The following is a 141,756-nucleotide window of genomic DNA, read 5'->3' as shown; positions in this document are numbered from 1 at the left end:
CCTGCCTCTGTGATGTTAATAAGGGAGCATGGCTGGCAGTTGTTAGTGAGGCAAGACTCAATCTACAAAATTGAATTGTGTCTTGAGGCAATCTCTTGAGATATAAAAGGAAGAAGCAAGCAGAGAGACAGGGGGACCTCATACCACCAAGAAAGCAGCGCCAGGAGCAGAGCATGTCCTTTGAACCCAAGGTCTCTGCACAGAGAAGCTCCTAGTCTGGGGAAAGATTGATGCGAAGGCCAGCAGGAAGAGAAAGTCTTCCCCTGGAGCTGACGACACGAATTTGGACTTTTAGCCTACTTTACTGTGAAGAAATAAATTTCTCTTTGTTTAAGTCATCTACTTGTGGTATTTCTGTTACAGCAGCACTAGATGACTAAGACAGTCTCCCTGGCAGCTCTCTAGGGTAAGGGCTGTGGTTCCCATCCTCACTGACCGAGGGGTCAGTTGTTGGTCGTTCCATATGGACCCTGGTCCCCCGGAGCCTTGCCTGCTACTTCCGAGCAGGCCTGCTCTCTGGGGTGAGCATCAGCTCAGGGTCCTATCCTGGGTGAGAACCCAAGGTCCGAGGCTGGACCCCAGGGACTGGCAGAGCCATTTTCAACCCAAGAATTTAAGTTCCACAGCCCTGCCAAGCCCTGCCATCAGCAATCAGCAGCCTGCCGTTGCCACTGACCAGCCAGCTCCCTTCAGTCAGCCCAAGTGAAGCGAGCCATGTAATGATTCCCTGAGACTAATTACCGGAGTGGTCAAGTGATCACCACCAGAAAACCACTGCTCAAGCCATGCTGCTCTCTGCTGAGCTCAGCTGGCTTCTGCCATGTGTCCCCCCATACCTGCCCTACCTGTCTCTGTCTTGGCTCCTGCAAATCCCCAAGACACCCCTCTTCCCTAGGGTATGTTGTAAGGGAAAAAGTGCTAGGCTAGAAGGCAGACACCCTGGGGTCAAGCCCATTTTAAGCCACGGCTTCTCTGTGGGAATCTTCCATGGGACCTGCTCTGGGCCTTTACCTTTCTGGGCCTTGTTTCGTCATCTCTGCAAAATGGGGATGAAGGCCATCTACCTCCCTGGGTTTTGAGACTCCAAGGCGATGATGTTTGTAAACACTCTTTGCAAACTGTAAAACATAACAGAACTATGAGATATAATTGTTTTTCCTTAGTCACCAGCCATGGGCCAGGCACAGACCCCTCACCTCCCTTCTTCATCCATGAGCGCCACAAGCCCAGGGCCATGCCTCACTCATCCCCAGGGATTCTTCTCTGTCTCCACAGCCCTCTTTTCCCAATTCATAGGATAATAAGCTAATGGGCACAAAGTTCTCAATTTTATGTTATTGTGCCTTGTACTTTTAAACCTTTTCACACCTTCGACTTCTTATCTATTAAGAAGAGATCATGGGCACCAAGCAAGTGACCAAGGACCCTCAGCAAGGCAAGGGAAAACAGGCAGCAGCTCCTCAGGTTGATTCCACTGCTGATCCTATACTGACCATGCGGCTGAGACAAGCTCTCCAGGCCAAGTGTCCCTGGTGCGTGAGCTGTCCTGAAGACATACATGTTCACAGCATACCATCAAGAAACTTCGGTGTCCAGGGCCATCTCTCCTTAGCCTGCAGACAACACAGAGGTACTGGGATCTAGCTGGAAAGGATCTGGGTGTGGGGACAACCCAGGAGGGAGCAGGGAGGGAAGGTGGAGAAGGTGGTGCTGGGTGACAGTGGCAGGTTCTGAAGCCACAGAAACCATTCAGAGGCTGGGCATCAGAGGGCACGGAGGAGAGGAGAGGGAGGCAGGGCAGAACTCTGACCCTGGCTGTGCACCAAAACCAGCCAGGGGACTCAGCACAAATGTGCTTTGGTGAAGCTACGACTGGTAAGAGAATAAATGTGGTAGAGCTTTTTCCATAAAGCCCAAGTCAGTGCGCATGAGAGAAGGTGCGCAGTCAGGTCCCTGGGGCTGAATCTGGCTGTCCCATTACCAGGGTGTCAAACCTGGGCGGCAGATCCCTGACCGTAAAACAAGCACACCGTGCTGATTACCTCTCAGGTCCCGTCCAGATATGAAATCCTGGGACCTGGGAGCCAAACAACCTGTAGAAGTTGCTGGAACATTAAGCATTTAAAAGAGCTCCTTTCACTAGAAAAAACCACCCTCAAATCACTAACAGGCAAATGAGTTCAGTCTTACAGTGTTGTGACAGAAAGCCGATTGATTAGTGGTTTCCAGCGGCTGGGAGGAGGGCAGGGACAGCTGATGGGTGTGGGGTTTCTTTTGGGGTGATGAAAATGTTCCAGCATTAGACAGTGGCGGTGGTGCCACAACTTTGTGAATATACTAAACACAACGGAATTGTACACTATGAAAGGTGAAGTTTATGGTATGTGAATTATAACCTAATTTTTTTAATTGTATGAGAAAAGAAAAGCCTACAGAGATCAGTGAAGAAACCATAAACCCTTGTGTCCAGCGTGGCCCGTACAGTGCTTTGCTTGGCCAGGGCAGTGGAGTTTTCTTCAAGGCTTTTTTTTTAATCGAGGTGTAATTTTCATACAATAACATGTACCTGTTCAAAGTGTATGGTTCTCGGTGCTGACAGAGATGCATACCTTGTAACCACCACACAGCCACACAGAAAGTTCCAGAGATTCTCCCCAACCCAGGCAACCCCTGATCTGATTTCTATCTCCAGAGATGGCTATTTTTTAAATTTTTATTATAAAGTAATATTCATTTTTGTCTGTTCTGGAGATTCATCCATGTTGTTTCAGGTATCAGAAGATTGTTTCTTTTGTCTTTCTTTAATGTTCAACTACTCCTCATTTCTGGTTAAATAATATTTCAAAGGGCCCTGTGTAGCACAAATGTTTTGCACTCAGCTGGTAACCAAAAGACTGATGTTTTGAACCCACCCATTTTCACTGAGGAAGAAACAGGCCTGGCGATCTTCTTCCGTAAACATCACAGCCAAGAAAACTCTATGGAGCAGTTCTACTCTGCAACACACAAAATCAATAACAAATAATATTATTTCAATCACACAGATGCCCAGGGCATGAAAATTCAGAGCTCTCTATTCTACTGATCTTCCAAATATTGTGCCCTTAAAAAAATAAATAAAACAATTGTTGTCAAGTCGATTCAAGGTGACCCCATGTGTGTCAGAGTGGAACAGTGCTCCACAGAGTTTTGAATGGCTAGTTTTTTGGAAGTTGATTATCAGGCCTTTCTTTCAAGATGCCTCTGGGTGGACTCGAACCTCCAACCTTTTGGCTAGCAGCCCAGGGCAGGAGTTTTGAGCATACACCCTCCAATATGCTTATTTACATTTAAATCATACCCTTTTATATACGTATACTATTCTAATAAAATATTATGTACATTAGAAAGCATACACAAAATATAGGAATTTTTAAAGGAAGAAATAAAGATGAGATAAACACTATTTTTAAATAATATAATCATTTATATATGAAGTGTAATCGTTTTGACCCTCACAAAATATTATTACATAATTTTAAAGAAAACAACAAGATTAATATTAATAATATTTTTAATGAGAGGAATGTGGTGGGAAATGTTTCTAGTTTTTTACAGCATTGCTGAGGTATAAATAAAAAAAGCAACCAAACCAAATCCAGTGCCGTCGATTTGATTCCGACTCCTAGCAACCCTATAGGCCAGAATAGAACTGTCCCATAGAGTTTCCAAGGAGCGCCTGGCGGATTCGAACTGCTGACCCTTTGGTTAGCAGCCGTAGCACTTAACCATTACATCACCAGGGTTTCCATATATAAATGATTATATTATTTAAAGATAGTGTTTATCTCATCTTGATTTCTTCCTTTAAAAATTCCTATATTTTGTGTATGCTTTCTAACATACATAATATTTTATTAGAATAGTATACGTGTATAAAAGGGTATGATTTAAATGTAAATAAGCATATTGGAGGGTGTATGCTCAAAACTCCTGCCCTGGGCTGCTAGCCAAAAGGTTGGAGGTTCGAGGCCACCCAGAGGCATCTTGGAAGAAAGGCCTGATAATCAACTTCCAAAAAACTAGCCATTCAAAACTCTATGGAGCACTGTTCCACTCTGACACACATGGGGTCACCTTGAATCGACTTGACAACAATTGTTTTATTTATTTTTTTTAAGGGCACAATATTTGGAAGATCAGTAGAATAGAGAGCTTTGAATTTCCATGCCCTGGGCATCTGTGTGATTGAAATAATATTATTTGTTATTGATTTTCTTTTTGTTGTTCATTTGTGACTTAGGACACCCCGTGTGTTGCAGAGTAGAACTGCTTCGTAGAGTTTTCTTGGCTGTGATGTTTACGGAAGAAGATCGCCAGGTCTGTTTCTTCCTCAGTGAATATGGGTGGGTTCAAAGTACAATAAATTACATATACTTTAAGTGTATGAACTGATCAGTTTTGACATATGAATATACTCATAAAATTATCACCACAATCAAGAAAACATTTCGTGTGCCCAGAAAGTTTTTTCATGCCCCCTTGCAATCCATTTTTCCCTCTGCTGCCATCCCCAAGCAGCCTCTGATCTGCTTTTAATCACTGTAGATTAGTCTGTGTTTTCTAGAACTTAACGTTAAGTAGATTTTTTTGCCTTTCATGCGCCATTTAGAGATCTGCCCATGTTGTAAGGTGTAGCAGTAGTTCCTTCCTTTTTCTTACTGAGTAGTATTCCATTGTGTGGATACACCACAATTCGTTTACCCATTGACTTATTGGTGGACATTTGGGTTGTTTCCAGTTTGGAGCTATTATGAATAATGCTGCTGTAAACAGTCATGTGCAAGTCTTTCTCTGGACATGTGTTTTCATTCTACTCAATTAACAGCGAGACACATACACACACACACACACACACACACACACACACACAGAGGATATTTTTTTAATATGTATGCCTTTAACGGGGTCTTTAGTCCCCAGGATTCCCTCTGGTCCTCTATCCACCATCTTTGGAAGCCAGGTTGAGAAAAAGCAAGCATCCAGGCTTCACCCAAGAAGGGCTGGTTCCAAGACCAGGGGGACAGGTCAGGGCTGAGGGACTGGCATTTGTACCAGGACACCAAGATTCCCTATGCTGACCAAGGGCTTCTCTTCGTAGCTGTCTGCAGCCCAAGGGCCAGGAGGGAGCAGAGAGCAGAGCCAGGGCAGACACAGAACATTCTCCAAGCCTCACGGCCCTCCTGGAAAGGCTGGGGTGGGAGGTTTGTGAAAAAGGCTGGCATCATGCCCTCGGAAGGAACTTGACAAGCCCACCCAGGAGTAGAGAGGGGAAAGGAAGACAGGACCATCGACCCTCCCCATGTATTCCCCGAGGCCACCTGACAGGTTTGGGCAAGAGCCTTCTCTCCATACACTGCCTGCTGGCTGTGTGGTCTCCACCTGTCCTGTATGCTTACCCCTCTCCTGCCTCTCCCTGTGCTGCTTTCCCCCTGTTTTTATTAAGGTATAACTTATGTACAATAGCTGTTAGGATATTGCTGTGAATCTGTAAAATGTTAACAAGGACATCTTAATATGCTTTTTTGATGCCTGAAGGGCAGCTTAAACTCCCTCATTAACAAGAGCCTCAATTACCTGGCTGGGCTTACAGTCAAATGTGCGGTGCCTTCTCTAGACCCCCAACTTGATCCTTGCACATTAGCACTGGGTGATCTTGGGAGGAAAGAGATTTCTGCACAGAAGAGACAAAATCAGGGAAAATGCAGGTGGATCTTGCTTTACCTGGTAGCTTTGTACAAAGTAAAATGTGGTCAATTGGATCCTATTTTTCTTATTTACTTTCTTTATATACTTGCTGGGTTGTGTGGCCTGCATTCCTGATGGATCTGGCTCCTAAGGTCTCCAGTTTCTACTTCTCCATCATCTTTTTTAGTCATTCTGTTGGGTCTCGAGGGAAAAAAAAACCTGAGGCAGCCTCTTAGCATCCTGATATCAATCACTTTATCCTTAAAATCCTCTGGCTCATGACGCCTGGTCTATTGAAGGTAGAATACTGCACTCAAAGATGACTGGAGGTTCTTTCAGCTCTAAAATTTAGGATGGAGCTGTGAACAAACTCGTGAATATTTCAGAGAAGTTTTCTAGTGTTCTCTAGCAGCAGTTGTTGTTGGGAACCATGGAGTCAGTTCCAACTCATAGCGATCCTATAGCCTAATAAAGCCAAACCCACTGCCGTCGAGTCGATTCCAACTCATAGTGACCCTATAGGACAGAGTAGAACTGCCCCATAGGGTTTCCAAGGAGCACCTGGAGGATTTGAACTGCCGACCTCTTGGTTAGCAGCCATAGCACTTAACCACTATGCCACCAGGGTTTCCAGTGATCCTATAGAACAGAGTAAAACTGCTCTATAGGGTTTTCTAGGCTGCAATTTTTATGGGGAGCCCTAGTGGTGCAGCAATTAAGAGCTCAGCTGCTAACCGAAAGGTTGGCAGTTCAAATTCTCCAGCCTCTCCTTGGAAACCCTATGGGGTAGTTCTACTCTGTCCTATAGGGTCCCTATGAGTCAGAACTGACTTGATGGCAATGGGATTAATCTTTATGGAAGCAGATTGCCAGGTCCTTCTCCCACGGAGCTGCTAGATGGGTTTGAACTATCAACCTTTTGGTTGACAGGCAAAAGCTAAACCTGGAACCACTGCTCTATCCATCCTTCATTGATGCCTGCTGTGTGCCTACACCTGCTGGCCTGAGCCTACAGACATGCTGTGACGCAGTAGGGTTCCCAGCTGAGTGAAGCCCTCCCTAGGGATGGTTTGCTGAGAAGGGAGCACAGAAAAGGCCTCTTTTCAAGGGAAGGAAGGCCGATCTCCACCACTGAGCTGGGTGCAGGAAACCTGAGTGGTTGCCCAGCTCTGCTCATGACCATAGAGGCAGAACTCCTTTTCTCCCTGGGCCTTGCTCTTCCTTTCTGTGCAGTGGTGGGGGTGGGTGGGGTGCAGAGAGGCTCAACAGGTCTTCCCAGTGCCTTCATGCTGGGTCATGTGATAGGTTCCATATAGCAGCTGGGGAGGGGCTGCCAGGGACAGGCAGCCATGGCAAGCAGGTGCACGGCTCTTTGCAGTGACTGTCTTGTCTGCCATTCCTGGCAGAACATCAGCACCCAGAGGATTAAATAGGAGTGTGTAGTGCCCAACTTGTAGTTGGTGCTCATCAAATGTGAGTTCCCTTCTGTCCTGCTGGCTCCCTGAGGGTGTGACCTGCACCTGCCTGCATCAGTGGGCGCCTCTTTTGAAGCAGGACTATGAGCGTGACCCGCCAGGCTCCTGAAGAATGCTTGCCACTCCCAGCACCAAGGCCCACCTCTCAGTGGGGCAATGCAGTGGGCTCTCTGAATCAACTGTGGGTCTGGAGCAAAGGGACCTCCAAAGTCTCAGCCAGGCTTGAGACTCTGCCTAGTGGCTCAGGCAGCCCCACCTCTGCCCTTGACCAGAGAGTTAGGAGGCCTCCGGCCCTGGGGCTGCCTGGCAGAGGAATGAGGATGTGGGTGGAAAGACAGGGGGCTGGGCTGCACACCTGGCCACAGCTCTTTAGGAGTTCCGTGTGGCGGGATTAAAAGGAGCAACTGGAACCCTCATACATGACTGTTGGGAGTTTCTTGTAAAGTTAAACACATACTTACCCACTAACCCAGTTATTCCACTCTTAGGTATTCACCCAAGAGAAATAAAAACATATGTCCACACACAAAGACTTACACAAAAATTCATAGCAGCTTTACTGTAATAGCCCCAAAGTGGAAACAACCCAAATGTCCATCAACAGGACAACAGATAAACAAATTACGGTATATCCACTCAATAGACCATTACTCAGCAATTAAAAAGAATGAACAATTAATACACACATGGAATCTAAAAAACATGCTGAGCAAAAGAAGCCAGACACAAAAGAGAACATGCTGTGTGATTACATTTATGTGAAGCTCTAGAGCAGGCAAAACTAATCTAACTATAGAGAACCAAGTAGTGGTTCCTTCTGGGATGGGGAAATGACTGGGAATTTTCTGGGGTGATGAACCTTAGTCGGGCTCATGGATACAAGGGTGTCCATAAATGTAAAACTTATCAAGTGCATATTGATGATTGGTGCACTTTACTGAATATAAGCTATTGTTCATTAAGAAAAATAACCCTCCAGGGTGTGCTCGAAAATGAGGAGCCTCTTGGGAAAAGCAGCTGCACTGTAGTGCTCTTCTCATTCAGCCCACCCTGCGGGAGCCTGACCGGAAATTGATCAGGGACACCAAGTATTGGACCCCACTGGATGGAGAATGGAGCCACAAACATTAAAAAGCAATTCGCAGCATGGTGACTTTGGGGGCTTTTATCACAAGTATGCCACCCCTCTATATCAACTCGTAAATACACCTCCAGTTACTGAGTTTTGGTAGGTCACAGCCTGACTGGCCAAGTCACACCCTCAAGTGGGCTGGACCACCTGTCACAGCTGGATTCTGGACATCTCTGAGGTCCCAGAGTTGCCTCTTGAGGGTGGGGCATGAGATCCGCTGGAGCAGACCATGCCCCAGGCTCAGCCTAGTCCCTTCCTGAGGGACCGGTCTTGTGAAGGTGGAAGCCCAGGTTGACCTTAGCAGATCTTCGCGCCTGCAGCAAATACGGGTCACCTGGGCTCTACTTTTTCCTGTCCTGCTTCTCCTCAAGCTCAGCCTGTCCACTTCTCCCTCCCTCTAAGCACCAGCCCTGCCTCAGACTCCCCTCACCTGTTAACCTCTGGGCACCTGCTCTGAAGGAGAAACCACCCACAGAAAGCCCTCCCCCCACGTCCTATGCCAAGGCATGTTCATCCCCACGTGGAAACACACACGTGTGCATGCACACACACGTGATACATGCACACACACTGGGGAGATCCACAGCAACAGGCACAGATTTACAGACATGCCCAGGGGCCCACAGAGACCTACACAGACAAAAGCACATAAACAACTGGCACCATGGGAGTAGCCAACACTTATTGGACACCTACAAAACACTGGGCACTTAGTAATAAAAATGCTTATTGTCCACTTCAAATGAGTGCAGCACTGTGTTAAATGGCCTGGACAGGTGTGGATTCATTTCATCCTCACCACTACCCTATACTGTAGGCCATGTTCTGCCCACTTTACAGTAGACAAGATGGAGGCTTGGGTTAGACATTCAGCCAGTGCTAGACATTCTCCAGCATCTGGCTCTTACTCCCACCACACATAACCCCCTAAAGCGTTGTGGCCAGGAGGGCAGCCCAGCCCCCTGCCTTCCCACCCACATCCTCATTCCTCTGCCCAGTAGCTTCAGGGCCTGAGGCCTCTTGCCTCTCAGGTCAAGGGCAGAGGTGGGACTGCCCAGGCCAGGATCTACTCACCTGATACTGGGCAGGGTCTCAAGCCTGGCTGAGGAGTCAGGTCAAGCCAAGAACTGAAAGGCAAGGCCTTAACTCTCGTGGCTGCAGGCATGGCCTTCATGAGGCCTATCGGGGCTGCCATTGGTCCCTGTTATAGATTGAATTGTGTCCCCCAAAATGTGTGTCAACTTGGCTAGGCCATGATTCCCAGTATAGTGTGGTTATCCTCCATTTTGTGATCTGATGTACTTTTCCTATGTGTTATAAATCCTAACATCTAGGATGTTAATGGGAGCTCTGGTGGCGTAGTGGTTAAGAACTCGGCTACTAACCAAAAGCTCAGCAGTTCAAATCTACCAACCACTCCTTGGAAACCCTATGGGGAAGTTCTACCCTGTCCTATAGGGTAGCTATGAGTCAGAATCGATTTGACACGGCACTTAACAACAACAACAACAATGATGTTAATGAGACAGGATTAGAGGCTGTTATGTTAATGAGGAAGGCCACAATCTACAGGATTAGGTTGTATCTTGAGTCAATCTCTTTTGAGATATAAAAGAGAGAAGCAAGCAGAGAGGAGAGGGACCTTATACCACCAAGAAAGAAGAGCCAGGAGTGGAGCACGTCCTTTGGACCAGGGGTCCCGGTGCTGAGAAGATTGATGACAAGGACCTTTCCCCAGAACCAGCAAAGAGAGAAAGCCTTTCCTTGGAGCTGGCAGCCTGAATTTGAACTTCTAGCCTCCTAGACTGTGAGAGAATAATTTTCTGTTTGTTAAAGCCACCCACTTGTGGTATTTCTATTATAGCAGCATTGGATAACTAAGATAGTCCCCTTAATTGGTATACACTTCCCAGGTTTAGGAGCCATAGTGGTGCAGTGGTTAAGAGCTCGGCTGCTGACCAAAAGGCTGGCAGTTTGAATCCACCAGCTGCTCCTTGGAAAGCCTATGTGGCAGTTCTACTCTGTCCTGTAGGGTCACTACAAATCAGAATCGACTTGATGGTAACAATTTTTCTAGTCCCAGGTTTAGTACCACTCTGGCCCCAAATGGCCCTCCATGAGTAGTGGCTACGGCATGGCCCGTGGGCTCCTTGCACAGCTCCTCCAGCCAGGGGCAGAGGGTGGGCATCTGCATGGAGCATGCGCCCCAAGAATCTGTTCCTGGGCTTCACTGTTGGCCAGGTCTGGATAAGGCACAGAAGCCCCTGCCTGCGGGAGCACAGATGCAAAGAGGCAGCCAGGTTCCTGCCACAGCAGTTAGAGGTGCTATGGACGTGCACACACATGCTCACGTCAATAAGGTCCAGGAGAGTGTCTGTGTGTGTGATGATAGTCCGGGGGCGTAACCAGGGTATGGCAGGTACTGCACTGGCCCTGGGTGTGTGGTGCCACTAAGCAGTTTCTATTAACCCAGCATAACCAGAGGTCTATTAACCCAGTGTAACCAGCGGTCTATTAACCCAGTATAACCAGAGGTCTGTTAACCCAGTATAACCAGAGGTCTGTTAACCCAGTATAACCAGCGGTCTGTTAACCCAGTATAACCAGCGGCCTGTTAACCCAGTATAACCAGCGGTCTATTAACCCAGTATAACCAGCGGCCTGTTAACCCAGTATAACCAGAGGTCTGTTAACCCAGTATAACCAGCGGTCTGTTAACCCAGTATAACCAGCGGCCTGTTAACCCAGTATAACCAGAGGTCTGTTAACCCAGTATAACCAGAGGTCTGTTAACCCAGTATAACCAGCGATCTATTAGCCCAGTATAACCAGCGGCCTGTTAACCCAGTATAACCAGCGGTCTATTAACCCAGTATAACCAGCGGCCTGTTAACCCAGTATAACCAGAGGTCTGTTAACCCAGTATAACCAGAGGTCTGTTAACCCAGTATAACCAGCGATCTATTAGCCCAGTATAACCAGCGGCCTGTTAACCCAGTATAACCAGCGGTCTATTAACCCAGTATAACCAGCGGCCTGTTAACCCAGTATAACCAGAGGTCTGTTAACCCAGTATAACCAGAGGTCTGTTAACCCAGTATAACCAGCGGTCTATTAGCCCAGTATAACCAGCGGTCTGTTAACCCAGTATAACCAGTGGCCTGTTAACCCAGTATAACCAGCGGCCTGTTAACCCAGTATAACCAGCGGTCTATTAACCCAGTATAACCAGCGGCGTACCTATGGAAAATGACGCCTATAGCAACCACTGAAACTGTGCCCTTGTCCAAACATCTGACACCCCTCTGTCAGATAACTTTACTGTAATATCAACTCAAAAATACAAGTCAAGCTCATTCCTCTTTTAATTAACACATTACCATGCTTGAGGAAGGACGCTGGACTGTACCACCACGTACTCAGGGCCGGTGCCATACCCACTGTCATGACAAGTAGGAGGAGGGAGCACTGCGTGGTGGCTCAGAACACAGGCTGGAATCCTGCTACAGCCCTTGCTGTGGGACCTCAGGCAAATGACACCCTCTCTGGGCCTCAGTTTCCTCATCTGCAAAAGCAAGGTAATCCCAACAGCAACAACCCCACAGGGCTGTTGGGGCTCCTGGCTCATGGTCAGCCCTCAGCTCTCCGGAAATGTCTGCCCTGACTTGGACTCAGCACATAGGGTGCCATTAAGGTGAGCTCTTCCCTGCCTCAGTTTCCCCACTGAACATGGAGGAGGCTAGAGGGCCTACTCTTATGACTGCTTCTGTGCAGGAGCTGGGCACTATCCCTGTGGGCTCAGGCTCGGGCTCTAGAGACAAAAGCCTCAAGGTTCAGGGAGATCTTGTGGGACCCAAGACCCAGGCGGACTCACAAGTAGGTCCCAGCTTCTGCAGCACCCTGCTAGCAGCCATGAGGCCTTCACCTGCAACAGCAATGCATCCGGGTGCCTGCAACTCAGGGGCTCACCATCCCTTCGGAGGAAACATGCGGGAGGGCTCTGCCCTCTAGTGGCCAGCGGCAGTAGGCCTTTCCTTTCAGGGCTCTGGGCCTCAAGGGAGCCCATCGCTGACTACCTTCCCTGGTGCCTGCTGCACAGGAACGAGCCCACATCAAAGGGGCCAACTCTGAGGCTGCTCCAGGGAGCTGGCACCCAGGGAATCTGCCTCCCTGAGCACCTCTGAGCCCTGAAGACCCACTTCCAGATGTGAGCCCCCCATCCCAAGGTTCTGGATGGTCCTAGGCAGGGCCACAGGATCTGAGTCCAATAATAGGGAGGCACAGCTGTGTCCTGAATGAGCCCATTCATGGTCAACGTAAGCATGACAGAGAGCCAGGTCGGGGCACGGAGCACCTGAGCTCTGGGATGGGGGCGTGCCTCTGCCCAGGCTTGGGGGTGGGGCTCTCCACGTTCTCCCATTATAGCCTCTACCATTAGACTGTGCCAGAGCCCGTGGTGGGGACATTATCACAGGAGTGGGGAACCTGGTCGAGGGTTTGGCACAGAAGGTGCTTTGCCTCTGGACACCCCCATCTCTGCCCCAAGTAGAAGGAGGCAGACAACACGGGAGAAGAAGCGAAACTCCACCTCACTAGGAAGGGCCTCTGGACCTCTGTCACCAGAGAACTGATTCTGAGGAAAGCACAGTGTACCCAGAGTCAGGTAAGGCAAATCTTTCCATTATTAAGTCACAGGCTGAGGCTGGGACGAGGATCAGCACGGGCTCAGGAGCCCCTAGTTCCTCTGTGCCTCTCTTGACAGGCTGGCACTTCATCCCTGGGTCTGAAAACGTGTAAAGAGCTGTGGGTTCCGTAGTGAACAAGACGGATTGGCCCTGCCTGGGGGGAGGAGCTGGCCAGTGACAGCCATCTAGAGAGCAGGGCCCAGGCTCTCAGGCACATGATGCTCAGAGGGAGCCCGTTAAGCCCCACCCCAGCCCCACAGGAGGCCCTGGACCTCTGGGGAAGGGCCTGTCCCAGGAAGTCAGGTGTTTCTAGGCTCTGACAAGGACCTCAGAGCTCCAACCTCTTCTCTCCCATGCCCCTCCCCACTTCCTGGTCCCAATTAGCACTAATTGGACAAGCGGGAGAACCCATAGCCCGTGAAGCAAAAGCAGGCAGTTCTGAAGGATCCCAGGGAGGTAGCCCACAACACAGGCCAGTTGAGCCAGTGAGCCAGGTGAGGGATGGGCCTTGGGGTCCCAGTCTCTCTGAGGGGGATCAGGTGACAGTGGCACATCTGCCAGGGGCCCCCACGGACCCTCTGGAAGATGGGAGCTGCCCCTGGGGTCAGACCAGAAGCAGGCGGAGCCTGACAACACTGCTGTCTCAGCCAGCATTTGAGGCCTCCTCACGCCCCCACCTGACCTCTCATTTCCTCTATTCTCAGTCCTCACTCTTCATTCATTCCCATATGCATGGGGCTCCGTGGAGCCCTTCCTGGGGCCAGGCCCTAGAACCACGGAGATGAACATGTCAGACTCAGTTGGTTAGGAGGGGCCAGAGCCTTGTCCTGGGGGCCCAAGAATACATGAGCAGAGGCAGCCCAGGGTGAGGCAGGTCTTGAGCAGACCTCTCCCCTACCACCCATCCCACCCAGGCCTGGGCCCAGGTTGGCAGAGACCAAGTGAGGCAGCCCATCAGGCTGGCTCTAGGCAGGCAGGTGGTATGCTTGTGAACAGAAGGTACAGCCTGTCATCTTCTTCTTTGGTGTGGCTGTGGTTGGCAATCTCTAGGTGAGGCTGTCTTTCCCCTCGTCCTCAGGCTGGGCTCAAAGGGATACACCAGGCTGTGTCCTCACCCTTGACCAGGCCTGTGGGCAGAAGTTTTGCCAGGAGGACCTAGGATCAGGGGTCGGGAAGCAGCAGGCTCCATATCCGACCTGCTCTGAGATGGGGCTGGCCCTTGGGGACAAGGGGGAACTGGCCCTCAACAAGGGGCTGGCTCTGGGACATGAATTCTTGGGTAGCCTGGGCCCCAGGCCCCAGAGTCAGGGCTCCTTTGCAGTATACCACATACTCAGGCCCTCAGCCCTGAGCTGGGGTGGCAGGAAGAATGCCCCCACTTCCTGGGCCAGAGCAGGTGTCTCCAGCCAGCCTACCACTCCCCAGCACATCTCTACCAGGGAGGCGGAGCTCAGCTCTGCTCCTCTCCTTTTCCCACCTTGGAGACCAACCCAGTCCTGGGCAATTTGGTGTTGCCATGACAACCATATACTTTCTTCTTCCCTATTTAGCAGATTGAATCTGAGTTGCAGATTAAATCCTGGTGAGTTGTCTGTTTAGAAAGCATGCGGCCACTTGGAGAGATCTATGTATCTTCTGTCTCCCAAGTGCTCCTGATGCTACCCCTTGTCTCTCGTCAGCTGAGCTGGGAGAGAGAGGCCTGCACTCACTGCCTGGGCCCCTGAGTGGTTCGGGCCCAGTGGCAGGGCTCTAGACTTGCCTAGGAAGTCTTGTAGGAGCACATGGAAGATGATCCCACGTGTAGCCTCCCAGGTGAGCAGGACCCCTCACCTGGAAGGAGAAGCAGAAGCCATGAGCAGAGAAGCCTGCCTTTCTGTTTACTCGGAGGCCTTTTATTCCCAAGTCCTCCATTCAGTCGGGCTGGTAAATGGGATTTTCTGCGGGGAGGGCTGGAGCATCAGACTTTACTGACACCCAAATGAATTGCTTCTTGGGAAACAATTACCTGTGACAGAGTACACTCTTGGTGGCTGAGCCTGGTGCAGCCCAGGGAGCCGTGGAGCCTGGAGGGCCAGGGCCTGTTGCCCGTTTATTCTCCCCAAGGAAACCAAGCTCCACTGCTGCTCCAGAGTCTTCCTGGTCTCTGCAGCAGGAAAGACCGTCAGTTGAATGACCAAGTGAGAGGCTGCCATCATGTCACAGTGAATATTGACCATTGGCTGAGCGCCCAGCATTGTATGGAGGTCTTTTCAGATTTGGAATCCAAGTGAGAGGAGGGGTTCTGCATACTGGCCCCGGGGTCCCTTGTCCTGGGCTCCAAGCTGGCTGGTCATGGACTCAGGGTGTGTCCTAGGTGGCTCGTTTCCATCCTGGGCTCCCTGAGGCACACAGTCGGGGCTGAGAGGCAGTGACCTGCCTCTGATAGAGCAAGTGCCAGCTCTCAGGGCTCGCCCACAGCAGACCGCAGAAGGAGGCCAGATTCTTAGAGGTCTGTGTCAGGATATGCACTGAAACACAGTTTACAATACAGCAAAAAATTGGAAGCAACCTTAAATGGTATACCAGAATACGCAGAGGGCAGTGTGAGCAGGACAAGATGCGTGTGCTACACTCGCAGTGAAAAGTAGCCACAGAAAAGGATGTGGAGGCCAGTGTTGCTGCAAGGGTCTACAGAGCACTAAGGACCCCAGGATAATTTATAACTTACAATGTATAATTTAACATCAAGAAATGCGCGCACATAGTATCAGGAGATAAAATAGTACACAGACGTTTTAAAGTCCGTGATGGCTTTGGCTCTGCTCTAGCTCCCCTGCCTAAACATGGGCCAGGGCTCAGCCTCGACAGCACAGGCCACTTGCTCTCCAGCTCTCCACTCTGCACCAAAGAACTGCTGCACGGCAACCTCTCTTGACCCGCACAGTGGCTGTGGAGCAACACTGGGCAGGAGTTAGAGCCTTCTGAAGAAGAAAAGGTAAAGCCATTCCCAGGGTATCAGGAAGAGACGAAGGCAGGGTTAGGATCCGAATGTGACTCTGTGGCTCTCTGGCTCTGTTGATTGTCTGAATCAACAGTTGATTCTCAGGCCCAGCAGGTAGTGAAGTTGCAGGTAAAACATCATCTCCCAAGTGCAAAGGCAACCAGCCCTGGCAGAGTTGGTGGCAGGGCCCCCACAGAGGCTGATGGAAGCAAGGGAAGCCTGGAGCAGTGGGCTGTATGGATCAGAACCAGGCACACCCCAGACTATGGCTATTTGAGGAGCAGGAGGAAGAGGAGGAGGAAGGCCTGGTGGACCCCCACCACTCAGATATGATCCAGATGCCAAATGTCAACAGCCTCACACCTTCCCCATGGATCAGTGCCAGGCTCAGACATGTCTGGTGTCTCCCTGCTGTCCAGGACCATGGCCAGGGCACGTGTCCCTTCTTACAAAAACTCCACCTTGAAAGTAGCACTAAGACAGGGCCCTCCGGGGGTCCTAAGTTCTGGCTTTTCTCTTCCGCACAGCTGCCTCTGAAAGGAGACAGCCAGCTGGTCTGAACCTGGCATTCTTCATCCCAGTCCATGGGAGGAAAAAACAATAAACACAAACGGAATTCGCAGAGACTTAAGTCTGAGGGGTGACTGGAGAGACAATTTGTTGTCTTTTTTTAGGGTGAGGAGGAAAACTCGGTAAGGGCAGGGAGCAGCCTGTGATGCATAGGCTCCTGGCGAGGGCGCTGGCAAACCGGTAAGCGAGGCTGTGTGGGTCAGGAGTGCCCTCGTGGGCTGCTGTGGCCCAGGCCTGGGAGTGCCAAGGCCAGAGGAGCCTGGGAGACAGTCTGCCTGCAGTGGCCTGTGAGGGCTGCCTGGTAAGGGTGGGCAGAGGCAGGCCTTCCAACCCACTGTCTATGGCTACCCACCCACGTGGCAGGACCAACTCAGGCTTTACCATTTTCTTCAGAAGCTGCCAACAGCAGCTGGCACTGCCTGGACAAAGCCACATTCTCTTCCATCACCAGGACCCTTCTTTCTTTCTGCCTTAACCTAAGGCTGCTGGGAAATCTAAACAATCTAAATTGCTGAGGCAATTTCTGAAATTGCTGTAAATCGTTTAACAAGCATCTGAAGCATCCCTTCTCATCGGGGGAGGCACTCAGGCTGTGCCCAAAAGAGGCCATTTCCTGCAGCTCATGACCCTCCCCAGAGCTGTGGCTTTGCTTCCCAGGACCTGACCACTGGGGGTTTCCAAGATGAAGGAGGTCTTGGATCCACATCCAGATGCCTGGCTTGGCATAGTCTCCCTGCCGCTGTCCTCACCCTTCTGAGCTCCTCCAGGGCTGGGCTGAATGAAGCACAGCTTTGATGTTCCTCCTCACATGCAGCTCTGCCTTCAAGGCAAGAGGAAAGACATGTTTCCATTGAAGGAAAAACACATGCACACAGCTTCTGTGGATAGGGTTTAGGGAGGGAGGAGCATGTAGGGGGTGAAATGAATGTTCCCAGGGCCACAGCCCTCGTAAGAGATTTATAATTCCACTCACGGAGCAAACACTGGCTACCACCAGGCAGCCCCTGCTCAGTGCGTTAATTACATTCTCTGGTTTAATCCTTGCCACACCCTATGAGGCAAGTGCTATTATGCCCATTTTTGTTTACTTTCTGATAGTGTGTTTCCTTTATTTTCTTTTAATTGGCTGTTTGTACATTTTCTTTTTCTTTTTTACTGTGATTTAGATGAAAGTTTACATAGCAAATTAGTTTCTCATTAAACAGTTAATACACAAATTGTTTTGTGACCTTGGTTGCAAACCCCACAATGTGTCAACACTCTCCCCTTCTCTACCCTGGGTTCCCTGTTTCCATTCGTACAGTTTTCCTGTCCCTTCCCACTTTCTCATCTTTGCTTTAGGGCTGGTGTGCCCATTAATCTTGTATACGTAATTGAGCTATGAAGCATGTCCCTCATATGTGTTATTGTTGGCCCTATAAAAACCTGTTGCCGTCAAGTCGATTCCAACTCATAGTGACCCTATAGGACAGAGTGGAACTGCCCCATAGGGTTTCCAGGGAGCACCCGGTGGATTTGAACTGCCAACCTTGAGGTTATCAGCCATAGCACCTAACCACTATACCACCAGGGTTTCCTTACAGTGTTACTGAATATATAAATTAAGAGGAAGAGAAGCAAATGTGATAACACAAAACTGGTGAACCTAGCTAGGCAAAGGATATTTGGGCAATCATTAAACTATTATTTACACTTTTTTGTAGGTTTAAAAATTTTCAAAATAAAAAGTTGGAGGACAAATTTGCCTGTCCCACATCTGCCCTCTTATCATCTTTATTGGATCCTGCAAGGCAGGCTAGTGACAGATGAGGAAACTGAGGCATGGAGAGGAGGAAGTGGCTCTAGCAGGCCAAAAGTTGGCTGCCTTCCCACTCCTTGGTGTTGTCACCACCTGGTGTCAAGCAGATGGGGGCTCTGGGGTAAGAAAATTTTTTCAGATAAACAACAAAACAAGAACTCAAACACTCATTTTCTTGGCTTGAGAATGCAACGTTAATTTTTTTTTTTTTTTTGCCAGCTTTATTTCTTCCAAATATTTCTTATTCATGCTAATAACACCTGTGTGAAACAATTTCCTTAATTCTTTAAGATGGGATGAAGACTGAGGTGGGGGAAAGCTGTAGGGAAAAGTAAATCAAGGAAGATGGGGAATAGAGTTTAAAACAATCAAATTCTGTGGATTACAAACTTTTTTTTTTCTTTTAACAAGAACCCTTCTTTGTATCAAAATTTTATACCGATCTCCAAATCACACAGTGGTTAACAATGGTGCTGCTGCAGCTGAAGTCAGAGCAGGGGCTGAGAGTCCCCTCAGAGGATTCTCCTCAAGGTCACAATGTTAAAACGACAGATCCTCCCCCCACCCACCCACCCACCCACTGGTTTAAAATAGAGGAGAACTGAGTAGAGGATGAGAAATCAGGTAGATTGGGATCGATCCCAGCTCTGCCACTTTCTTCCTAGCTATGTGGCCCTGGGCAAATCAAGCCACTTTTTTGTGCCTCAGTTTCCTCACCTATAACATGTAAACAACAAATAGACAGGGGCTGTTGTGAAGATTTTGCAGCTATTACATGTGAAGTGAATCTTCAGAAAGTACCTGGCACAATACTCCCCAACTGCTGGGGTGAGGAAGGGTCTTGTTCAAGGTCACCCAGGAAGTTAGAAAAAGGATGCCACACTGGGGTACAGCTGATGGCATGTACCAATATATTGCATCACCTAGAAAACTAAACACAGGTGAAACAAAACCCTGCTCATGTACTTCAAAAGGAAGGTGTGGATGTGGGTGACTTCTCCAGTGACAGTACGGATGGAAGCAACCCTGCAGACATGCTGCTCTGGGGTTCTCCCAGCCAGAGCCTGGCTCTCGGGCCTGCGTTTGCAGGTCTGCTGCAGGAAGAGCAGAGGGTTGGCGAGGACGAGTCGCCGGTGTGCTTGGGCATCACGCCCGCCACCCCGCCGGGAGCCAGAGCTCCAGATGACTTCGCTCACGGTTACAAGGGGAAAAATGCAAGTAGCTCTGGCCCTTCCATAGCCCCCCACAGCCTGACATCTCACACCTGCAAGAACAACCTCTTGTCATTGGAGACATCCACTTAGGAATCTCAGAAAACATGCAGGGAAGAAAGGAAGCTCCAACTCCAGTTCAGAAACATAAAAATGACTATGTTAACAGCGTTTGCTCCTAAAATGATGGTGTTAATGCCCTAGAGGAAACAGACAAGAAAGCTATTTAAGCTCCATTCTCTAGTTCGGATGGGGCTGCATATGGAGGACCACACTCATGTTTTTCTTCTGAAAGGTTTGGTTCTCCTGGGTCTTCGTGGTTCTCCCTGTGTGGTCTGTGCCAGCTCAGATAAGGGCCAGACAACAGTGCCATCAAGACAGGGGAAGCTAGAGAGGATCAACGCTGGGGTTTTCAACATGCACCTATCGAAAGCACTGAGGCTTCTATGTCAGGTGACTTCCCTCCCTGAGTCGTCTCGTGATTCTCCTGGGAACACAAAGTCCTTCCGACAGGGGCCCTCTGACACCCTGTATGCCATTCACCCTGGTATCAGCTTTCGTGGTTTTCAAAAGCAAGCACACAAAGAAGACAGGAGTAGGTGAGCTGGGAACGAAACCAGTGCTGCCCACAGTGAGTCATGCTTTCGTTTCTGACTTCCCCCTTCTCTCCCGCCCGATGTGGCTGCGCTGCACACTATTTGTTCCACATAATTGGAAAGTGTGTCAGGATCTCCCAGACACGGACCAGAAACAAGCTGCTCGGTTGTTACCTCCAACATGACTAATGCAGTTGTGTCTTAATTAGTCACTGCTTTCTGACTTCACTGACAGCATCAGAGCCCTGCAGATGAGATTACAGGTGAGGAGCTGGTGGGAAGGAAGGGCCAGTAGTTGCCAATTTTTCAGGTCCCCTTCCTACTGAGCAAGGAGCCCTGGTGGCACAGTGGTTAAGCACTTTACTGCTAACCGAAAGGTTGGTGGCTCGAGCCCACCAGCCCCTCAGCGGGAGAAAGATGTGGTAGTCTGCTCCCATAAAGACTACAGCCTTGGAGACCCCATGGGGCAGTTCAACTGTGTCCTATAGGGTTGCTGTGAGTCGGAATCGACTCAATGGCAATGGGTCTGGCTTTTCCTACTAAGCACTGTGACCCCAGGTGGCTTTTGTCAAACACATTTTTCAGGCCAGGGCAATATTGTGACAGTAGAGTCAAGAGGGTTTAACTTTAGGACACATTTATTAGAGGGAAGGAGGAAATGAAACTAACACGTGGTGGTCTAGAATGTCCCTTCACAAGTCACTGTATGTCACAGCCCTCATGCAGCTACTCTATGCCTGAGGGGCCACCCTACCCAGCCCCCACCCTGCGACAGCTGACAGGGTCAGGGAGGCTCACCTGACTGGGGCAGCCCATCCATTGGCTCACTTATAAGCCAAGACCTACAGTAGTTGCCCTCTAAAGATGACCTGGGCCCATTCCATTTCTCCTTCAGGGGCTCCTTCAGGGACTTAGAACTCAGAACACAGCCTAAAGCTGAAAGTAGAGGGGTGGGGCTGGAGAGAAAAGGGGTAGTGAAAATGATTGTCCTGTCAACAGAGGAACCTGGGCCTCTACCCTGAGAGCAGCACCTGGCTCTGGGCCCTCCTCCTCGCACTACCCACCAGCCTGACCACTCCTTATCTGAGCCCCAGGAGAGATGAGAAGTCCCCAGCATGAAGGCCGGAGGAGCACAGAGATACCCAGGAGCTGCCCCACACCTGGCCCCTGCCAGCCTCAGAGGCACCTCTTTGTTCCTCCTAATACCCCTTCCTTCCTTCCCAAGCTCCCAAGGCCTTTGTTCGTTCAGCCTCACAAGCGTAGCATCAAGGGCCCTTCAACTCTTCAGAGACCTACAGAAATGACTGAGACAGAAACAAAATTTACTGGCTCCAAAATACAAACAGAAAGTTTCAAAAGTGGTGTTAAAATGTCTGTAAACAATAACATTATGTTAATTCTTGTATACTTATAGACTCGTTATGCTCAGTGTGGGACATGGGTGTATTGTTATATGTTTGACAAGCTGCAGGGTGGGGTTTCCAAAAGTGTGCCGAGCCTTCAGAGGTTGGGACAGAGTTATGGGGCACTGACTCTGCACAGGGCCTTTCAGATGAAAGGAAAGGCCTAACACCCTACATCTCATCTTCAGCACTTTGCATCGAGCCACACTGCCCAAGAAGGATGCAGAAGTCAACAGGCAAAGAATCAACTGCATTTTGGGACAGCGGCACCAGCAACTCCTGCTAATTCATCTGGAGGATAATTAAGAAGTATTTATAAAACTTCCTTCATTGGGTCCCTAATGGAGACTCAATTACATAAAGAGCCCACTAGTCCAATTTTGCTCTGATGCACCCAGACAATTCTGGTTAAAAATGAACGACACTGAATAGTGGGATTGATTATGCCAAGGTAATTGGGTATGAACTGATGATACGAATCTTTCCTCTCCCCAAATTCTTCAAATAAAGCATCATTTCTGCTATCCGTGAAGTTAATTAGCAAGTAAAATATTTACAATATTAAGGGCTAATTCACCCAGGTACAGTAAATAACAGTAAGACAATACTTTTTCATCTGCGTCTGATTGGCTTAGAAGTCTCATTTCCAAATTAAATATGAGTCTCAGTTCCCTTCAGGACACTCATGGAATATTCAGGATGTAGAAGCGCTGTTTCAGAGCAGTGTTCCTGTTCAGCCACTCTTTCCAGCTGGGATTTGCTGCCAGAAATTTCCAGGGAGCTTCCGACATGTCTTAGCTCCTCTTCTCCCCATACTGGATCCTCTCTGAAGGCTCCACAGGCCTCCTGGGTTCATTTGCTTTCTAGAATCCTGCCTCAAGGCCATCGAGAACCTTGCAAGGAGCATCCTGAGCCCATGGTCCCTCTCAGAGGCCTGGCTGTAATGGTGGGCCAGCTCCCAAAGGTTCTCAAGACTGAGCTCCTGGTCGGAGATCTCACCAACAAATCCCTCCAGCTGGGCACCCAGGCTTGCACCCTCCACGTCCTCTTCACTCTGCCATCAATGCTGGGTATTGCCCCTCCACCTCCAGCCTGGCCTCCCCAAGCAGTAGAGTTCTGTAAGTATGTGAAATGTTTCTCCACTCCTGTTCTTTCTCTTCTTGGGTTCCTGCCCCGCCATCAATCATGGCTTGTTTTCAGTCATGGCCCTTCCCAGACTGTTCACTTCCTATTTCCTCCATGTAACTGAATTCCATCCATCCCAGAGGCCACTTGGCAGTACTCAGAGCTCCCCAGCTTTTGGGCCTGTGCAGCCTCTCACCTGAGCCCCCACTTCAGGTCCTGGATGCTCCCGGCTCCCCTCTCTTTCTCAATATCAAAAGTTGCTCAGAAAAGACTCCCCAGTGTTTTTTTTTACATTGTGGTGTGAATGAGTCATGGAGTCCTTCTCTGGGGGTCTGAATTTCCAGGCTCCTCTCCACTTAGAGAAGAACAGCTTTTGATCCCACAGAAAGGAAATTTAAGCTGAGGAAGATGTAAGGATGGAAGGACTGCCCTGGACCCCCTAAACTCATGTTGCCTAGGCCAACCCTTGCCCTACCGGCCCCTGAAGCTAGTTCTGGCCTGTCAAAGAATGGTTGCTTACTAAATAAATGAGTAAGAGAGGAGCGGCTCAGACAGAAATGACAGGCAAGTACAAAAAGCAGTGGGAGACCCTCCTCAGGGGTGAAGGGGAAAGAGGGGAGTAAGATGCCAGGCCTTCCAATCTCACAAGCAGGAGGCTCCCTGCAGAGGTCAGAAACTGGCCTTCTCTTTCAAAGTCAGTAATCACATACTCAAGCGATCTGTTGTACTCAAACGGTTCTACACTCAAGCTATTCGCCCACCTTCCTTATAAATCTCAGGAGTTTTTTTTTTTTTTTTTTTTTTTTGAGGGAGGGGGTATAAAAGAAGAAAGATTCATACAAAAACATGAAGAAAATAATTTATTCATTTTAAAACCAGGGAATTGAACTGAAAGTAGCAACATGAAAAAGGAGAGGAAAAAGGAAATGCCTGGCTTAACTGAGGTAGTGAGAGGCAGAAGCATCAGCACCTCCAAAGCTGAGTTGCCATTCAGTGAGCACCAAAGAGTGCAGCATCTTCCCCTTACTGAGGGACCACTGGGCTGTCTCAGGTCACCAACACGGGTGCGGCCAGAGGAGCACGAAAGTCAGCAATGCTGTTATTCTCACCACCAAAGGCATCTTTGTTTCATCAAAGAACCTGTCTTAGAGATTGGTTTCCATGGGGAAGTAGCCCCATTAGACTTTAGGTGGTATTTGAAGACAAAGGTGTGATTTTCCCCCAAAATCTTCTTGGGTAAAGTGAGGCAGCCTGGCACACATGTATGCAAGCGTCCTGAGGTGACAGGTGAGCTCCGGGGGGTGGGTGCAGGAGCCACCGCAGAAGCGGTGGTCAGGTCCAGTGAAGTGAGCTTCAGGGTACGGCCTCTGAGAACTGTAAAGGGCTTGCTGCTAGAGTGCCACGGGCCCAGGAGGCAGACGTTAGTAATGGGAAAATACCTGCTCCCAGATAACACTCAGCCACGGGAAGCACTCTTCCTATAAGCAGGGAAGCAGGACACAGAAGGAGTCTTGGGCTGCTGTCCCAGCTGGCCAGCTTCCAAGGCTGCAGAGGAGCTGGCCTTGACTGCAGCAGCCCTGTGCTAACAGCAGTGCCAGGTGGACCACACAGCAGTGAGAAAATGAGGGCACGCTGTCAGCCGCAGAGTCTCCCTCCGTTGCACGGGACGTTGGTGGCTCTGCTTGCAAAGCAGCTAAGAAGGCAGGAATGCGGCCCTGCAAGGGCAGCTGTCTTCCGGGAGCAGAAAACGGACCTGGTGAGCATGTGCATGCCTGAGCCCTGACACTGCACAGGATGGCAGGGTGTGACAGTGCTTCTCTAACCTTGGCCATGTCATGGTCATGTGGGCTTGCCAAAAAGCTGATCCCAGAGCCCTGCCCACGGAGACGCCGACTCTGAGGTCTGGAGTGGTGCTGGGAACCTACATTTCTAAGCTGTAATTCAGGTGACTCTGAGGCAGGCAGCCTGAGGACCACGTTTTGAGTTTGGGGTCAAGTGGGTATGGGGTGGGTGGTAGATTTCCAGCGGTGGGGAGAGTGGTCAATAGCAGTAGAGGAGGGGCTCGTGAGGGCCAAGTGCCCACTTCTGTGCACTTAGGGAACAGAGCAGACATGGGAGGGACCAAGGGCTGCCACTGTGTGTGCCACCTACCCAGAGGCAATCAGTTTTTCTTGGCCCGCATGCCCCTGCCCTACAGAAGCATGACTGAGACCATGCTTTTGGAGGGTCTCTGTTATGGATTGGATTGTGTCCCCCAAAAATGTGTGTTAACTTGGCTAGGCCATGATTCCCAGTATTGTGTGATTGTCCACCATTTTGTCATCTGATGTGATTTTCTACGTGTTGTAAATCCTACCTATGACGTTAATGAGGCAGAATTAGAGGAAGTTATGTTAACGAGGCAGGACTCAATCTATAAGATTAGGTTGTGTCTTAAGCCAATCGCTTTTGAGATATAAAAGAAAGAAGCTAGCAGAGAGACATGGGGACCGCATACCACCAAGAAAGAAGCACCAGGAGCACAGGGCATCCTTTGGACCCTGGGTCCCTGCACTGAGAAGCTCCTCAACCAGGGGAAGATTGGTGACAAGGATCTTCCTCCAGAACCAACAGAGCTGGGACCCTGAATTTGGACTTCTAGCCTCCTAAACTGTGAGAGAATACATTTCTCTTTGTTAAAGCCATCCACTTGTGGTATTTGTGTTATAGCAGCACTAGGTGACTAAGACAGCCTCCAACTGCTCAGTGGTACCTGTTTTTCCCCCAGTTAGTTAGTCCAAAGCATCCTCCCTCTGAATAGATAAACAGACAAGCCCCAGTCTTGGTGCGCTGATGTGTCTAGATCCTTTGTCCCTCAGCCTGGGCTCTGGGCTACTGGATATCTAAATGAATGCATTTTAATAAAGCACAGCCTGGAACAAGTTACCCTTACTGGCCCAGATGAACAACCTGCTTTCTAGGTGTAAACACGGAGGGTACGGTGACACCGGGCCACTTGATTATTAACTACAGTATTAGCATCCAAGATATAGTTTGTGCACCTAACGCCAAAGGTTAATCACATTCAAAAGGAATTAACACATTAATAAAACAGAAGGACACTTTACTGCCCTGGAACAATGCTCAGTGAGCTCAACTGCAAGGTGCAGGGAGGTGAGACTTAGCCTGGGCTCACACCGCAGCCTGGAGGGCCAGGGAGGGGAGGCTTAGCCTGGGCTCACACCGCAGCCTGGAGGGCCAGGGAGGGGAGGCTTAGCCTGGGCTCACACCGCAGCCTGGAGGGCCAGGGAGGGGAGGCTTAGCCTGGGCTCACACCACAGCCTGGAGGGCCAGGGAGGGGAGGCTTAGCCTGGGCTCACACCGCAGCCTGAAGGGCCAGGGAGGGAAGGTTTAGCCTGGGCTCACACCACAGCCTAGACGGCCAGACCCCCAGGTCTGCCATGCTTGTCCTAGGGCTAGGATTCGATTGTATCAACGAATGCTGGAAGCAATAGGTCAGTGGGAGGCACCTGACTCAGTAATATTTGCTGTACAGAATTGACCTGGAGTATTTCATTCTGGTTAGAAAAGAAGATCCAACTATTCAACTTTAGTTGTCATCCGTGCAACTTCCATGTGAAAAGGTATGCCCAGTTGCAAAGCACCATTCCCTTCGGGGGACAAAATAACTCACTCTGGATCACAATATCCTTCAAAACCCCCCTCTTTTGGATGGCCGGTTCAGGGGTCTTCAGCCACTTTCACCCACCCTTCAATCTACAAAAGCTGAGGCCCTTGTGGGTAAGGCGCTGTGCTGGCCTGGGGACACAGCAGTGAACGCGCCAGGCTTGATTCTCGTGAGTTAACTCCGGGAAATGTGAGCTGCAAACTTCACCTTTTCATTTCTTGGATTTCTCACTGAGAAGCATTTTTCTATCTCTAAAAGCCCAGACCACAGCACTGACACGGGGGAAGCCACACTTCAGGGCCATGCTGCGTTCTTGCTCTGCGAAGAGCCTCAGGTCTCCTTCCTTCTTTTAAGTAATAGGATAAAGTATTCCACCAAGGGTAAAATGGCTACATCTTGTTTTCTGGGCCAGATGATTACTAACCATTAACATCTCAGACAGTTTGTTGGAGCCCATAGTTCCAAAAGTTAATCACACCCGAAAGGAATTAACTCGTTAATAAAAAAGAAAAATGTTGATAAAAAAGATTACTGTATCTTTAAAAGGGTCTTTTGTTCTTAATTTAAAAATAAGAATCCTCACTTGTGTGTAAGACTTCCAATGGATAGTACAGTTTTAGCCAGTGGTTCCCTTGGATATCTCACTTGGCTTGGGTTGGTCTCACTCCTCTGCAGACCCCTCAGCAGGGCTCTTCTGTGCAGATAACCTGTTCTGCCCAAAAAGGTGCCCCACAACTGGTCCAGGCACCATAGGCATCCACGTATCCTCGACATCACATTGTTTTGTCGGTGGGTCTAGACACACCTAACTGAGTCCTAAGAAAGTGGATCAGCTTGGTCTCCGTGAAGAATGCCATCCCAAGAGTCACTCCCAAACAGAAGGCCCCCACAGCAATGTGTGCCAGCCTGGCTGGCCAGCCCTGCTCACAGCAGAGGAACACCTGAGGGAGGAAACCATTGTCATTGCCATGGTCTCGGGCTGTGCCCTGGCTCTTCCATCCATACCTCCCTTCACTGGGGCAGGTCAGGGAAGGCAGAGGCCCTACCATTCCAGCTTCCAATTCAGATAAAAGACATAATTACTGCATACTGGGAGCCTACTTTTTTCCGACTGGTAGCACTGTCTTGTCACAGTCTATCGTTAAGACGCTGCCCCAGAGGCTAGGGGAAGGGCGTGGAGGAGGCAAACAGTTGGTTCAGGCAGAGCAGGAAGGGGAAGCCTAGAGGCAGGGACAGTGGAGAGACTACGAATGCATGTGATATGAAGGCTGCAGGGGGTCTCACCTCTGAAACACCAGTAATGCCACCACTGAGGGCAAATGCACCAAGGAGGACTGGCGACAGGTACAGGCCAGCCAGAGGCCTGTAGGGGCTGTCTCGGTAATAGCGGTGGATGAAGCAGAGGCTCTTTGTGATCCGAATGCCCATGTTAAGGCAGTTGGCCAAGATGAAGCCCACATTACCACACCAACAGGTCAGGAGATAGGAGAACACCAGGAAAGAGGATGACAGAGCCAGCATTGTGAAATTGTACCTGGGGAGAGAGAGACAAGGACAGTGGGTACGTGGTCCCAAGGCAGCATTGCCACAAAAAAAATTTATTTAAGTGGCTGTGAACGTGAACTCACAGAAAAGAACCTCAGCTATACATATTACATGAAAATGTCACTGTCCTGGGAATTTAAGCCATAGAATCGTAAACTTTTTGAAGTCATCCCCACCCAAATCCAAGTAAAGTGGCAACAATGAATAAAACTGATAGCTAATTCATGCTGATCCGAGCAAGGACAAATTCCAACAGTACAGCCTCTTTGATGAGGCTATCTGGGAGGAACTGATCATGATGAGGCCAGCTGCTTTCCACCACAAGAGGGCTCTGCAGCTGCCGAGCGTCCCAGAACTTTAGAGGTATAATCCACCTCAGGAAAAGACGGGGATTTGAAAGGTGCAATTAAAATACCATTTTCTCAATCACTGCAAAATTATTAATCAGTGACAATAATGACTATTTTATAAGGTTTGGTTAACGTAACCAGTAAATTATTTATGAATGCTTATTTCTCCATGCCCCAAGAAGATACTAGACTTAAAATCAGGCTTATCAAAGGATGGCTGGATGGTCAAGGGTGTCCCCTGCAGCAACAACACAACCATCTTGCAGTGGAAGCTGGTTAAATACCACCGGGCACAGCCACACCGTGCAGCCTCTACAGCCCTGAAAGAAGGGTGCTGGTCTCTTAAGTGCCAAAATGAGAAGACTGCATGCATCCTCCAGTCAACATCTATAAGTCCAACTTCATGTTGGGCACTCAATGGCCAAGAAATTGGACAAAGAAGCTGTCTATCTTGAGCCTTTGCACCATTGTACCCCCTGCATGGCAAACTCTGCCTCCATCTTTTCATGGCGGACTCCTCTTGATCATCCAGGCCTCAGCTTAAATGCCATCTCCTCAGTGGAGCCTGCCCAGGTTACCCAATATAAAAGGGCCCCTACTCTCACCACATAGCCCTGTTTCAGTTTTCTGCACACCATGTTAAATTTCTTATTTATTCACTTGCTCACTATCTGCTTCCCCCACTAGAACATCCGCCCTCCAGGAGAGCAGGGATCTAATCTGTCTTGTTCACTGCTGTCTTCCCAGAGCTCAAAACAATGCCTGATGATGGGGGGGGGGGGCGGTACCCAGAACCCATTGCTGTGGAGTCAATTCTGACTCATAGTGACCCTTTAGGACAGAACAGAACTGCCACATAGGGTTTCCAAGGAGCGCCTGGTAGATTTGAACTGCAGATCTTGGCTAGCAGCTGTAGCTCGCCATAGCTCTTAACCACTGTGCCACTAGATGTTCAAAAAATATTTGTTGAGTGAACAAAAGAAAATAGGATGTCCTTAACAAAACAAAAAAAAAATTCAATAGGGTATAATGAAAATTCCACCAATCATATTCTAAAAATACTACGAGGTTATTAAAAAAAAAAGAAACAGCTTGTAACTAAGGAAGTTCTAACATTTCACATCCAGTCAATGCACTGTTTTTATTTAGAAAAAACACTGGTTAACCGGAATTTGGTTTAGTAAAAGTCCATCTTTTTATCAATGTTTTATTGTTAATTCAGATCTGAAATGTCCAGTGTGAAATCATCTTCATCAATCATAACATTTAACTAAGCTACCCAATTCTACAATGAAAGCCCTTACTAGAGTTTAATGTCTGGTTAAACTCACATAGACAAAAAACCACCAGGGCCTGTAACGAGCTCAGGGGCTCCATGTGCTCCAAGCAGAGCCAGGCGCTTGGGGCCCAGACAGAACTAGGGCTGCTATGTTTAAGACATGTCTGAAGACTGTACTTAGAGTCCCGTTTTAATCTTAGGGGAAGTGATTACCCCAGATGAGAACTGCATTAGAAGGTGTTCTGTCTTTTCTCTATGCTGACTAATGCCCTGAAAATAATTTTTCCAGATGTTTATATGCTGTCAAAATTCCACTACAACTGACTTAAAAGGTTGTTTCCTTTGGTTCAATGTCACAGAAGAGGAAAGAAAGCAACTAGCCATTGTCTATACTCCCCTGTGGTTCGGTGGTAAAATACATTTTTTAAACATTTTAAATGGGCTTGTTGTTGACCTTCTCCCTCAAAGCTAATGCTAAGTTATTGTAACAAAATTTCTTTTAAAGAGATAGACTCCTAGTCCTTAGCAAGTTTTACATTGTATTAAAAATCATTCAATATTAGACACAGCTTTCAAATAAAAAATTTTTCTTCTCAGAGTTAAGTAGGCCTTTTCATCCATTGAAAAAAAGAATGGACTTATAGACATTCTGTAGCTATAAATTTATCTATTGGAAGTAAAAAAAAAAAAAAAAAATCTAGACTACTATCTTAAAACTACAGGTTGCAACCTAGTAGTAGGTTAGGAAATCAATCTAGTGAGTCATATTGGAAAAGATGAAGTAAAACAGAATAAAAACCATCAGCGTATCCTGCGCTGGGTAATCACTGCTTTGTGAAACCTTTTGCTGTTTCAGTTACATACACCTAAGTGTTAACAGGTCACAGTGCTCCATGTATTTTTTGCTGTGAAAGCTGGTTTGGGCCAGCAGTTCCCAAAGCCCTAGCTATCATCAGAATCCCCAGGAGCTCTGCAATAAAACAGATGCCCTGGCCCGAGCCCCCTAAAACTCTAACTCAGTTGGTCTGGGAGGAGCTTCCTAGGGGCATCTGATCAGTCTGGGCTGGAACTTGCTGGTCTAGACTCTAGTTCTCAACCAGTGTGAGGCAAAGTCCCCAAGCTTCTCCGTGAGCCAGCTCCAGATGGGAAGCAAATAGATGCTGCTCTAAGAGGAAGGGCTCCCCAGCTCTTTGAGCCACCTTTCCCTGTCCTACTCCACCACTGGGCCTCAAATGGTCTCAACAGCACTCGAGGCATTACAGAGGCAGTATGAAAACCCTCAGGGACCCAGGGCTCAAAGGGCCGCTAGCTCATCACCTTCACCCACCCTCTTACACTCTTCTCTGTCTTCCTCTCTTCTTTTCCCCTATCAGTTCTATCCTTCTCCTTAACCTCATCCTAGAGAGAGTCTCTCTCACAGTGATTACTGCCTGGCTACTTTTTGGCATTTGGAACAAGCAGCAGACGATCCTAGGTGTGGGACAGAGGCTCTTAGCAAGGACTTCACATCTGAGTCACTGAGGAGCTTTTAAAGCATATACATGTGTGCAGGGGGTCCCTGCTGATTCCACAGGAGTGGTGGCAGAGACAGCAGTGGAGGTAGGGTGGGCACGAATCTGTATTTCTAACAAGCTCCATGAGGGATTTTGACTCATAGCCAGGGTTAAGGACCACTGGCTGAGGGTCTCGGGCAGGGTCCTGACCCAGTCAATGGATGGGAAAAAAAGGTGGCAAGATGTGTACGTGGATTTGGGTCTTTTTCTGAGGAGAGGGGTCACAGAAGCCCTGGGATTCCCAAGGACGTACAAATGGGTTGAGGGCCACTCTTGGGGGGAACCGGGCAAGGAGCTGGAAGAAATCAAGCTTGTCTAGCGACTGACTCTGCACCCCTTCAGGGCTGATATTTCTCCCCCACAAAGTGAGACTAAGAGTACTTGTTGCCTTCCAGTTGCACTGTGGGGGCATGAACTGAAGCACGCCTGTGCAGTGGAGATCCCGGGGGAGGGCACCATGCTAGGGGCCTAAAGTTTACCTCTAAAAGGGTAATCTAAAAGGGTCATCTATAAAAGCACACTCAGGATAAACAGAAAAAAGATCAGCAAGTTGTTTCATTTTGCCTGAAGGCCATAATTAAGGGTGTACCTTGTAGGATACGCACCTGTCGACCTCCTTTTTGCTCATGGCAGCAAATGTGAAACATTCGGTCACTCCATTGATGGCAAGCAGAAGGACATAGAGACAATAGGAACGCAGCAAAACAGGACCTAAAAGGAAACAATCCACCAAGACTCCAGAGCCCAAACAGAGGTCCATATGCACCCTCAGCTCTGCTGGGTGCTCAGAGAACACCAGAACCCTGTCATCAGCCCTGCTGGTATCATCAGTGGACAAACCGCACACTCGAGCCTATGGCCCTCATTATCTACACAGTGCCCCAGCATTCCATGACACTGACTAAAATAAAGAGCTAGAGCAAAAGGAAAATTATGAATAAATGTACAGATCTCTTGCTTAACAACTAAAAGCTTATCTGGCCATTGACAAAAATCTTCTTGCTTTTTAACCAGCATAAAGAGGGCTGCTAGATTGAACATTCAAAGCCTTTAATGGTTGTGTGTGTTAAGAGAACCTTGGTTGAACAGCTCCTCAAGAAAAGACCTTGAGGAAAAGCCCAGGCCAGCAGGAAACTACTGAGACACCAACATCCACAAATTTGCAATCAGAACCAGAGCCCATAATGTTATTTTCTTCCCTTAAAAAGACGTGATGCCATTCTACAGCTAATAAACAAGCTTTGCAAAAGTCTACTAACAAAAGAACAAGGGCCTTCAAAATAGGATTGATCCTCTTTATTAAGAGGGCCATTATCAAGAGTTAATATCTCTAATAAAACAAACGCACACTCAAACTATGATGCAGAAACTCCACTCCAAGGTATATATTCAACAGAAATGAACATACATGTTCACGAAAACACCTGTACAAAAACATTCATAGCAGCTTTATTCAGAATAGCCAAAACTGCCCGTCAACAGGAGAAAGGATAAACATGCTGTCATGGACTGAATTGTGTTCCCCAAAAGTATGTGTCAACTTGGTTAGGCCATTATTCCCAGTACTGTGTGACTGTCCACCGTTTTGTCATTTGGTGAGACTTCCCTATGTGTTGTAAATCCTATCACTACGATGTAATAAGATAGATTAGCGGCAGTTATATCGATGAGATCTACAAGATTAGATAGTGTCTTAAGCCAGCCTCTTTTGAGAGAAGCGAGCAGAGAGACATGGGGACCTCACACCACCGAGAAAGCAGCACTGGGAGCAGAGCGCATCCTTTGGACCTGAGGTTCCTGTGTGGAGAAGCTCCTCGACCAGGGGGAGATTGAGGACAAGGACTTTCCTCCAGACCTGAGAGACAGAGAAAGCCTTCCCCTGGAGCTGATGCCCTGGATTTGGACTTGTTGTTTCCTAGACCGTGAGAGAATAAATTTCTCTTTGTTAAAGCCATCCACGTGCGGTATTTTCTGTTACAGCAGCGCTCGATGACTAAGACACATGCTATGGTCCATCCAAACCAAAAAAAAAAAAAAATACTCCTTAGCAATAAAAGGGAAAAAAACGACTGATCTGTGGATGAGAGAAAGCAGCCAAACAAAAATGTGTATTATATGCTGTATGATTTCATTTATATGAAAAAAATTTTTTAAACCAAAGCTAATATATGGTGATAAAAATTAGAATTGTGATTGCCTCTGATTTGCCACTCACAGGGTTGGGCTGAGTCACGGGGTGTATAATTGTCAAAACTCATCAGACTAAATTATACCTTAATTAAAAAAAAACAAAACCGGGTAATGTTTCAATCTGTGGTACATGGGGCCGCTGTGAGTTGGCGTAGACTCTACGGCACCAACAACAGCAACAACAAAGAAAAAACTCAACCACTATACAAAGGGGGGTTGAGGTTCCAGACTCAGAATCTAGGACTCCTCACTCATGATTTATGAAGGCTGTTTAATATGAAAGATTCCTGTGCTGTGGGGAATCCAAATAGTTTTATGGCAGTCACAAAATCACAAAATGAATACTAACAGAGCAGTCCTGATGCATAGCAGAAAGTGTTTTCCATGGCCTTCTCTTGGACTCCACAGTTTAGTTTCTGGGCTGCTGCAGAAAGCAGCCTGGCCCCCACCCCCATGAGGGAAGATTCCAGTACCGGAGGCGGGACCAGGCTCTGCCCCTGGAAGGCTCTGGGCTGTAGTCAGTGCGCTCCCTGCCTCTCTTTATCCTCCGCTCTGCGGCAGCGGCGGAGAATGGGGTCTTCTCCCATCTGCACATCCTACCGGTAACTGAGAGCTAATGGCATGTGTGGGTCCATCCACAGGTGGCCAGGGAGCTGCTTTTGAGCATGGAGAACAAACTCTTGCATGAAACAGTGGTTCGAGTAGAATGGTTTTGAGTCAATTTTGGGGAAAGAAGTTGAAACTGGGGAATTTAAGGATGGGCCCTTAAACCATGGATTGAATTGAGGGGATAGAGAAGAATAAAAGCTTTTGAAAAATAAAGTAAAGGGGTAAGAGAAAAGCACCTAAAAGATACATGTGAGAAATCTTAGGGAAGTTTCGTGAATGTTTACATTTTTATTAAAGATGGAAAAGCTAAGTGCAACAAAGGTCTTTCACTTACCAAGCCCCTAGTTGTATATAATCCTAATCCCAAACAATGCAAAGCAAACCCATACCCCTATACAAAAGCTTGTCCACACTACGTTCAAGACCACAGCTTGGAAATGGTCAGCACAGAGGACAAGGAATCTAAGAGGATTATACAAGTCACAGGCAAGTCCACTTCAAGAGGACAAAGTCATACATGCACTTGGGGAAACTGAGGACAGCAGTGTTGTAAGTTCCACTTTCAAAACTAAGGTGGTGGAGCTGAGCCCCAGAAAGCTGTCAGTATTTTCTGATTAAGCCAGGAAGACTTGCTGGAGAAAGTCAAGTTTTACAGAGTATCCAAGTGATCGAAAAAAGATTGGGGTTTGGGGGTGGCAGTGCTAATACTTTCTGGCACAGGAAAGGCACGCAGATACACAGCACCAGTCCAAAATGTCAGTAGTGGGGCAAGGAGATGAGGGGCTGTGCGGAGACCAGGGAAGGAAAGCCAGCAGGCACCGTAAGAGAGGCACTGACCCGATCAAGAAGCACCACGGGACTTACAGAAAGCCAGAAATCTGGACAAAACGAGAAGCAGCCACAATGAGAAGACAAATGCTAAACAACCCTGCTGGGGTGGACGGTGACAGTGATGGGATTCTGGGTCAGGCAAGAGATGAGAACAGTCCTGTGGACCCTGAAGTGACACATCAAGCGTACACTCTTTTAAGACACTGAGAAACCAGAATCATTCTCAAGTTTCTGCTCTTTCTCTAAAGATAAGACTGGGAGAGCATCTTTTTGAGTCCAAAATTATTAACTCCTCTGACATTAAACCATTAGGGACAGAACATATTACCTTAAAAAAAAAATTTTTTTTAGAACTCAACAAACATTGGCTCTTCTAATGGATAAATTTATTATCAATACTCAAAACCGGCACCAGCAGTTCATGTACATAGAAGGACTACACAATTGGTTTGTTTATATCTCATCTATGATTAATTACTCCACCAGGTGAACATTATAATGATGGGACAGCCCTCTCCCCACATAATGTCCTGCGATTATGTTACATTAAAGCTTACTCCTTGGTGATTGCCTTTCTAGAGGGGCAGAGTTGCTGTGAAATAGTTGAGTCCCTAATCTCTGAACATAAATTTAGTAATGGCTTCCTAATGAGGCCTTCTTCCAGTTGCCTGATTCAAATGTACTTCGCACAGCAAGCCCCAGGGAGCTGCAAACCATCACTGGTTTCACAGCAGGTGTTTCTCTAAACTTAATGACCTTTACTTTATTGCAGAAACTTGGCCCTTCTCCCCTAATACCAAAAGTTTGGGTCCCATTACAATGGAGATAAAACATGTCAATGAACTTGTAAAATGACATTTGACAGAACCCTTTACATTGACATAGAGCAGCAGAAAAGTCATCAGGGTTCTTGTTCTAGTGACCTGAGGAGTTAAAAAGATTTCTGCTGAACCCAAGATGAAACACTGCAAACGGACTGCCAGCCTATGGCCCACTGCAACTTCAAATTGATGACGTCCCCAAAGCCTAGATTCTGGGTAGGGAGGTAAAGCAGTTGCTGTGGTCTGGGCATCAGGCGCTCTCAAAGTTAGACACATTCAATACTTTCCTCCTTCAAAACCAAGAGTCACTAGATTAAACGTACCATTTTATTTGCCGAGATCAATTTTATTCTCTGCAAATGGCTCTGGGTTATTCTTCAGAAGCTTTTATGCAAAAGGCCGTGAGATTTATGTGGCATTTACTGTCTTCAGATGTGTTTAGTACCAAGCAGAGACTCATTAGAGCCTGCTCTCTGCCTTCTTCCCTCACCTCAGAGGGAGTGCAGGGAAATGCTTGGCAAAACAAATCTTAGACCTAAGAAAAAAGCCAGTGGTGGGGTGGAGCCATGACAACTTCTCCAAGTGGTTGGGGAAGTGTACAGCCTGGTGCCAAGACCCTGATTGCACCCTGAGCACAGGTCTGACCTTGTGTGAGGGGAACAGTTCCACAGCTCCAGCCATCAGGCCATTTTCTCTCCACTGACATAGATCTCAACGGGTGTGTGCAGAAGTTGTGAAATTTCACAAGACTCTTCCATTTCTATTTGGAAATTAGAACAAATTCATCAAAATTCTTGTGCATACCTGATCCTGAGCTAAGCATGGCCCCTCCATAGATGTCCAAAGCCAGCTGAGAATAGGCAAAGCCAAACACGGTGATGGTCAGGCCGGCCAGAAGGGCCAGCTTGAGCAGGGACTCCAAAACGATGGCAGCCACAGCAAGGTCTTCCTGGGCCGGGGAAGAGGGAAGGAAGTTGCATGAATCATGAGCTAAAAGAAAACCCCCTCTCCCTTCACTGTTCTGCAGATCACTCTTTCAACTGTGAGGGGCACCACTGGATTTCTGAAGCCTGTTGTTTTTACATCTATCAGCAAATGAAAGAAAAGACGGTGTGTGGATCCTTGCGTAGTGAGGGGGAGGTTTGGTTTTTAATTCATTTAGGATAAATTATTTCAAATGTTGCTTAGGAAACACTCACTTTTCCCTGATATTTATTCTTCACTGGCCAGCAGGTTTCAATCTATGTTAGCTGGCTCTGTCAGAGTGTCTACTGACAAACGTCTCAACACTCTGGTCCTACTATCAATCCACTCTTAGGAAAATATTTCTAAATCAGACTGAGGGCCAGACTAGCTTGATATTGTGCATAAGCTAAACTTTGCAAAATGTCTTCCAAGACATTAAGAGGCCGACCTAGCTTGCTTTTAATTCAAAGATGTCAGACATTTTCAATGGTTTTTGAAAAAATGACTTTTCTACAACCAAACACTTGTGGATTAAAATCTCTCCCTCCGTGTTAACCAACCAGAGCATGTAGATTCACACAGTCAGAATGCGGCCCTGGGCTCTCAAGAGCCCTGGAGATGCTTAAACAATCGGTGTGACGAGTGAAACCATGTGACCACATCCTTTCCTCTCATGCCCTAGGTTAGCCTTTCTCCAACCTCTGCAACCTAGGATTCTTGAGAAGCTGAGGATGCAGGGAGGCAACTTTATTATTGCACCTAAGAATAGGCCATGGAAGGGTTGGCACTACACAGGGGACAGCCGGAGAACCACACTGCCTAAGGGAGAAGTTCTGAGGACTGCACAAGAATAAGGTCACAAAGAGGGACAAAGAGGTGAGAAGAAAGGACCAGCTGGGGAAAGAAAGAGAAGGTCATGGAAGAAGTGAGCTCAGGGTCCTGCTACCATTTAAAATATGACCGAAGAAAGAAATCTAGAAGAAAATTTTAGCTCAAACAGAAGGGAAACAGGCTCCCCAACATTTCTGTTTGTTTACCTCATAGTCAGAGGGAGAATTCAACCGAGAGGCAAGGACATGAGAACAAAGACTACCTGCTTCTGAAGCGCGGCGCCCTTTTCCCTCTCCAGCACCTTAGCAAAGAATACATAAAAACTCTCCTCTATTGGCTGGAATATCAACCTGGCCACAAGGGAGCCAAGATTATTCACTATATCATATACACCTATGAAGCAAAAAGGAAGAGACAACAATCATACTGATTTTTCTAATTTAGTTTTCACAGCATTGTTAAAATTTTATTTTCTGACTAAATTTTTTAATTAAACTTTTTAAGATAATTGTAGATTCATACGCAGTTGTAAGAAAATAGAGCAAACCCGTGTACCGTGTGTCTGGTTTCCCCAAATGGTAACTTCTTGCAAAACCACAGTACAATAACACACCCAGGACGCTGACGTTGATCCAGTCAAGACACAGAACAGTGCTGTCATCATAAGACTCCACAGTACACGTCATGTAACTCGTTAATGTAAAGTTGATTTTTTTCTATTTTTATTTCTACTACTTTAGGGTTTCTTAAAAAATAAAGAGAAAAAATGTCTGTCTCGAGCATTACGCTCTTTTAAGATCTATGTGGGATCAAATTGACAACAGCAACTCAAAAGATAAGACAGGAACCTTAGGGGGCAGTGAGCTTATGTTAATGGCGGAGGAACAACTCAGGAAAGGATGAGAATGGTTACACAACTCGAAGAATGTAATCAATGTTGCTGAATTGTACATGTAGAAATCGTTGAATTGGTGTATGTTTTGTTGTGTATATTCTCAACAACAAAAACAAAGTAAATAAAATTTTTAAAAAATATCGAGGGAAACTTATCTAGCTACATCTTCCTTTGTGGTAAGATCCTAGCATCTTCCACCCCTCAACGTGGGCACCAGCACTCTGCAGGAAGTAGTGGAGAAGGCAGGGGGTCTCAACAGAGAACCTGCCACCCAAGTCACATTAGAGGGGATGGTCAGTACACTGTATATATTTACAAAGACCTACGATTCACAATTTTCAGGAACTGAGAGGTTCGTTTTCATTAAATATGTCAAACTACAGAGAAAAGTGTCAGGGAGTATCTATTAATTGTATTCACCTTTAATTAAACTACTACAGAATTTCAACTTACCCTGATCTCCAAAATTTAACACATTCAAAAATGTCATCACGTATCGCTCTCCTAGAAATGGAAAAGCACAATAGTCATTCAAATGCCTGTTCATTTCTTGTTTCCTTTTTCTCTTACCATCCATCAACTTTTTCAGTTGACAAATATTCTTAAAGGAAAAAACCCGAAATATTCCTTGTCTCAAAGCTGATTTCCAATACTCTCAAAAGTTTTAAGGAAGGCCAGATAATCTGAGTGTCAATTCTGTGATACAAAAGGTCCTTGATCCTGTGCACATGCTCATGAGAAAGGTCTTCCTGGGGTGCCAAGATCTCTGTAGAGGCTGCCAAAGCTCTGGAGCTCAAGTTCATGATTCAGGTCTAAGGCAGTCTAAATGCCTTCAAGGTGGAGACACCAGCCCAGAGCCCCACCCCTGCGGGCTTCTGTGAATTACCGTTTTCCTATTATCCATGAGTGAAAAGCACTGGCCACCACTACAGAGATGGAGCCCGTGACGTTACCAGGTAAATTCTCACCTCCTAGTGACTTGGTCAGTCATTTCAGTGGAAGGAAAGCACGGACAGACTAGACGCAGTGCTAATCTCCTCTGAACTCTCTCCTCAGTCCTTGCCTCTGGAGGCCTTCCCAGGCGCGGCCCACAATACTGCGCTAGCCCCCATCTGTATCTGTGTCTGGTCTTCCACTGCTCTGATCCAGCCTCACTGCTAACAGATTCATCCTTGGCAAATACAGATCTAATTAAGTTAGCCCTGATTAAGCCACATCTTTAAATGACCCAACTCTTAGTGTTTGCAAAAAGCTCATGCTCCTTAATTCTGCATTTGAGGAGCCCTGGTGGCACAGTGGTTAAGAGGTAGGCTGCTAACCAAAAGGCCGGCAATTTGAATCCACCAGCCACTCCTTGGAAACCCTTTGGGGCAATTCTACTCTGTCATGTAGGGTTTCTGTGAGTTGGAATTGACTTGACAGCAACGGGTTTTGATGGTGAATGCAGGAGCCCTGGTGGCACAGTCCTGGCGGTGAAGTGGTTAAGCACTTGGCTACCAACCAAAAGATTGGTGGTTCGAATCCACTAGTGGCTCCGAGGGAGAAAGATATGGCAGTCTGCTCCGGTAAAGATTACAGCCTTAGTAATGCTATGGGGCAGCTCTACTCTGTCCTATACGGTCACTAGGAGTTGGAACTGACGTTTTGGTTTAGGTGTTTTTTTGGGTGGCAAATGGTTAAGCACATGGCTGCTTAACCGAAAGGTAGCAGTTCAAACCCACCCAGTGACTTCATGGGAGAAAGACCTGATAATCTGTTTCCATAAAGATTATCGCCAAGAAAACCCTATAGGGCAGTTCTACTCTGTCACATAGGGTTGCTATGAGTCAGAATCGACGCAACAGCACCCAACAACAATACAAACTGACCCCAAGCTATCTTTCTGGGCCCTTCACCAATCTGGCCCCCACCTCCCACCATCGTATTGTCACCCTCCCCTGCACCCTACCAGATTTAGTCCCTCCAATGGCTCTGAGTCAGGCTGGGCTGGTAATCCGGTAATGCCCTGGGGCCTAGGCTCTTGTCATTCTCATCACCTAGCATGGCTTTTCTGTAGGGACCTCCCTGTCTTCTGGCATTATAGCCTATCTTTCCCATATTCTATAAGCTTCTGGAAGCAAGAGGGCACTCAAGGGATGCCTAGTGACTGGGTTCAGTTTCTGAGTACAGCCCTCATGGCCCTGTATCAGAGTTAACCACACATAAATGTCTGCGTCTCTGGGGAGAGAGTGAGCTCTGGGAGGCCAGGGCCCAGTACTCACTCATCTCTGGATTCTCAGCTCCTGGCACACTGTGTTCAGTAAATGCAGGCCAGAAGGTAACTGCATACACATTTTTGCTACGACGAAGAATGATTTCAACTTTTTTAAAGATTAAGAAAAAGAACCCAGAGTCCTCTGGTCAGGCCAACTTATTTCATAGCTGGGGAGATGGAGGACCTGAGAGACTGACTAGCACCAGGCCCTCAACGTCCTTCTGCCACGTAGGAGGCCAGCCAGGGTGGTCCCAAGTGTGGAGCCTGCAGCACATTCAGGCCTAGCTCTGAGGTAGTAGGGGCTACCTTGAACCTGCTGCTACACATGTGTCTAGCAGCCACAGTCCAGACAACCAATGGAGGGCCATTGCTTGGACTGGATCCATTTCATCAAACTCATTAAAGCTGCTCTGAAAACTTTGGGAGGAAAAAAAGAAGTGCATGTAAGCAACCATCCTTCCAAAACTTCCCCCACTGATCTGCACTTTCTAACAACAATGTGAACTACCACAACACACAACTTCACTAGTTACCTCCTGTTGTCTCTTTTCTCTTTCTCAACAGATACTTGCTGAATACCTAGTACGTACGAGGCCCTGGCAGCGTGCTGGGGAGACGGTGGTGAATGGCATGTTCTCTGTTTCCAAGGAGCTTACAGTTAGGGCGCCCTCACTCAGCCATCCCAGGGCGACAGGCCCTCACTCCCCCCAGACGGTGGTGAATGGCATGTTCTCTGTTTCCAAGGAGCTTACAGTTAGGGCGCCCTCACTCAGCCATCCCAGGGCGACAGGCCCTCACTCCCCTCAGACGGTGGTGAATGGCATGTTCTCTGTTTCCAAGGAGCTTACAGTTAGGGCGCCCTCACTCAGCCATCCCAGGGCGACAGGCCCTCACTCCCCTCAGACGGTGGTGAATGGCATGTTCTCTGTTTTCAAGGAGCTTACAGTTAGGGCGCCCTCACTCAGCCATCCCAGGGCGACAGGCCCTCACTCCCCTCAGACGGTGGTGAATGGCATGTTCTCTGTTTCCAAGGAGCTTACAGTTAGGGCGCCCTCACTCAGCCATCCCAGGGCGACAGGCCCTCACTCCCCTCAGACGGCGGTGAATGGCATGTTCTCTGTTTTCAAGGAGCTTACAGTTAGGGCGCCCTCACTCAGCCATCCCAGGGCGACAGGCCCTCACTCCCCTCAGACGGTGGTGAATGGCATGTTCTCTGTTTTCAAGGAGCTTACAGTTAGGGCGCCCTCACTCAGCCATCCCAGGGCGACAGGCCCTCACTCCCCTCAGACGGTGGTGAATGGCATGTTCTCTGTTTTCAAGGAGCTTACAGTTAGGGCGCCCTCACTCAGCCATCCCAGGGCGACAGGCCCTCACTCCCCTCAGACGGTGGTGAATGGCATGTTCTCTGTTTTCAAGGAGCTTACAGTTAGGGCGCCCTCACTCAGCCATCCCAGGGCGACAGGCCCTCACTCCCCTCAGACGGTGGTGAATGGCATGTTCTCTGTTTTCAAGGAGCTTACAGTTAGGGCGCCCTCACTCAGCCATCCCAGGGCGACAGGCCCTCACTCCCCTCAGACGGTGGTGAATGGCATGTTCTCTGTTTCCAAGGAGCTTACAGTTAGGGCGCCCTCACTCAGCCATCCCAGGGCGACAGGCCCTCACTCCCCTCAGACGGCGGTGAATGGCATGTTCTCTGTTTCCAAGGAGCTTACAGTTAGGGCGCCCTCACTCTGCCATCCCAGGGCGACAGGCCCTCACTCCCCTCAGACGGTGGTGAATGGCATGTTCTCTGTTTCCAAGGAGCTTACAGTTAGGGCGCCCTCATTCAGCCATCCCAGGGCGACAGGCCCTCACTCCCCTCAGACGGTGGTGAATGGCATGTTCTCTGTTTCCGAGGAGCTTACAGTTAGGGCGCCCTCACTCAGCCATCCCAGGGCGACAGGCCCTCACTCCCCTCAGACGGTGGTGAATGGCATGTTCTCTGTTTCCAAGGAGCTTACAGTTAGGGCGCCCCCACTCAGCCATCCCAAGGCCACAGGCCCTCACTCCCCTCAGACGGTGGTGAATGGCATGTTCTCTGTTTCCAAGGAGCTTACAGTTAGGGCGCCCTCACTCAGCCATCCCAAGGCCACAGGCCCTCACTCCCCTCAGACGGTGGTGAATGGCATGTTCTCTGTTTCCAAGGAGCTTACAGTTAGGGCGCCCCCACTCAGCCATCCCAAGGCCACAGGCCCTCACTCCCCTCAGAAGGCTTCTGAACAGTTTCACTTTTGTAGCAGCAACTTTTGGGGCTCAAGTTGGAAACATACACTTTCGAAGCTCAGAGAGCCCTCAGATACCTCCTGGTCTAGTCCCTTAGCCTGCAGCTGGCAAAGTGAGGAATGGGGAAGTTACTTCCCTTTGGAGGCATAATTAACAAAAAATATCTAAAGAGGAGGGAAAAGAAAAATATTAAAAGAGTAATACCAATAGCTGTATTAGAATGCTAGGATTATAGATTATTTTTTCTATTTTCTAGAAATTTTGTAAATGGGGTTACATTACTTTTATAATTAAAGTATAATTTTTAAAATATTTTTTAAAATCTGTTCAGTAATAGATATGTAGATGCACCAAAAAAAAAAAAAAAAAAAAACCCCGTTGCCGCTGAGTAGGTTCCGACTCAGAATGATCCTACAGGACAGAGTAGAACTGCCCCAGAGGATTTCCAAGCAGTGGCTGGTGGATTCAAACTGCCGACCTTTTAGTTACAGCCAAGCTCTTAACCATTACACCATCAAGGCTCCATGTAGATGTACAGACATAAGACATTTGTATATATAGAGAAACTACTACCGTCAGCAATTTACAGCTACCTTAAACCTCATTCACTGAGCTGAAGCTGGATATAAATAAACCAATACACATACATACAAAACTACAAGTACTTTCAGCTCCTCATTGGCTCTTTGCACCAAGAGCTCTGTCACAACACCAAACTATCATAATGGCTGAATCTCATTGTTTAGAAATATAAAATGATAAAAATGTGGTTCTTAAAAAAATTGAAAAAAAGAAGATAATGTATAAAAAGCTATGACAGGACAATGAATCATGGATAGTTTTCCCTATTTTTCAAATTTCCTGTAATTAGATATAAAAAATAAAACCTGTTGCTGTCGAGTCGATTCTGACTCATAGCAACCCTATAGGACAGAGTAGAACTGCCCCGTAGGGTTTCCAACGAGCAGCTGGTGGATTTGAACTGCCAACCTTTTGATTAGCAGCCAAGCTCTTAACAACTGCACCACCAGGGCTCCAACTGGATATAATACTTAAATAATAAATGTATTAAAATGATATAACATGGGCCTTTGGAGTGAGACTTGGATTCAGATTAAGCTGATACTTATTACTGTAAGACTTAAAGAAGTTATATGACCTCACTGATGTTCAGTTTCCTCATCCATAATAAATTGGGGCTACATCTTTCTTACAAGGCTGTGGAGAGAAAAGTAAACATAAGTAAAACATACAACTAACTAAATGCTAGTTTCCCTCCCCTTACTTCATTTCTGAGGTCCCTCTGCCCAGGGGGTCTAGACTGCAGGTAGTCTGATCCAGGTAATCAGCAGGCCTGTGAAATCCCCTCATTTATACCATGGTTTCCTGACTGCTCAGAGAAATCCTGCCCTTCTACTTACCTTCTGTCAAAATCTGTTTCAAGAAAGACTGTTTGAAAAAACTCCAAGTCAATCTGGCCTCTTTCCAATTCACAAAAGCCTACAAGCGAAAACAGAACAAATCAGCCAACGGAAAAAAACATCTCAGGCATTTCAAGCCCAGGAGGACAACGCTACAGAGAGGTAAACTCATTTTGGCCCCTAAATCCCAACTTGGACACATCGCACTAATGCTTCATTCAGTGCTAAGCATAGAGAAGTCATCCAACAAATACTGGAAAAGAACTTACATGGCATTATTTACATTGCATTGCTAAACAGGAAGACAAAGTTTTTACGTGTGCGAGCCTCCTTGTCCTGAGACCCCTAAAGAAGAACTGCTGCTGTTATGTATGGATCAAATTGTGTCCCCCCCAAAACTGTGTCAACTGGGCTAGGCCATGATTCCTAGGATTGTGTGATTGTCCACCATTTTGTCCATCTGATGTGATTTTCCTACGTGTTATAAATCCTACTTCTATGATGTTAATGGAAACCCTGGTGGTGTAGTGGTTAAGTGCTATTACTGCTAACCATAAAGGTAGGCAGTTCAAATCCACCAGGCACTCCATGGAAACACTATGGGGCAGTTCTACTCTGTCCTATAGGGTTGCTATGAATTGGAATAGGCTGGACTGCAACAGGTTTGTTTTTTATGATGTTAATGAGGCAGGGTTAGTGGCAATTATGTTAATGAGGCAAGACTCAATCTACAAGATTAGGTTGTATCTTGAGTCAACTCTTTCGAGATATAAAAGAGAGAGGCAAGCAGAGAGACATGGGGACCTCATACTACCAAGAAACAAGAGGCAGGAGAATAGCATGCCCTTTGAACTCGGGGTCCCTGAGCTGAGAAGTTCTCAACCAGGCAAGATTGATGACAAGGACCTTCTCCCAGAGCCAACAGAGAGAGAAAGCCTTCCGCTGGAGCTGGCACCCTGAATTCGGACTTCCAGCCTCCTAGACTGTGAGAGAATAAATTTCTCTTTGTTAAAGCCATCCACTTGTGGTACTTCTGTTGTAGCAGCACTAGATGACTAAGACAGCTGCTGTTCCCTCAACTTCTTTCAGGTGTGCCTCCTCTATCAGGTAGGCATCCTGGATCCCAGAGGGTTCAGTCTAGGTATTAGGTTCTTAATCCCAGGGCACCTGCATTTTCAAAAGTTCTAATTAACCTGAAGTGATGACTTTTGAATAGTGGGATTTCAGGGAGCTCTTTGGTACATGAGGGTCTTTCAGGAACCTTTCAAACTGAATCACAAAGGTCAAGTCCACCCCACCTCTCTTGTAGGGTTAGCTATATAAGTTGGCCTACTAGCAGGCCTGGAACCTATTCCAATCACATGGGACCCCACTCTTGGCCTAAAGCCCATCTACGTAGAGCAATGCTATCTAATAGAAATATAAAGCAGGCCACATTTTAACTTTTCTAGTAGCCACATCGAATAGTAAAAAGAAATAGGTGGTATTAATTTTCATATACTTTATTTAACCCAAAATATTATCGTTTCAATATGTAATCAATGTAAAAAAAATTAGAGATATTTTACATTCTTTTTTCATACTAAGTCTTTGAAATCCAGTGTCTTTTGCACTTACAGAATGTCTCAATTCGGATCAGCCATATTTCAAATACTATCCAGCCACATATAGCAACCACTTAGGACAAGGCAAGTCCAGAGTACCCAAAAGAAAAGGTCATCTGCAGCCTCCTGAGTCTCCTGACCCCTTGGTTTCTGAAACTTTTTTCAGATATTGGGAAGACAGGACTGAATTCTCCCAAACTACGCTGCCTTCAGGATATCACTGAACGTGAAGTAGCCAGGGGTCCAGGAGTAAATCTTCCCCAATGAAAGGGAAATCAGGACACAAGATGTAAACAGGCCACAGCGCCTTTCTCCAGAACAAAGAGCATCAGATGGCTTAGCACCACCAGGGGGCACTGTGGACCATGTCATCCTATGACGCCGATTCCGCCCACGGTTGTGAATGGGTTTGGGAAGATGACTGAGCTCTTTAAAGAAAAGTCTTTTAGGAGAGAAAAATCACAACAGGGAAAGCTCCTACCTAGGTACTCATTTCTCCTAGTGCCTTCAATCTAAACAGGCCCATGGTCAGAAAGAATAGCCACACCACTTATATCTCCAAAATGCTCATTAAAGACATGGAGGCAGGAAGTCACATCTGAGATTGGGTTTCTTCTCAGAGGCAACTGCTAAGCGGAAGAAAAAAGGAAGCACATTTTGGGGGCTTTTACCACTCCGCCCAGAGGCAATTTGTCACTTGGGATGGTCAAATGAGGTTTATTTTACAAGAACCAAACTGGTAGGTACTGCTGAGCCAGTCTAAGCAGCTGTGACTTTCTCCAGAATCCCCTGAACAATGTGCCATTTCACTACTCCACTGTACATGGGGAAACTGAAGCTTGGAGGGAGAAAAGTGACAGGGAGTAACTCCAGGGAAGGTCTGGAATAAGATTTGAGAAGCTTGCCCTGTGTTAACCTGAGTCATTTCCACTTCCCAAACTCTTCTGACTCAGGATGACTCTATCAGTGACATCCTTACCACACTGACCCAGAGTTACCGGGGGCTGGGGCCATGGTCCTGTTCCCTTGCCCTGCATCACCTCTACCAACCCACACAGCACTCCTTCCTCTCCCTCTTGCTCCACCTACCCCAGCTGTTCTGGAGCGATCGATTATGTCCCAGCTATATCTGCCCCCCTATTTCCACCCACTCGCCCACTCCTTATCACTTCTCATCTGTATAACTGCTAGAGCCTCCTGATGAGCTTCCTCACATCTTATCTGTTCTCTAAACTATCCTTCTCACTACAGCATTTGGACTCCGGAGTCAGAAAGAATTTGGCTCAAATTGCAGCTCCATGACTTATTAGTGCTAAGACCAGGGGCAAGACACTTAACTTCACTAAGCCTTGATTTCCTCATCTGCAAAATGAGAAAAGGCGGCCCAATTTAAGAAGCTGAGGATTGAATAAGTGAAAAGGAGACACTCAATAAATCTGTAATAGATGTTAAGTTCCTTAACATAGGCAATTAGACACTGGCCCTGTTCAAAAACCCTTCATCAAACTGCCTCCTTTGCCATGAGCCAGGAAGAACTGAATGGCGCCTGGCTACCATTACTGAACATTTTGATTAAAGATTCTGTAGAAAAATCGTGATCAAAAGGGTGAAAATGCAGAACAGAATTTCAAATTCTAATAGACTCCAGACTTTTTGGAACCATAAAGGATGAACTTCCCAAACTATTGCCCTGAGATAATCTTTAAACCTTAAACCAAAAATATCACCTGAAGCCTTCTTAAAACCAAACATTAGTTTAGCTTAACTAGTAAAAAATGTCTGCCTTGAGCATTATGCTCTTTTAAGAACTATCTATACGAGATCAAAGTGACAATCCTAGCAACCCAAAAGACTAGATAGGAACCTTCTTAAAAAAAAAAATTTTTTTTTTTTTGGAACCTTCTGTAAATCTATGTTAATGGGGAAGAAACAATTCAGAAAAGGAGAGTGAGAATGATTGCATAACTCAAAGAATGTAATCAACGTTACTGAATTGTACATGTAGAAACAGTTGAATTGGTGTATGTTTTGCTGTGTACATTCTCTATAAAAACAAAATAAAAAGAGGAAAACAACAACAACAGAAAACCTCCACTGCCCCTGATTGAAGTCTAAACCCTTTGGCACAGCACTGAGGCCACCACTACCTGGCCCCAGGCCAGAATGGTAGGTTTACTTCTCTCCACAACCACCTTCTGCTTCCTCTCCCTTTCCCAACTGTCCAGCCAACCTAAGTACCCAGTCATCTCTGCATGCCCTGATTCAAAATAATAGGCCATGGGCAAACTTCCTTCCTTTCTGCAGCCACAAGTGTCCATTCCCACCACCCATACACATATCACCTCTGCCCACCTGTGAATCGAGGTCAGCTCAAAAGCAGCTTCCTCCGTGAAGCCTTCCTGGATGCTCCCAGTTGAAATTCATCAGTCCTTCCCTGGTGCTTCTATTTTGATAACATACTCTGCTTTGCACTAAAGTTAGTTGAGTGCACACCTTATCTCCCCACCACAATGCAAGTGCTGAGGGCAAGGACCCCACCAGGGTCATGTGTGACTTCACTTGCTGTACCTAGTACACTCAGTAATGCTTTATACATGTTTACTGTATTAAATGCCTCCGTTTTACCTAAAGATTAACAAATTTCTCATATTAAGTCATTCATAAGTATCAAAGAATGGAAAAGGCAGCATCTACATGAAGTATCATTAATTTATTTTAAAGCTAAGCTAAATACACCCACTCCTCACTTATTGACATGGTTAGGTTCCAAAGACCAGGTCATTATGTGAATATCGGCATTGTGTCAAAACGGGGAATTTTTTTTTCTGTTTTCAGACCATCCATTTGTCCGAACTTTTCTATTTAGAAAATGTGACCATAGAAATAATAACAGCTAAGATTTACTGATGTTTTTATCACTGTGAAGAGGCCAGCTATAGATTATTCCTCTGCAGAGAAGGAGGCTTGGAGAAGACAAAGCTGGATAAAGTCGGGCTGCGCCTTGCTGGGTCAAAACTTCCCTCGTGGAGCCTCCAGGGCTTCACTTCCACCCCTGAAAGTCCTGCGGTCACGATCCCAGAGCCTGCATTCATGGCCCGGCAAGTCACCAAGGCTTGAGGGTTCCTGTGAGGATACTGGGAGCCTGGTGGTATACCCAGCCCCACCAAGGCAGAGGTTTCAGGCACAGTTCAGCTCACTTTGGGATGTCACTAAACTCGGAAGCTTTCTTCCAAACACCCTCTCCGATGCTTCTTTCTTTCCTCCCTTCCCACCCCACAGCAGTTTTGAGGTGCAGGGCCTTGGGTCACATAGGAACTGGGAACCCAGAACAGGCACCTGCTGGCTCTGTGCTGCCTGCGCGTCTGCCCGGAGGCTGTGGCCACAGAGGAGGCTGGCCCTACGTGCGGTATCCCAGCAGGCAGGATAGAGTGGAGGGCATGGGGCAGTGTGGTCAGCTTCCCAGAGGCCACCTGGAGACCCTCCTCAAGGGAGGGGACACTCCACAGTTGCCGCCGCCATGCCCACTGCCTTGATAATGCAAAAAATAGTCAGTGGAATTTTCACTATTGTCTTAAATGCGAAATGTCAGATACCGAGATAGTGGGTAAGTGAAGAGCAGATTTGAGTATCTTTAAAGAAGATGGAATTCTACAAGAATAGGAAGTAAAATCTCACAATTTGGTCAAATTGATTTTCCTTGTAACTGCTTGACGAGTTTCGTGTGAGGGAGCTCCCAGTGCAGAAAGCTCCTCCAGGGAGTCAACACAGGCACGTTGTCAGTGGTGAAGTCACACGCTGCATCCAGATTTCATCTTTGTATCGTTCCTCTTTTTAAAAAAGAAACCTGAATAATGAATTGTTCTATCCAGAACCTCCCAATCTTTAAGTAAACCAGTAACTACCATGGGCAATAAGTTAATTTCTTTTGGGAGACCATACAGTGTGAAGGCTAAATACACAGATTAAATTTAGTCAGAAGTGGGTCCAAGTCCACAGAAAGCAGTTAGAGAGATTGGGTCCAAAATCAGCTGTGTGATTTTGGATTAGTCATATAACTCTTCAGAATCCATTTTCTCATCTGCACAATGGGGTCAAGAGGATTTACCTCATGGGGTTACTGTGAAGATTAAACGCAAAAATCCATGTGAGGCGCTTGGCATGGTGCTCGGCACAGAATACGCATTCACTCAGTGGCAGTTATTACAAATGGCTTTTTGTCAAAGTTCAAATACTTTGACGGAGCTCCTGAAGTCTTCAGGGGCCTTTGCAGGTTGTGTAGACCAGCATGCTCACTTTAAAGATAAGGAACTTGAGGTCTATAGAGAGTCCTGCAGGCTTTAGATCCACACCTGCTGCCTCTCAAGCCCACAGGAAGCTCCCTGGGGCGCAGGAATCACCTCTCCTACTACATGTCTGTACCTCAGGCAGCACCAAGCATGGTCTGTCTCACTGTCCGTCAGCAGGAATGGTGCCACTGTGTATGATACATATGCACAGCCTTTTCATGACCAAGGCTTCTGTCCTGGCAGGATGGCATGGGTACTTTCAGGGTAGACCGCCAGACTAAACGGTGAGCACTCACACCAACACCGTCAGCGTTTGCCTTGATAGGATGTCCTAGTGGGGCTACCCCTGCTCTCAGGGCAGCAGCATGGTGGTGGTGGTGACGGTATCAGCTACACTTATGGACACTGTATGCCAGGCCACGGTGTTCAGTGCCTTACATGCCCCATCTCATAACAACCCTAGGACAGAAGTGTTATCATTCTTCCCATTTGACAGATAAAGAAACCGAAACTCAGAGTTAAGAGCCCATCACAAGGTTTAATAAACACTTGACTCTTTTCATTATCCCTTCTCTCTTTGCTTGTGTTAACAGTTCAAATGCTCCATTTCAAAATACTGCTAGGGTATAGGGACTGCCCAGTGTGCAAAGTTGGTCAGGCTTGGTACAAGTGAGTACTGGGGAGCACTCCGGGGAGGAGGGACTTTTCTGCTCTCTCAGACCTGCTCTGTGGGCAGGTGACAGAAGCTCCGAGCAAGAGAAGTGATACCAAGTCCTAACCACCTAAGCCTGCAGAATGAGGCACAGCGGTATCCAAAAACTGTCATGTTGATTTAGGTTAAAGGTAAGAGCTAGGCTGATAGGAGAGGAGAATTCTTATCTAACAAATGAGAACGTATTTGGCTTTGTTATACAACATCTGGTTTTTCTTGAAAAGTTGTATAACAGGATTCTGGAAATTCTGAGAATGAAGGTCCAAATATTTTACTACTTTTTCAAGTAATCATAAAAGAGAAATAGGAAGTCCCGTCAAATGCTTTAGCTCAACTAAGTATGCCACATTCAGCAAGCAAAGAAGTATGGGAGGAAGGGAAAGCGGGTCAGACTGAAATGGAGCAGTTCACAAGGCACCTGAGCAGAGGCAGTGTGCTAGAGAAGCTCATGTGTACCTCCAGGCCCGTGTACAGTAGGAAATACAAATACATGGACTGAGAGGTAAGGAGCTGAGAAGAAAAAGATGGAGCTTTACTTCCACACCTCAGCGGTGCAGACAGGAAAGGGGATCGCCTGAAAGATGCTCTGACAAGTAGGCAAAGGAACTATGTAGGGGTCATCCCTGGCTTCTCAGCACTCTAGACTGTGCTAGAAGTCAGTTCAGGGGAAAGGCAATGGACACAGCAGAATAGAGAGAGTGGAACACAGTGGTCAGAGCCTGTGCTGCTGGGATTCGAACTACTCCAGGCTTCCATCCTCACCTTAGACAAGTTATTTAATCACTAAGCCTTAGTTCCTCAACACTAAAATGGAAATGATGACAGTGTCAGCCACATAGAGTTGTTATAAGTATTAAATAAGACATGTAAAGTACTCAGCATAGGGTCTACCACAGTAGTTCTCAACTGGGGGCAGTTTTGCCCCCCGACCAGGGGACATTTGGCAACAACTGCAGACGTTTTTGGTTGTTACAACTGGAGGTGGGGGTGCTACCAGCATCTAGTGGGTAGAGATCAGAGATGTCCCGAAACATCCTAAGGTATAGGACAGTCCCCATAACAATGAATCATTCATCCCAAAATGTCACTAGTGTGAAGACTGAGAAAACCTGGCCTAGTACATAGCCAGTACTCAATAAATGTGAGCTAGAATAAAATTATCTTTATTATTATAGGAACAAACGAGTCATAGTTTCTTTCCCTCAAGGATAATTAGCATCTCTGATTAAGATGATAAAATACAAAACACGTTACTTACTCCACTTCCTGTAATACTGGGCAACAGATCTGTCATTCTGGAGATAGGAAGAGTTTGTTGCTTGGTGGATTCTGAGGAACCCAGTAATTTCATGAAATAAATAACATAGCAGAGCACCAGAACTGTGGTATAGAAAAGCTAAAAAAAGAAAATAATGGATTTAAATTAAACTGTTTTGAATATAGGTATAATGAAGACATGCCTACAAACTTGACTTCAAAGGCCAATCAAGAAATAGAGCTGTTTTAACAGCACCTTCTACTGAGCAACGCCTTACCCTGTTGGAAAACTGCACTATGCACTGGGACCCACCTCCACTGCAGCACCTCGTGGAAAATGTTGCAAGTGCCTCACCTAACTGGGAGGACAGCAGTTCTTCTGGCAGGCAGACCAGAGCTGCCATGCCAGACACCTACCAGCTCAACAGCCGCCGCAATGTCAGGAACATTCTCAAAAGATTGCTATTTAGCCAAAGGATATGTCCTCCCACCTAGCAGCAGCACCCTGTGAGAATCTATGTGTCCCCAGTGTGCTCATATCCAGGAACTTGCTGTCATTTCGGACCGGAAACCTGTGACATTTATGATTACAAAGCAGAATTGAGCTCCTGCCTCTCTCCTCCCCTCCAAAGCCATGTGGGCAGGGCGAGAGTTACTACAGGACAGGGGAGGGAAGGGTACAGTAACAAGAGGGCCCCGCCCCTCCCTCCACCCATCCGGGAGAAAAGGATGGCTTCTGGCCAGGAGCAGCTGCCCCGGCTTTATTTGCAGGTTGGGCAAGAGCTTCTTTGCAAGCTTGCTTCTCCGCTCTTGCCCTCCAGAGAAGAGCAGCGCACACTAGCTCAAGAAGGAACGGGCCCTCCAGGCCCCACTTTCTCCCTGGGAACACTGAGGCTGCGCTTGTCACAGCATAACAAGGACAAGGCGTCTCAGCATAGCAGGCTTGGGTGCCTTAGCTCTCCACTCCATCCATGCCTGAGGACGGAGCCCACCACTCATGATCCTTCCTTGGGCCTCTAGCCCCTTAAGACACACACTGCCAGATGCCAGCATCCTCTGTGAGAACGGGCCCTTTTCTCCAGCCCCCTTCCCCACCTCTCCATTTCCTGCTGACCAGAGCCTTTGGGAGATAGTAAAAACCTATGGGTAGCTGGTGAGGAGTGAGCTTCTTGGGTCAGGTGGACACTTGAGACTATGTTGGCATCTCTTGCCTGGAGGGGTGATGAGATGTTAGAGGGGGTTAGAAGCTGGTGAAATGGACATGAGGAGAGAGAGTGGAGGAAGGGAGCAGGCTTTCTTCATTAGGGGGAGAGCAATTGGGAGTATGTAGCAAGGTGTATATAAGTTTTTGTGTGAGAGACTGACTTGATTTGTAAACTTTCACTTAAAGCACAATAAAAATTAAAAAAAAAAAAAAAAAAAACCTATGGGTAGTCTTAATGTAGAGTGTCCTAACTATATGAGCCCCCACCTTTTTTTATTGAGGAAAAATTCATATAACATTCACCACTTTAAAGTATACAACTCAGGGACTTCTAGTACATTCCCAATGTTGCGCAACAATAACCACTATCTAGTTGCAGAATATTTTCATCACCCAAAATGAAACCCATTAGTCGTCACTCCTTATTACCCACCTCCCTCAGCCCTAAATCTGCTTCTTCCCTCCATGGACTTGACTATTCCGGACACTTCATATAAATGGGATCATACAATATATGGCCTTTTGTGTCTGGTTCTTTCACTTAGCATAATGTTTTCAAGGTTCATCCAAGTTGTAGCACATTTCAGTACTTCATTCCTTTTATGGCTGAATAATATTCCATTGTGTGGATATATCACATTTTGTTTAGCTATCTCTTAGTTGATGAACATTTAGGTTGTTTCCACTTTTGGCTATTGTGAATGCTGCTTCAGTGAACGTTGGCATACACTTATCTATTTGAATCCCTGCCTCCTTTTGCGTACATACCTAATGAAAACAAACAAATAAACCCGTTGCCATTGAGTCTGTTCGGACTCATGGTGACCCTAATTATCTAATGGTAATTCTATGTTTAACTTTTTGAGGAACAACCAAATTGCTTTCCATAGCAGCTGCACCATTTTACAATCACACCAACAATGGACCAGGGTTCCAATTTCTCCACATCCTTGCCAGTATTTGTTATTTTCCACTTAAAAACTCTAGCCCATCAATGTTATTAAGTTGTACATGTAGAAACTGTTGAATTGGTGTACATTTTGTTGTGTATATTCTCCACAACAAAATTAATAAAATTTAGAAAAAAAACCAAATTCTAGCCATTCCTGTGCGTGTGAAGTTCTATCTCACTGTGGATGTGATTTGCCTTTGTCTGGTGACTAATGATGCTGAGCATCTTTTCATGTGCTTATTGGCCACTTGTGCATCTTCTGTGAAGAAATGTCTATTCAAGTCCTTTGCCCGTTTTTTAATTGGGCTGTTTGTCTTTTTGTTATTGAGTCCTAAGTGTTCTTTATATATTCTGGATTGACCCTTTTATTTGGCATATGATATCATGGTTTAAGTGGTGGCAAAGGGCTCTTTTAAGGAGAGACCTGGTGGCAGGCAGAACAAAGGGGAATCCCAGGGCCCTGGGCAGGGTTCACGTGCTGCCATGAGGTGCTGTTGGTTCTTTAACCTCTCATGTGAACACTGACAGAGAATTTACCAGAGAAGAGCTCTCAAAAGTTTTATGACAAGAGAGCAAATAAATTCAGAATTGGCCTTGCTGACCTAGCCAGAAAGTCATAATGCGAGTGCCTTTCCCAAGAAGGGTCAAACAATAACCGGGAGACTCCGTGGCCCTCCTATCCTATCAGGGAGAGCACAGCAGAAATAATGACCGATGCTGAGAACTGCAGCTCCAGCACCAATGAAACATGGCAAAAGTAATCACAGACACCGTCTCTAAAACTTGTGGCTGTTAAAAATGGCTTTTAGGAGGCAGTTCTCATTCTTATTTTATAAATTTTAAATCTAGCTCTTCTGTGTTTCATAAAAATATTTGTAGTTCTTGCCTACAACATGGGAAAGAATTTCACATAAATCACTACTAAGGATCTCAATTTGTCTTCCTACACATTAACAAAAATTACAAATTTCTTTGTACTATAAGATGTTCTAGTAACTATCTGATCTTAGGTTTCATTTTTTTTTTTAAATAGCACTGGTACTACAATTATATTTTTATCATCTGAATAGAACTAAAAAATGATGAGATGGAAATTAAGCCAAATTGCTGAAACTGAAAACGTACCTGCTATGATTAGGTTCATGTCCTCTGAAATTCTGAGATTACAATCTAAGTTTAAAACAAGCTTGGCAAATTTTCCTCCTGTTCAGCAAACAACTGATTGAAACATAGGGAAAATAACACACATTCAATTTGATTCCCACGCCACCCTCTTGCTGCCTTTTTTCTTCTCCTTAAGACTGCCAGGAGACCCTGGTGGCTATGGCTGCTAACTAAGAGGTCGGCAGTTCAAATCCTCCAGGCGCTCCTTGGAAACTCTATGGGGCAGTGCTACTCTGTCCTATAGGGTCACTATGAGTCAGAAATCGACTCGACAGCAGTGGGTTTGGGTTTGGTTTTGGTTTTGGTAAGACTGTCGAACAATCAAAGATCAGTTTGATATGGGCTTGCCCAAAGAGTGTCTAAGAGGAGTTTTAGATGTTTGACAAAAGAGGCCAAGTGTGTGGTCATCACCAGGCCCCTGGGAACTCAGTGTTGACATTAGGATGGAAGTGGCAGGCAAAGAAGCAGTCCTAGGCCAGCCTTCTAGTGCTTCCAGCCTTTCCCACATGCATGAAAACTGTGACTGTAAACCACGAAGAAGCAGAAACAAAAAGAAAACACCGGACAGAGAAACAAAGACCTTACAAAAAGTTAAAGGCCATGACTCTTACCTGGGCCAAAGAGAAAATGTATAGTCCCCAGTGAGGCAAGCACAGCACGAGGCAGGCTGTCAGGACACTCTTGAGGATTACTGACAGGCTCTCAGCGATCACCTACAAAGACATGAGGAAGGGTTCACTTTACAAACATTATTAACAAATAAAAATGCAACAATTTTAAAATTAGATTTTAAACAGAAAATCTACCATAGTGGCTACACTGGGGATCAGGGTGGGGCATATGGGTGGGCATGATTTATTAGCAATATTCTCTTCTTGGGTTGGGTGGTAGGTTCATGAATCTTCTGTATTATCATGGTTTAAGATGTACACATTACTTATATTGTTATGGATTGGGCTGTGTCCCTGAAAAACTCTGTTGTAAATCCTAACACCTATACATGTGGACATAATCCCATTTGGGAAGAGGATTTTCTTTGTTTTGTTAATGAGGCTGTATCAGTGTAGGGTATGTCTTAAGCCAATCACTTTTGAGATATAAAGGAGCATTTTAAGCACAGACACAAGCAAGGACAAACTGGGAGGACTGATGCAGCTTGGAGCTTGCCAAGGAACCAAGATACAAAAGCTGAAAACAGGCAAGGACCTCCCCCTAGAGCCAAAAGACAGGGAAAGCCTTCCCATAGAGCTGAGGCCCTGAATTCAGACTTCCAGCCTCCTAACTGTGAGAAAAGGAGATCTGCTGGCCCAATGGTTAAGCACTTGGCTGCTAGGTTGGTGGTTTGAACCCACCAGCCACCCTGTGGGAGAGAAGGCCTGGTGATCTATGTGCTCCTGTAAAGACGTCTGCCTAGGAAACCCTACTCTGTCCTATAGGGTCGCTATGAGTTGGAACTGACTGGACAGCAAACAACAACCGTGAGAAAATAAATTTCTTTTTGTTAAAGCCACCCACTTGTGGTATTTCAGTTATAGCAGTACTAGATAATTAAGACATACTCTTTTGTAGGTATCAAATACTATATTTTAAAAGATGAAGAGAAAAGCTAATATTCATATCCAAGGAGGGTCACTAGAAAAATCTCAAAAACTTCTATTGTCTTCCTAAATTCTTATCTAAACTAATTAATGTCAAGTCGATTCCAACTCATAGTGACCCTCTAGGACAGAGCAGAACTGCAATGTAGGGTTTCCAAGGAACAGATGGTAGATTCGAACTGCCGACCTTTTGGTTAACAGCTGAGCTCTTACCCACTACACCACCAGGGCTTCACTAATAGTATGTAGCAGAGGTAAGCTTTAGCCCAGCCCATCTGACAAACTTCAATTAAATGAACTGAACTGGTCATGTTACCTTTTTTGAAATATTTTTTTAGATGTAAGTCTGGAGAAATCATTCTCTTGTATAAAAGCATTTTTAAAAAACCACTTCCTTACTCTTCATGTTTCCCATTCACAGAAGAAGGTACACAGACCTTGAGCTTGACAAACATATGTGCTTGTGCCAAGACCCAGAAGGGCTCTCCCAGAAGTTCCACCACTGCAGAGAGACCAAACAGCACCACTCCAGTTCCATAATGGGGGACGACATTAGGATCAGGCACTTCAAGCAGCTGTAACCAGACCCAGCCCAGGAACAGGGACCAAAACACACCCAGCGGGACTCTGGAAGAAGGAAAAGAAAAGTTTTTAATCTGCTAAATTTAAAATACACATTAGAATAATAACACTGAACAGAAAAGGAATATAAAACCTGTTGCTGTCGAGTCGATTGCGGTTCATAGCAATCCTACAGGACAGAGTAGAACTGCCCCATAGGGTTTCCAAGGAGAGGCTGGCAGATTCGAACTGCCAACCTTTCGGTTAGCAGCTGTAGCTCTTAACCACTAGGCATAATAAAAATAAAAATAGCTACCGTTTATTAAGGTACTCCTACTGTGTGCAGGTACTGTGATTCACTATCTCACTGACATCTTACAATGATCCTCTGTCATTGTCCCCATTTGTAAGATGAGGAAACAGAGGTTGATGGGCACTGGATAATTTAGCCAAGTTCATGTCAAGGGCAGAAACGGGACCCAATCCCAATCCGTCTAACTGAAAAGCCTATACTTCCATCCACTGTGTTATACTGGCTCGATGAGCAAAACTCCCAGGGAAAAATTCCTGGTGCCTGTGCTTAGAATGACTAACAGACAGTATACAGCTGGCTTGCACCCCAAACGACCACAGTCCAGTGCACAATATCCTTTCACATGTGCACCAAAAAGACATGAAACAGAACTAGGCGGTGGCAGTCATTCCTCTAATAAACGAACGTCTGCCAGCCCTTAGGACAGTCATTTCCATGATGTAACAAGGGGTTATGCAAGGGCAGCAGAAGCAACCTCAAGTGCCAGCCCTCCCTGCAGGGATCTAACTGCAGAAGAGCCATGGCATTTTTCAGTTGACGTACTTGGTCTCCAAGAAAATTCTTCTTTTTTTTTTTTATTGCGCTTTAACAGAAAGTTTACATATCAAGTTAGTCTCACAAACAAAAATTTATATACACCTTGCTATGTACTCCCAATTGCTCGCTCCCTAAGGAGACAGCATACTCCTTCTCTCCACCCTGTATTCCCCGTGTCCATTCAGCCAGCTTCTGTCCCCCGCTGCCTTCTCATCTCCCCTCCAGACAGGAGCTGCCCACATAGTCTCATGTGTCCACTTGAGCCAAGAAGCTCACTCCTCAGCAGTATCATTTTCTATCTTATAGTCCAGTCCAATGCCTGTCTGAAGAGTTGGCTTTGGGAATGGTTCCTGTCTTGGGCCAACAGGTCTGGGGACAGTGACCTCCAGGATCCCTCTAGTCTCAGACCATTAAGTCTGGTCTTTTTACAAGAATTTGAGGTCTGCATCCCACTGCTCTCCTGTTCCATCAGGGATTCTCTGTTGTGTTCTGTCAGGGCAGTCATCGGTTGTAGCCAGGTACCATCTAGTTCTTCTGGTCTCAAGCTGATGTAGTCTCTGATTTATGTGGCCCTTTCTGTGTCTTGGGCTCATAATTACCTTGTATCTTTGGTGTTCTTCATTCTCAGGTGGCATGAGACCAATTGATGCATCTTAGATGGCTACTTGCTAGCGTTTAAGACCTCAGACTCAACACACCAAAGTGGGATGCAGAATGTTTTCTTAATAGATTTTATTATGCCAACTGACCTAGATGTCTGCTGAAACCATGGTCCCCAGACCCCTGCCCTCCAAGAAAATTCTAAAAGGCTCAAAACTGAAATCAACCTAACAAAAGTGAAGACATAATGAAACTCCTACAAGGTTTTCAGAAAATACTAAGTGATTGTTAAAAGCTCAGAAGATACTATAGGAGGAAAAGATTGAGAATAAAAAAATAAAGCACTGGCCAAGTGGGACCCAGAGTTGGGATCAGGAACAGCAGAAACAACCTCCAAAAAGGGTAAAACAGGGCTAGAAACCTGGTCCAGAAATCCCAACCCTGGAGCCTCCTCTCTGCTCCTGGCCTCCAGAGATAAAACAATCCAAGAAGCTCCTTCAACACAGACATTTTCCTCTTCCTGTCACAAGCCTAGCTCCTCAAATCCATTGGAAAACTGAATCTGGAAAAAACTCAGCTTTCAGCAAGTGTTATGTTTAACTTACAGTTCCCTTTGTGAAGCTCTCTCCTGCCAAAGCACAACTCACGTGAGCCACAGGAGGTTGGAGGTCTGGCTCCAGTCTCGCTGGGCGCCTCCACTCAGACATGCTTTGCGGAATGCCTCTCTGGCCAGGAAGATGGTGGTGGAGTAAAGCAGTGTTAGCCTGAAAAGGAAATACAAAAGTCAAGAAGGTCTCTAGATTTTCCTTGAAAGAGCTTCTGGGATTTTGTCAGCATCAGTAAGGAGAAAAAGTCTTGGTTACAACCCACTGGTGGCAATGTGGAGAGCAGTGGACGCCTGTGGGACTCCCTGTTACGGACTGAATTGTGTTCCCCAAATATATGTGTTGTAAAGCCTAACCTCTACGCCTCTGGCTAGAATCTCATTTGGGAATGGGTTGTCCTTGTTATGTTAATGAGGTAGGATTGGTGTAGGGTGTCTATTGAGTATATCTCTTTTGAGATATAAAAGAGATTAAAAGAAGCAAGTGGGCAAGCAAAGATGGGAGAAGAAAGATGCCAAGCTACAGGAAGACTGCCCAGGAGCAGAAGCTCAGAAGAGACAAGGACCTTCCTCCAGAGCCAAGAGAGAGGAATCCTTCCCCTAGAGCTCCCACCTTGAATCCTGACTTCTAGCCTCCTAAACTGTGAGAAAATAAACTTCTGTATGTTAAAGCCATCCACTTGTGGTATTTCTGTTATAGCATCAGTAGCTTACTAAGAAAATTGGTGACAAGGACGTATGGGGAAGAGGTATGTGGACAGACCTCTCTGAATGGGCCAAAGAAGTAAAGGTATTTATGTCTCATATGTGAACAGGATGACACATTCTGTGGAAACAAGTTATCCTCTTTCCCTATCCACTACTGTCATTGCCCAATGGGCTTATGAACAAAGTGGCCATGATGGCAGGGATGGAGGTTATGCACAGGCTCAGCAACATGGATTTCCACTCACCAAGGCTGACTTGGCTACAGCCACTGCTGAGTGCCCAGTCTGCCAGCAGCAGAGACCAACATTGAGTCCCTGATATGGTACCAGTCCTTGAGGTGATCAGCCAGGACCTGGTGGCACGTTGATTACATAGGACCGTTTACCAGAAGAGTGGGGTGCTGTTCTAACAGATACCTAAAATGTGGAAACGGTTTTGTAATTGGGTAATGGGTGGAGGCTGGAAGAGTTTTAAGGTGCCAAAGAATAAAAGCCTAGATTGTCCTGAAGAGACTGTTGGTAGAATTATGGACATCAAACGCAATTCTGGTAAGGGTTCAGAAGGAAGTGAAGACCTATAGAGAAAGCCTCTTATTATCTTAGAGAACATATATGGCACCAGCAACAGAACGTTGCTAGAAATGTGGATGTTAAATGTGCTTCTAGTGAGGCTTTAAAAGAAAATGATGAGCATTGGAGAAAGAGCGATGCTTTTTTACACAGTGGCAAAGAACTTGTCTGAACTATGTTCAAATGTTCAGTGGAAGGCAGCACATGTAAGTGATGAACTTAGATATCTGGCTAAGGAGATTTCTAAGCAAGGTCTTAGTGTCCGTGTAGTTTCTCCTTGCTGCTTATAGTGAAATGCGAAAGGAAAGACAAGGACTTGAAAATGAACCGGGCAAAATTAAAACAAAACTTAAAGATTTGGGAAATTCTGTTGTACAAACAAAGGACATGTGTCTTAGAACGTTCACGTGGCTACATAATCTTTTGTTAAAGAGATTAAGCCTGTGACCGATGGATCTAACCAACTACCACAGCAGAAAACCCTGATGGGGTTTTCTTCAGCTTAGGCTGAAGAGGACAGAGAAAGAGCAAAAGGAAAGAACTCTGTTGGCCTCTTAGAATTCTACAGGCAAGAAAGGGGTCAAAGAGATCCCATTTGTAAAGGAAATATATACCATACTTTGTGCCTGTTCCACCACTGAACTTTGGAGACAGATAACTTGTAGTCTAGGTTTCACGGATGAAGAGGAATTTTGCCCCAGGATGGAATACGCTGAAAGTCCCACCATATTTGATTTGGATGATTCAGAAGATGGGGTTTTGAACTCGGAGTGGATTTAAGACTTTTGGGATGATGTGATAGGGTGAATGTGTTTTGCATGTGGCTAGAACATGAATTTTGGGGGCCAATGGTGGAATGTTATGGATTGAATTGTGTTCTCCAAAAATATGTGTTGTAAATCCTAACCTCTATGCCTGTGGTTGGAAACCCTGGTGGCGTAGTGGTTTAGTGCTATGGCTGCTAACCAAAAGGTCAGCGGTTCGAATCCACCAGGTGCTCCTTGGAAACTCTATGGGGGCAGTTCTACTCTGACCTATAGGGTGGCTATGAGTCGGAATCGGCAACGGGTTATGCCTGTGGTTATAAACTCATTTGGGAATGGGTTTTCTTTGTTATGTTAATGAGGCAGGATTAGTGTAGGGTGTGTCTTGAGTCAATCTCTTATGACATATAAAAGAGATTAAAAGAAGCAAGTGAGCAAGCAGAGATGGGGAAAGAGAGATGCCAAGCCATATGAAGACTGCCCAGGAGCAGAAGCTCAGAAGAGACAAGGACCTTCCTCCAGAGCCAAGACAGAGAGAAAGAGTTCCTCTAGACCCAGCACGCTGAATTCCGCTTCTAGCCTCCTAAACTATGAGAAGTAAACTTCTGTATGTTAAAGCCATCCACTTGCGATATTTCTGTTACAGCAGCACTAGGTAACTAAGACACTCCCCACAGGTCTAATTTAGGTGAACAGCAGAGTTAGGAACCAAACAACGGACACCTGAGTGTGTGTGCCTATAGTGAGTGATGGCCAGGAGAGAAACTGTTAGTGACCCCCCGCAAAAAACCTGCAGGTTTTGTGGCTTTCGGCACAGGTGGCTCTGATCATGAGGAGAGCAGGATAAGACCATGGCCCCACGCAGCAGGGGAAGATTTTGGTCACACCAGTACTGTTGACCCAATGGCCCCTGTGGGAGAAGCTGACTCTCTGCTAAGTGGAGGCTCTGGCCAAAAGAATCTCTGGATAGGCTATCAGGCTGGCAACCATTCCAGAGGCTACAGCCTAGATCGGCAAGGCTTGCCTGGGTACCTCCTAGGTGGGCAGCACCAAGGTGGACCTTCCTGCTCCTTAGCAAGGAGTAACTGAGATTTGCCTTCCTCAGTTAGAATTGCCCAGGGCTAAGGTCTCTGGGTTACGCAGAGGGTCATCCTGCTATACAGCGCTTCTGTCCAACACCACAAACAAGGAGCTCTTAAGCAGGTGAGAGTAGGCCGGACACAGCTGTTAAAGCAGAGACCTACAACCCAAAAAGGATGGATGGGGAGAGGCCCAAACTTTAAAATTTGAGTTCCTAAAAGGATTTGGCCCTCTTCCTTCCTGCTTTTAAAATACTATTTCTCAAAATACGGTCCATACTTCAAAATTACCTGAGAAGCTTGTCAAAATGCAAACTCCTAGACTATGGACAGTTCCTGTACGGAGGCAAGATGAGAAGGCAGGGGAGGACAGGAGCTGGTTGAATGGACATGGGGAATACAGGGTGGAGAGGAGGAGTGTGCTGTCTCATTAGGGGGAGAGCAGCTAGCAGTACATACCAAGGTGTGTATAAGTTTTTGTATGACAGACTGACTTGATTTGCACTTTCACTTAAAGCACAATTAAAAAAAAGAGCAGACTCCTAGACCTCTCCTGAGCCCTCCCTAGTGCAAAGTGCCCCATATGATTCCTCCGCCCACCTAAGTTTGAGAACTGCCACTGAAAACAGAGCCAAGAGCATGTTTGTAAGTGCTAGACGTGAAATCTACCTAGAACATACTGTCTTGTTTATCAGGATGCGAAGACACCTGAGAAGCTGAGCACATCATTTCATGTACTTTTGCGTCATTTATGAATACAAAATATGTGTGGGTGTCCTTGAGCAGAAAGGAGGAGACTAGGAGAGACAAGCTGAGTTTAAAAGACAAAGCAAGTCGGCTTTCCAGGAGCCGCCAAGCAACCAACAGCAAGAACTCCAGCTCTCACCCTGGTTACCACACCCCAGTCAGAGCATCGTTGAGGAGGGAGGAAGGCTGCTGCTCCAGCCCTGCAATTACTCAGCACATCCTCGTGAACTACAGAACTCCTGCTTCCTTTGCTGACAACAGGACAAGAACACAGGATTATACCTCAGATGGGCTTTGCAACACATTACTCCCACTCATCTCCTGAGTTCTGGGAGCAGCAAACTGGAACAGCTGGCACAGAAACGTGCAGTTGCAGGCTGCTAATGGAAACACTCCACGGGCCCACTAAAGGCAACATCACCCAGTCACCACCCCACCCCAGCATGCTCCCCCTCAGCCCACTGCTAAAACACGCTGCTTCTGGTCCAAGTGCATGCTTCTAAAACCCCAGGGCGACAGGCACAGGGTTTGAGGAAAACCTGACTAGGGGTGTGAGTTGTGGACAGGGCCAGGGTACATCCCTCTTACCTACCTTACATTCACTATGCCAACAATTTCCTTTGATAGGAAGCGAAGAATAAATGCATTTAAGACAAAGGTGATCAATCGAAACAACACCTACAGAAAAAGAACAAAAACGAGTAAGTTATGTTGAAACATTTACTTTGCTGAGATGAGAACAATGTGGCTGCTCTCCCTAACGTGACATAAGACACAAGGCAGCTTTCCCACGGCGGCTCTCTCTAAAATACTCAGCCTGCCTGCTTTTCTTCTGAAATTTCATTCCTTGGGGCCTCTCAGTATTCCTGTGAGTATACAGGAAGGCACTTGGAGTCTCCTTAATTTACGGATGAGAAGAGACAGGCCCCCAGAGATTCAGCGAATCTATTCAGGTTCGAAGTCTTGCACTCCAGGAGGCAGAAGGAGAATTCTAGTTAGTTAGTGGTTCACACGGCCCCTCCCTCTAGCGGGAAGCCACCAGCCTGTTTAGCAAGAGCACACACTCAGTAAGTGGGAGCCTGCAGGGTAGAACAGACTCACGAGGTTTAATTCCCCTTTGTTCTCTGCCTGGTAGTATCCAGGGATTCCAATAATGACATTTAATCTCTCTGAACTTCAGGTTTCTCAATTAGAAAACAGAAAAGGCTGTGTTTATTTATTGAATATTTGCCACTTTCCAGACAGGAGTTGAAATACCTTTTTTTTTTTTTTTAATAATTTTTATTGAGCTTTAAGTGAACGTTTACAAATCAAGTCAGTCTGTCACATATAAGCTTATACACACCTTACTCCATACTCCGACTTATTCTCCCCCAATGAGTCAGCCCTTCCAGTCTCCCCTTTCGTGACAATTTTGTCAGTTTCTAACCCTCTCTACCCTCCTATCTCCCCTCCAGACAGGAGATGCCAACACAGTCTCAAGTGTCCACCTGATACAAGTACCTCACTCTTCATCAGCATCTCTCTCCTACCCATTGTCCAGTTCCTTCCATGTCTGATGAGTTGTCTTCGGTAATGGTTCCTGTCCTGGGCCAAAAGAAGGTTTGGGGACCATGACCGCCGGGGTTCCTCTAGTCTCAGTCAGACCATTAAGTATGGTCTTTTTATGAGAATTTGGGGTCTGCATCCCACTGATCTCCTGCTCCCTCAGGGGTTCTCTCTTGTGCTCCCTGTCAGGGCAGTCATCGGTTGTGGCCGGGCACCATCTAGTTCTTCTGGTCTCAGGATGATGTAAGTCGCTGGTTCATGAGGCCCTTTCTGTCTCTTATCGTGTGACCTTGGTGTTCTTCATTCTCTTTTGATCCAGGTGGGTTGAGACCAATTGATGCATCTTAGATGGCCACTTGTTAGCATTTAAGACCCCAGACGCCACATGAAATACCTTTTAAGCAACAACTGCAATAATATTAATCAAATATAAAGGAAAAGGAGAGTCTCACTACTGCCATTTGCAGGGGAAACACCTTGAGACTTTAAAAAACTTGTTAACTCAAGAAAACCACCTGAGCAAGTAGCCATCTAAGATGTAATAACTGGTCTCTTCCTGCCCAGAGTGAAGAAAACAATTAGTGAAGGAAACAATTAGTCCAAATGACTAATGGACCACACAAACCACGGCCCCCAGTAGCCTGAGACCATACAAACCAGATAGTGCCCAGCTACCGGTACCCACAGCTCTGACCAGGACCATAATAGTAGGTCTTGGACAGAGTGGGAAAGAAATATAGAACGAAATTCAAACTCATAAATAAGAGCAGACTTACTCATCTGATCGAGACTGGTAGGTCACCAAAGACTATGGCCCCTAGACACCTTTCAAACTTGGAACTGAAATCACTCCTGGAGATTACATTTATAGTCATACAATAGATAGGCTTATAAAACAAACAGTAACACTGGTGAGGAATGTATGCCTCAAAACAATCAACTGTACAAGACCTAAAGGGCAGCATTTGCCCAAAAGCAAAGTTCAGAAGGACAGTAGGGGCAGGAAAGCTGGGTGAACGGACACAGGGAACCCAGAGAGGAAGCGGGGAGAGAGCTGGCACATTCAGGGGTTTGCAACCAGTGTCACGGAACAAGCTGTGTATATGTTGTTGAATGGGAAACTAATTTGCTCTGTAAACTTTCACCTAAACTACAATAAAATGTTTTAAATAAATAAATAAGAATTAAAAAGAAAACCACCTGAGTAAAGAATTCTTCCCATGAGACCCAGAGAACCTCAGACTTGTAATTAGATGGGCTGCTGAATGAGGCTGCTGGCAGGGTGCAAGCCTCACTCACGAAGGGACTGCCCCTGTGCACCCCAGCAGCACCACAGATGTAATTCAAGCACCCACCAGAGGAAATGACAAATCACTCCGTGTCAAGCACTCTCGGGGTTACCCATGAACAGCTGCAATCTGGAAAACTCGAAGTATGCCAAGGAGCCACTACAGTCTGAAAATCTCCAGGGAAAAGTATGACTAAGAAGGGAGGGTACATGACACTGTCCCTGAAGTGTGACCGAGCAGCAAGTTCTCCAAAGCTAAAATATCACAATCTCAACCTTTGTAGGTCCAAGGTGACTTTTTAAGAGTCCGATGAAAGCTTTGTAGCCTCTCCTTAGAAACGCGCATGTATATTCACACACACCAAATTCTGCACTCAATTTTAGAGGACTGAAGTCAATTCAGGGAGCCCTTAACGGAGAAAGTGCTCAGCTGAGTCTTGCCTCATCCTTCAGCTGCAATTCATTGCATCGTTTTCTAATTTTTTACAGGACTCAATTTCCTCTTCTATCAAATAGGCTACTTATCTCACAGAATTGGTAACAACGATTGAATGAGATGGCAGAGGTGAAAGCATTTTTGAAAAATGCATACAAATGGAGGCATTCATACTCTTACTATGGTGGGCTCAGAGTTAAGACAGAATAAACTCTGAAATTATTGCAGAATAAAATGTAATTGCAATAATTCCAGCTACCTCAAGCATCTGTTTTGTAATTTAGAAAGCTTGTGGGGCTGAATTAAAACACTCAAGAAACCTAAAGATTATGGCTATTAAAAAAGCGAAACAAAGCCACATACACACATTTACGTTAACCTCAAAGTCAAAGTTGCCACTGTCTAAGAAACAATGTCCCAGGCTATATCCCTCCCCTAATTGGTTTGAACAAAGGTCTGAGCTAATGAAACTTGAGGTCACTCCTGCTACTCACTGTTTGCTCCACACAGAAGCACTTACAACCAACGCAGTCTTCATTTAGTTTTGCAAAGGACTTTACAGTTAAAAAAAAGCTCTTTCCCATCTGTTACTCACTTGACCTTGAGGGTAGACCACCTGATTCCAAGCCCAATGTGCTTTCCATTACATTTATTTTCCTTTCATGAAACCAATGAGGGTAGCAAGGTATCATCAAAGGTTGAATAATCAACACCATGACATTTATGCTACGGTATAGGAAAAAAAATGGTGAACTTAGGATTAGATGTAAATACACACCATGAGAAGAATAGCTAACATTATTAAAGCACTCTTAATTAAGCACTTGCAACCACCTTTTCGTTGTGCTGTGGTGCCTTGCAGGTTGCTGTGATGCTGGAAGCTATGCCACCCGGATTTCAAATACAGCACGGTCACCCATGATGGATAGGTTTCAGCAGAGCCTCCAGACTAAGACAAACTAGGAACAAAGGCCTGGTGATCTACTTCCAAAAAGTAGCCAGTGAAACCGTTATGGATCACAACAGAACATTGTCTGACTCGCTTGCAAAGAATACATCATGAGGGATCAATTGCTAGAGGAGGACATCATGTTTGGTGAAGCAGAGGGTGATCAAGGGTGTGGGAGACCCTCAATGAGGTGGATTGGCACAGTAGCCAGTGATGGGCTCAAACATGCCGGCGACTGAGGATGACACAGGACCAGGCCATGTTTCATTCTGTTGTACGTAAAGCTGCCACGAGTCAGGGTCAATTCGGTGGCAGCTAAGAACAATTCAGCAATTATGAATGTTAGGCACTCTTCTACATGCTTTACTCGTCGATTATCACATTTCAACCCTACACTATTTAAAAAATCGTTATTACCCTAATAAAAATAGTTAAAATTTATTAAGACCCTGGGTGGCACAAACGGTTAAGTGCTCTACTACTAGCCAAAAGGTTGGTGGTTTGAACCCAACAAGGGGCACCTCAGAGGACAGGCCTGGCTGTCTGTTTCTAAAAGGTTACAGCCTTGAAAACCCCATGGAGCACAGTTCTACTCTGCACACGTGGGGTTGCCAGGAGTCAGAATCGACTCCACGACAACAAATAACAACATTTATTAAGTACTTGTAACGTCCCAAAAAGGAGCCTTGGTGATGCAATGACTAAGAAATTGGCTGCTAACCTAAAGGTCAGTGGTTCGAACCCATCAGTAGCTCCGCGGGAGAAAAAACCTGCCGATCTGATCCTGTAAAGATTACAGCCTAAGAAACTCTGTAGGGCAGTTCTACTCTGTCATATAGCGTCACTGAGTCAGAGAATCGACTCTATAGCACGCAACAACAACCATGTGCCAGTCACATAATAGCAATGACTTCGCCCAGGGCTTCAAACCCTGTCCTTCCCTTTTTGACAGATTTTGCGCAGAGTCAGAAACAGCAGTGCCCCACTCAAAGATGGCAGCCGACCACACCACTTTGAACTTGTGTTGCTTTCCTCAGTCCTAGTGGTAATCCAATCTCACACATCAGGCTCCTGAAAGGGCTCACTATGCCTCTTCCAAGTCTCCCACTACAGGGTTTTGAACCCTAATTTTTCCCGTTCTGGTTATAGTTCTGGATCAACCGAATTTTAAAAATTCAGGTCTGTTCCAATTTTGCTTTGTCAGCCAATACTGAACCAGTGCAAACAGGTTCAGTGCTCTGATTTCATCTAATCTCCCTAATGACCCTAAGATGTTGAATTATAGTTCTCATTTAAGATGAGGAAACTGATGCTCAGAGAAGTGATTTTCCCAAGGGCAGGCATTTAGCAAGTGTCAAGGCCCAAACCTGAACTCAAGGCTGCCTGGTTCTTTCTCCTAACCTCCATGTGACACACTGCCTCTCTAAGGAGGAGGGCGGACTCAAGACTTGTGGTGAAGGTTTCAAAGGGTCAAGAATGGGACACAGAGAATTTGAGCCCCTTGACTTAGAATGATCAGCTCCTAGAGTTGAATCTTTAGATATCACTTGGACCAACTGGCACAGACCATGTCCTCTGACAGATAAGGAAAATTGGTGTCAAGAAGGGGAAGTGACTTGTCCAAGGTCACACAGCCAAAAGGAAGACGCAGCCCGCTACTTTAACAGCGTTAAATGCATTTATTTGAATGATCTTAATCAATCCTCACAACAACCTTATGAGTTAGGTACTATTATTACACCCATTTTGCCCATCAGGAACTGAAGCTAGCAGTCGCTTGTCCTGGGTCATGCACACAGCTAGTGCGTGGTAGAACCAAGATTCCAATCCAGGCTTGCCTGAGCCTTGGTCCTACTGTCTTTCTGAACTCAGGGGGAGCCAGAGAGTATGAGGAAGGTGTTTTGGGGGGCAGGGGTGGGGCATGGAGAAAATGAACCTCCTGTCTTACAAATAACAGATTCCAGAGCAGGAAATGCTACCCTGACACCTGATCTCTCTCCTAGTGCCAGATGGGAAAAAATAATCGTCAGAAAGTGGCTTGTTTGCAATCTCCCTGACAAGCCTGTGAACGCAGATTCCCAAGCCCGGGGCCCAGACGCCCCTCAGCACCGCCACCACCTCCTGTCGACCCCTCCGTAGCGGGGTCCACGTCAGGACGGTGTCTGCACAGAGCGGGCTCTCAAAGGCCGCAGCGCCACCTCCCCGCGAGTCCCAGCTGCAGAACCGGCTGCGGGCCAGGCCGGGGGACGACTGGGCAGAGAGTACCTGCGTGAGGAGACCGGAGGAGGCCAGCCGGGCCGCCTGACCCAGCACCTCCCGGCTGCTCATCGCCTCGGCGCCCGGGCGGCCACCAGGAATCGCCGCCGGCTTCGTCGCGGGAAGAGAGCGTCACGGAGTGGCCCGCTCGCTGATTGGTGGCTTTGAGACGTTGGGGGTGGGGCGCGATAAGTTCTCGTCCTGTAAAAGGGCCCGGCTCTGGCACGTCAGTGCATCTGCGTCTGCCGCCCTTTCTCTCTCGAACGCTTCCTGTACCTATCGCTCCCTGTCCTTCCCTGTCCCAAATAAGTAGCTGTGACTAGTACTACGAGAGCCCCTCCCTTGAGGCGCTCAGCCCACAAACCGAGAAGCGCGAACTTCCCGGGCCTCATCTGCCAAGAGGGGAATCCTTACTTGCCTTGTGAGTAAGATTTTTGCCATGTGGTCTTCTCTTACAAAACCGCAGCCACGGCCCTCTGAGTTAAGCTGGACAGGATTTGTCCTCATCTTACAGAGGAAGAACTGAGAACCAGAAGTTGAATATAACGTTTTAACACGTGTAGTCTCGTGTAATCTTTCCTAAAGCCCTGTGAATTGGACCCTGCTGTCAGAGATGAGTAAGGTATGATGGCCAAATGTCAAATGATCTGTTCAAATCTACCCAGGTGCAGTGGACCCCAGGCTCCTGATCCTAAACTTGCAGCTCTTTCCTGCATACTACCAGTTGTGAGCGTAGAGTGACAGAATGCACTGTAAGATAAAAAATACCCAGTGTAAGCAGTCAGCTATTGTTCTGTTGGTGGACCCGTTATCAAATGTGCAGAGCATAAGAAACCCAATCTTTCCCAGTCTCTTTTAGACCTTCCATGATTTGGCGTCACCCACCTTTCCCAACACACTCTAGGCTCTAGCCATTGGCACCCTTAGCCATTTTCCAAACAAGCCCTGTCTTATTGGCCTTTGCTCCTGCAGCCCTCTCTGCCCAGTGTGTCTTCCCTGACAAGCACACCCTACCCTCCCAGGCCCCACTGTTGTGACTTTCCTGAGTATCCCTCAGTTGGCACGCACCACAAAGCAGTTTTGTACACTTTTCTAGCTTTCACAGAGTCTGCTTTGCAGCAAAGAGACTAGAATATATGTCTCTGTCCAAGTAGCCCTTGGACTCCAAGAGGGCAGGAGTGCAGCCCAGCTAGCTTGTCTCTTGCAACAGTGGGAAAGAATGTTCCTAGGGCTCTCATAAATATCTCCTGACCCATTAGTGCTATTGCTGCTGCAGGAAACATACTGTGGGCTCCAGGCCTGAGCACCCCAAACTTGAAAAGTGAGCCAAGCTCTGCCTTAGCGTAAAGGCTCAGAATGTGAGCTTTTTTTAATTGTGGTGAAAATATCCACAATAAAACATACATCAATTTGACAGTTTCTGCATGTACAATTCAGTACATTGATTACATTCTTCAAGACGTTCAGCCGTTCTCACTGTCCTTTTCCAAATCATTCCTCCACCATTAACATAAACTCACTGCCCCCTAAGCAAAAACTCTGCCTTTTTCCCCTCCCACCCCTGATAACCACTGATAATTTTTGGTTTCTCTATGTTTGCATACTTTATATAATTGAGATCATACGGTATTTGTCCTTTTGCAAGTGGCAAATTTCATTCAGCATCATGTCTTCAAGGTTCATCCATGTAGTGGCATGCATCAGGACTTCATTTCTCTTTATGGCTGGGTAATACTCCACTGTGTGTATATATCACATTTTGTTTATCCATTCATCTGTTGATAGACATCTCTGTTGTTTCCACCTTTTGGTTATTGTGAAAAGTGCTGTAGTGAACATTGTGTACAGGTTTCTGTTTGCGTTCCTGCTTTCACGTCTTCTGAGTATATACCTAGGATTGGAATTGCTGGGTCACGTGGTGTTTGTATGTTAGAATATGAGCTTTTGACTATCAGACAGACCTGGCCTTCATTCCTCATTCTGCCACTAACTAGCTGGGATATCTCAGTTTGTCCATTTATTTAGTGGTGATATTATCTGCCCGTAAGGGTAATCATAAAGGTTAAAGCAGACGAAAGTCTTGCTCTCAAGTAGCTTAAATTCTAGTGCAAGATAAAAAAATAAAACAAATAATAAAGTTTCTCATAGGGGTAGGGTGCTATGAAAGAATGAATTGAAATAAGGCTCTTGGAGGGGACAAAGAGGTGTTGTTCTGGAAGGCAGAACAACCTGGGTACCCACCTGGGGTATGAGGGTACCTGGGGAGGAGAGAAGCACTGGAGGGCTGTGGCCTAATGATTGAAGTGCCCAAGGCCTTGACCTGGGCAGCCTGTCCAACCTCAGGCTGGTAGTGAGGTGGGTTTCTATTCCCTTTATGCCCAGTTGAGCAGCTGCCTCCTCCAGGGCTCATCCCTGGAGCAGAACAAGCCAAGAGTTCCTCATGTCCACACACTCGTAAGCCTGGTCATCCAGGTGGGCAGGTCTGGGAGAGACAAGCAGATCATTTCCCTGGGGGCAAAGAAGCCAAAGGGAAAAGCTCCAAGCTAAGTCCAAAGCGCAGAGCCTCCCAAGAGTCCAGGGTACTGGCTCCAAGGGGCTCTCCAGTGAGGAGGCGGGGGCCTTTTTCTCTTATTCTGGGAGTTAAGACTTAGCAGGGAGGGAGTGAGTGGGCACTTTTTGCCGAGAGCCATGCTGAGTGCTGGGGTGGGTAGGGGAGAAGGAACTGTGATGAGAGTCAGTGAGTACTGACTTCTGAGTCCATGTCACTCATCTGAGCACTCTACATGCACGTATTAGCTCCTCCATCCTTATAACAACCTATGAGGTATAGGTAGGTATTACAGATGAGATAAATGAGGCACAGAGGTGTTGAATAACTTGCTCAAGGCTACACAGCCAGGGAGTGGTCAAGCCGGTATTTGAACTTTGGTCTTTCTGACTCCATATGCTTAAAGGGCAATGCCCCTTCCCTTAAAAAGTTTCTGGTTCTGTGGTGTGTGTCTGGCATTACTGAACATTTTGATCAAAGATTCTATATAAGAATCCTGATCAAAAGGGGGAAAATGTAGAACAGAATTTAAAATTCTCATGGACTCCAGACTTTCTGGAGCCATGGAGGCCGGATGAACCTATGAAACTGTTGCTCTGAGATAATCTTAAACCAAAAATATTCCCTGAAGTCTTCTTAGAACCAAACAATAGTTGAGCTTAACTAGTAAAAAGTGTCTGCGTTGAGTATTATGCTTTTTTAAGAAGTATCTATATGGAATCAAAGTGACAACAACAACTCAAAAGATTAAATAGGAACCTTAGAGGGCAGTGAGTTTATGTTAATGGGGGAGGAACAACTCAGAAAAGGAGGGTGAGAATGGTTGCACAACTCAAAGCATATAATCAACGTCATCACATCGTACATGTAGAAATGGTTTAATTGGTGTACGTTTTGCTGTGTATATCCTCAACAACAACAACAAAAGTAAATAAAATTTGAAAACAAAAAAAAGTTTCTGGTTCTGATGGAGACCTGAAACCAAAAAAAACTCTTTACCATTGAGTTGATTCCAACTCATAGCGACCCTGTAAGACAGAGTAGAACTCTCCCATAGGGTTTCCAAGGAGCGGCTGGTGGATTTGAACTGCTAATCTTTGGTTAGCAGCCTGAGCTCTTAACCACTGTGCCACCAGGGCTCCAGTGGAGACCTAAGACATACGTAAACCACAGAGAACGTATATGGCATTGGGAGGTGGATTCTGGGAGACCTGGAGTGGCTGAGCTCTAGTGGGCTTGGAGACAGCCCCTCCTTAGAGCTGGGCCTGACATACTCTGTGGGCATATGTGTATAAGATTCAGGTCAGGGCTGCTGGGCAATGGGGACATTAAGGAAATTGTGTCAAAAGAAAGGATGAGGAAGGAGACCATTTCAGGTCCCTGAAAACCCTCCAGGGGCTTCTTATGGCACAATGAGAATAAAACCAAACTCATGACTCTTCTCTCCAAGCTCTTGCCAGCTGCTGTTGTCTCAGGGCTCCTCTTAACTCCCTGGAGTGATAGGTCTGTGTCTTAGGCTGGGTTCTCTAGAGAAGCAAAACCAGTAAAGCATGTAAATATATATAGAAAGAGATTTATATCAAGGAAACAGCTCAAGCAATTGTAGAGGCTGGAATGTCCCAAGTCTGTGGATCAGGATAGAGGCTTCTCCTGACTCATATAGCCACAGGGGCTGACAAACCTAAGATTGGCAGGTCACAGAGCAGGGTTCTTGCTCACAGGCTGTGAAGATCAAGGAATCCCAAGATCGGCAGATAAGCTGCTAGCTCAAGTCCCAAGAACTGGACCTCAGACGAACTGGAGGCAGCTGCAGTATCTGGAGCAGGCAAAAGCCAGAATATCTGCTTATATTTGGATGCAGGCCATACGCCCAAGGAAAATCCCTTTCAACTGATTGACTACTCACAGCAGATCCCATCATGGGGGTGGTTACATATAAACACTGAGAATCATGGCCCAGCCAAGCTGACACACAATCTTAACCACTGTGGCCTGCTTTTTGCTGACTCCCTCCTTCCCATGTTTCAAGTCTCATTCTCAGTGTAACCTGGGCCCCTCACAGACCACGCTGTCTGAGGCAGCCTTCTGCTGTTATTCACAGCCACACCTACATCATTCCCTTCCTGGCACACATCACTACATCCAATTCTCTAAGTGTTTTAACTGTTTACTTGTTTGCCATCTCTCTGTGAGACAGGGTCCTGTCTAGTTAGATCGGGGTCAGCAAGCTATGACCTGCTGACTCTCTTTTTTGTACAGTCTGTATGCCAAGAATAGTTTTTAACATTTTAAATGGTTGAAAAAGTCAAAAGAAAAAGAATATTTTGTGACATGTGAAAATAATACGAAATTCAAATTTCAGTGTCCATAAAGTTTTATTGGAACAGAGCCACACCCATTTGTTTATTTATTACCCCTAGCTAGTTTCTTGCCACAACAGCAGAGTAATTCGGCCTGCAAAGCTGAAAATATTTACTACCTGGCTCTTTACAGAAAAAGTTTGCCAATCCCTGGTGATCACCATTGTAGCCCAGCAACTGGCACGCAGCACCTATTTCAATATTGAATGAACAAATGAATGGTGAAGGACTGGGAAAGGAAAGACAGTTCTTTCTGGGAGATCAACTGGTTTGGGGAGCAAGTGACCCTTTGAAAATACCAGACAGTAATTTATTGTCATCAAAGAGCTGTCCCCTAGGCCTCCACCTTGTCTTCTGCTCCCTGTGCCAGGCAGCCTTCCTGCCAGGGAAAGTTGACCCGTGCCAGCTATTTTATTACAAAGCTCAAGGGAAGTGCCAAGGCTGATGCCAGAGCAGTCAGGCTCCCAGGGCAGCAGGGCAGTGAGGGAGGCTGCCAGCGGGCAGGGAGGTAGGGTGGAGGCTGTGACAGGCAGGGCCGGGGAACTCAGCTGGATGGCACGGGTAGAGGCGGAAGAGCTGGGCACAGCCCCACACACCAGCCACTAGGTGGCAGGGCGTCCTGAGTGAGATAAAAAAAAGCCTCCTGTTATCCAGAGGACCTCCATCAGGGTCCCTTCTGGCAGTAGGACCTCAAGGTTCTGCTCCTCAGGCATCTCTGGACATGAGAACACAGCTGTGACACTAATAGCCCACATTTGTTGAGCCCGTACCACGTGGTAGGCACTGTGCTGGGTGCTTCATTTTCATGATATCATTTAACTCCCACATCAGCCCCACCAGATGGATATCATTATTATCCCCATTTTTCAGACCAGGAAACCGAGGATCAGAGAAGCTAAGGGACTTGCCTAGCAGCTAGTGAGTGGTGGTACCAGAATTTGAATCCAGGCTGTGTGGTTCTAAAACTCTTAAACCAAACCAGTTGCCATGAAGTCGATTCCAACTCATGGCGACACCATATGCATCAGAGTAGAACTGTGCTCCATAGGGTTTTCAGTGGCTGTGACCTTTCTTCCAAGATGCCTCTGGATGGATTTTAACTGCCTATCTTTCTGTTAGTAGCCAGGCTCTTAACTGTTTGTGCCACTCAGGAGTACTTCTAAAATCCTTAACAAAGACTAAACCGGAGTGTTTATTATAGTCCTGTTTCCCAGGCTTCAGCACAGCAGTTCTGATTCAGGAAGGCTAGAGTGGGCCCAGGAATCTGTATTAACGAGCACCTTGGGTATGTCCTCTGATACAGTGAACCAAGCTGTAAGAAGCCCTGCCTAAAGGTGGATCTTCAGGCACCTTGGAAAAGCTTCCTCCTTTGGTGGGCTGGAAGTGTGCCTGTCTGTATGCCTAAATCAGGCAAAGCAGGTCCTGAGACCCACCACTGGTTTTATTCAGGCTGGCGGGGTCTTTCTCTCAGGATTGAGACCAGGGCCCAGTGGTTGGGGCAGCAGGGACTGGTGGCAGTGCTTGTGTGCAGGTCTTGGGGAATTCTGTGCCAGGAAGGATGTAAAAGGCAGTCCGTGTGTCCTGGGTCTGCATCTGTGTCGGGGCTTAGCAACCACAGGGCCCTGGACTTACCCAACTCCTCTGGGCCCTGATTTGTGCAGAGGGAAGAAAGTAACCTGCGATACCCAAACATCAGCATGGTTCATTTCAATTCAGCCTCTATTTCCAGAGCCAATGCTCCAGGCTGGGCATTGAAAGGGACACAAGAAGTCATAATCTCTGCCCTCCCAGAGCTCAGGCTTCCTCTCGGAGAAAACACAAGAGTGACACCAGGCAAGCTGAGGTGGTAAGAACAGAGAGGGGACCTCAGGAAGTGATGGATCATATGGAATGAGGTCTTTTGTGTCTGGCTTCTTTGAGCATAATGTTTTCATGGTTCTTCCATGTTGTAGCATGTATCAGTACTTCATTCCTTTTTATGGCTGAATAATATCCCATTGTATGGATATACCATATTTTGTTTATTCATTCCTCAGTTGATGGACATTTGGGTTGTTTCCACTTTATGGCTATTTTGAATAATGATACTAGAATCCTTTGTGTACAAGTTTTTGTGTGGACGGGTGTTCTCATTTCTTTTGAGTATATACCTAGAAGAAGAATTGCTGGGTCATATGGTAACTCTATGTTTAACCTTTTGAGGAACTGCCAGGCTGTTTTCCAAAGCAGTTGCACCATTTTACATTCCTACCAACAGTGTGTGAGGGTGCTGGTTTCTCCACATCCTCACCAGCACTTGTTATTTTCCATCTGTTTGGTTATAGCCATGCTAGTGGGTGTGAAGTGGTGTCTCTCTGTGGCTTTGATTTGCATTTCCTTAGTCATTGATGATGCTGAACATCTTTTTATGTGCTTATTAGTCACTTACATATCTTCTTTGGAGAAACGTCTACGCATATCCTTTGCCCATTTTTTCTGTTCTTTTGATTTTAGCCAACATTTACTGAACACCCACCATGTGCTGGACATACTAGGTGGTGTGGGGCACACAAAGCTAAGGGGATCTGCTTGAGGTCTGAAGGCTTGCCCTGCTCTGTCCCCCAGGGCTGTCCACCTGCACATGTGCGTGAAGGGAGAGACACTGCTTCAAAAGGGGAGGTGCAGACTGGGCACATTCCACCTCCAAGAGGCCTGCCCTGCCACATCCAACACCAGCATGATCAATACCCGGCCACCAGAAGCTGACCAGGCATGGCAGCCACAGGCCACCAACAGGGCCGGCACCCTCAACAGGGCAGGCACCCCCAACAGGGCAGGCACCCCCTGGGTATGCATCCGCAGGGAGTCTCTGCTTAAACCTGCTACCACCCAGCCAGGGCCAGCCACACAGTCCCCAGTCATCCTCGGGCAGCTCTGCAGGCTGGGTGCTAGGGACAGCAAGGATCTTGGGGTCTGAGCAACAGGAAGACAGAAGGACCCTGCTCTGCACCCACAGCTGTGTGCCTGTGCACAACACTTGACCTCTCTGAGCCTCAATTTTCTTATCTGTGAAATGGGAGAATAATGGCACAGCTTCTCTAGATGGTTATGAAGCTGAAACGAGATGATGCATGAGGACTTTGTACGGATTGGGGTAGAGGGAATGTTCACTGATATATCCATGTTCACTGTATTTTGTCACCTGCAAACTCAGAGAGATAAGATAATCTATAAGGGCCCATCTTCCTTACAGAAAAGAGGGGAGAGAAGGAGCCAGGAGCATCCCTAGGTCAGATGGAAAGAGCCTCTTGAGGAGCAGCCACCCTGCGTTCAGTTTCTATCAAGTCTGTTCCCATGTATTTCAGAGCAGAACTGTACTTCACAGGGACTTCAAGGCTGTGGCCTTTCAGAAGCAGGTTGCCAGGCCTTCCTTTCAAGGTGCCTCTGTCTGAGCTTGAGCTGCCATCCTTTCGGTTAGAAGTTCAGCGCTTTGGCATTTGTGCCACCCAGGGACTATCAACTCAGGCCTCAAAGTAGTTCAGAGGCTCAGCCCTGGGTCAGGTGCCCAGATCATCCTGGGGAGCCCTCCTATCTCTGTGGCTCCCTGCTGTCCATCCTGGCCCTAACTCAGCGCTCCCGGTCACACCACTAGCAGCCAGGAGCCAGCGAGCTGATCTGCCAAGCTCATGGTCAAGGGGAAATATGTTTCCAGATAGGGTGAAAATAGATCCTTCTACAAATATGCTCATCATGGTTAAGAAAAATAAATAGAACCAAGAGGGAAAGAGAACAGGAAGAGTCATCAGATGAGGTCAGGCCTGGGGAGTCCTGGAAGGGGGAAGCTGTGGGATGGCAGGGCTTGGGCTTATGCAACAAAGGGTGAGTGTGAGGGCATGTGTGAGCGTAAGTATGTGCACATGAGTGTATGAGTGTGAGTGTATGAGTACACCCATGACTGCATGAGTGGTACATGTGACAATAAATGTGTGTGAGCTCATATGTAAGTTGTGTGTGCCTATGTGACAGTGTGTGTATGCAAGTTGAGTGTGAGCATGTAGGAGAGACTGCTAGTGAGGGTGAGAGTGTATGAGCATGTGCAAGTGTGAACGTGTGTGAGTACGTAAGCACATGTGAGGTGAATAACTGCATACACGTGAATACATGTGTGAGCTTGTGTAGGCACAAGTGAGGGTGTATGTGACAACATGTACAAACGAGTGTGTGAGCCCGTATAAATGCAAATCTGTGTGACTGTGTGTCCATGCAAGTGTGTATGTGAGCATGTGTGTGTACGTGAGCGCAAGTGTGTGTGAAAGCCTGCGTGCAAACACATACGCTCAGGTGTCCACCTGTGTTGTGTGGTAGGTGTGTATGTATGAGTGTATGTGAGTGAGCACTTGCAAATGTGACAGTGTGTGTTTGCAGGCTGCATGTGTGCATGTATGTGTGAGGGTGTGTGTATACTCCTGTGTGTGGTACGGTAACTGTATTTATGTGTGCCCTGAGTCTGCCACAGGAGGCGGCCCCAAGCAAAGGGAGTCACTCACCGCCCTGACACAGCCAATCTGAGAGCCTATTTCAAAACAGACCCAGCTGCATTGTCATGGGGACTTCCTGCTACCTGTTGGCCAAGGCTGCTTCCTAGAGTCACGGAATCCCTTGGAGATATGGAATGTCAGAGCCCAAAGGAGTCTGGGAGCTGATCTCCCCGAAGGCCTTATGGTACAAATGGAGACACTGAGGCCCAGGTCACACAGCTGCTTAGGACTGGGCCAGGCCTGGAACTTGGGCCTCCTGCATCTTGATCCAGTGTTCTTCTCAGACCTCCCACCAAGATACACCTTCTGCTTCCCTGGTCATTCATTCACTCATTCATTCATACAACAAATACTTACTGAGTAAATACTAAGTACTAGATACCAGCTCTAAGATAAAGACAAAGGGGTTGGCAACCAGTGTCACAAAACAATTTGTGTATTACTTGTCTAATGAGAAACTAACTTGCTTTGTAAACTTCCACCTAAAAAAAAAAGATACAGATAAGGACCCTGACTCAAGGAACTTTCCTGCTGGTGTGAGGAGATGGACCGGAAACCAGTAACGACTTTGATAAGATAATTCAAGATCCCGATAAGTGCTTTGAGGCCCACTTCAGCAGGGGTGGTCAGGGAGGACCTCTGCAGAGTGATGCTGGTCAGGGTCGGGGAGCCAGCTCCTCACAGCTGGTATCCAGACCCATTTCCTAAAGACCTTGTAGGGGAAGACAGAGCTATCAGAAGTGCCACAGGTCAGGAGCCTCGCCCACTCCCCTAAACCCAGTCTGATGGGAAGAGATCAGTGGCATCACGGGGGGGGGGGGGGCGTGGACCACTCTGGGTGACACTGTCAGAGGGGGTGACAGAAAAAGACTGTCTAAAATTTTTGTGCAGTGTTTCAGCAGAAATTTATTATTTTTTACAAAAATATCCCTCTAGTTAATTATAACAACAAAAACATTTTTCATAAGCTCAGCTTACATGTATCAATACACCCACGAGGCTAACACTCTATGCTAATTTACTTTTTCAACTTTCTAACGCGCTCCTGTCAGAGCTGCCATTATTACCCAATTACAATGAAGCTTCGAATCACGTGGGTTTCATCTGCTCGTGCCACGCGCTGTTGTTTTTGTTGCTTCCAGTATTTTCATAGTCACCGATTTTATCAAATTTTCTGGTGTTTTAGCTACAATATTGTGGTAATTAATATTTTTGAACCTGTATCAATAACTTTTTGGAGAATGAAGTAGTAATTAAAGGAAAAGAAGGAGAAAAATGGAAAAAGGCCTCCGCTCAGATACTAATAATGTTGTGATTCAATGTAGAAAGATTTTACAAAACAATTTTGTTGTTAGTATTCCTATCATCTAAGAAATATTACATCTAAGCAATTTACAACTATGTTATCACATATTATTCTATGATTAAAATTGATAATAAACATTACTAAGGATTCTGTGTGGAAAGAGGTCCATGGAGGAGGTGACACCATGAGTCACCACACTGGGCGACACCAATCCTAGTGATACCACTGGGAGTGTTAGAGGAAAAACCTCCCCCGGGAACTAGAGGAGCCCCCCGTCAGAGGTCAAAGCGAAGAAGCTGGCCCCGGAAGCCCCAGGGATCACCACTGAGGCCCCTGAGGAGCCATCTTCCTCGCCTGGACTTGTGCCCTGAAGCTCTGGTCCAGCCCTCACACAAATAACAGTAACCACTGGTGTTAAATAATAGTAACTGCTATTGTTAGTTAGGCAATTAGCACATGCTAGGCACTCATCGGGCGCTTCAGATACACTATGGCGTTTAATCCCCTCAACATGCCTTAGGAAATGGGCATGGATGTCACCCTCATTTTATAAAGAGGAGGAAATAACTTATGTAAGGTCACCAAGAAGGGGCAGAGCTTCCATTCACACCCAGGCCTGTGTGACCTCAAAGGCCAGAGCCACTGAGCACACCCAGCCCCTCCTGCCTGCCTGCCCTTCATGGCTCACTGATGTGGACCCACCTCCAGGAAGGGCTGCCCTGGCCCACTGGGATTAGCCCGCCTGACCTTGGAGCTTGTACCAACTCAGGCCTTGTGACTTGCAATGTGGCCCTGAGCTTTGCCTCCATTTGCACTGGCCATAACCAAGGCCATAAGCAGCAAAATTTTGCTGAAGATCATTCAAAAATGGCTGCAGTAGTATATCAACAGGGAACTGCCAGAAATTCAGGCTGGTTTCAGAAGAGGACGTGGAACCAGGGATATCATCGCTGATGTCAGATGGACCTTGCTGAAAGCAGAGACTACCAGAAGGATGTTTACCTGTGTTTTATTGACCATACAAAGGCATTCGACTGTGTGGATCATAACAAACTATAGATAACATTGTGAAGAATGGGAATTCCAGAACACTTAATTGTGCTCATGGGGAAGCTTTACATAGATCGAGAGGCAGTTGTTAGGACAGAACAAGGGGATACTGATTGGTTTAAAGTCAGGAAAGGTGTGCGTCAGGGTTGTATTCTTTCACCATACCTATTTAATCTGTATGCTGAACAAATAATCCGAGAAGCTGCGGCATATGAAGAAGAACGGGGCATCAGGATTGGAGGAAGACTCATTAACAACCTGCGTTATGCCGATGACACAACCTTGCTTGCTGAAAGTGAAGAGGACTTGAAGCACTTACTAATGAAGATCAAAGACCACAGCCTTCAGTATGGACTGCACCTCAGCATAAAGAAAACAAAAATCCTCACAACTGGACCAATGACCAACATCATGATAAAAGGAGAAAAGATTGAAGTTGTCAAGGATTTCATTTTACTTGGACCCACAATCAACAGCCATGGAAGCAGCAGTCAAGAAATCAAAAGACGCATTGCATTGGGCAAATCTGTTGCAAAGGGCCTCTTCAAAGTGTTGAAGAGCAAAGTTGTCACCCTGAAGACTAAGGTGTGCCTGACCCAAGCCATGGTATTTTCAATCGCACCATATGCATGTGAAAGCTGGACAATGAATAAAGAAGACCGAAGAAGAGTTGACGCCTTTGAATTGTGGTGTTGGCGAAGAATATTGAATGTATACCATGGACTGCCAAAAGAACAAATCTGTCTTGGAAGAAGTGCGGCTAGAATACTCCTTAGAGGCAAGGATGGTGAAACTGCGTCTTATATACTTTGGACATGTTGTCAGGAGGGATCAGTCCCTGGAGAAGGACATCATGCTTGGCAGAGTACAGGGTCAGCGGAAAAGAGGAAGACCCTCGATGAGGTGGATTGACACAGTGGCTGCAAGAATGAGCTCAAGCATAACAACAATTTTAAGGATGGCTCAGGACAGGGCAGTGTTTCGTTCTGTTATGCATAGGGTCCCTGTGAGTCAGAATCGACTCAACGGCACCTAACAATGACAACAACATAAGCAGCCTCATTGTCCTAACAGCACTTACTATGTGCCAGGAGCGCTGGGCCCTTTCTGCACACACTCTTCATGGTAACTCTTGTTGTGTTGTTGCGTGCTGTCAAGTTGATTCCCACCCATAGCAACCCTATGGGACAGAGTAGACCTGCCCCATAGAGTTTTCTTAGCTGTAATCTTTACAGAAGATCGACAAGCCTTTTATCCCATGGAGCGGATGGTGGGTTCAAACCACCAACCTTTTGGTTAGCAGCTGAGCGCTTATCCATTGTGTGTCCTGCAAGGTCAGGATTGTTTATCTCGTTTTACAGCTCAGAGAGGTAAAGGGACTGGCTCAAGGTCATGCAACTGTAGGAGGGGAGCAGGTATCCTGACCCCAGTGCCTGACAGTCGTCCATGCCTCCTCAGAGGTAACCACCAAGTTGTCTTGGAGTGAACTGGAACATGGTGGGGAGGGGAGCTGCAAAGAGCTCAGCCTGTTCCGCCTCATTTAAGCCTCAGGATCAGTAACCTCCTTCCGCCACCAGCCTTGACCTGTATAGGTTTCAAATTCATTCCTCAGCAATGCTCCAGATGACAGATAATCCTCAGCCTTTGGGGTCACTCCCAAACATTGAAACCTCAAATGTTGAAATGGTGGATGCCAAGGGTTCTCCGTGTCTACACCTCAGAGCTGTGAGAGAATAAATATGAAATAACACAGCACAATCTTAGAGTGGGGACCCTGGACAAGTGCCTTGACCTTTCAGGGCCTCAGTTTCCCCATCTGTAAAATGGGCTTATATAATAATACACACCTCACAGGGTTGAAGTCAGGTAAAACCAAGATAGCATGTATGTAAATACCCATCATAGTGCCTGCCTGGCACACAGCAAGTGCTCAGCAAAGAATTGTGGGTCCATTGTTTGGTAGAAAGTTGACCTCAAGTCCCTGCAGGGCTGGTGATGTTTGGAGTCCAGATAGTGGAATGGAGGTCTCAGCTTTCTGGGTTTCTAAGGCATAGTCCATTCCTTAGCCCTCTCCCCATGTCCCTGGTGTTAAGGCCCAAAAGACACTTGGCTCTCCCTTTGGGCGCTGTAGGGGCTGAGGCCCAGGCCTCAGGCCCCAAAGCCCACGGACAAGCCCTGCAGAGGAAGCAGCTGATTTCCCAGCCAACTGTGCCCCTGGAGCTGCAGTGGAGGGAGGGAAGTGTGTGCTCAATGGGGAAGTTCTTGACGCAAACACCCAGTTGAGAAACATGTTGGGCAAAATCCACCAGGCTGCAAGGCTCTGCAGAGGGGGATCTCCAGGGGTGGCTCATGCAAATCACCCCCTCCTCTATTTGTCCTTCTAGTCTGGGAGTGGTAGAGGTTTCTGGCTGCTGCTACTGCCTGGGCTGCCTAGTGATCCCCTGTATGGCTTTGCCACACTTCCATCACAGGTGTAATTGATTCTCTGAATCCAGTTCAGTTTGAAATACTTAGAGTGGTTCCTCTTTTCCCGTGGGACCTTGAGGCCTCACTTGCCCACAATCACAGGACTTGCCCGTGGCAGCTCATCCTCTGTTTCCTTAGTCTCCTGTCCCTTTGGAGAGGAGATCTGCCTTTCTCACACCAGCTCCATGCCAACCTTTTGTGCCAGTTTCCCTCTCCTTTGTGGAGGACTGTCTGGGAATGCAGTGAATTTAAGGAACCCCATTAACTGATTCTCGCTAAAGTATTAATGACTTATACTTAGCTAAAATCACATTGGGCCTGTCTGTAACCACAAAGGAGATGCAGCCACAAATGGAAACTTCACCTAAGGTGTCTTTCTTCCTGTCTCCTTCCAATTTCCCTCCAGTATCCCTCCTAGCCCAAACCAAGCCACACGGAAATGTGGGGAATCCACCCTGCAGGGACTGGCCCCTCCGCCACTGACAAAGATTAGAACAAGTAAAGGGTGTGGAACACATTCCCCTTCTGTGTACCATGGCAAGGGGTTGGACAAGATGCTTTTTGAGAAGGCTTGCTCTTTGAAAGCCCACGGAGCCATGACTCTTAGGGCAAGGACACAAATTTCTCTAGGTTCTGACAGCAATTCTGAACCTGAGTGACCTTCTAATTGCTTCTCTCTCTGTCCTTAGTGTGCCCACATGTTCATTGGAGGGGTTGGTCAAGCTGGCCCAGGGGGGCCCTGGAGAAAGACCCTGGGTGTGCAGACTAATTTCTCATTCATATCCAGGTACAGTTCTCTAGAATCTCCTCTCAGGAATCTGCTGACTTCACCAACCCTGCTGACCTCTCTTGTCCTCCTGCTGTCCCAGCCTGGAATCCACCCAGTCCTATGCCCTCTCTTCCCTGTAGCCCAATCATCATGAGCCCAGCCCCTCGACCCTGGGGGACCAGGAATGAGTCCAGCTGTCAAGAGGATCCACCTACTACCTGGGCAGAGGGACACATTTCCTCTAAGGGGAACAGAGGCACCACCTGGCCCGGGTAGGGTCCACTGGAGTTTCTCCCCACAATCTCCATCACCCCACCTACCTCCCACTGCCTCAGGTTTCTCCTTTCTTCTTCTTCAGAAAGTAACAGGAGAATAGGCCAGTTTCTAGAAGGTTTTGAGGAAGACCCCAAGAGAGTCTCAGATCAAGGGAGTCCTGATCTTCCTCCTACGGAGGCTGAGGTCAGGCCCTACTAAGTCTCTGTGGGCCTTCGACTCCAAGCTTCCTGAGCAGATTAAAATGCACTCACTTCTCACATTAAATCACCTTGCCAACACTCAGTAGGAGCTGAGGTGCACTGCAGTTGACAGGTTGTCCCAATATTACACTTCGCAGTCATTTAATTCAACACGTAGGAATTCTGAGCTTCCTGTCATTGAGCTCAGGCCCTGCACTCTGTGATCTCAATCGACTCCTCAAAGCACCGTACTGTGGCCAACCCCATCTTTTGAGGGAGAAAGCAGGATGAGAGAGGTTCAGTACCTTGCCTGAGGCCACACAGCCGGTGAGTACCAGGGCCATTATCTGTCTCTGCCTCTTTCTTGGCCTGGGCCTCTCCCACAGCCTGGACCTCTGCCAGCATCTCTCTGTCCCACCCCGACCCCTGCATCTATCCTGGGGACCTTGGGGCGGTAGCTTCAGGCCTGTGGAACACACAACTCGTGGGAAGTGGTCAAAGCTGCCGCACGGTCCGGCCTGTTGGGTGGGAGCCCTTACCCCGGCCCAGTTAGATGCTTGGCGCTGGCGCCCTGGGGCTCTTCCCAGTGGCGAGCTGCAGGGCATGCGGTTTACCTGCCAGGAGCCCAGAGGTAGGAAAGCAAACACCGTAAATCATCAGGAAGCCTTGTAAATATTTTATAACTGGGACGGTAAATAATGCAGCTCCCTGGACGCGCCCCACCCAGTTTGTCTGTACCTTATTCAGCACCCAGGGGTGTCTGTCTGGGCCCCTCTCCTGCCTTGAAGTTTTTAAACAAACCCTGTGGTCCAGCGCGGGGCACTTTCACGCACACCATCATCACTGCCTAGCCTTTGTTCAGGCTGCTCCCTCAGCCTGGAACTCATTTCCCCTTGCTGTTGTTGTTACCAGCTGCTGTTGAATCGGCCCCCAACCCATGGTGACCTCATGCGCAGTGGAACAAAATGCTGCCCTTCTTCCTCCCCCAAAAAAGTTGTATTGGAGTCAACGACAACTCGTGGCAAACTTATTTGTGTCAGGGTAGAACAGTGCTCCATAAGGTTTTTAGTGGCTGGTTTTTTGGACGTAGATCACCAGCCCTTTCTTTTGAGGTACCTCTGGGTAAACTCGAACCTCCAACCCTTCAGCCAGCAGCCAAGCGTGTTAACCATTTGTACCATCCAGTGGCCGCCTGGCTAGTTCAATCTCCCCCTTCAGGAGTCACCTCTTTTAGGGAGCTTTCTTTGATTTCTTAGGTGGGATCAGGAGCCCCTCTGCCCCCACAGTTTCCTCCACCTGGCTCTGCTCGCTCTGTGTGGTCATTTCCTGGTGACTGGTCCACTCTCCCTTGGACTGCCAACTCCAAGAGAGCAATCCTCTCCCTAGAGTGAGCGCAGAGCCTGGTGTATAGTAGGTGTGTGGCAGTGTTAAAGGACAGAATAAATTATCTTGCTTAATCCTTGAAATTAGCCTGCAAGACAAACGTTAATGTTTTTATGATCACTATTGCTCTTGTTTTACAGATAAGAAATCTGAGGCCCAAGTGGCAGTGCTGACTGACCTCCAGCTCCTATGACACCAGACCAGTGCTTTCTCCATAACCCATCAGGAACACACCTCCTTCCCCTGCAGAACTCCAGCCTCCGGAGTCAGGACCCTCTCGCTTCAGCTCAGGGAGGCCCTCCACCCCTCCCATAAGCTCTGGCACCTACAGGGTACCAATCTACGTTGTTAGAATGGCTGGAAAAGGCAAGGTGAGGTTGGGATCCTGTTCTTGACCTGGGAAGGGTGCTCGGTGCGTGCCTTGGGAGCAGGCAGGCCCCAGGGCAGCCCTGAGAAGACATGTGTCAGGAGAGTGTCTCTGGTCTTGGATGGAGGCAGCTGTGGGAGACGCTGCCCCAGACACCTCCAGCCCAAAGGCACCATGGCACTCTGGGGCCACAGCCCTAACCAGGCCACTGCAGCCTTGCAGGAACCAGAGATGAGAAGACAGATGATCCTGTCTGCCTCCTCCCCATCCTGTGTCAGGCGCTGAGAACGAGGACAAAGAAACCAGGGCATAGGCAGTGCGAGGTAGGACAGGATGAGGACAGCTTTGCACAGGAAGCCTTGGCCCTGACTCTGGCCTCAATCCTGGGTAGGGGGCGGGCTGCAGAAGGGAGGGCAAATGGGTCTCGGCTCATGTGCCAACTCCAGCTGGTTGCCAGTGACTCCTGGGAGCTGTGTTGAGGATTCTGAGCTACACCCCTCCAGGCTCAGCAAGAAGTGCTCTGATCGATTAGCAATATCTGCCCCAAGCAGAGAGGGGGGCACAGTGGAGGCACACTTGCTAGGAATTTGCCACTCCCTCCTTCCACCTCTCCTCAGCACTCAGCAGAGTAGGGACTCCATAAAGGTTTGTGGGTTGATTGTTGACTAGTACAAGATCAGTGCAGGAGACATATGGACTTACCACTTACTGTGGCGATGAGAAATATGAACACACGGCCCCTCTACCATTGTCTTTGCAAAAGCCAGCAAGGAAATCAGGAAGAAGAGAATGAGAGAGAATGGCAGATAGCAAGTGAGAAGTAGGTTAGATGTCCCTAAGAACTTTCTGGCAGTAGGGACTGAGACCCTGAGCCCAGGGACAAGGACAGTCACGGCTCTGACCTCACTGATCAGCAGGGACCAGGAGTTTTCCAAGGCAAATTCTAGGGATAAATCTTGGCCAGGGTTCAGCAGGTGTGGCCTTGTGCTGCTGGAGGCTGGGCTGAGCCTTCTATGCTTGGCCAACTCAACCATCTCCACAGGACCTGCGACAGTGCAAGGGGCACACAGTGGTGCTGGGTGGAGCCCCCATGGGGAGCTCTTGCCCTCACACAGCTTCCCAGGGCAGGTGAGGACAGACAGAAGGTTCCCTCTGGGCTCAGAAAATGGGGGCAGGCCCTGTGGGGAGGTTGCAGGGCCCTGAGGGTTGAATGTGAGGGAGCCAGACTGTACGTGACTCCCCTCATTGCCCCTCAGTCTCTCCTTTCCCCTTGGACACCCATAAGATTCCACAGGCAGGGTCTATGCAGCTCTGGGAGGGGAACATTTCCTTCCCCTGCCATCCCAACACCTCCTTGCCAAGCACTTGGCTACCCCACCCAGGCCAGCTACCACCATCTCCACCCTTGCTCCTGTGACTTTAAGGGAAGCCTGGTGCAGTGGTTGTGAACTCCAGCCTGGGATTCAGAGCAATCTGGAGTGTGAGGCCATCCTGGACATGTGACCATGGGCATGTCCTTTAACCTCCCTGGCTCTCCATTTCTCCTACTGTAAAAGAGGACCCCAGGTGACACAAATGGTTTGAACTCAACTACTAACCTAAAGGTTGGTGGTGCAAACGTACCCAGCAGCACCATGGAAGAAAGTCCTGGCAATCTGCTTCCTTAAGGATTACAGCCAAGAAAACCCTGTGGAGCACAGTTCTACTCTGTGAAACATGGGGCTGTCATGAGTTGGAATTGACTTGATAGCAATTGCTTTGGGTTTTTTTGTTTTAAAACGATGATAACGGTGGCACTGACATTGCAGGGGCTTTGTGGGAAGCCTGTGAGTTAGCGAATGCCAGGTGGTAGCTCAGGGCTTGACAGGTAGTGAGTGCTCAGTAGGTGGCGGTTGGAACTACTGTTCTTACTGTGATTCTAATCTGAGACCAAGTTCATGCTCTCTGCACTCTCTACAGAGTCCAGATTCCACCCAGATCCCAGAGGGCCCCTGCCAGCATTGTCAGGCAGGTAGTCTGATGGTCAGGGCCCTGAGGCTGGGGCCTTTGAATGCTCTAGTCCTGAAGGCCTGGGGCAGAGAAGGAGGGGCAGGGCAGGGACTCCCTGCAGCCTCTGGGCTGGCCAAGCTCTGAGCTGTGGGCAGAACCGGCCATCCCAGGCCACCTATAATTACCTTCCGGGAGAGCTCTGCGGCACCGGGCGGGAACAGTAATTTTCAGGTTTTATTTTTATGTCCAGACGGTGCCCTTGGGGTGCCCCACGCTAGCTAGCCGCTGCCAGACACAGGCAAAGGCTGAGCTCCTAGGGGAGGAGGGCCTCCAAGGAGACTGACTCTGAGTACAGAGTCCAGGGGTTCGGTATCCCATAGTCTCCACAACCCTCCTCTGGCTGGGTCCTGGGGACAGAGACTGCTCTGGGGAGCCTGGGGCAGCTGGGCAAGCTGGAGCTGGGGACCTCTCTGTCTTTGTCCTTTTCCCCTCTGTCCTCCATCCCTCCTCCCCTCAGACACCGAGGCCTTAGTCTCATGTGGGAAGATACTGGCACAACTTCCATCAGGTTGGCTTGGAGCAAGGGTGCCTCAAGGGCTGACCCTGAGCCAGAGCCATCTCTGGAGGCCACACACCTCTGCCTGCTCACACCAGGCCCTCCCACATGCACTTGCACAGTCATGCCCCAGCCTGTCATGCACACACACATCCTTGCACACCCATCCATGTCAATGACAACGAGGATGACAGTGAAGGAGGGTGATGGTGACTATCCACTCAGGACTCCCCCATCCTGAGGCAGCAAGTGGCAACTGGGAGTCAGGCTCGGGGCAGGGAGCGGTCCCAAGCGATCGGTGCTCACAGACACTCACAGACAACAAACATGGGCAGACCACCCCCAACTGCTTCATCACGTGCTGCTGCTGCTCCCAATTCTCTGGGGTGGTCCTGCTGCTCTAATCTCCTACAGCAGAGCCAGGATGTTCCTGGGTCCCCAGGGGGTGACCAGGGCAGGGCTCGCTTGTGCTCCTGGGTACAGGGAGCCCCAGAGGTCTAGACCAACCCCAGCCAGCTAGGCTTCCGTGGAGCGCTTGGCAGATGGAGGCCCAGGTGGCTGGGAAGCCAACAAACGTGCATTTGACAGATGTTGCTGATCTGTCTCTGAGCACACAGAGGCCACCGTGGGATGGCTGGTCTTCACTGAGCAGCTCCTGTATGCCCAGCCCTCACAGGCTGGGGGCTTTGTGTGCTGGCAGTGGGAAGTGAGCAGGAGAGGACACGCCCTCAAGGGGGTGACCCTGCCACTAGGAAAAGAATAAAGGCATATAGGCTGTAAGGCTCAGCCCTACAGGCCCCAAGGTTACTCCCAGAACAATGGCACCATCTCTGTGGAGCCCAGAAGCCCACAGGCACAGGTTCTAGAACGGATAGTGAAGGAAAGGGCAGGCCATCGAGGCTACCCGGGAGCCTACTACACACACCCGCAGCTCACCCACGAGTCTGCTGGATTCACTCCCATGTGTGCCCTCTCCTGTGGACCAGCCTTGTCCTTCTGGGGCTGGCTGGACTCAGCCTTGGGTGTTGCCTTGGGTGGGAGCAGGGTAGCTGGGCATGTGGACAGGTGGGGCGTCTTGGGCTCTGAGTCTCCACCCCTGCGTTGCCTGCACCATTACCAGCATGAAGCAGGTCACTCTGGTCACTGCCCTGTTGGCCCCAGGTGACACAGGAAGCACAAATAGAACAAGCAAGGGGCTGCACTCATTTCTGGCTTCAGGCCTTGGCTCTTCCTGTTTCCTGTGTCTAGAGGGCTCTTCCTCTGGATCTTCTCCCCTCCAGCTTCTGCCTGGAAATTCCCCTTTTCAAGGCTTCATTTCCCATTATCTTCAGCACAGGTCCAAACCCAAGCCCAGCCCTTTGCATGGCATTCAAGGCCACTGAGAGTGTGAACCCCCAACTGACACCTGAGGCACCTACCAGCAACTAGTCATCTGTGAGCCCCATGCTCCAGCCCCACAGGCTTGCCTCAGTTTCCCTAGAATTGGCCTTGGACATAAGCAAGTTAATTACTTCCTTCAGGCAATCAGAGTGCCTTCTCTGCTTTTCCACCACTTCCCATGCAGGAATTCCTTCCTCTCCTTCCTTGCCTAGTTCCAGGACACCTCTTCTGTGGAGCATTCCTTTCTTCCTGAGTCCTAGCACAGGGCCTTGCACATAGCAGGTGCTTGTTAAATGCTTGCCAGATGGAAAGAACACTGAATTATGTTCTATTCTTGGCTCTCTGCTGCAGTCCCTTGCTGGTAACCTGAGCAAGCCACTCTGCCTCTTGGACTTCTCCCCATTTACACAATGGAAAGTTAGATGAGATGGTTGGGAGGGCTATTAGTCTTAAGGGTCTAAGAGGCTTAGATTTTATGCAGAGGACTTCAGGCCAAGTAAGCTTCCCTGCCCAGCCCCAAAAGGCACCCTAATAATGGCAAAATTAAATCCTAATGACATAAAGCAGTAATTTGTTGAGCATTTACTCTGATCCAGGCACTATGCAAGACCCTTCTCTTGTCTACGCTCCATAAGCACCTGAGGGGCTACTGATATCCTCCATTCGTAGATGGGGGAATTGAGCCCAGAGAGGGGAGGTGACCTGCCCAAATTCACACATTTCAGCAGCTGAGCTCCCCTCAAAGAGGCCAGCCCCCAAGGGCCCCAGAGGACCCCTGACCACAGTTGTTGACCTTCAACGTGGTGCTCCAGCTGTAAAGATGGGCCCTTTCACTAATTCATGCTCCTGACTGGTTTATGAGATGTGGGCTCTGAGGCAGCACCCGGGCTGCCCTTGGTGCTGCCGTTTGGGCCGGGAACCCAGCAGACCTGTGGAAGAGAACAGGGTACCTTGGAGATAGGTGGATTAACCAGTAACCAAGGCACACACAGCTTACATTAAGCAAGGTACGCACAGACTTACTTGTGCTTACTTACTAATCTGTAGTGCACAATTTCACATGGGTTTCATCACACCTTTGTTGTGGTAAGCACAGATTAACAAGTAAGCACAAGTAAGCTCGTGTGTACCTTCCTCATTGGGTAATCCATCCCTGCCTGGAGGGCAGTGCCCCAGGCCTAGGGTAGCAGGGAGGCTCCAGCCCAGTGCCTCTGCAGAGCAGAGGAAAGCAGCTACCTGGCCTCCCAAATTTTGCTGGACTCTAACCCCCTCCTCTGTCAGGACTTGGGCCAAAGTCCAGGCTGCCATCTGGGCCTCGCCTGAGCAGGTCTTATAAGACATTGGCTTTGTTCCCCTTTCCTGAAAAGCTGTCCTGGCTGTGCCTCTTTCAGAAGGATTGCAGGGCAGCTGAGCAGACCCCACCATGGAGTCCATCCTTTCTCTGGGGAAAGGGCAGGCACCCCCTACAGGACGCAGAGCCCAGGACACACAGGTGAGCCCTGAGCTCTGGCCTCAGGCTTCTCCTGCCCCATGTGTGATCACAGGCAGGGGTTCATCCAAGCCTCAGTTTCCTCATTTGTGGGGTGGGATCAGAACACCTGCTCCATCCCAGGTGGAGGCCATTAGATAGCAATTAGTTGGCTCACGGAGTCTCTGCAATGGTTATGAAAACAGTGGTGCAAACCGTTAACACGCTCAGCTACTAAGTGGAAGGTTGGAGGTTGTAGTTCACCCAGAGGAGCCTCAGAAGAAAGGCCTGGTGATCTACTTCTGAAAAATCAGCCACTGAAAACCCTGTGGAGCACAGTTCTGCCCGGACACATGGGGTCGCCATGAGTCAGAGTCAACTCCAGAGCAAGTGGTAGTAGTAGCTGGTACCTGGGGAAGCTTCCAAGGGGCGAGGAGGAGAGTGTGGCTGCTCTCGTCCACGCTCCTGTCAGGTCCTCCTCGAGCACACCTGGGGCGAGGAGGAGAGTGTGGCTGCTCCCGTCCATGCTCCTGTCAGGTCCTCCTTGAGCACACCTGGGGCGAGGAGGAGAGCGTGGCTGCTCCCGTCCACGCTCCTGTGAGGTCCTCCTCGAGCACACCTGGGGCGAGGAGGAGAGCGTGGCTGCTCCTGTCAGGTCCTCCTCGAGCACACCTGGCGATGAGGGCACAGCAGGCAGGGCAGTAGTCCTCCTCCTACCCCTCCTCGTTACCTCACTCGGACAGTTAGTCTTCACGAACACCGTGAGCTGAGTCTCTCATCCCCCTCCCATCATGTCTCAGAAGCTGTGCTACCCGTCAGTGAGAGCTGAGCCAAGAGGAGGACCTGGCAGCCGGTCCAGGCTTAACTACCAGGCCCCCCTGCCTCTGAAGCCTGATTTTCCTCCAGAAAGCCTGGAGGCTGTGGCCGCACACAGTCTTGGGGGCCTGGCTGCCACCTGGTCACCAAGTGACCCTGGGCAGTAGCCTTACCTTTCTGAGCCTCACTTTCCTCCTCTGTAAATTGAGGCTGTCCTTACTTTGCAGGTTGCTCCACACATGAAAGGAGGGGCTGTTTTTAACTGCTCACCTGTCCCTGGTGGGAATCAGTGCTCTCTAAGTGGAGCCATTTTCTCGAGTGGTCACTTAGTCCAGGGCTTCGAACTGGTTTGTTCCAGTTCCGGTTTGAACCCCTGATGAGAATTTGCATTTCTACCCCCAGATATACTGAATCAGAATCTATATTTTAACAAGATTCCCGGGTGATTCTTATGTATAATAATAAGTTTTGAGAACAATTGCTTTACTAGCAGTTCTTAGAATTTGTCCCTAGAGGGTGAGAAGGGGAGTGTGCTGTTACATTGTGGGCATTGCAACTAATGTCACAAAACAATATGTGTATAAATGTTTGTATGAGAAATTAACTTGAGCGGCAAACTTTTGCCTAGAGCACAATTAAAAAAAAAAAGAAGAAAGAATTGGTCTCTAAACAGCAGCGTGAACATCCCTGGGAACATGTTAGAAAGGCAAATTCTCAGCAGGGGTTTGAACTGGAATGAACCGGTTCTAAGCCCTGACTTAATCTTTACTATCTAGTTTTTTTTTTATCTTGTTGCCTTCCTTGTGCAACTGGAGCCTTTGAGGCTGGGAGGGGCAGGGAGCTGCCAGGATCCTGCCGTGAGTCAGAGCATAGTAGAGCGAGCCCCCAGCCCCATGGTGCAGACTCAGGCGTCTCCTCAGGCTCACTCCCATCTGCCCATGTCCACGGGGGACCACGTAAATCTTGGTTCTCCCCACACGCAAGCTCACTTATTTATGCTCACTCAGGCCCACTCCAGCTCGATACCCATCAGGCAGGACCCAGGAAGCTGGCCGTATCCCTAAGCTGCTCAGAGCAGAGCTCAACTAGGAGACCGAGATCAGTGGTGGAGCCTGAGGTCCAGGCAGCCAAGCCCTGGAGGCCCTGGGAGTGGCAGATTTAGAGGACAGTACCAGCTCCCACATGAGGTCCCATAGGGCAGATGGGACAGGGCTACAGGAGGGATCCTGGGGCCCCTTGGGTGTCCTTTGCCCTTAGTTTTTCCTGGTCACCCAGCCCTGTCATCTCCTCAGAGACCTGGCAGAGTGTGAGGCTGGGCCTTGGCAGCTGGGCAAGAACAGGTAGAGAGTCCGAGGGAGCAGCCCTCAAGTCCTGGCCTGTGCTGTTCCCAGGGGAGAAGGGTTCACTCTGACTGAGCACTACCTAACCTGCTTCCAGGGTTTAGAGAAGACTTTCTAGAGGAGGTGGTAACTAAGCTAGGACCAACCTGAGGACTGAGAAGGAGTTAGCCAGGCACAGTGTACTACACGGAGGGAACAGTGTGGGCAAAGGCCCAGCGGTGAGAAATTGCATGATATTGTCTGGTAGGAGCTGAAGGAAGTCCGTCTCATTGGAGCTCAGAGGCTGGGAAAAGGCTGGACACAGGGGCTAAGTCATACTGGGCCCAATGGCCACAGCAGGACTTTGTCCTTTGTCCTGAAAGATCTGTAGCAGGTTTCTGTGGCTACTGTGAGGAGAAACAACCATCAAGGGAAGGGGTATGTCCACAGTAGAGGAGACTGCAGACATCCAGGTGAGAGACACCATTGGTCCAGTCCAGATTGGTGTCAGTGGGAAGAAGTGAATAAATCGAGTGGTCAGAATAGGGAAACTGAGGCACCAGGGAGCAGAGACCTATGCAAGTTTCCACAGTGGACTAGGGCCTGGCTGGGGTGAGGACCTCCTAGAGATTGTGTGTGGGTGGAGGTGAGTGTTGGGGGAGGTGCAGAAGCCTGCCCAGCATAGGCCTAGTGGACTCAGCTCAAGGGGGCTGGAACCCTTTCTCTTGGAGCAAGGCCTCTGTCCAAGGGAAAAACAATCCATTTTTTCCTCTTTACCACGCCTGTGTTGTACACATCCACATAGCATCCCCCACCATGTCTACCATTTGGCTGCCATTGTCTTCGCAAAACTCTGGGGATGGTAGAGGCTGCCTTAGGGCCGTTTCCTCTGGATTCCAGTGGCTTTGGGTAGGTGGTGTTGGAGGAAGGGGTTTGAGGAAAAGGAGGGAAGAGCTGAAGCCTTCCAATATCCCCTTCCCTCCAAGCATCCTCCCCATCTTCCCCCCAGCACACACAGACCAGCTAGCACCTAGGTGCACATGTACGCCCCCAAACTCCCGCTCCACAAAACAGGACAACTGCAGCCCTTATGGTCCTGCCCTCGGGCCCACTCACACTGCTCCAAGATTCCCTCCTCAACCTTCCAATTCTCCCTCCAGAGAAGCACCTCAAGGCTAGGAACAGCCTGCACACGGGGGAATACATCCCCTGCCCCGACCCCTGAGGACATGACAATAGCTCTGCAACATGAGGGAGCCAGGGTAGACATCAAGAGGAGCTTCCCAGGTATCCAAGTTGTGAAACCTGAAAGTTGAAAGGCTACTTCATCTTCTTTGCAGGGCCCCGAAACAGGGTCCCCAATCTCTCCTACACCTGGCAGCTCCTGTTGATCCTGGGCAAGGTATCTGAAGCTGAGGCCTCAGTTCCAGTTCTGTCCTAAAGAAGCCTGTCTTGGCTGAATGTCAGAATCTGGCTGAAGTCTCCACCCCTCTGGCCTGGAGGGGTCCTGACTGGTGGAAGGCCACATGGGGTCCACCTCAGGACTGTACCCCAGCCCTTGACCCGAATGTCTGCCCCCCCCAACAAGAAATTCCACCACCCCACCCTGGGATGACTGCCAGGTACCCACAGGCCTTGAGAGGCTGGTCTGAGAACAGGCTGTGATTCTGGCCCCAAGGGCCCACTATTCCTGCTGTCCAGGCCTGCCTAGAGACCTGGATGCCCGCCTAGACGCTGTGGCTAATATGGCCACAGCCTGTGCCCACAGAAGCCTGTGGGTGGAGCCAGGGCTCAGGCCGGAGAGGTGGTGGGGTGGGCAGCAGCCTGAGGGTGAGACTCCTCTCCCTGGGGAGGCTTTTCCCCAGCCAACCTCTGCCTCCAGCCACCACAGGCTGCAGGGCCCTGGGGCAGAGATGGTGGTGGTGGTGGTGGCGTTTGTGCCAGGGGAGCTCACGGTCGCCTGGAAGAGATGAACATGGACAGTGTAGCTGCCTGTCGTTAGTGTCGACCAGGGCTGGGCCCTTTGCACCTAGCATCTCAATCCATCCTCAGAGTAGCCTCAAGGTGGGAGGTGGGGGGATTTACAGATGAGGAAACTGAGGCTCAAAGAGGGTTGGCACTTGCTCAGACCACACAGCCAGTTAGCATGGAGGCTGCAACCCAGTTCTTAGGCTGGAGCTTCTGCACTGTGGTCTATGCCTCAGGAGAGGCCTTAGGATAGGGGAGATTGGAGTTGGGGGCTCATAGGAAGCAGAGGCGAGCTTCTCTGAGTTCAAGAGCAAGTTTCAGAGTCTCTTCTGTCATCCATTTTGGAACTTTTCTTTGTTTTCTGTCCTTTTTTTTTTTTTTTTAGTTGTGCTTTAGGTGAAAATTTACAGAGCAAATTAGTTTTTCATAAAACTAGACCCATAAAAAACCCATTGCCATCATAATGCACAAATTGTTTTTTGACATTGGTTGCCAACCCTATGTCAGCACTCTCTCGCTCTTCACCCTGGGTTCCCTGTTTCCATGCATCCAATTTTCCTCTTCTTTTCTGTCTTTTTAATGACCTTTTTCTTTCTTCATGTATGATGTCCTTAATGTTATTTCATAACTCGTCTGGTCTTCGGACATTTGTGTTCAATGTATCAAAACTATTCTTGAGGTGGTCTCCAAATTCAGGTGGGATATACTCGAGGTCACTCTTTGGCTCTCATGGACTTGTTTTAATTTTCTTCAGCTTCAATTCGAACTTGCCTATGAACAGTTAATGGTCTGTTCTGCAGTCAGCCCCTGGCCTTGTTCTGATTGATGGTATTGAGCGTCTTCATTGTCTCCTTCCATAGATGTGATCAGTTTGATTCCTGTGTATTTCATCTGATGAGAACCACATGTATAGTCACCATTTATGTTGTTGAAAAAAAAGTATTTTCAATTGGTCTTGCAAAGTTCTTTCATGTGATCTCCAGTGTTGCTATGACCAAAGCCATATTTTCCAACTACTGATTCTCCTTTCCAACTTTCACATTCCAACCACCCATAATTGTCAATGTATCTTGATTAAATTTCAATTGATCAATTTCAGACTGCAGAAGCTGGTAGAGATCTTCAATTTCTTCATCTTTGATATTAGTGATTGGTGAGTAAATTTGAATAATAGTGGTATTAACTGTTCTTCCTTGTAGGCGCATGGATATTATCCTATCGCTGAGAGCATTGTACTTCAGGATAGATCATGAAACGTTCTTTTTGACCATGAATGAATGTGTCATTTCTGGCATAGTAGACTATATGATTGCCCGATTCGAAATGGCCAGTACTAGCCCATTTCAGCTCACTAATGCCTAGGATATCAATCTTTAAGCATTCCATTTCATTTTTGACAACTTCCAGTTTTCCTTGATTCATACTTCATACATTCCATGTTCCAATTATTAATGGATGTTTGCAGCTATTTCTTCTCATTTTGTGTCATGCCACATCAGCAAATGAAGGTCTTGAAAGCTTTACTCCATCCAGTACAGTCATTAAGGTCGACTCCACTTTGAAGAGGCCGTTCTTCCCCAATTGTATTTTGAGTGCCTTTTCCAACCTGAGGGGCTCATCTTCTGGCACTATATCAGACAATGTTCTGCTCCTATCCATAAGGTTTTCACTGGCCAATCTTTTCAGAAGTAGACCTCCAGGTCCTTCCTAGTCTGTCTTAGTCTAGAAGCTTCACTGAAATCTGAAGAGTTCAAAGAGTGGCTCAAGAAGACAAAGTAAAGTATTATAATGACATATGCAAAGACCTGAAGTTAGAAAACCAAAAGGGAAGAATACGCTCAGCATTTCTCAAGCTGAAAGAACTGAAGAAAAAATTCAAAACTCGAGTTGCAATATTGAAGGATTCTATGGGCAAAAAAATTGAATGATGCAGGAAGCATCAAAAGAAGATGGAAGGGGTACACAGAGTCACTGTACCAAAAAGAATTGGTTGACGTTCAACTATTTCAAGAGGTAGCATATGATCAAGAACCAATGGTACTGAAGGAAGAAGTCCAAGCTGCACTGAAAGAAGGCATTGGCAAAGAACGAGGCTCTGGGAATTGACGGAATAGCAATTGAGATGTTTCAGCAAACTGGAAGCAGCACTGTGAGTGCTCACCCGTCTCTGCCAAGAAATTTGGAAAAGAGCTACCTGACCAATGAACTGGAAGAGATCCATATCTGTGTGCATTCCAAAGAAAGGTGATCCAATGGAATACAGAAATTATTGAACAATATCATTAATATCACATGCAAGTAAAATGCTGAAGATAATTGCAAAAACCAACGTGAGGGCACTGTCTGACCTCCTCTAATTTCACAAGAGGGAAGGAGAATCAAGATCAATAGCCCAAGGCTGATTCCCATGAGGTGAACATCAGACATGCCTCCTCTCTCCTCCATCTTCACCAATTCTGACACCGGCCATCCTTCCCACAGCACTCTCTACTTCTCTGTTGGGTTTGAAAATTCATTGCAATGGCCACACAGAACTCACAGATCATACTCATGATTACGGGGTATGTTAGAGAAGTAACAGTTACAGTTCAGGCTCGGGAATACTCAGGATACGGTTCTTCCATCAAGACAGCCTCTTCCCAGCCGTGCTCACCGGCATGCCTCTCCCTGGCCCTCAGCCTCTGCCCAAAGGCATTCAGCTTTCTCTCTCTGTGGGCCTGGAAACCCACCATGCCATCTCCTGCTACTAGGTCTCTGCCACTGCTTCTCACCATCTTTAGTGCTACAGCTTTCTCTCTCTCTGTGTCTTTGCTCTAGGAGCATCTCAGCACAGGGACCCTGGGTCCAAAGGATGTCCTCTCTGCTCCTGGCTGTTTTTCCTTGGTGGTGGTGGGATCCTCTGTTTCCCACCTCTGGGGTTACTCATTTCAAGCCCAGCGGGATGGCAAAACTGACCAGTCCTTTGGTGGGCCACAATTGCCCTATCTGCACAATCCAGCCTAACCACCTGGGTGGGAGTTATAAGACCATGGCCAGGAAGGCCACACAAAAGCGATCCATCACACTGCGATAATTCAAAAACAGTTGCAGCCGTACATCAACAGGGAGCTGCCGGAAATTCAAACTGTATTCAGAAGAGGATGTGGAATGAGAGATATCATTGCTGATGTCAGATGGATCTTGGCTGAAGGCAGAGAATACCAGAAACGTGTTTACCTGTGTTTTGTTGACTATGCAAAGATATTCAACTGTGTGGATCATAACAAATTATGGATAACATTGCAAAAAGTGGGAATTCAAGGACACTTAATTGTGCTCAGGGCTGCATTACCCAATAAGCAAGGTATACCTGGGCCCAATTTTTCCTTCCCACCAATCTGAAGTGCACAATTTCGCCTGTCCCCTACCATGTCAATGATGTGGTGAAAACCATGTGAAATTGCTCACCACAGATTAGCATGTAAATATCTTGCTCAATGTAAACCAGCGCATACCTTGCTTACTGGTTAATCCACCCCTGATTTTGTGCTCATGCAGAACCTGTACATAGACCAAGAGGCGGTCCTTCAAACAGAACAAGGGGATATTGCATAATTTAAGTCAGGAAGGATGTGCGTGGGGTTGGATCCTTTCACTGTACCTATTCAATCTGTATGCTGAGCAAATAATCTGAGAAGCTGAACTGTGAGAAGAAGAACGCTGCGTCAGGATTGGAGGAAGACATTAACAACCTGTATTATGCAGATGACACAACCTTGGACTTGAAGCACTTAATGAAGAAGTTCAAAGATATAGCCTTCAGTATGGATTACACCTCAATATAAGGAAAACAAAAATCCTCACAACCAGACCAATAAGCAACATCATGATAAATGGAGAAAATATTGAAGTTGTCAAGGATTTCATTTTATTTGGACCCACAATCAACATCCGTGGAAGCAGAAGTCAAAAAATCATACACTGTGTTGCAATGGGCACATCTGCTGAAAAAAAACCTCTTCTAAGTACTAAAAAGCAAAGATGTCACCTTGAGGACTAAGGTGCGCCTAACCCAAAGAATGGTATTTTCAATCACCTCATATGTATTCAAAAGCTGGACAATGAATAAGGAAGACCAAAGAAGAATTGAAGTCTCTGAGTTATGGTGTTGGCAAAGAACACTGAATATACCATGGACTTCCAGAAGAACGAACAAACCTGTCTGGGAAGAAGTACAGCCAGAATGCTCCTTAGAAGAGAAGATAGGGTAACTTCATCTTGCTTGCTTTGGACATATTGTCAGGAGGGACCAGTCCCTGGAAAAGGACATTGTCATGGATTGAATTGTGTCCCCCAAATATGTGCGTATCAATTTGGCTAGGCTATGATTCCCAGCTAATGATTCCCAGTATTGTGTGATTGTCCACTATTCTGTCATCCAATGTGATTTTCCTGTGTGTTGGAAATCCTACCTCTATGATGTTAATGAGGTGGGATAGGTGGCAGTTATGTTAATGAGGCAGGGCTCGATCTATAAGACTGGATTGTGTCTTCAGCCAATCTCTTTTGAGATATAAGAGAGAGAAGAGAGCAGAGGGACAGGGGAACTTCATACCACGAAGAAAGCAGCACCAGGAGCAGAGTGCTTCCTTTGGATCTGGGGTTCCTGTGTGGAGAAGCTCCTAGTCCAGGGGAAGGTTAATGACAAGGACTTTCCTCCAGAGCCAGCAGAGAAAGCCTTCCTCTGGGGCTGATGCCTTAATTTGGACTTCTAGCCTACCAGACTGTGAGCGAATAAACTTCTGTTTGTTAAAGCCATCCACCTGTGCTATTTCTATTACAGCAACACTAGATGACTAAGAGAGACATCATGCTTGGTACAGTGTCAGGCAAAAAGAGGAAGACCCTCAGGGAGATAGATTCATATAGAGGCTGCAACAATGGGCTCAAACATAGCAATGATTGTGAGGATGGCGCAGGACCGACCAGTGTTTCATTCTGTTGTGCTTAGGGTCGATATGGGTCAGAAGTGACTCAATGGCACCTAACAACTAACAGGAAGCAGATGACCTCTTTGGTTAGGGGCAGGGATCTGGAAGGCTCCATATGGAGGAGGACAATTTACCTGGGGCCCGGTAAGAATGCTACCAGCTCAATTAGAAGTACATTTCAGGGCAAAGCACAGCCTGGGCTTGATGTGGCAGTGTGTGGGAGGATGGTGGGTCAACTGGCAGGGGTATCCTGGTGCCCCACAGCCTCTCACTACCCAAGGAGCACCTGGGGCGGAGGCTGCTGGCTGTGTGCTCAGGCTCTGCTGGTCCAACTAGCCCAACCACTTCTCTCCAGGCACTGCCCACTGCCAAGAGTAGTTGGCAAACTGTGAGTGAAGTCTGGTCAGGGGCCTAGGATCCCTCCATTCCAGTCCCAGAACAAAAGAATTAAGCGGTCCAGATCCCCAGGCTGCCCTGCTCAGTTTCCGAATGCCCCATAGCCACGTGCTCCAGAAAGCCTGCCCTGATCGCATCCTCCCAACAGAACAATTTCTAAGATGCAATGACAGTGTGGAGGGTAGGTGTGCCTGGGCAGCATATGCACGAGAGAGAGAGAGAGAGAAATTATGGGTGCAATTATAGATTTCTACTTCTGTAAACCTGCCTTTAATTTTCCTTATTTGCTGTAATGGAACTGGAAATATATTACTTTTTCATCAGAACAGCTTCCTCTCATCTCCTATCCACGCTTCCTTGTTCTCGAGGTCTTTTCAGAGGCTCCAAGTTGAGGAACAGGCTAGGTCGAGGTGGTAAATGATCCTTGCATCGGTTGCGGCATCCATAAAATGGGTGTGCTCGGGTCTTCCTCACTTTCTTGGTCGAACCAGTGTCAGGGGAAGCTGCCGCCTGGCACCCGAGCCCAGATGGCGGCACCTCTCCAACCGCCAGGTGGCTGCCGGGCCCCGGAATAGAGCCGGGTCGTGTATAGGCTGGCCTGCGTCAGCGGCTGGGAGGACGCCTCCGCCCCCGGATTGGAAAGGCTTCCCTGGGGCTGGGCGGGGCGGGGCGGGGCCCCGGCGAGGGCGGGAACGGGACCTGTCTGTACCGGTGCACGGAAGCCGAGCCTGCCCGGCCGTGCGCGCGGCGGCCCCCGGGAGTGCGCGGCTGTGCGGGTGTGGATGGGGGTCTGTGGGCGGCGCGGCGGACTCTGGTGGGCGGGCGGTCCTACCCATCCTCTCCACCTTGGGGGTCCGCCATCCAGCCCAAGGATACCTCCACCCTCCAGCTTCCCCCGGGCCAAGCTGGGCTCCGTGAGCCATCCTCTGCGGGGGAGAATAAGGTATAGGCAGGTGACGGGGCTAGTGAGGCCCGGGGGCTGTGGTAACTGAGCCCTCTGGACATCCCAGGTGCCTGCGCCTAGTGTGAGGCGTCAGAGCAGGGTGAATGCGGAGCGGGAGAGGGACAGGGGAGGTGAGCAGGTGAATGGGGTAGAAGAGAGGTCTGTGTCCAGGGGATAGCCGTGGCTCCTGACTGCCCCAAACACCAGTGCCAACCCTCCTCCCAGCCCTTTGTAGGGGGCAGGTGGGCAAAGGGGCCAGGAGGGGTTCCCAGAGTAGAGCTGGGGCTGGGCTGGCCTGCCAGCGCTTCAGGAAAGCCCTGTGCCCCGCACTTTTGGAAAGCACCTTCCCCTTGTCTACGTAGGCATTGCTCAGGTTTCACACAAACACACATTTACTGAGGAAGGAACCTGGAGACCTTTAGCCCAGTCTCACCAACCCTTTATTTGGGAGTTAACAACTTGGATTATTGAGTTTTGCTACTAGTGCCTCAGGAGCTTGGTCTCTTCAATCTTCTCGACACCCCCATGAGGATATTACTATAATCTCCACTGGACAGATGGAGAATTGGACGCACAGCTAAATCACAGGTCCACGGCAGAGCCAGGATGTGAATGTGGGCCCTCCAGCCCCCTGACCTGGCACTTCCCTGCCATGTGGCACTGTCTCCAAGGCCACTGCTTTTCCCACCTGCCCTTGCCCTCCCACCCTGTGCCCCAGGCTGATACCCCTGTTAATGATCTTCATGGCAGCCTAAGGGTTGGCCACAGGTTGGACCATGTCCCAAGTGCCCTCCCCACCGTCACTACTCCCAACCGGACCCTTCCAGGCTCTGACATCTCCAGCAGTTGCACAGGTGCACCATCCTGGCTGGCCTGGGCCTCCTGCTCCAGAAACATGAACCCACTCTCCTTTTGGCCAGCCAGTGCTCTAGGTATGATGGGAATGCCTCTGGCAGCTGAAGCATCAGGGAGGGGATAGGGACAAACAGAGACACAGTGAGCGAGAGGCAGAGAGGGGCCCAGTGAGGAAGACGCCAGGACAAGGACAAAATCCTGGCTGAGAGTAAGTAGGTGGGGCACCCATCCTGCCCACAGCTGGGTGGACCCTAGGGACAGAGGGAGGTCCAGGCCCTTTCCAGGCTGCTTGGCTGAATCCTGGGGGACACCCAGGGTTCATGCCTCTCAGTGAGACAGCAGCAGCAGGAGTCAGACTGACCTTCTTCTGGACAGCCCAGGTGGGCTCCAAGGGTGGGAGTCTGGACTCTGCCCAGTGCTACCCCGATCCACCCATTTCCCTGGCTGCAAACCTGGATGAGGAGGAAGGGAAAATACCGCTTCTTGGTGCTTGCTTTGGGCCCAGCCCTGTTCAGGGATTTACACCCTACGTCACTCAAGGCTATCGAGAGCTCTTCCACAAATGAGAGCCTGTGGCTTGGCACAATGACAATACCCAGTAACTCTGGACAGTGTGGACTGAGCCCCCACTGGCGCCCACCCTGGGTAAAGCACTGCGCACATCACCTCACTTAATCCTTACTAAGCCCCTGAGATGGGCTTTTCATCAGCCTCCTTTCATAGGTGACAACTCAGGCTCCGAGAGGTATGGTTGCCCGCCTAGGGTCACACGGTTGGCAAGTGGCGCAGCCAAGACTTCCTCCTAGGCTTCATTGGGCCCTTCTTAGGTCAATGCCAGGCAGGTCACAGGGGCACCTGGATTGTCCCCCCCCACCGCCCACTTCTATCTCTTTGGCACCCAGGAGCAATTCCAGGGTATAGGAATTGAACCTTGACCCAGGCTCCCTGGACCCCATGCAAGCTGGTTCCCCCTAGGTCCAGGGCCATCTCTGAAGGGAAGCCCACCTGCATCCCTCCTGTGTCCTGGCCACAGCATGGCCTGCACAGCCTCAGCTCCTCTGCTCCCCCTCTGAGTGCATCGCACTTCTCCTTGGAGTCTCCAGAGGAGAAAGTCGCTGAGGTGCTCGCAGAGCCTGAGCTCTTGAGTCTGCATAATCCTGAGGGCCAGAAATGTGCTTCCTGGGGTCTAACTTAAATCATTCTTGCTCTTGCAACACCAGCCCAACTCTAAGGAACGGCTATCAACAAGGGGTGATTTTACCCTCCTGGGGACATTTGGCAATATTTGGAAACATTTCTCATTGTGGCAACTTGGGGAATTGCTACTGGAATCTAGTGGGTAAACTAAACAGGAATACCCCTAAATTTCCTAGAGTGCACAGGATGGCCCCCACAACAAATAATTATTTGTCCCAAAGGTCAGTAATGCCGAGATTCAGAACCTCTGATTAAAGCATGGGCTTTGGAGACAGGCAGACCTCAGTTTCAATCCTACTGGCTGTGCACCCTTAGGCAAATGGCTTCACCTCTTTCTGAGCCTCAGTTTGCTCATCACTAAAACTGGCACTAATAGTGGCTCTCACCTCACAAGGTCCTGAGAACTGATCAGACAGCACATATCCCGCACCCTGCTCAGGGCCTGCGTCTTGGGAAGCTCCTGTCAGTGACAGCCATTGTTTTCTTTTCCTTCTTTTCCGTTTTCCAAGGCGAACAGCAGGAAGCAAAGGTCTGGTGGCTGGACCTGGAACTCCCCAGGGGTCAGCCCTCCCCCAGCAGTGCCTGGCACAGTGTGAGCCTACTGTTGGTGTTGAAGGAGAAGCCAAGTTGTTTGTTGTGGACCTAGAGGGAGGAGCCAGAAAGGAAACCTGATCCCAGATGGGCAAAGGTCACCTGAAGCTCACCTAGCTCATTCTTGCCTCCAGCCCAACCCCAGGGAAGCCATGGGGTGGGGGTTGGGGGGCAACCAGGACACAAAACACCCTAATATATATGGCCCCTTTGCTCAAGGATAGGGCACAGATTCAAAGTAGACATCAGGGAGTTGTGGCATATGAGTGGATACAACCAAGACAAGTAGAGATATGAGGGGTGGGGGTGAGAATGGCATTTGGGCCCAGGGAACCGCATGTGCAAAGGCCTGGTGGTGAGAAGGAGCAAGGCTATTTCCCAAACGGTAGTCCAGTGTGGCCAGAGGTGTCCACCTTGGTAGAAAGGGCCCACCCTGATGGGACGATGGACAGGCGTCAGGGCTGGGAACCCGGACATCATCTGGCTTTCAAACTGGGTCCTCCCTCTTCCTGGAGTGTAGGGCACCAGCCTGTGCTCCCTCTCAGCTGCCACATCACCCCCCACCTTGGGAAGAGTAATTGTTGTTTTTCTGTCTCCAGGCCAGACCCCCTCCTTTCCTGATTACCACCTCACTTGCAAACAGGATTTAGGATCTTCCTCTCTCTTAGTCTCTCCATCCCCAGGGGGTTTCACTAGCCCCCCCCCCCCCCCCCCCCGCACCATGCCCATCACAGTCCTGCAGCCCAGCCCCTCTTCTCTACTCATCTGCCCTGATCTCAACCCAGGGTCCTCCCACCTTAACAGGCAGCCCCTCTGTCCCCAGCCCAGCCCCTCCTCTCTCCTGCAGCCCCTCTGCCCCATCTGTCCCCCAAGAAGCCCACTTGATCCTGTCATCCCACCTCATGTAACCACCTTTACGACCTTTCCACTTCTTCAGAAGACCAAAGTCCTAGCCATGGCCCCCTTGCTCAACTCAGGCCTTCTCAGGGATTGCCCCCACTTCCATCCCTTTGGCCTCAGCCGGGAAAAGCTGTTCAGATCCTTCTCATCTCCTCTAGGTTGTCCCCCAAGGGACCTGAGACCTGGAACCCTCTTCTCTGCCTGTTGGAAAGTGATATTTCTTTAGATGAATACAGGGCTAACAGCTTTGTGAGCTCTGCCTGCAGGGTAATGGACTTACTGGGGTCCACTCGGTCCCCAGGCCTTGGGCCCAGAGGACACTCAGTGAAGGGATAAACGAGTAAATGAATGAATGAAGGCCCACAACGATGTTCGGTGTTTGGGAAGGAAACTCGGGCATCTGCGGGGGCGACAGGGAGCTTCCTAACGTAAAGGCAGGAGAGTGATGGACTGGGGGGCCGGTCAGGGTAGGGGACGCTCCCAGAACCCCTTGGCTAGCGACTGGGACCGGGTAGAGCCTGCTGCCCTGGAGTCTTCCCGGCTCCATCTCCGGGGGCAGGCCTGGCGGCGGGCACGGAGCCCGGTCGCGTCCGCTCTCCAGCCGACAGGAAGAGACGGATCTAGGTCTGGCAAGGCCGGCCGGTTGGCCGACGGGGAGTCCCGGGCGCGGGCGCGAGGAGCCGGGGAACCCCTGCCGCTGCCTCCCGGGCCCCAGTGTGCTGGAGTGAAGGGGCTCCCGTTTGGGGCCTGAGCGCCCTCCTTTGTAAAAACAGGACCCTCTCTGAGGGCTGGTGCGCACACTGAAGACGGACGGAGGGTGAAGTGTGCTGGGGAAGGCAGAGATGGCCTGAGACTCTGTGACCCGCACCGAGGTAGGCGGAGACAGCGGACCCCAGGCTCCGAGCTGGAGGGGGCAGGCCTCCGAGGGGCGGGCCCTGGTGGGGGCGGTCCCTGGTGGGCGGGGCCAGAAAGGGGGCGGGGCCGGTCGGCACCTGGGTGAGGTCGCGCCGCCCCGCCCCCTTGCACTTCCGTGTGCGGCGGCGCCGGAGCCGGAGGCAGCGATTGCCGGGAGCCCCTGAGCGACCCCCGGCGTCCGCCCACCGCGTCGAGACCCGGGTCGTGTCTCATCTGCCGCCGGGCCCGCTCGGGTCAGGGCCCGCACCGACCTCCGACCCTCGCGCGCGCCTCAGAGCCGCGCGGGGAGCCAGACCCCAGCCGCCGAGACCCCTGGCGCCTGGCCCCGCGCCCGGAGGTGAGTGAGGACTGGGCCCCGGCGCGGGATCGGGGCTACCCGGAGGGCGCGCCATCCCTCCCTTCCTCCCCCGCCCCCCCGCCTCCGGTTCCCCTTTCCGAAATCAAGAAACTGAGCCGTAGGCGGCGAAAGTCCCGCCGCGCCGAGATCCGCTGGTGCCTGCGTCCCTCCATACGACGGCGGGAGCCGAGGCCCCCTAGTCCTCGGGCTCCCGGCTCCTCTCCCCGACTGGGCGTCCCTAGCCCCTCCGAGTGTCCCTCCCGAATCCCTCTGGGGCCCTCTGTCCGTCGGTCTGTCCCCACTCCCTCTGTGTCCCCCTCTCCGCATCTCCCCAGTCCTGTCTGTCCTTCGTCCCCCGTGTGCCCCATCGCCCCCCTCCCCGCCCCTTGGTCCTGTGCTCCGGGAGCCGCACCCCCAGATCACGCCCGCCGCCCCCTCCGCGGCCCCTGCCTGTCCTGCCGCCTCTCATTTTTCACCGCGGGGCCGAACCAAGCCAGGCCGCCCGCCGGGCCTCGCCTCCAGCTCCGGTGTCCCTGCCCGGCCCGCGCGGCGCCTCCTCCTCGCTCTCTCTTCTTTCAGTCACTCTTTCTTTCCATCTATCTCTGGGCTGGGCTTGGCTCTAGCCTCCACCCCACCTCTCTGCCCTTCTGCCCCCCTCAACCCTCTCCCTTGGGGGCACTTGCCTGGTCCATCGGTCCCCGGCCCCTCCCCTGCCCAGGCGCCATCTCCGACGGGGACCCAGCCAGGTGAGGGGCGGGGGCAGGGGAGGCGGGAGCGTCTTCCCGGTCCGGAGGGAGGCAGGAGATTTGCACTGTCAGAGCAGCCCCTCTTGCTCAGCTCCCCGGCTTGGGGAAGGGGAGAGCCCCACTGAGCCTCCCACTTAAACCTGGGGCTTTTGCGTGAGCAGGGAGGGGTCCCTTCTCTTCTGGCCCCCATCCTGTGCGCATGGACCTTGTCTCCCTTGCTGAGTCGCCTGTGTCTGGGCGAGTGGGTATGTTGTGTGTCTAGATCTGCTTGTGTGTTTTTTGTCACTGTTTCTGGGACTTGCCTGTGTGTGTGTCCTTTCTCACGTGTGGGACTTGCCTGCGGGTATGTGTGTGTCTGGGTGTGTGTCCTGAGGCTCTGTGTGAGTCCTTCCAACTATGTGTGAACCATGTCTTGGTGTGTTCTTTGTTACTAGACTCCCCCTATGTGTTGGATTAAGTATGTGAGTGTTCCTGTGTGTCTCAAGGGTCCTGCGTTGCACACTGGGTGTGTCATGGTGACCCACCAACCATTTGACCTGTTAATCGAGGTAGCCCCCGATATCGGGGTGCCAGTCTACCAGGCTAATATGTGTGTATGAATATGTGCACACACGCATGTAGTTCTGTTCCTCTGTGACTGAGCCACCGTGATCAGGCTGACCTGGTCACCAAGGGAGGGGACTGTTCCCTTGGGTTTCCTTCTTCCTTCTGTGGACTGAGGTGGGGCGTGGCAGACAGACCGGCAAAGGGCAGCTCTGTGTGCGTGTGTGTGTGTGTGTGTGTGTGTGTGTGATGTTGAGGTGTTTGGTCAGCCACTACCTGGCTGTGGGGTGGTGTAAAGGATCCGGTGTGTGACGGGGCTGTGGCTGGGGGTGAGTCCGTGGCGGTGTGGGGTTACGATGTGAGCGGATGACTGGTGGGAGACTCACAGTCTGACTGTATGAAACTGCAAGTGCGTGTGCTCGGGGAGTGACCGTGATTGTGGGGAACTGAGAGTGCCTGGGCATGGGTGTCGGTGGCATTAGGGGGTGTGACAAGGTGTGTGGTGCCTGTGCCCTGGGTGACAGTGCCGGGGGCGGGGTGAGAACCCAATCATGAGCGTGAGGTGGACTGCCAGGGTGTGAGTGTGCACACAGCAGGCCCCAAGCCAGGCCCTGGCTCCTGGGTAGTCTGGGAAGGCCCAGGCCCCATACTTTGCCATCCTCTGCTCTCCCAAGTTGACACACACCGGGGGAAAGTCTTGGGGTTTGTAGTGTTGTAACTAAGACCTCGGGCTCTGGAACCAGAAAAGACTTAGGCTCCAATACTTGCTGGGCATCTTAAGAGCAAAAGATTCAGCTAGGCCTCTCTGAGGCTCAGTTTCTTTATGTGCAGAATGGAGAAGGTCGTCCTGAGGACTGGCGGTCCCGTGTCAGGGGTCCTTTATCACCGCATTGGCCTTTAATGAATGTTCAGCACATATTAAGTCTTATTTAGCCACCGCCTCTCCAGCTGTATGACTCCCATTCTCCTGGGAGTGGGGCTAATGGAAGCCCAGACAGTCACCAACCCAATTTCCTGCCTGGGATGTGTCCATTGATGTTATCTTCCCACCTCCTTGACCAGGCTGCTTGTGGGAGGAAGCAGAGGCTGACAGAGCCCCTAGCACTCAGCCCTGTTCGGCCCCACCCCTAGTTTCAGCAGCAGCGAAGGGATGGGGGGTCATTCCGACCTGTGACTGCAGGGTACTGACACCGTTTAGCTGGCACAGCTAATTGAAGTTTAAATTGAAATTAGAAATAATTTAAAGTACAGACAAAAAGATAAAGCCTGAGGATACATTAGCCCCTAGGGAGTGCTGATGGGGTCTCTAGCTGGGAGAGGGACTCACATCTGGGGAGGGGCATCTTTTGTAGGTGCCTGGCCGGCAGAAAAAGGAGACCAGGGCCTCTTTGCTGCCTTTGCCATCCATTCCTTTCAGGATAATTCTGGGCCTTAGTTTCCTCAGCTGTATAATGGGTACATCAATAATTGAGAATATCCAGAGCTACAAGGTACCAAACAAGGAATGAAAAAGTGTTACTATTCATTTGATACTCCCAATATGAGTCTAGCAGAGGACTGGGCATGTCTCATCATTGGAGCCTCAGAACCACCCAGGGAAATGTGTACCAGCATTCTTCCCATTTTGAAGATGAGGAAAACTGAGGCTCAGAGGAGTTGCTCGAGACCACAGAGTAGGGGTACCTGATTGCTTCCTAGGCCCCCCAAAGCCTGCAGGGTCAGGAACGGCTCTCTTGTGTATGCCCTATGGCTTCCCCACCAGGCTGGAAACACTCGGAGGGCAGGAACACAGTGTTCCACCCCCAGCGTGGAATGGACATATCACCGTTGCCCAGGAAATGTTGGGCCCACTACCCCATTTCACAGAAGAGGAAGCCGAGTCCAGAGAGGCCTGAGGTTTCAGAGCCAGGCAAGGATGAGCTGGGCCTATGTCAGCCATGCTGGGGCTGACCGATGGGGAAAGTCTGTTTGGCTGCACCTCCTGGCTCAGCTGTTTTCTCCTGTCCCTGCAGGTCTGCTGGGAACTGGCCCCGGGTGAGGGCAGCGGGCCTGCTTCTCTGGTGGTGGTTGCGTGGCGGCGGCAGCACAAGCAAGGACTAGGCTCAAGCAGGAGCTGGAAGCCACAGGTAACACTAGGTCCTTTTAGGCGGATGGACAGATACGCAGTGTTCAGGGGCAGCCTTCCTCCTTGGGCTCCTCCCCTCCCACCATAGGGTGGGAGTAGTGGGGTGTATGAAGAGTCCTTGCACTGGGTGTGGGACCTGGGGTCCCAGAGGAGGCAGTGGCTTGCCCTGCCCACCGGGGGTTCCCTGGCCAGACATTGGCTTCTGGCCTGGGGAAGGCTTCGGTCTTGGAGCTTGGAGGCCTGGGACCCATCAGTGGTTCTTGGGGCAAGGAGGGGTGACGCTTTGCTGGACAGTTAGAGAGAAGTGAGCATGTGAGCCTAGGGTTAGGAGTGGATGTATCTGCGCTTCTGTGGCCCCTCGTATCTGCCTCAGGCTGTCCATATCATCACACAAGGAAACAGATTCGCCCTGGCCCCCACAAAGAGTCGGAGACTGAACTGAAAATGGAACTGGGTCTTCCAGTCTTGGCACAACCGAGCTCTGTTCCCCAGTCCCCTCTCCCTCCAACCTCTCTGGGGCCCGAAGAGGGACTCTATATCCCTCTCCCTGCCCTCCAGATTCAGGGGTGAGCTGGGCAGAGCCTCTAAGGAATGTTAGGGGAGGCTGTAGTCTCCCCAAGTCCCCTTGTGAAGTTAGAAGCTCCTCCCTTTGCAAATAGCCTCGCCTCCTTCAACCCCCGTTGCAATGAAAATAGCCCTGGAAGTTACCTACTGAGTGCCTCGGGTCCCAATAATTCTGGGAAGGGGGAGGAGCGGAAGGGTTGCTGAGGGCACCTGGAACCTGGGAAGTGATAGTGGGGTAAGTAATGGTGGTCTTTCCTCAGGAGCCCACCCTCATCAACCCCTGACTCCCACACTTATTGGCTGTGAGGCACCTGTAGGTCCCTGGGGTGCCTGGGAGTAGTCTGATGGGGTCTGGGCTCCCTAAGCCTGGCTGTGAGGAGCAGGAATTCAGGGCCCTCCCTTCTGGGCAGGGGCATGACAAAGACAGGGCCTTCTTTGGGTCTTAAACATGGTGGGGAGGAAGCAACATACCCAGCCTCTCCCAGCTCTGGGCCTCATTCCCTAAGAAGTTCGATTAATTAGCCTTGCAGCCAGCCCACTTTAAACTCCCAAACATCACCTAAACCTGTTGCTGTTGAGTCAATTCCGACTCAGAGCAACCCTTTAAGACAGGGTAGAACTGCCTCATAGGGTTTCCAAGGCACGGCTGGCGGATTTGAACTGCTGACCTTTTTGGTTAGCAGCTGAGCTCTTAACCACTGCAACACCAGGGCCCTGAAACATCACCTACGTAGCCTGCGTAAACATGTGTGTGCTAACACAGGGATACGGAAATGGAGGCTGTGCTTGGCGCATATGCTTGCAGATACAGACCCACGAGTGCCCATGGTGGGTGGTGGTGGGGTTACATACTTGCCTGCACACACATCACACATTTGTACACACAGGTGTTCACATGTATGGGCACGCTCAGACACACACAGACGCTCACCCAGTCTCCACCATCATCCATGCACTCAGACATCTGCCCACACACATCACACTGCCTGTTCTGGAGCCAGGAATGGAGGGTCCCTGGTCAGGGTCACAGCCCAGCCAGGCCAGTCTGTTTCTGGCACCTGAGGGTGAGCTTCAAGGTGTGGCTATGACCACAGGGGAGTGAGGGGCTGGGCCACACTGGGAGGTGAGCTCTGTCCAGGCATTTAACAGGCCCCCCAGGCTGACCAGGGCTTAGTATGGGGGGGCATGGAGTGTGGGGGAGGGCCTTGTCAGCTGTGCTGGCACCGTTAGTAACTGCTGCCACAGAGGAGGAAGTGGGCTGCCTGTGGTCGTGGGGCCAAGGTGCTTGGCAGGCGGGTGGGGGGTCCTGTTGGTCCTTCTGTCCCCCACAGCGTCCATGCCTTGTGGGAGTGGAGTTGCCGGGCTCTGGAGACTGGGAGGCACGCTGGCTGCTCTTCTCCTGGGGGACAGTCTGTCCACTGTCCAAGGCCTGGGCCCAGGGGAGAGGCCCGTCCGTCTAAGGCGTTTCTGGAGGCTGACTTCCTCTGGGCTGCCCAGGAAGTGGTTTCAGAATGGGACTGACCAGCCCTCCGTCCACGGTTTGCCCCGCCCCCGCCTTGCCTGCCGAGGGCAGCCCCATCTGGCCAACGGGTTAGGCTGACTGACCAGGCTTTCCACTGCTGGGGCTGGGTGGCGGGCAGGCAGGTCAGGCCTTGTTGGGGGCTCAAGGAGAGGGGCGGGTTCTGAGGCCGTGAGGTCCCCTGCAGCCCCCACGCCCCAACCCCTCCCTTGCTCTGAGCCTGTAAGCCAGGTTAACTCTGGGCAGCTCAGCCTCCTTGTGAGTGGCCAGCCTGCATCTCTGGAATTTAGCAGCTCCAGGCAGCTGTGTGAACCTGGGCCCTGGCTCTGAGCTCAGCACCTCAGTTTCGCCACCTGAGAAATGGGATATGGTGGTGGTGTAAAGGAAACAACTGATAATGTATGCAAAGTAGCTAGCAGTGTGCCTAGCGCATTGTAAGCATTTAATGGTAGAAACTGTAGTTATGTAAAGCACTTAGCACCCAGATGACGGTAACTGTTCAGAAAAAGGCAAGTGGCCTGAAGACCTGTTATTATTTTTTGATGGGCTGGGGGCTGTCCCAGGGCCAGGTGGCTGCAGAGCCGGCTGAGAAGCCACGTATCTGCCTCCTTCATCCCCTCTCGATTCTGCCTCCAGCAGCAGTGCTGGGGACGGGGAGGGGTTCTGTCGGTTCAATAGGCTCCATGTCCTCTGAGGAGAGGTGCCCCAGGGTGGCAGCTGTGCCCACTCAGCAGCCCAGCCCCCTCCTGCTCCTCTCCCCCTCACTCCCTTTCAAAGGGACAAAAATAGATCTCGTGATAAATGGATGCAGAGAAGGAAATGGTAGTCCACAGCTGCCTGCTGCCCCTTCAGGCTTCCTTTGGCCCCACTCCCCTTCTCTGGCCCCCTGCAGGCCATTGGGCTTGGAGCAGCCAAGGCTGAGAATAAGGGGGTGGGTGGTAGGCCCTCCTGCCAACTTGCCTACCCTTTGAACCCAGGAGTCAGTCTTTGGGTTGGGGAGGAGGTAGACATCAGGGGCTGATGGAGGCTGGAGGAATGGAGGGGGAGGAAGCTGGAAATCCCCCCATGTATACGGGCACATACACATATCCTTGGCAGACGGCAGCTGGCGGCAGGGCCCTGCCTGCCCCAGGGACACATAGAAGGAGGGTTGGACTGAGCTTCAGTCTTCACTATTCGAGGCTGAGAAACTGGGGGTCTTGGGCATTGAAGGTTGGTGATGATGGTGGTGCAGTAGGCAGTAGGCAGGGAGATCGAGGGGGCGGGGCTGGGCCGTGAGTGAGTGAGGGCATCCTGAAGAATTAGGAGCAGGACCCCTGAAGTCATCAGAGAGACTGGGTTTAAATCCTTATTTGACATTTACAAGCTATATCCTCTCAAGGCAGAGCTGGACTGCTTTGAGCCTCAATTGTCTCGTCTGTGAAATGGGTGGGTCAGGAAGTGTCTATCTGAGACCCGAATGATGTGTGTGTGGGAGAGGTGTCCAGGAAGATGAACAGCAAGCACAGATGCTCCCAAGTGGGAAGGAACTTGGCTGCTCAGGGAACCGAAAGGGGTCATTGTGGCTGGGGCAGAGTGAGGGGAGGCAGTGGCTGAGGAGGTCCGAGAGGCAAACCTCTGGTTGTGGGGGCAGAAGGACTGTGGAGCCAGAGGAGGGGAGGGGAGCAGGTAGCAGGCTGGTGCGGAGCCCTGGGGAGGGTGATGGTGGCCAGGACAGGGACGGGGGTGGAGAGAAGAGAGGGTTTCAGGGTAGACACAGGCAGAAATGATGGCGATGCTGTATGGGCAGGAAGGGAAGGATGAAGACCTACCCTTGGTGTCTGGCCTGAGCAACTGGGTGGGCATTGGGGCTGGAGCAGATGAGGAGCTCTTTGGATGGGGGAACATGTTTGAGTGCCCTCCAGAGGCGTCCGCATGGTGAGGTCAGGCAGGCAGGTAGGCCCATGAGCCTGGAACTCAGGAGAGTCCAGGCAGAGAGCAAAGACCTGGGATAGCAGGAGAGGTTCAACAGGCCTTTGGTGGGAAGTTTGAGAGGCCCCGGGTACAGCACTGGGCTGGACTGCGCACGAGAGAAGGCCATCGGCCGTCCTCGCCAAGGTCCCTGCCAAGGGGCCTCTGGAGGGGTGGGCAGGCGGGCTTGTTGTGGCTGGGCCGCTGTTTTCACAACAGCACTGGAAGCTTTGGACCACGTCTATGGCCATGTTGGGTAAACAGGTGCCAAGGCCCAAGGCCAGATCAGGCATCTGCTCGGTGTGGGCTGCGGGTGCTGGGGGCCAGGGGAGACAGGTCACAGGGTCCTCGATTATAAGGGGTAGAGAAAGCATAGAGGTCTCTTGTTGTCAAGGCAGGGGGACTAAGACCCGGAGGGGGTTAGTGGCTGGCTTGGAGTCTGCCAGCTGGTCAGGCTGCCTTTGCCCAGCCTGGGTCTCTTCCCAGAGCAGGGCATCCCTGGGCTGGGTGGCTTAAGAGAACCCCTTTCTCACTGATAGAAGGACGTTTGGGGGCCTCTATGGTTGCCAAGGATGGCTGTAGGTAGGTGGGAGAGGGCCAGATGTGAGGATGATAATGGTGATGGCTTCTGTGTATCATCACTGCTCTGTGCCCTCAGAACAACCCTCTGGGCAGGGCAGGATCCTTTCACTTCACAGATGAAGACACCAGGGCAGCTTGACCAAGCTCGCAGGGCACGCAAGTCAGATCAAATCTGAGTTTAGACTTGTCCAACCCAGCCCAACCTGAGGCCAAGCTCTCCAGGCCCTCTGTTTGCTGCCCACTGTGGGATGGCCCTGGTGGTGTAGTGGTTAAGAACTCATCTGTTAACCAAAAGGTTGGCAGTTCAAATCTACCAGCTGCTCTTTGGAAACCCTAGGGACCAGTTCTACTCTGTCCTATGGGGTCACTATGAGTTGGAATCAACTCGACGGCAATGGGTTTGTTTTGGTGGGATGGCTTGCCACACTCCTGCCTCTCTCGAGGCTTTCTCCCAATCCCTAACATAAGGAGGCACCATTTAAGCCCTGCCTACCTTGTAGGGGTGGCAAAAGGATTATGTGGCCATCTTAACTTCTCCCAAACAGATTGTTCTCAAAGAAATCAGGAAAATCATGGAGCCTCCCTATAGGAGGAGGCCTGTATGGATACGCAGACAGAAGAGCTGAGGAGAGGGCTTGGGGCCCGTGTACATGGGAGATGATAGAGGGGCTGTTCTCACTCCAGTCACATACCCTTGCTCCGCTAGAGGCCAGCTAGGGGCTAGGACCAGAGGGCCCTGTCCACTCCTGCAGGCTACCCTGTTGGCTTTGTGGCTTTGGGTGAACTGCTGCACCTCTGCTCAACGACCTCTGCCCAGCGAGTCTGGAGACTCGATGGAGGTTGTGTGTGGGGTGCCTGGCATGGCCACTCCCACCTGCACAGGTGTCAGCCCATCCTTCCTCCTGTGCACCAGCCCTGTGACTGCCACCTGTGACCCCGGACCTCGTCCTCAGCCTCTGCTGACTTCCCCTCAGAGTGGCTCAGCAGCTGAGCGGGCAGAGGCCTGCCCAGCAATGTGCCTGACCAACCCACTCCTTCCATTACACACTTTGGACTTTGCCCTGGGCCAGGAAGGACTTTCTCCGCCTCCTTCAGCAGGGAGGCCCAGCCTGGCTTGACAGCCAGCTGCTTTTCTGCCCCCTCCTGTCTCCTCTCCCCATCCATTATGCCCTGGGGACTGTGGGGGAAAAGGCTGCATTTGCACTTTGTTGGTGCCAGACCCTAGTCAGGTGTGTGTGGGTCCTACTGCGCGTTAGTCTCTGTGCCTACCTGGAGTGTCTCTGTCCCCGCATGCTCGTTATGTGCTTGTGGCACCCTCTGTGCACACAGGATTGTGCACGCGATCTCTCTGTGATGGGTGTGCTCGTGGGGTATTAGTGTGCTGTGTGATCTGTGGGCCTGACATCTGTGGACATACGAGAGCTGGTGAGTGGGGTGTGTTTCTCTGTAGCGTGTGACTGAGTCACCTTGGGAGTGTGTATGTGCCTGTGGTCACAGCTGTCTGTGTGTGTCTCGGGGTGACTCTCGCTGATTCCATGATTCGCCCTGTGTCCATCCATGTTGGTGTGTGTGTATGTGTGTCCAGCTTGGAGCAGGGCTCCTCGTGTGTGATTGTGTGTGTCCAGCTTGGAGCGGGGCTCCCCATGTGTGACTGTGTATGTGTACATGTGCGTGTGTGTGTCCAGCTTGGAGCGGGGCTCCCTGTGTGTGACTGTGTGTGTGTGTCCAGCTTGGAGCGGGGCTCCCCGTGAGTGACTGTGTGTGTATCCAGCTTGGAGCAGGGCTCCTCGTGTGTGACTGTGTGTGTGTGTGTGTCCAGCTTAGAGCGGGGCTCCCCGTGTGTGACTGTGTGTGTGTGTGTCCAGCTTGGAGCGGGGCTCCCCGTGTGTGACTGTGTGTGTGTGTCCAGCTTGGAGCGGGGCTCCCTGTGTGTGACTGTGTGTGTGTGTGTGTGTGTCCAGCTTGGAGCGGGGCTCCCCGTGTGTGACTGTGTGTCTGGGCTGGTGGGTGTGCCGGTGTATGCACACTGTGGATGAGTATTCTGGGGGAGGCCCTGACGTGCCCCCCTACCCGGCACTCACAGAGGCCCCCTTGTCCTTGCAGGAGCCGGCTCTCTGGCTTTGCCATGAAGGAACCTTTGTTCCCCGCTCGGGGGGTACCGGATCCTTCGCTGTGGCTGAGCCCAGGGCTTCCCCAATCCTCGGGTGATGTAAGGCGGGTGCATGGCGTGAGCTGTGCCACGAGAAGCCTCTACCCTCCCCGACTGTCTGCATGCCGACGGGGGTGGGAGTAATGTGATGGCAGCAGGGTCTGAAGTGCTTTCCCTCGTACCCTCCAGACTCTCCGCTTATGGCAGGATGAGCCTGTGGTGCCCCTACCCATCCCTCAGACCCCAGCCCTCCCCCACAGCCTCCCGCCCCCACTCACTCCCACCCCCCACTTTCACCCCTGCTCGCTGCCTGAGTGGCTCGTGGTCTTATCCTTTTCTGTAATTACATATGTATGTGACTGACCCCACCAGGCTGTGGGCTCCCCCAGGGCAGGGCCTGGTGTGTCTTACCCTGAGGAAGGCTGGGGTAACCTGGGGCTGGGTTGGGCCTTTGGGTACAGAATCATGTTGCCACATGTGTCCGTTTTCCTAAGAAGAGGATTTTTAGGGTGTTGCAGCTCCCAAAAAAGTAAAATCATGCTGCACCACCTCTGATCCCCTTCTCTGCTTCCCGTGGTCTGGGTTGGGCCCAGCAGTGGGCTTTTTGAAATGACCCCAGCGGAGTCTGATGTGATAAGACTGAGCTGGAGGCAGACCCCACCCAGACTGCAAAGCCAGGTACTCGAGCGACCCCACACACCTGCACAGAGTTGCTAGCTTCCGGGGCGGGGAGGGGGAGGATCCCCCAGGGCCCCCTTTTGAAGTGCCTGGAGGGTATGTGGGAGTTCAGGAGAGGCATAGTCTGCCCAGGGAACAGCGTCTGCAAAAACACAGGCTCCAAGGTGAGGCACGTGTTCACAGATGAGCCAGAGGTGGTTCCAGGCGGAGAGGAGGACAGGGCCCCCGAGGACAGGCTGAGGTATGGGCTTTGGTCTAGGGTGGTAGGAGCAGGGGAGCTTTCAAGCTGTGGGGAGGCTGGATGAGGGAGGGACCAGGCATGGTGACAGTGGCCCTGACTGGGAGGTGTTGCTGGGGAAGGGCTGGAGTGAGGAAGAACAGAGCTCTAGGGGGGCAGGGGGATGGAGGAGGAGTCCCTGATGGGAGTTGAGGTGCCAGTCCTGGGGAGGAGCAGATGTCGGGGGGGCATCCCCTGCCCTGGGACCTGGCCACTGCCTGAGGCCACAGCTCCTGGTTCTGTTCCCAGGCCTGGCCTGCTCTCATATGGGTGGGGCACAGACCCTGGTAGAGGGGCCTTGGGAGGAGCTTGCTGGCCTCCTGCCTCCTGCTCAGCCCATTTCCTGGGTTGTGCAACCCTAGACTTGGTTCTGTCTGGGAAGGCCGTCGGGGAGGCCAGCCTCCCAGCCAGGCTCCTACTCATCTGCCTGCCCAGCCTGGCAGCTTCCGCCACGCCCGCCCCCGTGCCCTGTCGCAACTCTGCTGGCGGCCATGCCCCCTCCTGCTGTTCGCACTGCCTCTCGCCCTCCTTCCCTCCCTCCTACGGCCCTGGCTTCATTTCTCCTCCTCCCTCCTTCATTCAAGCCAATGTGGGTGGACTGTGGGCTCCCCCAGGCAGGGCCTGCACCCCTAGGAGAGCCTAGGAGGACACTGATCCCTCTCTGCTCCCCCCCGCCACCCCGTCTTGATTGACAGCAGTGGGCCTTTCATGGCAGGTGGCACGGGCTGGCCCCAAGGCCCGGCAGGTGTGTGTGGAAGGGGACTGCATGAGGTGGCATGTTGGGGACATCCTCTGCTCCCCAAGGGTCTGCTCAAGGGAGGCAGACCCCAGACTCATACCGACCTCAGCTGATCTTATTCGCCCATACTTTGCCTGACCTCAGCCCACCACCTCTTGTTGCTCTAGCAGGTGTTTCTGAGGGAGCCCTCTCTGTGCTCACAGCCCTCCCCCAAGGCCTCTCCTCTGGCCTCAGTTTCCTCTCCTGTCCAGTGAGTATCATCCTGCGTCCCGTGAGGCAGAACCAAACACCAGGGAAGGGCTAGAGTAGAGGAGGCCAGGCTAGGCCTTGGGGCCGCGGGTCCCTCACGACAGGACAGTGGCCTTGGTTTCCCCTCTGTACAGTGAGGAGCTGGGCATGCTGGATTCTGCGTGCCACTCTTGGAGACATTTTGGCCTGTTGGGTTTTATTTTTTACCTTTATCAAAATCTCTTATCAAACAAGTTACATGTGATTATCGTAGAAAAATTAGAAAATGTATTTCTGTTCCCGGTGGTATCCCTCAGGCATGTTTTCTGCCTCTGTCTCCTCTGCTGGCACATACTCACAAGCACACACATGGAGGTACAACGTGTACACTCATCTCTTTAGGGCCACCCTCTGTGCCTGGAGAGCTCTGACTGTCAGGGTCACTGGTCACCTTGAGACCAGCCTCACCCGCTGTCCTGGACTGGCTGGGAGCGGGTTTCCATTTGCCCTGAAGGAGGTGACCTGCCTTCTCTGGCATGATCTGGTCTTTCCCTGCCTCAGGGCTGTTGGTCTGGGCAGGGCAGGGAGCAGGGTCAGTGGGCCCAAATCTCTGGACTGGCTCAGGTCTGTGCTTACCCTGCCCTCCCACCCCTGCCAGGGAGCTGCTGTCCCCAGGTTTTGGGAACCAGAGGCTGGTGGTCCAGGTGGCTGGGACAGGTGGGGAGACAGAAGGCGAGGGGTCTCTAACCCCTTCAGGCAGAAGGGGAGGGGGCTTCTCGAGGTCAGGCATGAGAGCAGTCTGCAAAGGGTGGGTAGGCAGACCCTGGGCAAGCAAGGGTGCCCGTCCCCTTGACCTCACCTCCCTACCTGTTTTGTCTGGTTTTGGGGCACGTGTGTTTGTGTGCTGTCCCTGGCATGCTTATCTGTCTCTATCTCTCCCCACCCATCTCTCCCTCCCGACATCTCCATCTCTACCCCCCATCTCTCCCTTCCAACATGGCATACTAGAGAGTACATGGGCTGCAGCATCAGATCCTTCTACCTCGTGTGACCTTGGGCAAGTCACTGAACCTCTCTGAACTTCATTTTCTTCATCAGTAAAATATTCTGCTCCCGGGTCTATGTAGGAATAACCTGAACTTGTGCAAGGCCAGAGCCTGGCACCTGGTATGTTGGCTGCCTCAGGAAAGGGCAGTTCTTTTTGTAGGCGGGGAAGATGAGATTCACACCAGGCCTTTTGACTTCGAGTCCAGTGCTCTCTACTTCAGAGAGCTGCCTCTGCTGTGGGCCACAGAAGCAGAATGGAGCTAGGAGCCTATGGGCGGCCACAGCAGACCTTGCTGGCCTCAGCTGGTTCCAGGGGCTGGTCGCCACAGAGTGCTGTGAGGGAGTCCAGGCCCCGCTGCCCCCGTAGCTCTGAAGAGCCACAACAAGGCTGGGGCTGAGCCAATGGCCTTCCTTTGGGGCCTGTGGGCCTGGGCCTATTTGCATGGGAGCTATAAATAGCCAGCACACCTTGCTTTTGTGCTGTTACTTCAGCCCTTGCCTTCCCACCACTGCTCAGCCACTGTGTGAGGTAGGTAGGCAGACTCTAGCCCCAAGAGGCCCAGGACTTATCTCAAGGTCATATAGCAGTGGGAGAGGTCACCTGTTCGTGGTGTCTGTCTCCCTCCTTGGGTCCAAAAGGTACAATTTGGGGCCAGGAGGTAATAGAACCTGGCCAGGCCCATGCCCTAGTTTTAGTCCTAGGAAGTCAAGACTGTCTGACCATCTGGTACATTGTACCAAGGTTGCTACTGGGTAGCTGGGGCTACCATACAGACCACAGATTCCCTCTCCCATGGTGCTGTGGCCTAGCCATGCAGGCTTGGGACTGGGGCTCTGGCCTGCTGTGGTTGTGGTTTTCCCTCCAGTGGCTTCTAACTGTGAAAAACAGCTGCTCCAGGTGTGACCCCAGGGAGCTGGAGGGCTAAGCCTGATGTGCGGCCTGAGGCTGGGCAGGGAGGCTAGCCAGGACTCTGCCTCTCCCTCCTGGGGCTTCTCTGACCCCTGCCTCCTCCACACAGCTCTCATGGCTCCCATGTACAGCTCCTCCTTCTGGTCAGGCTAGGAGCAGGTGAAGCCTTATAGCTTGCAGGCAACCTGGGCCAGGCCCTCAGGGAGGCAGCAGAGAAGAGGAGCAGGTGTTTGGAACTCACAGGTGCCCCAGGATGTGTTGCTGTATGATCCTGGAGGTTTGGTTTCCCATCTGAGAAATGGGATCAGTTACCTGAACTGTCTGCCAGGCTTTTTTACAGGTGGAATGGATGCAGCGTGAGGGGAGGTGCATAGGTGAGGGACGGGTACTCCAAGTGATACAGGGACTCCTCCCCGAGGTCTGTTGTGTTGATGCTGGCCCTGGCCTACATGAGTTCTCATCCTCATGACAACCCCTGAACCAAGGGACCATTCATTCTTCATCTGGAAGATGGGAGGAACTGAGGCTCAGAGCGGCCAAGAGACCTGCCCAGAGTCCCACAGATAAGCAAGTGTTGGCGTTGGGGTCTTGTGCCCAGGCAGCCTGACCATCATTATGCCACCTGAGGCTGCCCTGATCCCCGTTGCCCCCCAGCAGCCCAGGCTCCCTGCAGCATCCCGCTCCCCCTTTTTCCTGCCTGCCTGCCCACGCAGCCCTCATCCTGAGGTACTCAGAAAGTCGGCCCTTAACCCACCTGGGTCTTATGGTTACCCTGTTAGGAAGCAAGTGCGAGCCTTAGCCGTGTCTACTGGGATGCAGAAGTGTGGCCAGCGTGTGCTGTCCAAACCAGAAAAACCAAACCCACTGCCGTCGAGTCGATTCTGACTCATAGTGACCCTATAGGACAGAGTAGAACTGCCCATAGAGTTTCCAAGGAGCACCTGACAGATTTGAACTGCTGACCTCTTGGTTAGCAGCCATAGCACTTAACCACTGCGCCACCAGGGTTTTTCATGTGCTGTCCAGGAGCAGATTATTTAGGACCCTCAGGGAGTGCTCACCTGGCCAGGCAAGGGGGAGGAAGGATAAGACGTCCTCTTGCCCAAGGGTGTGGGCACACTCACCTAGACTCACATGCTCACAGCCAGGCGCTCGCAGCCTTGCTCTGCATGCCGACATTTACTGGGTGCGGCCCCCTCACATGGACTTGCAGGCACACACACTTCTATAGCTGTGCACAGTCACGCTCACGCAGACCCCCTGCACCCATACACACACCCTCACATGCTCCAACACGCACACTCAGGCAGTTCCAGCCCAGGGAGGAGCGCTCTCTGTCTGCCAAGAGGACTGGGCACTGGCCTGGCTCCCCTGCACTCATTGCCCACCTGACTGGTCTCAGGCTGAAGGCTTTGGGGCCTGGGGTCTGGCATGAGCTCACACACCCGCCTTCATTCCCATGAGTAGGAGCCAGGCTTGGCAGGAGACGAGGTGGGGTCTACTCTGGCTACTGGCCTCAGAGGTCTGGCCGGGCCCCTGGGATGGGCGGTCGGTTGAGGTCAGTGTTTCCTGTGAGCTCATCTGGACTTGATGGCTGCCCTGGCCGCCTTGTGGAGCGGCAGGGAGCCATCCCAGGAGGGGTGACTGTTATGTGTGTCTGGGGTTGTGTGTCTGAGTCTGCCCCTGTGTGCAGACCTGTGTTCAGGTTTAGTGAGTCCATACACATGCGTGTGGACAGTGAGCGTTCGTTCGGCCATGGTTATGGTGTGGCCCATGTGTGGGGCTTGGTCCAGAAGCCAGTGTCTGTACAGGTGCGTGAGTATGCCCGTGTGTACACACCACAAATGGCAACCTAAGAGGACCCCTGGGGTCACCTCCTGTAGTGGCCCTCGACTTGGGGAATGGTGAGGAATGCGGGATTGTAGGGGCCAGCCTTTGAGGTTTAAAGTGGATATTCAATGTTATATTCAGTATTAAAATAGTTTTATATTTGGGGGAAAAAATAGTTTGTAAGTACTGGTACCCTTCCAGGCAGCTGAGAGGCTCTTGACCTGAGGGGCCTGGGTTCAGAGGGTTGGGCACACTGATGTGGGTTCTGAATGAGTGGAATCCTAGCTTTCTGTTCTGGCTGAGCCTCAGGGTTCCTGCTTCCCTGTTGAAAAGTGGGGGTAGTCATCTCAACCCTGCTTGTCTGCCTGGGTACTTACGAGCAAAAGTTCAGTTTTGAAAACCAAGAAGGGCTGCATAGGGCTGGGTAGGTGGAGGAGAGGGTACTATCCTGCCCATTTTGACCAGCAACTACTGGCACTGAGGTGCTGGAGCCCAGCACATACTAGGTACCTGGCACGCAGTAGGTGCCCAGCAGTTGGGTGAGTGACCCCAACTGAATGACTCAGGAGTGACAGACTCAAATTCCTCCAGGGCCCGGGTCAATTTTGGAGAGGAGTGAGAGGGCGCCCCTGGACTGGGATGGACTGGCAGGGGTGCCTGACAAAGGGGCAGCCATCCTGGTGCCAGCTGGCTGTGGCCCAGTGGGCCCAATGTCCCCACATCTTTTGCTTTTACCAGAGCCATCACATATCCAGACTTACATTAAACGTCTCAGTGTTTAACGTTGGCAAATAGGACTAGTGCATTTAAGCACCATGTGGGCCAAACCCCATGGCGTGAGAGCTTCAAGGGAACACATACCTGTCTGCCTCCCATGCCTGTCCCCACTGGACCCGCCCTGGCTGCCCAGCCTCACCCTGTTGTCTCCACAGCCCCACCGCAGGCCCCGCCATGGCGCCATTCCTGCGCATCGCTTTCAACTCCTATGAGCTGGGCTCCCTGCAGGCCACGGATGAGGTGAACCAGCCCTTCTGTGCCGTGAAGATGAAGGAGGCACTCAGCACAGGTAGGGCTGGAGGCTGGACCCTGGAGAGATGCAGGCAGCCAGTGGGGCTGGGATCAGAGGTGGCTTTCCTCATTCCTCAGGCCTCTAGGGGCTTCTCCTCCTCGTCCTTGCCTCCCTGTCCAACTCAGCTGTGGACAAAAGCAGAGGGCACCGAGTCCCTCTAGGGCCTCAAATGCTGGCTAAATTGAGGGCTGTCTAGGAACTGGGGTGTCTAGCTCCTCTCCCATTGATAGTTTTACCTGTCAATTTCTGCATGTGCCTCTGTGCTGGGTGTTGAGGACACTGATGTGCTCCAGCACTGACCTGGCCCTGCCCTCCTGGGGCTCACAGTCAGGTTGGAGAGGTGGATATGTCACCAGGCAGTGAGTCCTGTGATGGGGAAGCCCAGAGGAGGCACCTGTCTCCAGCCTGGGGTCAGTCAGAGAGGACTTCCTGGAGGAGGCAGACGTCTTGCATGTTCTCTCTTGCTTGTGCTCTCACCTGGTGAACCCGTGCTTGTCTCTCAGGTCTCAGCTGAGCTGTCCTTTGCTCTGGGAAGCCTTCTCTGACCCCCAGGCTGGCTCAGGGCACCTGATCATGGGTGGGTCTAGAACCACAGGTCTTGCTCTCTTCAACCTTGTCACAGCTGTGACTTAACGTTTACTTTAGGGATGAGTTGGTTCACATCTGTCCCTGTCTGAGACTGGGGCTCTGGGAGAATAGGCACTGGGCCCATTTTTCTTTTGCCACATTCCTTGCCTCCAGTACCATGGCTGGTACGGGGTCGGGGGGGCTCTTGGCACGTGTTCACTGAGTGAGTACAGAGGGAAGGTGGCTTCCAAGTGGGGCTGAAGGAAAAGGGTCCCAGGGAGAGGGCACGTAGTAGCAAGGCCTGGAGGTGGGGCCTAACAAGGTGCCCTGGGGGAGCTGCAGGCAGCCCAGCGTATGGGAGTGTGTCATGGGAAAGGTGAGGCTGGCGAGGTCAACAAAGTAGTCCCAAGGACACAGGGGAGCCCCAGGGTCCCTCAGGGAGGGAGAGCCAGTCAGTTTCTGCCAGGGTTGAAGGCTGTGGGAGGTCTAGGGAGGGACCGAGGGGCCCACCCTGACCATGCCTGACTGGCCCCATTGCAGAGCGAGGGAAGACACTGGTGCAGAAGAAGCCGACCATGTATCCTGAGTGGAAGTCATCGTTTGACGCCCACATCTATGAGGGCCGCGTCATCCAGATTGTGCTGATGCGGGCGGCCGAAGACCCAGTGTCCGAGGTGACCGTGGGCGTGTCGGTGCTGGCCGAGCGCTGCAAGAAGAACAACGGCAAGGCCGAGTTCTGGGTGAGCAGCATGCGGGCCACGGTCTTGTGCATGTATGTGCATGTGCATGCGTGTGTGTGTGTGCGTGTGTGCGCTGCTGTGCTGAGTGAGCACGGCCACAGGGTCGGGCCCTGTGCTGGCCACGAGGGCAGCTCTGCAGCAGACAGAGCCTGGGATCGAATCCCTGCTCTGTAGTTTCCCAGATCCTCAGCCTCTGAGCTTCTGTTTTTGCAGCTGTAAAAGGGAGCTTATAAAAGTCCCTGCCTCAGGTCTGTTGTTCAGATGGACTGAACTAGATGTAAACACCTTAGTACAGAGCCTGGCACATGGTGGATGCTACAGAGAGCCAGCCTTCTTGCCATTACTTTTTTCCCTTTCAGTGTTTAAAGGTAGGCTGTGTATATGGTAGAAGCTTTCAAACTGTATAAAAGGGCGCATCCCTGCCCTAACACCAGGCCACTAGTCCCCCTTCACAGAGACACCTGCTGTCCCACTTCTTTGTGGAACCTTCACAGATACCCCAGGCCTAGGCAGGCATTTGAGAACAGCAGTTATGATCTTTAACAGCAAGGAGCTAGGAGAAGAGGATGGCTGATGCTGATGGCCCTGCCCACCACCCATGTGCCAAAGCTGGGGGTACGCACATGCATGTGTCTGCGTGGCCATGTGTGGCACAGTTCCAGGTGACCCCAGAATGCCTGTGTTGGCTGCACATCCCGCCTCCAGTGTTACGTGTGGGTTTCTGCAGCTAGAATCCTCAGCAGGAAAAGGCTCTGTGACCATCTGTGGCTCTGGTCAGCCTCCAGCGAGGGGTGAAGGGGCTGGGGCAGGAAAGAAGTTGACACAGGGCTGCACCCATCCCTGGGCAGGCAGGGATACCCTGGGCTCCTTGCTGTGCTTTCTCTCCACTCCCCCAAGGGAGAATGTCAGCCACCAGGCCTGGTTCTGGGGGACGGGAGGGAATTGAGGCTTGGGTCCTGCGCTCAGGAGCAGGAGTGCCCAGTCTCTGTGAAAACCAAACCAAAGCAGTTGCCACCGAGTGGATTCCAACTCAACGACCCTATAGTACAGAGTAGAGCTGCCCCATAGGGTTTCCAAGGAGCCGCCAGTGGATTCAAACTGCTGACCTTTTGGTTAGCACCCGAGCTCTTAAACCACTGTGTCGCCAGGGCTCCAAGGAGACTGGAAATGCAGAGCAGAGGGGCCAATCAAGGAGGGCTTCATAGAGAAGACAAGCTTTTAAAAATAAAGCCTGAGACCCAGCATAGGGCGTGTTAGTATGCATGTGTGTCTGTCTCCCTGCATGTGTACATGGGAGGTCAGGGTGTCTCCATTCTGAGGTCCTTGTTGGGGGGGCAGCAGGGGCTGGGGGTGGGGAGTTTCCCTTCCTTCCCACTCTGTTCCCGGGGCCATGTGGCCGGGCTGGGTGTGGGCTGGATCCTTTCACTTCCCTAAATGTAATAATAACCCTGGGTGAAGGGTGGGGGGCGGGGCTCAGGGGTGGGGCCCTGCCCACACTGGGCAGCCAGGTGTCCGGCTAGGCTGCCAGGCCTGGCTTGGCCTCAAGGGACCAAGCATGGGGGCGGGTTCTGAGTCTAGCCTGGCCCAGGCCCGCCCTCGCTGACCTTCTTGTCCCCCCCGCCCTCACCCCCACAGCTGGACCTTCAACCCCAGGCCAAGGTGTTGATGTCAGTGCAATATTTCTTGGAAGACGTGGGTAAGACCCCCCCGCAACCACCACCTGAGCTGGGAACTTAAGGTCCACCCTGCCAGGCTCAGAGCCAGAGCCAAGGCCAGGGTTGGGGAAGCAGCCCCCATCGCAGTCTATCCAGGGCCACCTGGAGAGGGACTGCAGGGATGCTGCCCTCCCAGGGCCTGGGACTCACTTCACCACCCTGTGGCCCCCAGATTGCAAGCAGTCTATTCGGGGTGAGGACGAGGCCAAGTTCCCTACAATGAACCGCCGTGGAGCCATCAAACAGGCCAAAATCCACTACATCAAGAACCACGAGTTCATTGCCACCTTCTTTGGGCAACCCACCTTCTGTTCTGTGTGCAAGGAATTCGTCTGGTGAGGGCTGGCTGAGCCTGCTGGGGGGCGGCGCAGGCCAGGGGAGGCCCTGACACCAGGGTCTGCCCCTCACTCACCCTGTCTTGGGGATTTGCCTTTCAGGGGTCTCAACAAGCAAGGCTACAAATGCAGGCGTAAGTGTCTCCACAGCTGGGTTTGTATGCACACCTGTGTGCCCATGTGCACACGTGCTGGCCAGCGCCTGTGTGCTCACGGGAATATCTGTGTCTGTGGTGGGACCGTGTGTCTGGACAAGGGGCTGTGTGTGCTTGCGCATGCGTACACGGGATTTTCCATGGCAGAGTATGTGTATATGTATGTATAATAGCTGCATTCAGCTGGAGCCAGCCCACTCCTGCTCTCAAGAGCCAATTCTCTGTATCTATTCTCAACTCTGTGTTCAGTGAGGTCACATTGGTAGCCTGAAATCAGCCATGATGGGTGTATTTACACCATGGAAATTGGCCAGTGCTTTTTTCCTCCAGAGAGCCGGTGATTCAGGCACTTACTAGCACACCACTGGCTGCACACGTTCTCCCGTTTCGATGTGTTTGTCTCTGGATACACACGTGAGGATACCTTTCTCCATGTGGACGCGGGTGCAGCATGGTGTGGGGCAGTGGTTATGAACACGAGCTCTGGAGCTAGGCTGCCTGTGTTTGAATCCCAGCTCTAGTACTGCCTAGGTGTGTGACCTTACTCTGTGCTTCAGGGGGTTAATAGAGTCGTTGTGAAGATCAAGAGAGATAAAATATATAAAGGCTGTATTTTTAGTGCCTGGCACGTGGTAAACATTCAATATGAGCAGGCTATTGTCAGTATTACACGTGCTGTGTATGTGTGTACAGGTGTCTCTGTTGGGGCATGTCTGTGTGTGTGTTCAAGGAGAGAGGACTTAGGAGCTATTTGGTGTTCTGGGGCATAGGAAAAGGGCTTTCCCACCTCCAGCTGTCCTCACTCCAATGCTCCCTGCCCCTCACCTCTGCCTACCTCCCTGCCCATCAGGAGGCCTTGAGCTCTCCCCAGTCTCTGAGACCCTTCAGACCAGCCCATCTTCCCAGCCGCATCCTCCCCAGGCCCCTACTGCCAGGGCTGACGGGAGGAGAGAGAAACCCCACTCGGGCCCAAGGCTGCTGCAAGGGTGAGGGTGTGGGCTGTCAAAGAGAACGGTGGCTTTGTGTTGAGGGCTGGACTGGGCCAGCAGGCACCAGCTCATAGACTCTGCCCCCTCCCTGTGCCTTCCCCACCCCTTCTTGTCCGGTGCCTCCTCAAGAATGCAATGCTGCTATCCACAAGAAATGTATCGACAAGATCATCGGCCGGTGCACTGGTACCGCGGCCAACAGCCGGGACACCATGGTGAGGCCGGTCCCAGGGCAGGGTCCTGGGCATCTGGGAGGCTTGGCTAGGTGGGAGGGGTTTGGGCTCTCCAGGCTTTCCTTGTGGGGCTCACTCTCCCTTCCTACTTTTCTTCACCCTTCCTCTCCTCCCGCCTTGGCTCCTGACCTCCGGTCCCCAGTGGACCCTTCTTGGGCATCTGACTGTCCATGAGGTTGGGGGCAGGTAGGAGCTAGAGCTGACATGTGACCCTTGATCTATGACCCCACCCCCACCCCAGTTCCAGAAAGAACGCTTCAACATTGACATGCCACACCGGTTCAAGGTGTACAACTACATGAGCCCCACCTTCTGTGACCACTGTGGCAGTCTGCTCTGGGGGCTGGTGAAGCAAGGATTAAAGTGCGCAGGTGTGTGCCATCTGGGGCTGGGCGGGAGGGGCGCACCCAGCTGGGGTCCTGCTCACCCGAACCTACTAAACTCCTACCAGCTAGCTAACTAACTCTAATACTGAGCTAACTAATGCTGCCTTTGCCCTAAGGAATCCTGTCTGTACCTCATTCAGGGATGTCACATGGGTGAGGCCTCTGTGGCCCTCCCTACTGGTCTGGCACTGCCATTTACCTGCTGTGTAACCACTGGACAGGCGTCCTCACCCTTCTGAGCCTCAGGCTCCTCAGGTGTAAAATGGGGATGGGCCTGGACCTGGAGAGTCCCTGTGAGGGGCAAGGAGAGGTACACAGAAAGTGCTTGCCCACAGCCTGCCACACAGCAGCCAGTGCTCAGCAAACGCCGATCCCCACTACCCCCTACAGAGTCCCCATGCTTCACTTGGCTCCCGTCTTACAGATGAGAAATGTGAGACCCGTTGAGGGAAGTTACTTGTTGGAGACAGCCCAGACATTCTTTGGAGGGCTTAGAATTAGATCCCATATCTTCTGCTTTTTCTTCTTTAAATTATGAAATACTGAAAGTGCACGTGATGGCTTCAGATACATTTTTTTCCTAAAGATGGGAAACCCAGCAGACCCCACCTCGTTTCTCCTGCTCCCTCCTCCACCCCTCGCTGCCCTCACCCGGTCCTGATTGCAGTTCTGACTGCCCCACCTCTCCCTCACGTAGACTGTGGCATGAATGTACACCACAAGTGCCAGAAGAAGGTAGCCAACCTCTGCGGTATCAACCAGAAGCTCTTGGCTGAGGCACTGAACCAAGTCAGCCAGGTGGGCAGGCCCCATGGGGACCCTGGGCCCAGGTCAGTAGGGTAGGAACGTATGCTCTCCCTGGGAAACCATAGTTGGGGTAGGGTGGTTTATACTCAGGACCCCACTTCTGAAAGATCCTAATTCAAGAATTAGGCAGCAGAGGGAGATGGGCTTGTTCTTGTGAGAAATTAGTTATCCAAGCAGTTGTTTACTTGACAATGGACCTAGGGAACCTCAGGGCTGGTTGCTGGAATATTTTGAACTACAAGACAGAATGTATGTGTTTTTGGGTATGGGTAGGGCTTGAGGGTTGCCACAAAACTTTAAGATAAAACTTTAGAATCAATCAGAAACGAAGGTAACACGTAAAAATCTACAAAGTCAGTCATTGGGAAGGTGGAGTTCAGTTTACAAAACTTTGGTCTGTAATCAATGCCTTCCAGACCACTAGAAATGTGTGTGTCCCCCATTTGTATTGAGCATGGAGTTAGAGTTAGGGATCCTCCCTTTGGGCTAGGGGTTCTGAGAGTGGCGTGACTGTCTAACCGCCCCCAGTCTCTGGCCCCTCCCCAGAGATCCTCCCGCAGGTCGGATTCAGGGTCTTCAGAGCCTGTTGGGATCTACCAGAGTTTCGAGAAGAAGCCAGGGCTTTCTGGGTATGATGGCCCAGGTGAGATTGGACCCATTTCTTGCATCAAAGCCCCCACTCCCTACCAGGGCACAGGATGGAGCCCAGCCTCCTTCCCACTGTCAAGTGTGACCTGGAAGGAGGCAACACTCCTGAGGAGGGAGGCCCCTTGCCCCAGCTCACTCATGGACCCAAGGGGTGGGGAGTCGTCCAGGCAGGGGCCTGAGTCTGAGCCACCATCTCTCGAGCAGACAACAGCGGGACCTATGGCAAGATCTGGGAGGGCAGCACCAGGTGTACCATTGAGAACTTCACCTTCCACAAGGTCCTGGGCAAAGGCAGCTTCGGAAAGGTGAGGGGCTGTGTGGCCCTGAGGCAGCTCAAGGGACTGGACTCAGGAGCCGAGGGACACCTGCTTCCAGCCCTATCCTGGCTTCTTCCTGGGTAGGTGGGCGGAGGCTAGGAGTCTACAGGTGGGACCATGACACCCTGGCCTTTGCTTCACCTTCACCCTGTCCATCCTTGCCCACCCACCAGGTGCTGCTTGCAGAGCTGAAGGGCAAAAAGGAATTCTTCGCTATCAAGGCCCTTAAGAAGGACGTGGTTCTGATTGATGATGACGTGGAGTGCACCATGGTGGAGAAGCGGGTGCTGGCACTCGCATGGGAGAACCCCTTTCTCACCCATCTGTTCTGCACCTTCCAGACCAAGGTGACCATCCCTTCCACTGCCATTGCCCACAGGCACATCCCCCCTCAGACCCCTAGAGGCAGGGCAATATCTCCCTGAAGACTCTCCAAGGCAAGGCTGTGTCTCCCCCCAGACTCCTTAGAGGAGGGTCTTGTCTTCCTTCTGAGACCACTTAAGGCAGGATCGTGTCTTCCCACCTCACACCTACCCCAGGGCAGTTGTCCCCCTCAGCCCAGGGACTGTCTCCCCCACTTTATTTTGGGGCCTGCCCCCAGTGGCCCTCATTGAGGGAGATTCCTGCCATCCTCTTGCCTCCCACCCTCCCCCACCCCAGGACCACCTGTTTTTTGTGATGGAGTTCCTCAACGGGGGGGACCTGATGTACCACATCCAGGACAAAGGCCGCTTTGAACTCTACCGCGCCACGTACGTGAGGGCCCTGTGTGGGAAGGGACATCTGGCTCGGAGCCACTGCCAGTCTACTCTCCGTTCCTTCTTCCCTCTCCCTGGAGAAGCCAGCCTGGGCTAGAGCTGGGGGGGTGGGGGTTAGGGGTACACTGGGCCCACCATGCCAGATGCCATGTGTGTGAGCAAGCTCTGGCCACGCGCACAGCCCAGGCACACAGGGTCCTGTCCCCTCCTTGGGCCACAGCCAGAGCAGCCTTTCAGATGGTGATCGGACTTGCATGACATGGGACCCCTGTGTGTGTTCCCCATTTGCATTCCCCCAGCTTCTGTGTGTGCGTTATCTGTATGAGTGCACACCTTCTTATGATCAAGGAGAGAATTCTCTCATTTGGAGTTTTGCCTTTGTAATTTTCTTTTATGCCTTGGCTGCCAGCCCCCACTTGCCTAATACAAGATGTGCGTGATCAGACACAGGTTGCCCATAGAGTTACTTGCAGCATTTCCTGCTGCTGGGGGTGGGGGCGAGGGCATGGGCAGAAGCAAAGGCTGGCCGGCAGAAATCCCAGAACACTTTGTCTCTTTTGCTCAGGTTTTATGCAGCCGAGATCCTCTGTGGCCTGCAGTTTCTCCACAGCAAAGGAATCATCTACAGGTGCGGGGTCAGGGAGGTGTCGGGAGGGAAGGAATTTGCAACCTGTTATGTCCTCTGAATGCTCTGAGCCAGGCCTCATCTCAGCCTGGAGTCAGTCTGTAGTTGGGTGTTTACCGAAACCTCCCAGTCCAGTGTTAGAATGCCTTGTGGCCCCTCCACGGAGGCTGGCACAGTGCCAGGGCCCGGGGGCTCCCTGCCTGTACTCTGAGATGGGCAGCCCCAGGGGTGGGGGTGGGCACCACTGACTGCTACAGCGTCTGCCTTTCGGACCAGGCAGTCTTTTTTTTTCTTCTTCCGCTTTAGTATTTTTTTTTCTGCATGTAGCATTTATTGGCATTGATTATATTCTGCAAATTGTACGACCATTCTCATCCCCTTTTTCTGAGTTACTCCTCATCCATTAACATAAACTCACCACCCCCTGGGGTTCCTACCTAATCTTTCAAGTTGCTGTTATCAGTTTGATCCCATATAGATACTTCTTAAAAGAGCATAACGCTCATGGCAGATCTTTTTTTACTAGTATAGCTAAAATATTGTTTGATTTTAAGAAGACTTCAGGCGATATTTTTGTCTTAAGGTTTAAAGATTATTTCAGGGTGGTAGTTTCAGGGGTTCATCCAGCCTATGGCTCCAGGAAGTCTGGAGTCCATGAGAATATGAAATTCTATTCTGCATTTTCCTCATTTTGATCAGTGTTCTTCTATAGAATCTTTGAGCAAAACGATCAGTAATGGTACCAGGGCAGCATCCAGCTCTTCCTAGAGCAGGCAGTCTTGCTCTCAAGCCCCATCTGAGCAATCTAAATATCCACCATTAGGGACCGGTTTCCATAAATTATCGCGTGATAGATTGTGGTTCAATCCTAGCAGAGCTCCGGGTGCTGATGTGGAATGATGCCATGGTGAAAAACCAATCGATGCGACAGTGTGTGTCGAATCTTGGAGGAGGTTTAAAAAGGTGGGGCATGAGATGCACACTGTGATGTGCCTGTACACGTCTAGGACTGCTCTGAAGAGGGCCTGGGCATGAGGTGCACACTGTGATGTGCCTGTGCACATCTAGGATTGCTCTGAAGAGGGCCTGGGCATGAGGTGCACACTGTGATGTGCCTGTGCACGTCTAGGACTGCTCTGAAGAGGGCCTGGGCATGAGGTGCACACTGTGATGTGCCTGTACGCGTCTAGGACTGCTCTGAAGAGGGCCTGGGCATAAGATGCACACTGTGATGTGCCTGTACGCGTCTAGGACTGCTCTGAAGAGGGCCTGGGCATGAGGTGCACACTGTGATGTGCCTGTACACGTCTAGGACTGCTCTGAAGAGGGCCTGGGGGTTGAGGGCAGAGGATGAGGGACAGCAATCTGTGCCTTGTTCTAGTACTTTAGCTTGTTACCGTGAGTGCACATTATCTACTTAAACAGCTAATTATTCAAAAATAGGTATCGTTCTTACCTAGTGGAGTCAGACAAACATGAGCCCGAGGGCCACCTCTGCCACTGGCTAGCTGGGAGACCCTGGGCAAGTGACGCCACCTCTCCAAGCCTCATTTTGCATTTGGGAAAATAGCTCAGTGTGTGCACAGCATTTGCACACAGTAGGCAGCTTTCAGGAAGCACATGTTTTTGCCTTTCTTTCCCCTTCTGCTGCTTCTTCATCATTTCCTTGCACCCTTGGGGAGAGTCCTGGATTTCCAGGCTGAGAACGGGGACACGAGTGGTGTGGTTGGGGAGGAGGTGGATGGGCCTCTGATGTCTCTCTATCCTGCCCCCTCCCCTCAGGGACCTCAAGCTGGACAATGTGATGCTGGACCGGGACGGCCACATCAAGATTGCTGACTTTGGAATGTGCAAGGAGAACGTATTTGGGGAGAACCGGGCCAGCACCTTCTGTGGCACTCCTGACTACATTGCTCCCGAGGTGAGCTGGGCACCCTTCTGGCCCCCAGTCCACCAGGGTGGGTCAGGGAGGGCTTGCGTCCAAGCTGAGGCCTGGAGGATGAGGGGTCCTGGCCAGGCTCGTGCTCACGGCTCCTCTCCGCTCTGGCCCCAGATCCTGCAGGGCCTGAAGTACTCCTTCTCCGTGGACTGGTGGTCCTTCGGGGTCCTTCTCTATGAGATGCTCATTGGCCAGTCTCCCTTCCACGGTGACGATGAGGATGAACTCTTCGAGTCCATCCGTGTGGACACGCCACATTACCCCCGCTGGATTACCAAGGAGTCCAAGGACATTCTGGAGAAGGTGGGACCCTGGACTGGGGTGGGATGGAGCAGGGGTGGCAGACACTGGGCCCCGGGAATGCCAGCAGCTTTCTGGCTCTGCAGTGGCAGCCTTGCTGATGTACCAGTCCCAACGTTTTGTGAGTATTGCTCCCTCACTATGCCCCCAGCAGCTCCTATCTGAGTGCCGTGCATTCAGTCAGCCTGGCATGGTGAGTAAAAGCTCAGGGTCAGGAGACAGACAGTCCTGAGGCCAAACCCTGGCTCTGCCCATGACTAGCTGGTGACCCCTTGGGCAGGTCACTTGGCCTCTCTTGAGTCTGTCTCCTTATCTACAAAATGGGGATAATAAGAGAACCTGTCTCACAGAGTTGTAGGGAAGAGAAAATAACTATGATGTTCAGTTCTGTGCCAGGCAGATAGTAAGCACTCAACAAATGGGCACTGCTTTTACTCACAAGTCCCACCAGCCCCAGGGCCTGTTGTCTTCAAGCAAGTTGGGAGCACAGCAGGCCAGAGAGGCCCTGCTCAGCCCCAGCACTTCCCAGGCTGTGCTAGACCCATCTTGGCACTTGGGCATGCTGGGGGTTTGCTAAGGCTTCAGTTTCCCATGGCCCTTGGGTACTAACCAGGGCCCCTGCTGGGTTGCAGCTGTTTGAACGGGACCCACCCAGGAGGCTGGGAGTGACAGGGAACATCAAAATCCACCCCTTCTTCAAGACCATCAACTGGACTCTGCTGGAGAAGCGGCAGGTGGAGCCACCCTTCAAGCCCAAAGTGGTATGTGAGCCTGCTTGGGGTGGGGCCGCCCACCCATGTTACCCCTGCCTTGCCCGCTGGGATGGGCTTCTCCTTCGCCCATCTCTCCTCTGTGTCACTCACAGTTCCCTGTTCTCCCTTCCTCCAGTAAGCCTACTCCCCCAATCTGCCCTGGCATGTTCAGTCACTGCCTCTGCCCTTGTATTCTCACCCTCTGTCTCCTCGCTCAGTTAGTCATTCAACAGACATTGATGGCTCTAGGGACTGGAGATCCAGACACTTGTTTAACATGCATTCTTTAGTACAGGGGACTGTGCGTTGAGAATTGGAGTTAAGGCCTTTGCTCCCTCTTCCCACGCATCCATCCAATCCATTTTCCAATAACTGTTTGCACAGTGCCTGCTGGGGGTGGGGCACTATGTTGGCCATGCAGTGAAGTGGGAAACCTGGTCCCAGAGCTGGAGAAGTCCCCTGCTAGTCAGAGAGATAAGACACTCGCACACTGGTGATAGTCTGAGATACAAGACAACAGTACACGAGAAGTCACAAGGCCACACATGACCAGCTGCTGTTGTGTGTTGGGGGGGGGTCTTTCAACAAGAGCCCAGGATCTGGAGAATGAGATGGGGTCTGGGAGACCCCTCGGGAAAGGTGGAACGTGAGCAAGGCTGGTGAGATTACTCCAGACATAGGAGAGCTAGGACGCATTTCCGGTAGAGAAGGATGGTTTACGCAAAGTCCCAGAATCTAAAGAGGCCCCCCCAGGGACTAGCAGGAGAGCAAAGGCGGGTTGGAGCCAGAATTCAGAGCACCCTGAATGCCTAAGAAGTTGGGACTCTGTGGCCTTCGCTCCGTGACTCCTCTGATCACAGTTCCCCTGCCCATTCTTTCTCTCCTTTGCTTCCCCTCCTCCACCTGAACATGCCGTTCCCACTGGGCAGCCTGTGTAACGTGCCCCACTTTGGTGCATTGAGGTTACAGAGCACTTTCCCCTACACCGGGGATCACAAACTCGAATGCCTCCCAGGCTGCGCAAGTAACTAACCACATGTGTGAAACAGGCCGGGCTGGCTGTAAGAAATCACGTAGCATCTCACTTTTGATAGAGACAGGGTTGGAATTATGTGTCTGCACTAAGAAAAACTTGATGAGCAATTGAGAGTGGGGAGTGGGAGGGTCTGTAGCAAACCATCCAAAGGGTACTCTGCACCCGGAGTGGGCATGCAAGGAGATGAGCCCAGGGCTGCTCTGCTCTGCCAGTTTTCAAAAGAAGCCAGAAATCTGGATTTCTTAATGTCAGTTTGGCCAATTTTAAAATAGTGGTTCAAATGTCTTTAAAACAGGTGCTAGCTGTTTTAAAAGCTACTATGTGGAATCAAATTGACAACAGCAACTCAAAAGATTAGATAGGAACCTTGGGGGGGCAGTGATTTTATGTTAACGGGGGAGAACAACTCAGAAAAGGAGGGTGAGAAAGGTTGCACAACTTGTAGAATGTGATCAGTGTTGTTGAAGTGAACATGCAGAAACTGTAGAATCGGTGTATGTTCTGCTGTGTATATTCTCAACAATAACAAATAAAAAATAAGTTATTTTTAAAAAACCCCAAAAAGCAAAAACAGATGCTAGCCAAAATGATTGTTGTGGCTAGTTTGGTTTGGCCTTAGGGCCACCAGTTTCAGACCTCTCTCTTACCACCTCATTATATCCTGAGGAGTAGGAATCAGCAACCTTTTCCTATAAATGGCTCGATGATAAATATTTTAGGGCTTCCAGACCAGATTGTCTCAAAGCAGCCATAGACAGTATGTCAATGAATGGGCATGGCAGTGTGCTAATAAATATCTACGGACACTGAAATTTGGATCTCTTTTAATTTTCATGTGCCATTAAATATTTTTATTCTTTTATTTTTTCCAACCATTTAAAAATATAGAAACCATTCTTAGCTTGCAGGCTGTACAACAATAGGTGGTAGGCTGGATTTGGCCCACGGGCTGTAGTTTGCTAGCCCCTGCTAGGGAGAATCCCCACCCTTCCTTATCCAGGCCCTGAGCTCCCTGCTTGTTCCCCTCATCCCCTTGGGGGAGCAACATCTGCCTTTCTCCTTGGACTCCTCTCAGGTACTTGAGAGAGACTTCCTTTTCTTTCTTTCTAATAATTTCTTATTTTTGTTGCCATTTTTGAGAATGTGCACAGCAGAACAGCCACCAATTCAGCAGTTTCTACATGTACAGTTCAGTGACGTTGATTACATTCTTTCAGTTGTACAGTCATCCTCCCCCTCCTTTTCCGAATTGTCCTTCCCCATTAACGTAAACTCACTCTTCCTAAGTTTCCTATCTAATCCTTTGAGTTGCTGTTGTCAGTTGGATCCCTTGTGGACAGTTCTTTAAAAAAGCACAATGCTCAAGACAGACATTCCTTACTAGTTAAGCTGAACTATTGTTTGGTTTAAAGAAGACTTCAGGGAATATTTTTGGCTTAAGGTTTAAAGATTTTTTCTGGGCAATAGTTTCAGGGCTTCATCCAACCTCCAAGACTACAAAAAGTCTGGATTCCATGAGAATTTTAAATTCTATTCTGCATTTTCCCCCTTTTGATCAGGATTACTTTTTGTAGAATCTTTGATCAAAATGTTCATTAATGGTAGCTGGGCACCATCCAATTCTCCTGGTCTCATGGCAAAGGAGGTAGCTGTTCACAGAGGCAATTAGAGGCTCCCTTTTCTTTCCTAAATAAGGACAGTTCTGGCCTGGCCCAACCCAACAAGGGATTCTGGCTCTAGGGATAGGGTCCAAGGTGTTTAGGAGGTAGTTCTCAGAAATTCAGGAGCATTTTGGAAGGCTCCTTCTTAGGCCGTGCTCATCCTCCCCTGTCCTCTGCCTGTAGAAGTCACCTGGGGACTATAGCAACTTCGACCAGGAGTTCCTGAATGAGAAGGCACGGCTCTCCTACAGCGACAAGAACCTCATCGACTCCATGGACCAGACGGCGTTTGCTGGCTTCTCCTTTGTGAACCCCAAATTTGAGCACCTCCTGGAAAATTGAGGTCCTTAGCCATGGTGCCCAACCTGCCCTAGCCAGGAAGCCCCAGCCAGCCAGTGCTGCGCGCACCCAGGCAGAGCAGGCTGCACCCCTACCCCTTCATCTGCACTTACCCCCACCCCCACGATAAGCAACAGTGTGATTGTCGTGACTTCTGCTGCTGGTCCTCCCTCCCACTCCCAGAGGGGCCTTGGCTCTGCCTGGCTGGGGTCTTGTCGTACTGCCTCTGTGAACTGTGTGTGAATTTGCCTTTCCTCTGCCCTCAGAGGGAAATTGTAAATCCTGTGTTTCATTACTTGAATGTAGTTATCTATTGAAGATATATATATATATATCTAATAGGCTGTATATATTGCTCAGTAGGGAGATAACATGTGGGGGACTGGTGATTTGTTGATCTTTTTTTAAAAAATATATATGACAAAAAAAAAAGAAAAAGCACAAGCTATTCGAGCCACCAGGCTCTTTTATTTGTGTGTCTAAATAAACAAGAAATGGTACCAACCTAGCTCTTGGGATATGTTTGTCCCAGGAAGCTGGTGGCAGCTGCTCTCACTTCTGGTAGTTCTGTCCCGGAAGCTAACTGAGCTGTCAGCTGCAGACATAGACTCCGGGCCTTCATGCAAATGTGTTTGTATTTATGGATTTCCTGTGGCCCTGGGGCCCTAGGGCCCTGGGACGCTGGGCCTAAAGCAGAAGGCTTTTCTGGGTGGCTGCAGGGAGCCCGGGATATCTCTGAGGTGTCATGGAAGGAGGTGGGACCAGGCCCAAATAGCCTGTCTCAGGAGAGTGAGGGGGCAGTCCAAAAGTACCTAGAGGCGGAAGGCCTGGAAGGGCCTGAGCGGAGGCTTGGAGACTGGCCCCACCTCAGGCAGGAGGACAGATGGATAAAGGCCTCAGGCAGACCTGGATTCAGATCCTAGAGTAGCTGCAAGATGTGGGCCTGTTGTGGAATCGTTTTAAACCTCAATTTCCTTATCTGTACAATGGGGACAAGGTAAGGAGGTGATTAATTTAACGCCACATCTCATTATTGTTTATTCCCTGTTCTTGTCACAGAGGGGTCTTGTCTGACTTCTAGAATCTATTTTCCAAGAGCCCTTGCCCACCTGGGGAGGGGAGCCAAGTGGCTGGGCTGAGGTGGAAAGGCACGCTCAGAAATGAAGGTGGCGGCCTCAGGGAGTGCAGCTGGGCAGTGCTGGGTGGCTGTCCTTCTTTACTGGGTGCCATGTCTCCTCCACGCTCCCTCCCCACCGCCTCAGTGTCTCCCTGCCTTTGGAGTCTCCACCAGCTCCCCATTTCTGCCTCTCTCCCTACCTCCCTCCTTCTGTTCCGTCCTGCTGCCTGGGGCACAGGTCTTAGGCAGGAGCCTGGCCCTCCAGCCCTCTGGTCCAGCCCTTGGAGGTGGGCGAGGTGCTCCTGGCGCCTGATTGGCTGGCTCTGGCAACCAAGCAGCTGATTTCCAGCAAGTACATTTTTCTGGGCTGAGGTACAAGTTTCCACAGCTGGAGAGGGCGAGATGGGGCGGGGCTGGCACTGACCAGGAGAGGGGGCTGCAGGACCCCCGCCTGACTGCTTGCCTGGGACTGCAGGGATGGGGGGGCCAACTCGTCCTAGAGAGACCAAATGTCCCCCTCTCCCATCCAGCCACCATGCTCTCCACAAACACTTGTGGGGTCTCTCTGTGTTCGGCTGGACACCCACAACAGCAGTGAACACCCCCAAAATGGTGATTGTCCCCTGGGGCTCATAGTCGGGTGGGGGAGACAGGGTGGCATGGGCTGTGATGGGGGGTGCTGGAGCTGTAGGTGCCCAGCCTTAGGTCCCCCGTCCTCCACTCCTGCCACAACACACAGGTCCCTAGCACCCCTATGGGGTCGTCTAAAATGGTTTAGAATGAGAATGTGGTGTCCAAATTTGGGATGTCTCACCATCCTCCTGCAGTTCCAAGGCAGCGCCTTTCCCCGAAGCCACCGTCCTCCCCCATGGAATGGGGAATGCACAGCCTATCAGCCAGAGGCAGTGGAAGGAATACGATGCCTGGAATTGGAAACCTGGGGTTCGAGCTCCACTCTGCCACTCACTGTGTAACCTTGACTGGTTCCTTCATCTGGGCCTCAATTTACTCATCTGTAAAATGGGGCCATGCTACTCTGATGCCTCATACAGCTCCCAGCTCTGGGGACCCATTACAGGACTGATGTTAGGTGCCTGAGGGTCCTGGGCACAGCCCAGGAAAGGACAGGGGCTGGGCCTGTGGGACCGCCTGGGATGTAGAAGCAGTGCTGGGGATGCTGCCAAACTGCCTGGAAGGCTGTGCAGCTCCAGGCCTGTTCCCAGCTGTTGGGTGGGCGCCCGGCCTGACCCCACAGCCTCAGGAAATGCCTCTCATGGTTGGGCACCAAGCCATACTTTCACTGGGATCTGGGGGTCGAGAAGCAGCCAGGCTGTCCTGCCTTCTCCCACAAAGTAGGTGTGCAAACAAAGTATTGGGGATTGGCCCCCATTGCAACAGCCCAGTGGAAAGCAGGGCCCACCTGAAATGTGTGCTTGGTGCTGCACTCTGGCGCAGCAGGGGCAGGGACAGGAGCATGGGCTCTGCTGTCAGATGGCCCTGGGTTCAAATCCTGCACTTTCCTAGCGTGACCTCAGTGAGTGACTTAAATCCCTGGAGCCCCAATTTCCTCAACTGCTAAATGGGGATAACCGTGATGCTGCTCATGAACTCCCATGATATCTGTAAGCACATAGCACAACTCAGCACA

General features: G+C 50.1%; 2 protein-coding genes and 1 long non-coding RNA gene across 11 annotated transcripts; 2 read left to right on the top strand and 1 right to left on the bottom strand.

The window, feature by feature from the left end:
* Positions 1 to 22,726: 22,726 nt before the first annotated feature.
* RFT1 (RFT1 homolog) lies at positions 22,727 to 70,493 on the bottom strand. Of its 2 annotated transcripts, XM_003409840.4 has the most exons (13): positions 69,922 to 70,482; positions 64,028 to 64,113; positions 59,612 to 59,728; positions 57,391 to 57,580; positions 55,967 to 56,068; positions 52,037 to 52,174; positions 44,177 to 44,255; positions 38,693 to 38,743; positions 37,607 to 37,737; positions 36,352 to 36,496; positions 31,702 to 31,807; positions 27,654 to 27,903; positions 22,727 to 27,310 (listed from the first exon to the last, which is right to left on the bottom strand). In XM_003409840.4, the coding sequence occupies exons 1-13, from the start codon at positions 69,982 to 69,984 to the stop codon at positions 27,143 to 27,145; spliced, it is 1,626 nt and encodes a 541-aa protein (XP_003409888.1). In that variant the 5' UTR covers positions 69,985 to 70,482; the 3' UTR covers positions 22,727 to 27,142. The 2 variants fall into 2 exon arrangements, with proteins under 2 accessions (XP_003409888.1, XP_064130461.1); XM_064274391.1 differs by lacking the exons at positions 36,352 to 36,496; positions 37,607 to 37,737 and having other exon boundaries at positions 69,922 to 70,493.
* Positions 70,104 to 107,415, top strand: LOC111750586 (uncharacterized). 5 transcript variants are annotated; one of them, XR_010318968.1, is made up of 4 exons: positions 70,104 to 70,534; positions 84,849 to 85,200; positions 86,907 to 87,137; positions 97,829 to 102,580. It is a non-coding gene; the product is annotated as an uncharacterized LOC111750586 (long non-coding RNA). The 5 variants fall into 5 exon arrangements; XR_010318967.1 differs by lacking the exon at positions 97,829 to 102,580 and adding an exon at positions 107,255 to 107,415 and having other exon boundaries at positions 70,105 to 70,534; XR_010318970.1 differs by lacking the exon at positions 97,829 to 102,580 and adding an exon at positions 107,255 to 107,415 and having other exon boundaries at positions 70,108 to 70,534; positions 85,069 to 85,200.
* A 187-nt stretch (positions 107,416 to 107,602) lies between these two features.
* PRKCD (protein kinase C delta) lies at positions 107,603 to 139,499 on the top strand. 4 transcript variants are annotated; one of them, XM_064274388.1, is made up of 19 exons: positions 107,603 to 107,733; positions 111,035 to 111,148; positions 124,553 to 124,686; positions 125,797 to 125,996; positions 127,632 to 127,692; positions 127,884 to 128,046; positions 128,149 to 128,180; positions 129,320 to 129,405; positions 129,665 to 129,794; positions 130,507 to 130,607; positions 131,145 to 131,259; positions 131,469 to 131,569; positions 131,755 to 131,928; positions 132,242 to 132,333; positions 132,905 to 132,967; positions 134,747 to 134,885; positions 135,018 to 135,206; positions 135,836 to 135,964; positions 138,836 to 139,499. In XM_064274388.1, the coding sequence occupies exons 3-19, from the start codon at positions 124,572 to 124,574 to the stop codon at positions 138,992 to 138,994; spliced, it is 2,049 nt and encodes a 682-aa protein (XP_064130458.1). In that variant the 5' UTR covers positions 107,603 to 107,733; positions 111,035 to 111,148; positions 124,553 to 124,571; the 3' UTR covers positions 138,995 to 139,499. The 4 variants fall into 4 exon arrangements, with proteins under 4 accessions (XP_064130458.1, XP_064130459.1, XP_010588045.1 ...); XM_064274389.1 differs by lacking the exon at positions 107,603 to 107,733 and adding an exon at positions 108,567 to 110,931; XM_010589743.3 differs by lacking the exon at positions 107,603 to 107,733 and having other exon boundaries at positions 108,567 to 111,148.
* The last annotated feature ends 2,257 nt before the right edge of the window (positions 139,500 to 141,756 follow it).

This window comes from Loxodonta africana, chromosome 22, assembly GCF_030014295.1.
Source record: "Loxodonta africana isolate mLoxAfr1 chromosome 22, mLoxAfr1.hap2, whole genome shotgun sequence".
Lineage (NCBI taxonomy): Eukaryota > Metazoa > Chordata > Mammalia > Proboscidea > Elephantidae > Loxodonta > Loxodonta africana.
The sequence above is the reverse complement of the archived record's forward strand: the minus strand, read 5'-3'. Positions and strand labels throughout refer to the sequence as shown.

Excerpts from the sequence above, each read along its gene's own strand:
- RFT1 (XM_003409840.4), bottom strand. The coding sequence starts at position 69,984 with ATGAGCAGCCGGGAGGTGCTGGGTCAGGCGGCCCGGCTGGCCTCCTCC. Across the intron at positions 56,069-57,390 it reads ATATGTTTGTCAAGCTCAAG|GTGATCGCTGAGAGCCTGTC; the intron begins GTCTGTGTACCT and ends ATGTCTTTGTAG. Across the intron at positions 37,738-38,692 it reads GTTAAATTTTGGAGATCAGG|GTGTATATGATATAGTGAAT; the intron begins GTAAGTTGAAAT and ends TTTGCTTCATAG.
- PRKCD (XM_064274388.1), top strand. The coding sequence starts at position 124,572 with ATGGCGCCATTCCTGCGCATCGCTTTCAACTCCTATGAGCTGGGCTCC. Across the intron at positions 124,687-125,796 it reads GAAGGAGGCACTCAGCACAG|AGCGAGGGAAGACACTGGTG; the intron begins GTAGGGCTGGAG and ends GCCCCATTGCAG. Across the intron at positions 127,693-127,883 it reads ATATTTCTTGGAAGACGTGG|ATTGCAAGCAGTCTATTCGG; the intron begins GTAAGACCCCCC and ends TGTGGCCCCCAG.